The sequence below is a fragment of the Miniopterus natalensis genome, chromosome 18 (genome assembly GCF_054644295.1).
Source record: "Miniopterus natalensis isolate mMinNat1 chromosome 18, mMinNat1.hap1, whole genome shotgun sequence".
In the NCBI taxonomy this organism is placed as follows: Eukaryota; Metazoa; Chordata; class Mammalia; order Chiroptera; family Miniopteridae; genus Miniopterus; species Miniopterus natalensis.
The window spans coordinates 27447944-27560287 of NC_142098.1; the positions used below are offsets into that span (position 1 = coordinate 27447944).

Consider the following 112344-nt stretch of genomic DNA (forward strand, 5'->3'; position numbering starts at 1 on the left):
GTAGGGGTGAACTGGAACCCAGAGCCCCAAAAGACCCTTGGAAGGCAGGTTTGGTGGCAGAAATTATATGGAACATGGGGCACTCTAGACCCCCACGATCTCTTCTCTACTGTGGGACAAATGACTAATCCAGTCTTATGCAGATAAAGCTCTTTGTCTCACCCCCCTGGGCAGTAGACTCCAGCAGCCCCCAGTCCTCTCCAGTTACACATTCTGGAGCAGGCCCTGGCCCGAAGGCAGGTTGGAGGCCTCCCCAAGCAAGCAGCCCATGGTTGGGCCTGAGCTGGGGCATCCTCTCTCAGGGGGAAGTGGTCTTCTGGCTGGTTCCCCCAGAGCCAAGGGCTCCTGTGGTACCATGTGCAGAGGGAGGACCTCAGCACAGTGGTGGCCCAGGGTCCAAGGTCTCTGAAAAGTCCCAGGACAAGGGCCTCAGCCCTCAGTGGTGAGTGAGATCCAGCCTCGGTGAAACCCAGAAAACTGGCCCTCACGGCTGAGGGAGGGCCGGCGAGGTGCTGTCGCCCGGTTTCGTTTACTTACTTGCGCTCATTTGCTTTTTAATCTCTGCACAAATTCTCCTCGAGGACTCAGTTTGTTAAATGTTCTTTGCATAGAAAACTTAAGGCTGAATGTGAAATGATTCCCTTCAGAAGAATTTTAGCAAGTCTGTTCTGTTTTAGGAAGGTTTGTTGTCTTCATCTGTGTTCTCTGGTGCCTTGAAGTGCCTACACACCACTCAGGCAGCCAATCCATTCCGGGAGAAAGCACTGTGCTTGAAGCGCAGCTGAACACGGGTCTGCATCAGTCATACCATTTGTGTGGACTTGTATTTAAAGTTCTACTCCCACAGAAAGTATGTTGTCATTTCTTCTTAAGCAAAGTATGTTCCAAGCCTTGTTCAGCTCATGAACCATTAACATCAACCCTCACGTCAGGGAAGCAGGGGGTTCGCTGGAACAGAAGCCTCAAGAGCAGAGCCCGAGAGAAGCAAGATTCCTCCTGGTCTCCATCCCTGAGGAGTCTCTCCTGAGGGTGGACGTGGCACTGGCCGGCTGGGAGCATGGTGGGGGCTGGCGCTCAGTCGGTCACACAGCAGATACCACAGAGCTCACTTGAGGGAGGTGACCTGCTGGGGAGTTCCAGGATCCCCTGCTTATGGCTCTTTGCGAGGCTCAGTTCAGGCACAGACCTCAGCACCTGGGCAGTCTCAGAGCACGGGAGGTAAGAAGCCCAGGCCCATCTAGATGCCCAGCTGTTGGCATGTGACCTCCTGATTGGAGCTTCACTTAGGTATGTTGAAGCCTCTTCTCTGGTAGTCACACTGCCTGTCCCAGTCCTGTCCTGGAGCTGCCCTGTCAGTGCCCATATGGAGAAGACCCTGTGAACAGAGTGACCTCAAACCTGACTATCATGAGGAAGCCCTCACCCTTCTCCCACCTCCACCCAGGACTCAGCCTCCCTGAGAGCACAGGACTGGTGGGGGCCCTGTGGGCTTCAGCTTCCAGCAGACTCTAAGCCGACAAATTTGGCTAACAGACAGGTTCTTGAGTGTAGTACAAGGGTTCATGGGTATGAGAGATGCCGCTCAAAATGGCTCAGGTGTGGACTCAGGTGCCAACCACCATCCAGCCTGTCCTTAATGGCCCCCTTTTTAGTCACCAATAGATGCTTCTAGAATGGCAGGCAGTAGATGGTAGGGTGGTCAGATCTTCAAACTCAGCCCCCCTCCTGTGATGGAGCCCACGCTCTCAGGGCAGCTGCCCCATGTCACTGCAGCACAGATCCTGAACCCAGGGGTGCTGCTATTTTAAACATCAGGTTGGTTCGGGCATCCCTGGCACATACCTCCAACCTGGCTTGAGATTTGCTTTCTAGTCACGCAAGAATCAGCTTAATCTGGGCTTTCTGAGTCCTGACATGGAAATGCCAAGGCTGGCTGATTGAAGGAGTGCCACAGAGCTGCTCGCAGCCTGTTCCTATTCTCAGAAACCACGTGATGCATTAATAGCTCCCATGGAAAGTTTCTCTGAAAATTTTATAGCCCCTTTGCCTGCACCTGGCTTCTGCAGAGGCCTGACTTGGGCTTACGCAAGCAGCCCACAACAGACAGTTCTACCAAGAGATGGAGGCCCCAACACCTCCTGCACCATCTTTACCCCTCAATTGGGATATCAAGGTCCCCTCTTTGTCAAGCAACCGACCATATGAGGAGGAAACTTTGAAGGCTCCAGCTGTATCTGGAGGGCCTTTGCAGCAAGAAAATTAGGTGGCAGCAATAGAAATATAACTAGAGATGTGGCAGGCATCGTGCTAAGTGCCACAAGACAGTGTTCTTACCCGTGCTTACCAGATGAGGAAATCATGGCTCAGAGGATCAGGTAAGCAGTGTGGCCAGTGTCCAGCAGGAGGACCTGAACCCAGCACGTCTGACACCAGAGTTAGTGTTCATAATGGCTGCACTGCTGTCTCCTGAGGGATGCTCACTGAGCACAATCCGTGGGCACCAGGTGTTGAAGAGCCTTCCAGGATTCGGGAGGGAGGCCCCTTTTTGTCCTGTAGGCAGGCCAGGGTGTGCCACAGGAGCTTTTCACAGGAGGGGAACTGATCAGAATTGAATTTTAGAAAGATCATGTAGACAGGATCCCTTTGGTGGCAAGTGACAGAAATGCAACTCAGAGTGACTAAAGCAAATAAAAGAGTAATTTGTTGACATATTAAATAGAAAGTCTAGTTGTGTTGGCTTCAGGTACAGGGAACTTGGAGTTCAAAGATGTCACCATGACTTGGCCTCTCTCCTTCCAGCCCTAAGGTTTTTTCCTCTGAATTGGATTCACTCTCAAGGTAGGCTCCAGAAACTCTGGAGCTTCTATCTCTTAGTGCTTCCATCTCAGAGAAAATGCAGTCCTCTTTGCTGAGGGGTCCAGTAAGAGCTCCAGGGAGAGCTTGGGTCATGTGCCCATTCAGCTGGGGGTCAGGGGGCTGTGGTGCCAATTGGTTCAGTATAGCTTACTGCCCTCTGCTTGGATTGGAGTGGGGCTGACAAAAGTGGGTCTGCCATAGCCAGACAGGTGGAGCAGGCTAGGACTTGGGCCTGTGCTTGTGCCCGACACTCCACTGGTAGCTCCCAGGCTGGGGGGGAAGGGGGGAGCATATGAAGATGGCCTGATATGCGGACAGGCACATGCTTGATTAGAGGGACAGTTGGGGACTGTTCATAGGAGGGGTAGGGAGAGGGCTTCAAAGAAGGGGAGGCAGGTGCTTTGGATCTAGAAGGGTGATAGGCATTTACCTGGCACAGCTGTGTTGGTAGTAGTTGCCACTATGGCACACATGCCATGCCAGACCCCAGGCCCCAGTTCTCCTTCTGGGATGTGGCTTTCAAGGACTAGCCTGGGCTTGTCTGACGTGCATCCCTCAGAAAGGCATCCTCTTCGGTCGTTCTTTCTGTCCTCCCAGCTACGAGTTGACTTCAAATTTCAGCAGCTCAGAGCTCACGTTGCCATGCCAACCCTGCCCCGGCAGGCATCCAGGCAGAAATGGGCCGGCCCCATCTCGGGGCTGCCAGCCGATGTGAGCACATTCCGGTAATTGGATTGGAGCAATCCTCTCGGCCTTTCCTGCGGAAACCTGGGGCTTAGCCCAGCTCCTGCTAGACATGAGCCTGTGGACACAAAGAGGATGGGAGGAGGTCCCTCTGCTCCAGGACTCCCAGCCCTGCTTCTCAGTAGAAGGCTCAGCAGGCATGAGGACCAGATGGAAGGGCCATGAAGGAGGGACAGGCCCCATCCTAGCCTCACATGGGGAAGCACGTGACCCTCATCAACTTCTCAGAAGTTCCCCAAGGCTCAGATGTCCCAAAAGATGATGCAGGCTTCCTCAGAGGGGCCAGGGTTTGCCTTTGCCAGCAGAACTGAGACTTTGCTCACTTTCACTGTAGAAGAAATTCAAATTCAAGTCAGCACCCACTGAGGACCCTTTAGCCTCTGCAGCAGGTCTTATGGACTAGCATGCATGCCACATCCATTTCCCAGGGAGATGGGAAGAGGAATGGCTGTCTTGGTGCCAGTGTCATTTGGCACCAATAGAGGTCCTGTCCACTGCAGCTTGCCACAAATGTTGTTGGGGACCCACCCTTCCCTCCATCTTCAACACGCAAACAGGACCACACCTGGCCAGGCCCCATTCCTGAGGATGCCCTCCCCAGGGGATGGCAGAGCAGCTGGCCCTGGAGCCCTCAAGATAGTGTATAGTGGGGAGGGGCTTTGGCCTCTGAGCAGTCCAAGACCCCCCTCCTTATGCTGTGGTGGCTGTAGGCCACAGGTTAGCAACAAGGTGTCTCAGTATTGACAGGTCATCAGTAAACCACAGGAGCAACTGTGGTGTGGAGCTGCTTGCTGTCAACGCCCCATGCCTGCCCCGGAGTGGCTGGGCCTATGACCTCCCAGGCTCTGGCCAGGACTTGACCAAGCACTCTTCCTCTCTCTTCTAGATCTAGGGTGAACTGGGCTCCCAAACCTCCCTGGGCCAGTTCCCCTTCCACCTGTGTCAACCTGCAAACTATGGTGCTCTCAGCTCCATCTGTCTGTCCTAGCTCCATGGCCCAGTCTCCTTGTCACAATCAGGCCCAGTTTGTCCTCAGTGCAGGGAGAAAGACAAGTTAGTGAAAGTCATGGGCTCCAACCTAAACAGAGTGGACAGCCTCTCTGAGGACCTGAAGGCCCTTCGAGTTAGTCAGGGGCCTGGGAATTCAGCAGGTGGGCTCAGGCTGCCCCCAGAACGGTGCACAGACCAGCTTGTACTTCCTTCAAACTCCATTGCATCCATAGGCTGGAGAGCAAACAGGGTACACAGGGGCCATCTTCAGGGGAAGAAAGGTCAAGGTGTTGAGGCATGAGGGGTAAGGAAGGAAACAGGGCCAGCCATCTTAGTGGCCTGTCCAGCTTTCATCCTCATGATAGCGTGAGAGCCCTGGGAGAGGGGATTGCCACTCCCATGCCATAGACCATGAGACAAAGGCTCAGCAAGCCTGACTCCAGTGCCAGGGCTTCATTCAGGTCAGCCTGAGCCCGGAGCCCAAGCTGAGCAAGGAACAATGGGGCAGGGGGGAATCTGGGGTCTCTACTTGTAGAACAGAGAGGTTGCCCTCCCTTGGGGCACTGTATAGCCCCCCACACTGACCTCAGGGCTCAGGAGTGACCATGAGTACTTGAGGGTATCTGGGGCTCCAGCCCAGCTCTAGAGACCATGGTGTTGGGGCCGAAGGCATTCTGAGCAATCCTGGAAGACACACACCAGGATTCACAGGCACTAAACCTAGCAGTAATTGTTGGCTTTAAAACAGGGACCTGAAAGAGCCACCTAGCCTGTGATAGCTCAGCACCATGGCCTTCAAGGGACGTATCAGCCCCATCAGATACCCATGGTGGGCTTTGCTCGGCAAAGGTGCCAGCCCCAGGACATGGAAGCAGAGGACCAAAGCGTAGGGGAGAGGAAAGTGTTCTTCCGGAGACAGAGCCTAGGCTGGGCCACCCACAATGTCCCACCAGACCAAAGGGCACAAGCAAGAGAAAGAGCCCAGACAGGGGGTGCAGGCTGGGTGCCTATGTGCCCGCATCCTGCCCTGACACCCCTGTGAGGACGCCAGGGTTCACTGAGAAGTTGCCAGCCTCCAATATTTAACTCTCACTCTCCTCTTTCATGGGAAAAGTGTAGATCAGACTAATTAATGTGTTGTTGTTTGTTTACCCTCCTTTCATTTCACTGAGACAAAATAATTAACCACAGAGCTTTAGAAACCAGCTCCATTGGTGGCAGTCCCTTTTGTGTCAGCTGCATCAGCAGCTTCTGGGCGTACACGCAGGGGCTGCCGGTGGGAGCAAGGCAGGCTGGCAGCACCTGGAAGCTCCTTCTGGCCAGGGCACTGCTGAAGGGTGGCAGGGGAGGGGCTCTGGACAGGGGGACCCAGGGCAGCTGCGAAGGGCTAGGATGGCAGGCAGGAAGGGCTGGGATGCTCGGATCTCCTACATCTTAGAGGACTGCCATGGTGGCCACTACTGCCTGTTGGGCCCTGGGCCACCTAAACCCAATGATACCTGAGTGGGGACCACAAACATTCCTATGGCCAGCCCAGGAGAGCCAGAAAAATCAGGCCTGGCCACTCACTGCCACTGCAGGCAAGGCTGGGGAGGACGCTTCCCCAGAAGGGTTTCTAGGGCCACAGCAGGAGTGAGGACACAGGGCACCTGAATAGGAGACACCTCCCCACCCCACCCAGTCCTGTCCCAGCTAATACCAAATGCCAGCCCTGATTAGCCAGTGCTGGGGATGAGCCACACAGGAGAACAGAAGGGACTTTCTCTCAGGAAGCCTTTTACAAAGTGAGGCCACATTCACCTCAACCCATCAGATCTCCAGCAATCCTGAGGACCACAGGCCAGCTCTGCTTGTGGGGCAGCATGGCATAGACAGAACAGACCCTCTCCTCCTCCCCACTCCTTCCAGAACTGTCCTCACAGCCAGGGCCCAACCAAGCCTGAGTCCTGACACAATGTGACAGTGCCCCTCGGGGCAAACAAGCCCACTGGGTTCCACCTTCCCAGCCAGGATGGATGGCCACATGGACAGATCCCTCCTCCCTCAAAGGAGCCAGGGCAGAAGTTGGGCTGGGTCATGAGACAGTGAGCAGGAAATCACCCCCCAGCTGATGTGGTGGTGAAAACTCTGGATTAGGCTCCTACAAGCTTCACCACAGCCTGATCACTATGTGTCCCCAGAGGCTGGGTAAACACTCCACATTCTTGTCTTTATAGATTCTACATTCAGCACAATAAGTGCACCTGGCAGCCTCTGCTGGGCAGAGCCCGGGGGCCTGCTCTGAGACTAGGATGGGAGGTGCACTCATTCTGGCAGCTCTGGGCCTCTGCTAGGCCCTGGAGCTGCATCTTGGGAGTTTAGGGGAGAAGCTTGGGCCAGACCCTCAAAGCCCCAGGGAGCTTCTCCAAAGTTGCAGGGACTATCAAGGTCCCTTGTAACTGGGCAATTCTGATCGTTCTGGATGTTAGTAAGGTCCAGGCTGTGCCTGGATTCCCATCAGGTGGGGATTTTTGCTGGAGGTCAGCAGGAGTGAAACTGCAGAAGTGGTTCAATGCTGCAGGCTGGGTATAGTGAGAGCCTGGTTGTGGGGGAGCCTTCTCGGAGGTCCTGCCAGCCACACTACCCTCCACCCCAGGACTCTCTGGCCATTTTTCTCTGCGGTTTGTTCCCTTTTCATTCTGACCTGCTGCCCTAAAATGAATAAACCCCCTTATCTCTGTCTTACAGGCTCTCCAGCAGGCCTTGGGGGCCTAGCATGGCCCACCGAGGTGAACCATGACTGGCTGGCTAACACCCGCCACCAATCATCCAGAGTCACATCTCACCAGGAGGTGACCCCTCCTCCAGCTACCCCCCTCACCGACCCCACCCAGGAGCGTGCCTGCGCTGCCACAGACACCATGTAGTAGGGCCGGCCGCGGCACCCAGTGAGCTGCGATGGTTTTGTACACGACCCCCTTTTCCAATAGCTGTCTGTCTGCCCTGCACGCCGTGTCCTGGGCCCTCATCTTCCCATGCTACTGCATGCTGGACCGGTTCCTGGCCTTGTTCATACCTGCCCCCTATCAGAAGAACCAGCTACTCTGCATTGTGATTTTCATGCCCATCTACCTGGGCCTCCTGGTCACCTCGCTGCCCTTTGCATTTCTTGGGTTTCTCCTCTGGTGCCCCCTGCAGTGTTCCCGCAGGCCCTATGTCTACTCTTGGCTGGAAGACAAGGGTCCGACTGGTGGGGCAGCCCTCCTCAGTGAATGGAAGGGTACAGGTCCTGGCAAAAGCTTCTGCTTCGCCACTGCCAATGTCTGCCTCCTCCCCGACTGGTTGGCCAGGCACAACAACGTTTTTAACACCCAAGCACGGGCCAAAGAGATTGGGCACAGAATCCGCAATGGAGCCAGCCGGCCCCAGATCAAAATCTACATTGATTCGCCCACCAATACCTCCATCAGTGCAGCCAGCTTCAGCAGCCTAGTGTCACCGCAGGGTGATGGTGTGGCCCGGGCTGTCCCTGGGAGCATTAAGAGGACGTCCTCTGTGGACTACAAGGGCAATGGTGGGCGTCACCCCAGTGATGAGGCTGCCAATGGCCTGGCTTCTGGGGACCCAGTTGACTGTAGTAGCCTTGAGAATGCCTGCATTGTGCGCATCAGTGGAGACGAGGGGGGCCGGCACCCCGAAGCTGATGACCCTGCCACTGGGGGCCAGGCGAAGAATGGGGCTAGTGGGGGCCCACGGGGCCAGACACCCAACCACAGCCAGCGGGATGGGGACTCAGGGAGCCTGGGCAGCCCGTCTGCTTCAAGGGAGTCCCTGGTGAAGGCAAGAGCTGGGTTGGACGGCGGCAGTGGGGAGCCAGGTGCCACCTACAGCAAGGCCCCGCACAAGGCCTCGGTGGTAAAGAAGGCAGCCGCACGCAAGAGGCGGCACCCAGATGAGGCCTTTGACCATGAGATCTCGGCCTTTTTCCCTGCCAACTTGGACTTCCTGTGTCTGCAAGAGGTGTTTGACAAGCAGGCAGCCACCAAGTTGAAAAACCAGCTGCATGGCTACTTCGAGTACATCCTGTATGATGTCGGGGTCTATGGCTGTCAAGGCTGCTGCTGTTGCCACCGAGACCGCTGTTGCTTCAAGTGTTTGAACAGTGGCCTCTTCTTTGCCAGCCGCTACCCCATCATGGACGTGGCCTATCACTGTTACCCCAACGGGAAGGGCACCGACGGCCTAGCCTCGAAGGGAGCACTGTTTCTCAAGGTAGGAGGCCTGTGCACACGCCAGCCGGTCCCAGAACCATGTGGGGGGTGGGCTGCAGCCCAGGGGTCCTCACCCTGTGGGAGGTCTCTGGGCAGATGAGGTCTTTCATGGAGCTGAACCAGAGGGCCCCCAACTCAGGGAACAGGGAAACAAGAATGCAGGGACAAGAGTTGAGGCTCCAATATTGGGCCTGGCTAGGTGATCTTGGGCAAGTTCCTCAGATCTCTGAGCCACCATTTCCCCATCTGTAAAGTGGGGGCAACATGGAGCCTACTCACAGTGTGGGGAGTGAGTGGGGAGGCTGGGAGGTTCTCCTGGTGCTGGCGGTGAAGGTGGCTGGGCGACGATGGCATAGCGGTGGTAGCGGGGAGGAGAGTGCCGCTATCTGTAACAAAGCAGACATTCACAAAACAGAAGACCAACAAAAACCAATGGTTACAGGTCCTGGGCCCATTACCACACCAGCCTCACTGGTCAGGACACCGTCTCCCCCCTGGCTGTCACACAGCTGCCATGCCAGGCTCTCTGCCCACTAGCCCAAGGCTTCGCTTCCATAGTCACTAATTAAAGTGAATCATAATTATTTCTGCTAATTTGGATGCAATTGGAGGAGTTTTTAGACCATGGTAATTTGGTCATTATGCATTATCTTCTACTGAGCCTGACACGCTCAGAGTCGACTTCTTGTTCTCTGTCCAAAAGCCACTCTCGGTGCTTCCAGAGTTTTCTGAAGCATTGTTTGGCCAGCACATACAGAACAGGACTTCCTGCCCCCAGAAGCAGCAGCTGCTGGGGGTATGGGCTCAGTCCATATGTCCCTCAAGACTCCTCAGTTCCCCCTAGAAGGGGGTCTGTGAGGGCAGGCAGGGGTACCTAGTGTGGCCAATGTGGAAGCTCAGAGTCGGAGGCTCTTATCCCCCAGGCCTCAGCTCTGACTGTGCTCCGCCTGCCCAGGAAAGTGCTCTGTGTCAGCCAAGCACCTGTCTGCATGGAGACTGCTGGAGCCAAGGCCAGCACTGCAGGACCCAGGCCCCCACCCCAGGTGCTCAGTGGCTCTTGTGTGGCTCAGCAGGCCCAGAGTTGGAGTCCTTGGCTCTCCAGTCACAGCTTGAGATGCTGAAATTGAATGCACTCCTCTAACAGGAGAGCCAACCTTCCCATTTTGGCATATGGTTCATCAATGTTCTCTTTCATGGATGTATTTTCATCTCTGACTTCCTGGGGAAGGAGAGGACATGTTATCAGGTTTGGGGAAAGGGAGGAGCAAACCTTCTCCCTCTCACCTGCCCTACTACAGGTGGCTCAGAGGCCAGGGAACCCCTTGACCCTGCCACCAGCTCACACATCCCCTCGTCATCTCCCTCCTTGGCCTGGCACCTCAATCACCATGCCCACCAGCGCCACACAGGGTCCTGGAGACAGCCCCTCCACTGCCGGCTTTCCTTCCACCTCTCTGGCCATTTCTTCTAGGCTCCTTGTTGCCTGTCCATCCATTAAATGTTCCCTCTACCTCCTGGATTTAAAACTGGTCTGCAGATATGTTCAATTTGGATTATACCATTAAAATATTTCTTGTCTTGTCCAACATTTAAAAATCAAGATATTTCACATAAAACCCAGTTTGCAACTCTCTCCCGACCTGGGCAGATCTGGCAGCACTTCTGCCCAGCTCTCAGCCTGAGCAGTCCCCACAGCAGGGTGGCTCCAGGTGGCCAGGGCTCTTCATTTCCAAGTGATCACCATGACCAGCCCATGCATCTGCCCTAGGAAAGTGACTCCACAGCCCCCATTTCCACATTTGCTGAGGGGTCTCATGTTTGTCCCAGTCCAGATCTCTCCCCTCAGCCCCCAGCTCTGTGTCTGGCTGCCCCTGGACACAGTCCCATTTACTCCTGAGTGGAATTCGTCATCAACCCTGGTCCCACCCCTCCCCCAGGTTCTACCATCCTTCAGCCAGAAGGGCACACCTTGACCCCTCTCTGTGCCCTGAGCCCATCCAATCCATCCAGACAACTCATTTCACTTCCCAGATACCTCTGGACACCCCACCCCACCCCTATGTTTCCAGCTGAACTGTCACAGCCACCATTCCTCTGTCTCCACTCAACTGTTTTTGGCTGTCCTCCCCCTTCCAATCCATCCTCACCCTGTCCCAGGCCTGGCTCCTGCAATCCCCTTCCCACTGCCTCCGGGAGAAGCCCAGCCTTCACTGGGCCCCTCCACCCTCACTTAGGCTCTGCTCTACACAGCTCTTCTTATCATGGTCCCCCCCTCCGGGTTGGCCTCACCATCTCTGTGAAGCTTTCCTCAACAGCTGTTCACACAAGTCATCCTCCCCTTCTTGGGTTCCTCAGCATTTGTCCCCAGCAGTCTTGTCGACTGTCCCTCCCATCAGACAGAATCCATTCAGAGTAGAGCCGGTGGTGCCCAGCACACAACAGACCCAGCTCATTTCTGTTGCCAAGAGTGAGCCTGTTTCTCCTGCATAGAGAAATGAAACAAATGGGGTTTCAGGAGACAGGCTAGCTCCAGGAAGAGGGCCCAGGGTTGGAAAAGTGCTGCCCTGGCTGTGCATGGAAGCCAGTGCCCCCTTCGTTAGCAGGGCTCCCCTGTCCAGCCCTGTCCTCCTGATTGACCCAGTGGCATTTCCGATCCTTTAGGACAGTGTGCTCTCCTGCTACTGTGAGGGTCTGAAAAGGAAGGGACTGGACTTGTTTTTGCCTCACCAATGAGAAAGCCTGACTCTGGACCCCTCTCTATTGACAGTCTTTGCCCACCAGGATTAAGAGGCAAAACCTCTCAGTATGATTGTTTGTTTTTACTAGAGAAACACAAGCCTGTGCAGTTCCTGAGGACTCGAGCCAGAAATCAATAAGTCCCCTCACATAATCAAGTGGATCTCAGCGTGCTCACAGGCTGACTGAGCGGGGAAGTGGGTGAGGAGCTAAGACACCTGGCAGAAGGGCTGAGGGAAAGGAAGGATGGCATTGGCCTGTATCCCTTTGGCCCATGTCTCCTCAGTGGCAGGGTTGAGTGGTGCTTCTCTGCACCTGTCCCATCCCTGCCCAGGACTCAGCACAGGTAAATGACACTAAGTGCTGAGGAAGTAAGGGGATGACACTCTAAGATCATCAAACAAGCAGCTGGTAAAAAGCCTGGCTAAGTCACCAGGAGCTCAGAAAGCAGTGCAGAGATCACGGAGAAACTGAGAGGGGACAGCAAACTGATTTGAACTGGCCTCAGCCATCAGAGCCTCATGACCCTGGCCACTTACAGTATAATTTTAGTATAATACTCACAGATGTAAGGCTCTAGCAAGGCAACGTCCATGAAGCACTAAGCAGGGGTGCTCACAGCAGGATATTATTATTGAAGTGGGAACAGAGGCATTCATTGCTCAAGGAACACAGGGGCGAGCGCGCCATCGTGTGGCCTTGCAGGGCCATTGTGGTTTTAAAACATGTTTTTGCAACAGGGCACATCAGTGGTGTGTGATTTCTTGAGCTGTTTCAGAAGCACAGGGAATATTAGACTCAGGTTTGGATCTGGAATACAGGCAAGAAGTGAACATTGAACATGTGAGTTTATAAACAGCCCCAAATCCAGGCCGTATAGCCCATTATTAAGTAACCAGGCATGCATCCCCCCAGGGCCCTGGGAAAGGAGAGATTTGCACCCACCTGGCTGGGAAAGGGGATGAGGTGCTGCGGAAAGCTAAGGGTGTCCATTAATCTCCATAAGAGGAGATTAATGCCAACCTGACTTTGACAGCAAAGATGAAATCTGAGAGCTTGGGGGCTCTCAGATTAGAGGACCTGTGGTGTGGTGGCGGTAGAGGCAAGTTCAGGCCACCCTGAGCTGGAGGGTGGGCGGGTTGTGCTTGGTACATGGCAGGTGCACCCCCCTGCTGCTGCATAACCTACAGACCTGGCCTCTATGGCGTCCAGGGCCCAGGGTCCAGGGTCTCATCAACATAGAAAACCCAGTCTGGAACGGACAGATGAACTTTGTGGAAGGCAGCTGAAGCTCAGGGGGGAGGAAAGGCCAGAGGGGAAGAGAATGAGGCAACCAGAGGCCTCTGGGCAGTGGCCCATGGACGGTCCGGCGAGCATGCCTGGGAGGGAGTCTCCCGTTTCAGCCTTCAGCAGCTGTGCTGTGGCGGGGGCCCAAGAGAGACGACAGGCTGAGTCGCCCTCCCTCACCTCTACCCACACCCTCTAACGAGGGCTCAGGCTTGCATCAGTGTCACCACTGGGGGCCATTTTAAGTTGTCTCTGATGTACGATTGGGGTGTTTGTTTTCATTACACTAACCTGTGGAGACAGTCTGCCAGGGTCATCTGCGGTTGGGCACAGAGTCAGGGAGGTACTCCCGGCCCTTCTCCACCCCTGGGAACTCCATCTCTCATGAAAGAGGTGAACAGGAGGTGAGGACTGAGGTCTGGGGAGAATGGAGCATGAAGAGGCCACTGTGGAAGGAGGGCTGGGTTTGTAATGGAGGCTGTGGGGTACCTGGGGCCAGCCCATGACATAGGTGCCACAGAGACACAGGACACAATTATTCTTCTAGATCAGAGGACTAAGAGCAGATGACGTGACTTCTCATGAAGCCAGAGGGGCAGAGGCTAGGGAGAAAGAGCAGAAAGCAGGATCCGAGGTCTCTGGAGAGAGGGTGTCAGCTTTGTGGCTGAGCCAAATCTCCAAGGAAGCCTGACTTAGACTTCAGAAGGATGGGCTGTGGGGTGTGATCAGATCTAGGGTATGACTAAGGGAAAGAGGAAAGAGCCACCACACAGGAGCGAACAGAGAACTGAGAGGCTGGTGTGCTTGGTCACCAGGGCATGGCAGGGGTTAGGGTTGGAAATCTGTGATTATTTCTGCATCTGTCCTGTAAGGCCTTACATGAATGGCCTGGTGGCACTCACCATGCTATAGGCTGCCATTTCTTTACGCATCTGCCTCTTGCACTACACCAGAAGCTCCTGGGAGCAGGACATGTGCTGTTCCTACCTGGGCCCAGGTCTAGTCAGAAGCCGGAAGAGCTAGGCCAGTAAGGATCTTACCTGGTAGGAGGTGGGTGTTGCCAGTGTCCCTTTGCACTCAGAGCAATGACTACTTACAAACTTCTTCACCCACTCCTCGCCTCCTGCTCCACAGGTGCAGGTGGGAAGCACACCTCAGGACCAAAGAATTGTCGGGTACATCACCTGCACACACCTGCACGCCCTGGAAGGTAGGGTCTGGTGGCCAGCGCTTTTCTGGGGGTGGGGGATCTTTCCCCAGCAGACTGGGATCAGTCAGGGCCCTGCTGGGGTCAGGCCGCAGCTTCATCATTTGGTCTCTGTGCTTCTGCTCTGCAGAAGACAGCGCCATCCGGTGTGAGCAGCTGGACATGCTTCTGGAATGGCTGGCTGATTTCCGAAAATCTACCTCCTCGTCTAGCACAGCCAACCCTGAGGAGCTGGTGGCGTTTGACATTGTTTGTGGAGATTTGAACTTTGACAACTGCTCCTCTGGTGAGGCTAGGTTCCTCCCCATTCGGGTTACCTACTGGGGGAGGGCGTGGGCTCGTCACAGCTAGCAACACTGAAGTTAGGCAGCTCCAAGAACTTCCTGCTCCTTGTGAGCATGTGGGTGGGGTATTAGCAAAACTATCATTTCTCTGCCCCCTAGAAATCCTAGAGTGAGAAGCACCCACGCTCTGCCTAGAAAGCTCAGAGGCCTCCCTTGCTGGAGACAAAAAGATGCCCTAAAAAACGAACCTATGAAGGGAAGGCTTGGAGCCTCTGAAACTCAGACTAAAGACGAACCAGCTAATACCACTCACCAAGTCTTTATTCAGCTCTTACTTAGCACCAGGCACAACTCTAATGGCTGTTCATGGGCCAGCTATGTCATTTAAGTCTTATAACAACCCCAAGAGTGGGCACTAACTAACTAATCTGTGAATCAGGTGATCATGCTCATCCCAGGGATCTCCTGGGAGTTTGAGCAACTGAGCCTACCCCCTGCCCATGGCTCTTGGGCACCTTCCACTCTGGCTACAGCCCCAGCAGAAACAGGATTGGTAGGTGACATGGCCCTAACCTACTCAAGGAAGACAGAAAACCTGAAGGTCCCACCTGGAGCACAGGATGATGTCCTGACCTGGTGACAGCTGTTTCTATCTATTCACGGCCAGGGAGGCATCCCTTGATAACTCAAGGGTTTGTGGGAAGAAAAGTGCTCACCATGGAACACACATCCCCCCTACTGCAGTCCTGTGGCCCCTCACTGTCACATGCCTGATGCCAGCTCCAAATGCTGGGTGCTCCTAGGATCTTCCTGAGTCGGGTTGGGGACACAGCACATGCAAGAAGAGGCTGTTGGGAAGGGTTCCATCTAGTCAGGCTCTACTCAGTGACCTGTCCTTCCTCCTTGGGGTCTCAGAAAGGCCCTTCTGGCTTCATGAGTTAGCAGAACAAACTGGAACCCAGGGTGGGTCACCTCCTTCTCTGAGCCTTGTGGAACCACTCCTCACTCAGCTTGGACACCCAGGTCAGAGAAGGGCAAGCGTCCCAGCTGAGGCAGCAACAGCCAGCCCCCACACCCCACCCAGGTTCTGCCACATGACCTGGGAAGGCCTCAAGATCACTGTCCCCTGCAGCCCAAGAGGAACAGTGACTTCTGTCCTCAGACCAAAGGAAAGCTGAATACTACAGGGGAGAGCAGGAGGTTGGGGGGGTGCAATTCTCAAGGACACATAAAACCAGTGACAAATGAACCATAGACCCCACCCAGAGGGATACCTGAGGGACAGGGACCTGGTGGCATCTGGACCAGGACCAGAGGCAGGCAGCCCTCCAGGACAGGCCAGACACGGAGACCCCCAGCATTGCCTCTCTCCCTCCCTGCACAGATGACAAGCTGGAGCAGCAGCACTCCCTGTTTACATGCTACAAGGACCCCTGCCGCCTGGGGCCTGGGGAGGAGAAGCCATGGGCAATTGGTGAGCTGGGGATGCAGGGAGAGGGGAACCGGGCAGGGGAGGGGCGCTGCCAAGTTCTGAGCCCAACATGCTGAGACCTGACACTGCACCAAGGCTGGGCTCCCACAGGCTTCCCAGAGGAACCTCCAGGATTTGCTCTCAATACCCCAGTGCTGGGGGAGTTGGGATACCCAGGCCAGCAGATGCCTGAGCCTGCCCCGTCCTGCCCCAGGGAGGCAGCCCTCCTTGAGGCTGGCTGGGTCCTACCTTCAGTGACTGCTCTCACCCCCTCGTCCCCAGGTACCATGCTGGACCAGGATGGCCTCAACGATGAGGACGTGAGCACCCCTGACAATCTACAAAAGTAAGCACCTAGCTGTGGTGGGCAGGCAGCTCCCAGTTCTGGGCTGAGCACCCAGCCCTGACTCAGATGTGGGGAGACGGCTATATACAGGGCAGAGGAGAGAACACAGATCCATGAGAGTGTCAGGGACAGAAGCTGGGGGCGGGTGGAAGCCCTGGAGGCCCTCTTGCCCCAGGGGTTGGCCTTACAAAGAAAAGCCCCCAAGTAGGACTGGGGTCCTGAGGTGGCATTTCCTAGCACCTGCAGTCCTGGCTCACTCTACAAGGGCCTGCCCCAACCGGAGCTCAATCTGCCTTAGGAACTTGCCTTGTGGCCCTGCCAGGCCCAGGAAAAGGGACCAGAATCTTCCAGGGTGAGGCTGACAGCTGCCAAAGAGCCCTGGGGATGGCACTTGCTCCAGGGAGCCCAGTGGCTGATAGGCACCAATTAGGCAAATAAAAATACAAGCAGAACTAACATAAGCCAGTCATTTTCAAAGTAAAGACAGCTCCATTCCAACCAAATTTCATTCTTGAACCAAATGACACTTCCATAAAGGACACATTTGAGAAGCCAGCAGCAGAACCAATTTATAATTCACAGCCCGAGACTGCACAGAGTCATGGCACTGGCTCCTTGCAGCTAATTTGAGCCAATTAATTAGATTACAGACTAAATTGGAAACATCATCCTATGCCGAGAAAATTATCTTTTTATGAGATGATTAAAAAATGACTATCAGTAACTCTCGGATCACTGATGCTAGAATTAATTATCAAAGGCAAAGGACAGTAATGGATTATATTTCTGAGATGTACCGAAGTTCTGCATTCATTAGTGTATTTATCTCAAGGCTGATAAAGACCTTGTAGAAACCCATGTTTGTTGGCTGGGCCTGTCCAGGCACCCCTTCCACCTGTCCAGGGTCTCTTTGGCTGCTACTCTGCCCTGACATCGGCCTGCACCTGCCCTCTGCGACAGTATTTCACGAAGGCTCCTCCCCACTGGTGCTAAAACTCCATAGGAAAGCTGGCAGGAAGGAGATGGCAGACAGGGAATCAGAAGACCTGGATTCAGGGTGTAACACCCACCTGAGCACCCTGGCCTTCCTACAGAACTTTGGCCAGCACTTAAGCATCCATGTCAGTTTCCTTCCTCTGAGGAATAGGGTGACAGTCACACCGCTTTCTTTCTTTCTTGGCACGCCTGGTCCCAAAAGTGTCCTGGGGCCCACAGCAATCATTCTTGTATCAGAGGAGGAAATGGAAGCTCAGAGGTTTGACACAGCTGCTCAGGGACAAACTGACACTAGAGTCCAGTCCTGGGATAGGGCCTGGGTGCTCTCCTAGCCCCTACCCCATCCCCTGCTGACTTGAAACAAGAGCCATGGGGTTCTAGGGACTTCCAGAGAAAGGCCCATGAGATTCACGTAAAGACCAAGTTCCCCCAAACAGGACCCTACTGGCTCAGAGAAGAACCCTGTTCCACAGAGGGGACAGGCAGTTCCACCCCCAACTCAGGCACAGTTTCTAGACAGCACAGCGTCCAAGCTATAGCCACAGCCAAAGTCCCAGTTCAGAAAAGGAAAGCAAGTGCTGACCAGCCTAAGGTGGACATGGGACATACCAGGATAGTTTCTGGAATGGCCCAATTCAGTCAGGAACTTGCAGCCTCAGACTTTCCCTCCATCCCAGTCCCTCTTGGGGCCCACAAGGAAGACAGATGTTAAATGCAGGGGTTTGGTCTGACCTAATTCTCTTGGGGATCAGAACCTGGCTCCACACTCAGGACCTGGGGCCTGGGGGCTAGGACAGGGACTCACCTTGCCTTCCTGTCTCCTTGAGCAGGGTCTTGGAGAGTGAGGAGGGACGCCGGGAATACCTTGCCTTCCCCACCAGCAAGAGCCCAGGGGCATGCCAGAAGGGACGCAAGGATGTGCTGAAGGGCAACGGCAGGCGCCTCGACTACATGCTGTATGCAGAGGAGGGGCTATGCCCGGACTGGAAGGCTGTGAGTCTGGGGCTGGGCAGCCAGGCCATGCCCATAGATAGGGGACCCTGAGCCCTGCACCCCTCAATGGCACTGAGCTCTCCTCTGAAATGGAGACTTGCCAGTCCAGGAGACCTTTGGGGCCCTCGGGATCCTCCCACCCCTCTGCCCTTAGGAAAACCAGCCAGACCCACCCCTACCCCTAGGCCCCTCCTCTAAATGGTGTCCTTTGGATCTAATCAGGATGCTTCTCTTCCCCCAACCCCAGGAGGTGGAAGAATTCAGTTTTATCACCCAGCTGTCTGGCCTGACAGACCACCTCCCAGTGGCCATGCGGTTGATGGTGTCTACAGGGGAGGAAGAGGCATAGAGCAGCCAAGTTATCAAAGCAGCCTGGCCTCTACAAGCCCTTTGAGCCAAAGCCCCTCTCTGGCCATGTCCCCTCCAGCAGCAGTGCCGGGGAGAGGGCAGAAGCCTGGGGGAGCCGAGGTCATCCCCCGGTGAGCTGGAACCAGCGTTGCCCTGTACCTCTGGGCACTTGCTGCAGACAGAGGAGTCAAGCCGGCCCGAGGAGCCCCAGCTGCCCAACCAGTGCCATTCTTTCAAAACGTGATTTTCTACAAATCTACAGCACAACCTAGTTTGTAACCCATGGGTTAGTATGAGAACCAGGTTTCTGTACTCTTTGTATTTCTTCTCAAGCTTCGTCCAGGATTCATTATTTCTGTCTGCTGCCCTGTTGTCTCGCATGCCTGCACCCTCGCATGCACGCTGCCCGCATGCCACATGCCACGCTGTAGCCACACAGACCCCTCGCTTGGGCCTCACCCAAGGCCAAACTCCAAACACAATCAGAACCAGCCAAAGAAGCATTCCTGGGCACAGGGCCACCAGCTTGCTGCCTCTAGCTGGGTCGGCTCACGAGCATGGACCGTGAGGACTGTGTCCAGTCACCACGAGCCCGGGCTCTTCCCAGGGTCTTGCATTCAAGGGCGATTACATTTTCAAAAGAAAAACAGGAAAAGTTAAGAACAGAAATAACCCTTCACTTTAGAGGGTCTACAAACCTCGAGGGAGAATGCTGCTCTTCCTGAGACAGGCTCCCTTCCCAGTGTACCAGGGTCCCAGAGACTCCTAAGTGGAGCCACAGACAGGAAGCTGAGGAGAGAGTGCCACTTTTCTATAGGAAGAAGGGAACTCAAAGATAAAGGGGAAAGGGGGCTGATGGTTTTGAAAATGATAGATTTGTAGCTTCTCTTCTGCCAAAACCAACACCTCCTCTTTCTGCCTGATCCCGTCTCCCCTCCAGACACATTTCTGGTTCAGGACCAATCCTTCCCTGGGGACTGTCCCCATCCACATGCTGGCTGAGCTCAGGAACTGTCCACCTGCCTCTGGGTAGAGCTGCAGCTCTGTCCTCCAGACCCACCGTCAAAAGCAATCCCGAGGCCCTGATAGGGGCCAGAGACGAAGGGGTAGGCAGCAAAGTGCAGAGAGCGGCCTGTTCCCCCACCCTCACCAGTGTGCAGGCTGGGGCTGGCAAGGTCAGGGGCCACTGCTTGCACAGGGCAGGAAGTGGTACTGGTTGGCATCCAGGCACAGAGATGCCCACTCTGCCACCATGTGCGCAGGGCCAGCCCCAGGCACCCAGGCACTGCGGCGTGGCAAAGCCTGTAGGTGAGGCCCGCGGCTTGCCACCCCATGGTAGCACTGCCTCTGCCCACCTGCCTTTTTAAACACACCTGGGGACACTCCCTACAGTCTCACAGGGAAGGTTATGTCTATTTCCAGGTGCGAGGCTCCCCTGACTCAGGGGACTGTTCTTGACAACCCCCACTGGTCTCCCCTCCTCGCAGCGCCCTGACCTGTGTCCACCTGATTTGAAGCCAGCTTTGCCCAGCAAGGCTGGGGAGCATACCAGGACCCTTCTGGTGTCGGTGCGCTGATGCTGTGCCTTGTCACCCACTGAGCTGTGAGAGGGACCAAGAGGGGTCCAAGCAGCCAGCTAGAGGTCAGGTCCTGTGCGGGGAGAGGACACTCCTGAGAGCCATACTCAGTGGCATTGGTTTGTGTGAACCCACCTGGCCGGGACAGTTGCAGAGCTGAGGGCTTCAACACTTCCCCAGCCCTGCTCCTGGGGGTCCCAAGCCAAGACAGGCTGCTCACTGCTGAGGGCACAGTCCCACCTGGGCTCTCTGCTGTGCCCCTCCTCCAAGGGCCTGGCTTTCAGGGTCTTAGCCAGGCTTCGTGGAGTCAGGGGGCCCCCTACTCCAAGAAGCAACCAGGAATCTCTGCTCACACAGGCAGGGCCCAAGTGGGCAGACACGATGCCTAGGTGGCAGGGCCTGAGCCAACGCTGCAGGTCGGCTGTGTGCCCAGGAGAGCAGTGGAGACAGGCCAAGGCTCCTGAAGCAGAGAAACTCCACACAGCTTCCAGCCCTCCAAAGGGCTGCCTCCCTCCCAGGGCAGCTGGGTGAGACCCAAGGCGCAGGGGCAAGTGCTTCTCTCCCTCCTCACAGGGCGGCCTTAGGCAAGTCATACCTCCCTGTGCCTCGGTCACTTCCTGTCCTAACAAGGTCACCTCTGCCCAGCCTGGCCCTGGTGTACCGCCTCCCAGCTCCCCTAGCACCTCTCTCTGATGTGGCCTCGGCGCCGAGGCTACCATCGCCCAACCACATGTTTCATAAAGCCTGTGGACTCCCAGGGCCATGCACAAGCCAGACTTTTCCATTTTAATTTTTAAAAAGGAAAGAAAAGAGACATTGCCAGGATCTCATATTCTGTGGTGTTTGGCCTGGGAGGGGCGGACACAGGGGTTGCCCAAATCCCCAACCAAGGTTCTGCACCTGCCCCAGACCCGGCCTCCTCCAGAGAAGCCAGGAGGCAAGGTCAGCTTGGGAAGGAAATGGTCATTTTCATTTGTCCAAACCACCTTAAGTTTTAAGTATGAATATTAATCTTGATGCTTTTTAACTATTGTATTAACTTGCTGAGATTTAGAAATACTGTTTTAAAAAAAAAATTTTTTTTAATTTCTGTATTTTTTTCTGTATTGTATCCTCATGGGACATTAGGGGTTTTATATGGTAAGCACACCTAAGGTTTTGGTAAAAACATTATCAAATATATATCCAGACGATTCTTCCCTAGAAGAAAAACAATCTTTCACCTGATAAAATATTTTGAAAAAAGAGGTGTTTTTCTCCTTTACTGGTGCTGAAAGGAAGGATGGATCACGAGGAGAAAATAAAACTGTGAGGCTCAAAGTTGGTGTTCTCCACTTATTTGAGCGACAAGCTGGGTCTGGGTCCTGCTCGGACTCCAACCCTGTGGCTGGGCGTCCAGGTGGGGCTGTGGGGGAGCTGCTGTGGGGGTCCTGCCTTGCCTTCTTCCCCCCAGCAGAACAAGCAAAGCCCAGGTCAGCCCTGAACCACCTGAAAACTGGGACACCTGTTTTCTTAGTCCCCTCATTCCCTCTGGAATTGACAGTAAATGTAAATAGCAAAAGGGCATTTTGAGGGAGTTGGGGGGAGCAGTAGTGTACTCATCTGCCCCAGACTTCTGAGGTAGTGGGAGGTCCTTCTGCAAGAAGGGGACACACGGGAAGGGTTGTACCTCCTGGCTCCCTCTCCTGGTGGCTGGTTTCCTGGATCTGCATCTCAGGAACTGCTTTGGAATGGCCTCCTCCCTATCTTCTGAACAGCAGCCTGGTGTCCGTTGTCAGGTCTTAGTCACCTGCTGGTGCTGCACACTGAGGCCAGATGCTCAGGAATGTGGCTTGGTGACATTACCCATCGAGTGAAAGGGCCAGAACCTGGTGCTCAGCCCAGCACTGTTAGGATCTTTAAGGCCTGGGGACCAGCCATGAGTCAGCATCTCGGCCCCTAGAAGCCCCTGCTAGCTAGAGCCAGGCAGAAGATCCCAGGGCACAGGCCAGGCTGCCGACTACCATGGGCAACGCAGCCATGTCAGCACCATGAGGCCCAGAGAAGTGGTTCTGAAGCCTTAGAACTTTCTGAATACATCAGAACCCCTGCAGGGTAGGCTTCCTTGGCCCCTCCTCAGTTTCAAATTCAGCCAGTAGCCCATGCTCCTGCCACACCTAGAGTGAGGAGCCAGCAGTGAAAATTGCAAAAAGGGAAGAGGTCTCCATACCCAGAGACTGAGCTGGGCCCTGAATTGAAAGGCATCTTCACTTCCTTCCCAGAAAGCCACACCACTCAGGGCCCGGAGCCTCTTGGGCCACTTTATTTCTTAACTAGTGAGGGTCAGCACCCATCACCCAGGGCATCTGAGAGTGTGAAATCCAGGGTGACATCTCCAGTGCAGGGGTGGAACTCCACAGCATAGCTGACTGTCTGAGGACCTCCCAGTGGTGCTCTGGGGTCCAGCGTGGTGCTGAAGAAGTACACGGCCTGCTTACAGTGTGGGTTCCAGCAACAGTAACCCTGCAGGAGAAGAAGCAGAAGGTGGTGAGGACTGCCGGGCTAAGCCCTCTTCTGGCCAGTCTCCCCTGCAAGCAGTTCAAAGTGGGAAGCTGCCGCTCAGAGCCAGGTACCAAGGCCACTGAGAGTTCCCATCTGGCCGAACATGTCCCGGGAATATCTAGAGCACACTGGTACTGCAGCCTCCCCAAGCAATAGTGCCTGCTCTCAGGGCAAGCCAGCTCTGGGGCCCGTGTGCACAGCACTACCTTGTCCTCTGCAGGCTTCAGCAGGCCGGTGCTGATTGTGCTGTCCGGGGTCAGGTGGTATTCCATCCACAGGACAGCCCCGTGGCTCCTTCCAGGCCTGGGGAGGGGGGGATGTTGGACCAAAGAAAAACAGCACCATGAGAGATGGGTGAGCATGGCCATGGCTCCCCTCTGCTTTCCAGGAACCTCTGGTCTTCCCCACTTCCACCCTGCCCAGTCAGGAAGCTCCTAACACTCCACCAGATTAAAGGCCACTCAGTAAAATGCTGAACAAGAAGAGCCACAACCCAAAGCCCCCACTCACTCCTCATAGCTTGGCCACAGGTCGGCCAAAGGACCAGCCTCCTCGGCCTGAGATCACAGAAAGGCCTGGTCCAGAAGGCTCAGAGCACAGCCCTGCCACTGAATGCTGGAAGACCCCTCCCTGATACCCTGGATGGCAGGCCCAGATGGTTATCTGACCCACCTCCCCTGTCAGAGGAGCCCCAGAGGGCTCTGGGCCAAGGGCCTCCACCCAGTTAGAAGGGGTTCTTCCTCTGGGAAGCAGCAGCTCCTCCCCATGAAGGGAGCTGGAGCTGGGTGGGCCTGGACATGCTTCACAATGAGCGTCCTTGCTAATTCCTAACCTGCTTTAATTCCCAGGAGAAAAAATGGGCCAATGGGTAACCATAGCAACCAATTCACATTTCTCTGCAGCTGTGATCCAATATGCTGCTTAGCTCAAAGGGAGCCTGAGGTGTGGAAGGAAGAGCAAAGCCCACTTGGGCTCTGCCTCCCACCCACACATACCCAGAGGCTGTGGGGACCTTCTATACACTCAGGGCCACTTTTGGCCAAGAAGGGCAAGGCCAAGACAAGGAAGGCCATCACACCCACGATAAAGTCGCCAAAGTAAGTGGTTAGCCGTGCAGGCAGTAACCACTAGACAGAAAGCCGGCATCCCCCACACACATACTTCCTTCCCCTAAGATCCTTACCCAGGAGCCAACACTCACCTCCTCAGCTCAATGGAGCCCTCAGCACAGATAGACTGCGAGGGGACTGGCTCCCGAAAATCAAAGGTCAGGATCTGCTGGGGCTCGGAGAGGCTGCGGCATGGGTACTCCCACAGTGGATGGGGCTCAGCCTCCTTGCTCTCCCTAAAGTCCAGGGCATGCTGAGAAGGGAAGGAGATGCAGAGCTCTGCAGAGACAGGGCCAGGATGCCCAGGGGACCAGGGGCTCATGTCCCCATCTCCAGGGTCTATGCCAGTGAACCCTCACCTCCATGGCCCAGGTTCCTCAGGGTAACCACCACAGTCCCATGGGGCAGTGGGTCCTCACAGACCACTGGCTTCTCCATTCCCTGCTGTCATTCCAGAGCCATCTCCCCAGCAAGTCACTTCACCTCTCTGAGCCTCACTCTCTCCCTTTTTAAAATGGGCTGACACTGCCCATATCACAAGCTACTTTGAGGACCAAATGTCTACACTGATGACAACACCTGGTGCTTGGACACCTGCCCATTTGGTGACCCTTATTGATCACTACAGCTGACAGATCACCCCCACTGAGGATCCCAGTCTAGAGAAAATGCAGACAAGCAACCATGGTGCCTGAGGAGTGCTGACCTCCTGCAGAGACAAGGCTGGGCAAGACAGCTGCCTGGAAGGGTGACCTCTGGGCTGTCTGCTATGGTCACACAGGAGTTGGCTGCAAGGAGGAGAATGGACACAGCTGAGAAGGGAGAGGGCCCAGAAGCAGGGGTCAGTGACTCTGCATGGTTTACTCTGCAGGAGGACAGGCGCAAGAACCCTCACAGGGTTTTCCCACAGGGGATGGACAGGGAGAGACTCAGGATCTACAGGTTTACTTGAGTTCCATGTGGGGGATGGTCAAGCAGGAGAGGCAGGAGGCTACATGGTCACAGGTGAGAGAGGAAGTGGCCCAGACCAAAGCAGCAGCAGCAGGGAAAGAAAACTGGATTTGAGGTTCACTGATGACCTGATGGTTATAGAACCTGATGAGCAACTGCAAATGAAGGCGAGAACTTGCCCGGGAAGACAGCGAGGTCCTGAGCCCAGTGCCCAACATCTGGGTATGAAGTGGTGGCAGGCCTAGGATGAAGCCCTGGAAGAAGCCAGGCTGGGGATGGGGAAAGAGCACATGGATTTTGGAAGCATTGAGGTCAGAGTGCCTGAGGACATCTTAGTGGAGAGTCATTTGGTCTGAGCTCAGGATACATGCAAACATTAGCCAGAAACAGAGAGGGGACAGGAGACAGTAAGAACAGGGGCCTGTGGGAGACCTAGAACACAGGGCACCTTCGGCGATGGAAAGGATGGGAGAGCAAGAAGGAGTCTAAGAAGTAGCCAGAGGGAGTTAGAGTGTATGGTAATGCAGAACAGAGATTTCTAGAAGCATGAACAGTCAGCGGTTAACTGTAGAGGGGCAGGTAAGATGTAAACTGAAAATATTCATTGGATTTATTTACATGAGAAAAAAAAAGGGTTACATAAGCAATCCACAATCATTGTAGAAAAATGTGAACAGAGGCCTGGCTAGATGCTCAGCTGCCTGGAGCACTGTCCCATACACCAAAGGCTGCAGGTCCAATCCCTGGTGAGAGAACTTACGGGCGGCAACCGATAGATGTTTCTCTCTCACATCAATGTTTCTTTCTCTCTCTCTCTCCTTCTTCTCTCTCAAAATCAATAAAAAACATATCCTCTGGTGAGGATTACAAAAAAAAGGAAAAAGAAAAATGTGAACAAAATGATAAGCAAAAGAACAAAAATTAACCACTTCCTAACCACACAACGTTCTTGTACGTACTATTCCACCCCTTTCCTTGGGTGTATGTGTGAACTTTCTTACTACGTAAGACGAGATCGTGTTCCTTGCCCTGCCCTCTCACATGGAAATATCATGACTCTTTACTTCAATCCTCATAGATCCAATGCCATTGGCACTTTCACGAATTCCTTGGATTCTGGGGGATGCAGATGCTGGTAACTGACTCAGACTCTGACATACAAATAGCCCTGCAGGACCCCTCCCCATGTTCTAGCACCTCCCGGGACTGCAGTCCCCAAAATTAAAATGGCTGGCTCGGAAGGTTACCAAACTGCCTTCTGGAAAGGCTGTCCCAACAGAAAACAAGTTGCTGACACTGGCAGAAGCAGTTCCAGTGGCATGGTGGCAGACCCAGTCTGAGATTCTGATTCAGGGGTTAAAGCTCAGGGCCAAGAACAGCCTAGTGCTAGACCCTGAGACACAATGGTTCTCAGACCCATGCTCATGGTGAACCAAGCAGAATAGATACACCTGCCCCCAACAGAAGAGCTCTCTGCACACTGCTCGCACTGCCCAACCCATGTTTCTCCACAGAAGCCAGATGTCCCTGTTAAGAGGCCATTGGTGATGTGGAGTGGGTGGGAGGGACCCTGTAGGTGGGCACTGTGGCCCCATCTACCTTAATCATGTCATCCATGATGTGCACATCGAAGCCTTCACAATCGCCACAGGGGCTCCGGATCCGCCACAGGTCCTGTGAGGAAGGCACAGCCCTCACTGACACCTACCTGCCAGGGCACCCAGATGTCTACACCCACCGGGGCCACAGGGAAGTGTGGCAACAAGACCAAGAAGGGTCAGCGAGGTCAAGCTGGGGTGATCCCAGCCCCAAACCTGACACACACTGTGCTGTTTTCACATGCCCAGAAGAGACCCCCACCCCCAAGGCTGAAGGGACAGAGAGATACCAAAAACTGAGGATAGTTCTGTGACTGCAAAGTCTCATATGACCCCAAGTCCCCTTCCACAAGGAGACAACTGGCCAGAGCTACTGGGCTGGGGTTTCTTGCTCTCTGTCCATCCTGAACACCATTTTCTTTAGGAAGAAATCTATAAACCAGTTCTCAAGGCTCTGTACCTATAAACAGAGCATGAGGATGACGGGAGGGAGGGGACTAGAGCACTCAGACGAGTCAACTTTGTGTCCCATCTCCTGGATTTTTGCCTGGAGATGAGTGTCGTTATCCACATTCCTTCTTTGGACATGAAAACCAGAATTCATGTGGAAGTCTCATCAGGTAAACAAATAACACAGAAGAAATACCCAGAAAATGAGTAAAGGAGCCACTAAGCTACCAATGGACAAAGCCATTCTTATCAAAGAAATATCAAATGAGGCTCACTCTACATTTCAGGTTAAAAGCATTTCAAAATCCTTTTAATAAAAATGCCTTTCCCAAAATGACTTTATGACTGTGTTTCTACTTTGATGAGAAAATTAAAATGAAGCTTTTCAATCTTTCCTCGCATAAAGTGACTCTCCCATCTCAAAATGCTTTTAACGAGTGCAGCCTCGGCTCTTAATGAGAACAGAGCAAGCTGCACAGCATGTCTTCTGAAACTCTTCATTTATATATTTTAATTATTCTGATAAGCCATATTGTACACACAGCCAATTCCATTTCATATGTCAAATTACTGCATTTTTAAAAAGACAGGCCTCTTCTATTCAACCCTGCAGCTGCTGAAACAGAAAAGCAGAGGCCAAATCATGAAGACCCGATGAACTCCATCTGCACCCAAGGTCTTTGCAAGAAAACAAGGTACCCCCACCCCTTCTGCAAAAACCTCTGGGTGGCCTACCCTGAACTCCACGACCACAGCATGCAGTGAGGCAGCCTGAGGCATCACCACGGCGCCAGGCCCGAGGTGCTGGTCCACGGCAGTCCGCACGTACCAGAAGTACAGATTGTGCCACGGCAACAGGCTGGTGGTAAAGAACGGCTCACCTAGGAGGAGAGAGACCTGAGAGCAGAGAAGAAGCAGAACCAGGACATCAGAAGGGCTCTTCTGAAGAGAAACACAGGTCACAAGTTTCACAGGTGCACAGAAGTAACAGGCCATTCATTTGCTCGCTCACTCACTCTGTCAACAAACAAGCATGCCAGGTTTGCACCTGCCCCTGGGGATACAAAAATGAGAAATAGACACAAGCCCTGCCCTGCCCTCTGGAGTGTCGAGTGGAAGAGGGAGCAGATGAGGCTGGGCACTGTCCTTGTGGAGGGCAATAAGCTTTGACAGATGCACAGAAGGGGCATGTGGAGCACCCCGGAGATAAGAGCATCAGGAAGGACTTCCAGGATGGCCCTGTAAATCCCCACTCAAAGCTTACTTGACAACTTACTCTCAGTGCTCATCTACCTGTCTCCCTCATGAAGCTCTGACCACCACAGAAGTGGGGACATTGGCAGCACAGTATCCCCAGCACCCAGCAAAGCACCTGGCCCAGAGCAGGTGGTCAGTACACATGTGCTGAGTAAATGAACAGACACATGAGGAGGGGTCCAAAAAGCAAAGGAGAGAAGACTCTAGACAGTGGATGGACAGAGGCACATGTCTGGCAGGAGAGAAAGGCCCTCTCAGGAGCTCAACAGATGAGCACGCAGGGCAGGATGGTAAAGGGTAAGTCCAGAGAAGCGGAGACGAGCCAGGTCGCCCAAAGGCAAGTGATGACAGGTAAGGGGACTAGATTCTGCCATGGGGGTTAGGGGGGGCACTAAAAGCTTTAATCAGAGGAGGGATGTATTTTAGAAAGAGCCCTCTGACAACCATGAAGTATATGAGGACACTACCTGTAGGCAGAGTGGGGACAAGAGATGACTTGGGTGAGTACCATAAGGAGCAGGGAGTATGCAAAAAGGAGGAGACCAAAACGTGGCAGATGCTGAGAAGACAGAGCACCCAGGGCCAGACCCAAGCAGACAGGCATCAGTGGGGGGCCAGTTCGAGATGATGTCTGGGTTTCTGGCTGAGGTGACAGAGATACAGAAGGAAGACACTGAAGACAGAAAGGAGTTGGTCCTGAGTACTCCCCACCCCCCAACATCGGAAACAGGGCAAGAATGCCCCTCTTACCACTTCCATTCATCACTCCAGTGACCTGGAGTCTAGCCAGGGCACCATATCAATGGCTCAGAGAATTCAATTATCTTTTTAATCCTCATCAATGAGAGGACAAAAGAAAACTTGTACATGAATGTTCATAGCAGCAGTTTCACAGTAGCCAAAAAGTAGAAACAACGCGAATGTCCATCAACTGATAGAGAAGTAAAATGTGGTACTCCCCATACCATACAATGGACTATTACTCAGCAGTTAAAAAAAAAATGTTTTGATTTATGCTACAACGTGGATGAACCTTGAAATAAGCCAGTTACAAAGGGACCATGTTCTGCACGATTCTATTTACAGGAAATGTCCAGAACTGGCAAATTCATATAGACAAAAAGTACATTAGTGGTTGCCCAGGGCTGAGAGGATTGGGGAGTGATTGCTAATGGGCATGGGTTCTCTTTTGGGGTGTTAAAAATGTTCTAAAATTGATTGGGGTGAAGGATACACAACCTTATAAATATAATAAATCACTGAAGTGTGTATTTTAAGTGGGTCAACTGTATGGCATGTGAATGATATTTCCAAAAAAAATTTTCTTAAAAAAAAAAGAGGCACGGGGGAAAATAGGCAAAAGACTTGAGTAGATATTTCACCAAATAAGACACAGAAGTTCTAATGAGCACATGAAAAGGTGTTCAACATCATTAGTCACTAGGCAAATATAAATCAAAACCACAAGACACCACTACACACCCATTAAATGGCTATAATAAAAACGATAGACAAACAGTGTTGGTAAAGATATGGAGAAACTTGAACCCTCAAACATTACTGGGGATGTAAAATGGTACAGCCACTTTGGACAAGGTTAGCAGTTTCTTAAAAAGTTAAAACAAAAATACCTTAGGACCCAGCAATTCCAAGCCTAGGCAGCTACTGAAAGCATGTATCCTCACAAACACAGACACCGGTGTTCACAGCAGCACTGAAACAGCCAAAAACTGGAAACAATCCAAATAGCCTCAACAGGAGAGTGGAAGCACAAACTGTAGCACAGTCATACAATGAATAGGATACCAGTCAGAATCAAAAAGGAACAAAATACTGACATATTCTACAACAGGGATGAAACTCAAAGACGTCCAGTGAAAGCAGCCCAACACAGAAGACCATATATTGCATTATTCCACTTACAGGAAATGCCCAGAAACGACAAATTTACAGACAGAAACCACATCAGTGGTTGCCTGGGGCTGGGGCTAGGTGATGGAAACGTTGTAAAACTAGATTGTGTGATAATTGTACAACTCTATAAACTTACTTTAAAAAAAATCATTAAATTGTACACTTGAAATGGGTTAATTTTATGGTATGTCAATTATATTTCAAAAAAGCTATTTAAAAAGTTGGCAAGGAAGATTCCAGCTTGAAGGGCAGTGTGAGGAAAGACACCCAGTTGGCAGCTGGACACATGACATTTACAGAGCAAGCTTTGTCCCTCAGGGATTCCCATATGGAAGAGGATGTCACTGCTGGAGAGGAGTCACAGAGGGAGAGGAGACTGAACAAGGGGGGAGCTCCAAGGACATCCCTAGGAAAAGACTCAGTGAAGGAAGAGACCCATGAAGAACTGAGAAGCAGCCAGAAAAATATGAAGAAACCCTAGAAAAAGTAGTGTCTTAAAAGCCTAAAAAGAAGTGTGTTAAGGTCAGAGATGGCCCCTGGGTCATCAGGGGCCAGGGGGCCAGTGAGATGAAGCATGTGGGAGACTGTGGTTAGTAACTAAGAGGTTACTAAGAGGTGGGAAGCACACATTGGGGACTGAAGCCCGAATGCGGCAGAAGCGAACAGGAAGGTGCTGTGAAGGGAGGAGGGACTAAGGACACAATATGCTGCTATTGATCCCAGCAGAGCTGTCTACTCTCACTTGAAGGAGCAGAGATTAGCCAGAGTTCAGAGTAGTGCAAGTATCTGCTCAGCAGGCACCTCTGCAAACCCTCCTCATACCCTCCACAGTGGCCATTTCCTAGCTGGTGAGTTCCACATGGGACCCTCTGTGAGGCCAGAGAAGGGGGGCGGAGCTCGGCCATCTAGTGCTGTGCCGCTCGGTGCCAACTCTCATTACTCACCTTTTTACCCTCCAAGTCTGCAGATGTTAATGATTCAGGCCGTTTGGCTATTATATTAATTTTATCTTCCAAGTGGTTAGCCTTGAAGATCTTAGAGATAAAAAATTAAAAGTGTTATTTCTGTCCAGAAAAAACATCTCAAAGTTTCATCTGCAGCTTTCTGGCCAAACAGTTCTAGAGCACCACTTTTATCTGCTTTGTGGAAATTCTCCCCTCCAGGGGCATCCTATACACCTGCAATGAGATCACTAGCAAATTGTAACAAAAAAGAAATTTCTCTCCCAGCACATCAATAGGATTTAGCAATATGTTTGCAGTTCTGGTGGAGGCGGGTTGTCCTTCAGAGAGAAAAGCAAAACCAATTACTGGCCAGGAGGAGACATACCATCGGGTAACCAACCAGACAGGCCAGCCCACGAGCAATGATTCCCTGGGTGCTGGTGTCCCAGAAACAAATCATACATTCAGCTGTATCACCACAAAGAATTTAATTTTCTTAGTTTCACATGAAGTGAGGAAAAAGCTTACACTTCTTCAGCCAAAAAACAAAGTCTACGAGTCTGTTTCCAATCAATGACAGCCCTAGAATTCTTCCAGGCCAGACGGGAGCAAGAGAGCGCTCACTGCTGCTCCTTCTCCCGGTTCCCTTGGTATCCACACTACTTCAAAGCAGTAGGCGCCAGACGCAGGAAGACAGGCACCACAGGTCCCCTCATTATTTCAGGAACAATTATCACTTACTTTTTTCATCAGTCTATGAGAAGCTGCTGAACTCTCTATTGTAAGTACCTGGAAAGAATACCATGCTATTAGTGTAGGAGATTCACTTAATAGAGAAAGAAATTAAGGATTAAAATGGGATAAGATCATTCCAAGGCACCAAACCACCTCCACCTGTGCTCATTACCTGCTGGGACAGCACCCACGCTCTGCAATGACCCTAGAGAAAGGTGGCAGCTCAGACAGTGGAGCTGCAGGTATAGGTCAATGCTACAGCCTGACTCCCGCCTGCACACGAAGGCCATAAACCCCTAACTCTGAAGCAAGCACACACTACATACATGGTGGCTGCACCTGCAAAGAGCTTTAATCACATAACTGTGCACCCAGACCACATGGCACCCTAACTCAAGCGCTGCACTCGGGAAGCTGACAGAAAGACACATGTCCAGTACCTGCTCTGCCCCAAGGTAATGGGCCAGCACGGAGAGCAGACTGCCATCGCTGACACACAGGCAAACGCTGTCTGGCTTCAGCACCTGTCGGAAAAGAGCAACTTCAGCACTAGTTTTCTTACAGTGTATCAAGAAATTCTTGTTGGTAAACTGATAGATTCCACTGCTTGGCTGAATCTTTCTGCACCCTACACCAGTCATGCTTGCTTCCCAGGCCCAGGAGGTAGCCAGTCCCCATCCTCCAACACATCCACTTCACTTACCTCTCCCCACCAGACCCCACAATCAGGAAAGACTTCTTAAGCTGTCCTAGAAGGTCCACCTGAAGGCCTTTCTACTGGCCACCTCCCAATCCATGGTGACAGGCCTCTTCCCTGTCTGGTCACAGCAGACAGCTGTGGGCTTGTTGAGTGACTCACCAAAGGCAAGGATGCCTTTATGGAGCACAGATCTGAGAGAAACTTAGGATGGTTGGGATCCTCACTACACCAAAATGCACGCATGTACACACATACTTCTGCATACAACTCCGCGGGGTCCAAGAGATCCCCCCTCCAAACCCCGTGTGTGGTCCCCAGGCTGCAAGACCCCTGCTATAGGCATCAGGGAGCAAAGGCTTTCAGGCAAGCAAGTTCCATGGCCAGATTTACATTTTAAAAAATTTTAGAGCCCGGCCGGACGTGGCTCAGCAGTTGAGCGTTGACCTGGGATCCAGGAGATCGGGGTTCAATTCCCGGTCAGGGCACATGCCCAGGTTGTGGGTCGATCAATGACTCTCTCATCAGTGATGTTTCTATCTCTCTCTCCCTCTCCTTTCCTCTCTCTGAAATAAATAAAGATATATTTTTTAAATAAAAAAAATTTTAAAAATAAAAAATTTTAGAAAGGAAGCAGCAGATGAAAGGAAGAATGGGGTGGCTGGATCCACTAGGACCACCCACAGGAACTGCTGGTGATCACAAAGGCCAAGTTCCAGGGCGACAAAGGCAGGGGCCAAAGGGGAGCTGAAGGCTATCAGAGGCGAGCAGAGAACAATCCCCAGGAATCCAGTAACAGGCTCCAGGCTCTACCTGAGCGCCCACCCGGAAGGAGCTGGCTGAAGTCACTCAGACAGATCAGGGAGCACAGAAAACAGAAACAACGAATCCTAAGTGAGCAATGAGCTGGGGCCCACCGGACAATCTCCTTCTTGCCCACAAGCATCCAAGGGGCTAGATACATACCGTTCTCAGGGCCTGGACATACTGATCAGTTCTGTCCTGATCATTGATTTCTCCAAACCGAGGCCGGTTCCAGAGCAAGTGAGCCTGGCAGTCACACACAGGGCGTGCTGGGTGGAATCTCCCATTCTTTTTAGGACTACACCAAGAAATGAATAGACACAGAGTGGTGAGTGTGACCTGCTAGACACCAGCGAGTATGAAAACATGGCACAGGGACCTACCCCAGCAAAATCAAGATGGGCCTCAGAGGACAAATCCACAGTCCTCTCCAGGGCACGAGTCTAGGCACTGACTCTCAAGGGGGCGTTAGAGCTTGGAGGGCCCCCCCAATTCAAGACTCTCATATATGTCTGTTCCGGGTGAGGGCCCCACAATGGGGGCAGCCTCTTCTGAGGACATGTAACAGATGCTGATACATCCAGGCACAGACTTTTGCTATTTTATTCTGTTCAACTATAAATGTGCCTACTCATGCCTTTAAAAGTCTCCATTATAGACACATAAATGTCTATAAAAGGGGAACTTACATAAATGTGCAGTGTTACAGGCCCAGAGCCCACCCCATGAGGCTTAGGGCATACCTGGTCCTCTGAAGGCTGTACCACACACAGTAGTCGTCGTGGTGGGCTACCAGGCAGAGGGCTGAGCCCTGTACAATGGGCTCCTCTTGTGGCAGGAAGTACACACACTGCATCCAGTGGTCCCGCCACTGAAATGGGAAACAGAATCAGCACTCACTAAGCTGCAACAGGAGCAATGCTTCTAATCCAGGAGCCAAAATCCAAGCTACAGATCAGTGTGCAGGGAGACCACAGTGTAGACAACAGATAGCTACTGGGGCTGAAGAGATAAAGAAAAAAACTCTCAAGTCAGAGAGGCTAATGGCCAGAAAGCTTGCTGGAACACTGATGGCTTTAGGGAGACAAAATGTGGCCTAGGGCAATGGTCTTCAAGAAGAAGGGGTTCAAGGGAGGGGACTCCAGTCCCTCTCTTGTATGTGATGGGGGTGGAGTGGGGAGTGGAAAGATAGAGGGAGTAAAGCAGAGAGGAAGGGAGACAGAGAGAAAGCAAATGTGGCAAATGTTAACAATTATAAATTTAAGTAAAGGGCACATTGATGTTCATGTTCACTTATTCTGTGGATTTAAGTTTTTTCAAAATAAAAAGTTGGGTAAATAGTACAGAAAGGTTTTGTCTTATTTAAACTAGTTTTTAAAGATGTGGAAAACTCTAATTGTAAAACATGACTTATGATTCAGAATCAACCTTTTAATAAGCTGTATTGATCCTTTTTGATACTACAAACCCCACATACAGGATTGTGGTGAATCTTAGAGTCAACATGCTACTTTCCCAAAATAAAAAGTGGACAAGTTTCCTGATTTACATGAAAACATGCTCAGCTCCTACCTCTTACCTGGAGCTCCTGTGGGTCTGTGTGTGCCCAGAAGGGGGCCATGGTGCACCTGATCTTCCCCTCAGGGTCCATTTCAATGTCCCACCAGGAGAGAACCACCTGAGCTTGGCCAGACGCCAGAGGTTCAAACTGCCTGCTATGGCAGGCTGCTGAGCTACTGACTTGCTTGCTGAAGTCCACACTGTGGGAGAATATTCAGGAATTTAAGCATATTTTAAGCTCATACACTCCATTTTTAAGCTTTTATGGTGACCTCACCAAAAACGAAGACTTGTATGCAATGGACTCCTGCTTTCAGAGGCAGGTGACATCAGCTGGGTTCCTTTCCACTCAAAAAGAACTTCCAAAGACCCCCATTCCACCAAATGTCTCAAAGCGCCATCACCCAGGTTGCTCCTTGGTACCTGAACATAGGCAGCACGTCGCTGAGGACCGTGAAGTCAGTGGGTGACACCTGGTTCAGCTGAATGTCATAAACGGAAGGTGCACCCGGGCACCTCTCCAGTTCCATGGGGGGAACGATGATCTGCTCTCCGAGGCTGGTCTGAACACGAATGGGAAAGAGCTTGTTCCATGACCACATCCTTCTGGACTCCACCAGTTGCGCATAGACGGTTGCTCTGTGAGGCACTGCCTCACAATCTCCCTAAGTTTATATTAAACACAAATAAATAAATAAACCAGGCACACTGACCCACAGTAATTCCAACTGCACAAAAGAGGGTTATTCCTTAATATTAGGCTAATTTAGTAACATCTAACACCTTACCACTATTAGCATAGTCAACTATTTTCAGCCCAATGCCATTAGGAGAGAAAAAAAGAAACTAGATTTGAAAAAGGATTACACATTATGCCTAAAATGATTTATGTCATCAGATAAGTTCCTAGCTATCTGACACTCTTAAATACTTCAAAAATAAACCTTAATTGTCATCCTGCTGATTAACTCCCACACAGACTTTGAAGAAAGAGTCCAATTCTCCCTGCACTGATTCTGGCACTGGGCTCAGAGCTTCCCTTCAGTGCAGCTCTTGCCCAGACACCAGAACCTTTTTATCATACAACCCAATGGACAAGTGTCCACCCTCAACCTGACCTTCTGGCCTCACCCGGCACTGCCGAGCACTCTCCTCATCCAGTTTTCCTCCTACCTCGTTCATTCATTACCACCCTCTACACACCAGGCACTAGGGGCCTAGCTGTGAAGAAGACACTCACAGCTGCTCCCACGTGGAAATGTCAAGCACAGGGGTTCTCTACCTCAGCACCAGTGACCTCCTGGGTCAGAAGATCCTTTGTTGCAGGGACTGTAGGATGCTTAGCAATACCTCTAGCCTCTACCCACAGATAAGAGTAGCACCACCCCCGCCAGCTATGACATGAACAATGTCTCCAGACATAGCTCTGGATGAGAAGCACTGCTCTAGCTGGACTCTCAAGGCCCCTGCCCACCCCTCATAGAGGAGACTCCCCAGAGACCTGGTCTGGACCACCTTCTTTCTCCCTCCACGTAAAAGAGTAACCTCAACCACTCCATCTGTGTATCCAAAGGCCTCTTGGTCCTTTCTCCCTGGCTGACCCTCAGATAACTCAAACTCTTTCTGTCTAAACTGGACAAATCCAATTTCACCCATTTCTCATGTTCCCAGACCTGGTCCTCTCATACCCCCAGCTGACAGGGAGTATCACCACTCAATCCAGTCAGCCAAACCCTAAACCCTGGCATTATCCTCAATGCCTCCTCATCTAAGTAATCACCAAGCCCTTGACCACCTTTTTCCTCCCTGAGTCTACTTCTCCAGGCCCATTTCTATGACCTTACCTGAGGCCTATCTCAGCCCAGCACCTGGATGACTCCAACCACCTTTCTGCCTCTGGCCTTGCTCCCCAACTGCTTTCTACATACCTGCCTGCATGAATCAACTGCCGGTTTAAAATCCTTTTGTGGTGCCATGCTGCCTTCTGGAGCATGGCAGCCCTTCTCAGTCCCACCTTGCCCAGCAATCTAGCCAAATCTCTAACCCCAACTCTCACACTACCCATAATCAAAACTGCTTGCAGGATCTGGGAGCCACTGCACCAATTCACCTTCATATGTTTGTGTATGTTGATCTCCTCTGCCATAAATACCCCCCGCGCCTGCCATGCCAACACCTGATCACTTTTCAAGACTGACTCAGCTTGGGCTTCATTTTCCTGGACCTCTCCACCTTCCCATGACCAGGGTGGGCAGGATCTTACCTCAATGACCACCATCAGTGTGTAACCCAAACTGTACTGTGATGACCTGCTCACCACCTGCCTCCCCAGGAGTTCACCTTCATATTCTTGGTACCCAAAAAAGGCCCTGGCAAAATTAAGGTGCTCAATAAATGCATCTTCTAAAATCAATCCCTGGGTCAACACCACATGGACGATCTGTCAGACATGCCAGCATCCTGGTTCCATGACCTCTATTAAGACAGGAAGAAGGTGAGGACAATGGAAGCCTTTGTGTGCCAGCCCTAACTCCTTCAAGCTCAGACACAGGATGGGCATATGGGGACAGTGATTAGAGAGGACAATGCATATCTGGCTGCTACAGGCCAGGTGGAAGAGGAAACTGAGGACAGTTGTCTGCCTACCTTTTTAATATGATGAATCAGAGAAAGACAAAGTGGGCAACATTAACATAAATTCTAAATATCCTTGTTCTCTGTTTCAGGGATATATCTAGTTGGTGGTTTTAATGTGGAGAAATAGAAATTGTTACTACTGAAATTGCTAGAAAAGAGTTTCACATTTTGGAAACAATGAGACAACTCACAAAGTGCAGGGATCTACAGAACAATCATAGACACATGCTGACTGTGTGAGTTATGTGGACTCTGGTCCTGACTGCCCTGAAAGGAGCTCCCTTCCTCTCTCTGAGGGCACTAAGAACCCCCAAAAAGGGTTCTTGGCAAGGACAGCTGCAGTGCCCTCAGGGCAGGTGGTGGCAGAAGGAGCAGACACACATCCCTGGCTGGCCTTTGCCTCTGGGTCTCCACCTCTAGTTTATGTCCATACAAAAGCAAGACCAACACCTTCAAGATAATATTTTCAACATGTCTCTCTCTTTTCAAAGAAACTGTCAAAGACTGTCACTATCCAAACTCCTTCACCTGGAATGGCCTGGCCTTCAAGGAATTTCCACCCTCTCCTCCTTTCTCTGCCATTAACTCACAGCCCCCCAGACTGATACTCTCAGTGACCTACCAAACAGGTCTCTTTACCTGGGACATCTCTCCCTCTCCCCAGTGCCTTTCTAAATTCTGCCCTCTCCCTGATCTTTTCTATCAGTCCTAAATCATATGTCTGTGATGCTTCTGTCTGCCTCTCCATTCAGCCCACCCATTCCTCACCATCACTGACTAGTGTGAGTTAGAGCAACTGGATGTCTCATACTTCTCATTGGTTGCCAGAACACTTTACACTCAGAGAATGTTTGAGAAATTGAATTGAATTTGAAGATAGTTTCTTGCCTTTTGACTCTAATCTACCAAGACTTGGCATTCAAGAAGCACAGAAGTCATAATTAAGGAAAACAAGAATCCTGCAGGAATCAAGGGGTGTCCTAGGATATATGGAGAGGTACTGAGGGCGCAGGCTGTGAAGAGCCATGGTGTATCAATGAGAGCTTTGTAAGCTGGCTGAGATTACAGCAAGACACCTGAGGGATGCTCTTGTCTCCTACCTGCACGAGATGCCTGTGTGCATGCTCATAGGAGGGCAGTGCACCCTCCCCAATCAGTTCCGTGTCAAACAGCTCTGTGATCAGGATGTTGGCACGGCATGGCATGTCACCATCTGAGAAACACAAAGGAAATAGAGTCAGAAGCAAGCAACAGACTAGATAAAATATTAATAGCAAATAGATGCAAGATAAAAGGTTAATAAGTCATTAAACTGAAAGCACATATAAATGTTGAAGTATTTAGAAGTGTCATGTCTCAACTGACTTTCCAAAGGTTTAGCAAAAAAATCCATATACATACATACATACATACATATATATATATATACACACACACATATATATATATCAAAATGCTAACAACTGACAAGTCTTGGTTAAGAGAATATGAGGGTTCGCTGTACTACTGCTCTTTCAACTTCCTGTATACAAGTTAAATTTAACTATTATTAAATTAGCAAAAATTATTTGAAAAGCAAAAACTGAATGCCGGTACTTCAAATATTTCTAGGCTACAGAGAGGGAGAGAAAAGCAAAGCAAGAAAGAGACGCTGATTAATTCCACTAATACCCAGGGTTCAGAATTCCCAGTTCCTTATACTAAATCCCCCTGAATTAAGTTCATTTCTTGCTACCAAACCATTTCCCAAATAACAGTTGTTTGGGACAGGAGGTTTATGAAGGATCTTGTTATTAACTCCATTTTCTAAACTGCTGTAATGTAATGTTTCTTCTACGGTTATAATTTTTAATGAGCCATGAGACAAAACAGACTTTGGAAGGGGCTATTCATCACGGAGAATTAACTAAACACTCCTAACGGCTCATGAATTACAATCTGACAAAGCCCAGTCACCTTCCCTACAGAGAAGACAAGTCTCATGGCTGATGCAAGAAAAGAGAAGCATTAAAGTGGTTCAGAGAACGGTGCAGCAGAGAGCCTGAACCTTGAGTCATGGAGACCTGGGCTTTGAGCCTTGAACCCTCAGCACCGACCATCAGCTACCTCATCTATTAAGTGGGGGTAACAAGATCTGCTCCACGCAGCAGTGGTTAGGTTACCAAAGGTGAAAACTGTTCACTTCCTATGAAGCACACTTGTGCTCAATGGAGATACGAAAGGAGGCTAAGAAGAAACTTCTGTCCCTTGGCACAGAGATCACCCACCCCAGTGACCCTGCCCATCCTCTCTGATACCATGCCAAACTTCAACTGAAATACACCATCCCAAACTGAGCCAATCACATCCCACCCCCATGCACCTGTTTCTCCCTCTAATGTTTCCACCTCAATGAATGCCATCGCCACACAGTCCAGAAACCTGGGCATCATTTACTAGGAGAGTATGGACCCTAACTGGTCTGTTTACCACTGCACCCCAGTGCCTAGAACAATGCCTGGCACCCAGAAACAGTCAGCAAACATTCTTGATTCCTCCCTGTCGCCCTACATCCAATCAATCACCAAGTCCTGCCAATGCTACCTCCTGAATAATTTTTAAGCTAATTATGTAACTTAAAGTGATTTATTGCCCAAATTTGCTTCAACTAAATAAAGCTTTACGATCCAATGAATTTCAACAAATACTCCTGAGAGCCTAGCATGTGAGTCTAGCATGTGTCTAGCATATGAGTGAGAGCCTGAGGAGGGGTGGTTACTCCAGGTGCCTCGGAAGTCTTACCCAATGACCAGATGGATGAACAAATGACCCCTGAGTCAGCTGCCATACATGCTTATGTATAACCCATCCATCTCTGGGAAACAAGCAACAAGCTTAGATGCTATATTTTAAAAGGGCTGAGAACAGAACCTTGCAAAACATGCATTCTGGGGAGAAAGCAAGCTGCAAAAGAGAATCAAAGCTGGGAGATGTCACTGAGGCCTGGGAGGAGAGTTACCAGAAAGACTAAATGACAGAAGTACCAAAGCTGCAATGTTTGCGAGGAAAAGCAGAGGAAAGACCATTAGCCTTGGCAATAAAAAAGCGACTTGTCAAGTTGGGGGAGTGGAAACAAAGTCCCATTTACAAGGGGTTAAGACCAAGCAAAGTTGACAATCTACTCACTAAATAAGTATTAATGAATTCTTTCATGCCAGGAATATGCAAGTTATGGAATGGAATAAAGTTATTAAGACCACACAGTCTATCCTGCCCTCAGGATGCTTCAGCTGTGTGGGGATATAGACATTAAATACATAATTACATAATGATTTCATTATTGCAGTGATAAGCACTACAAAGAAAAAGTATTAAGAAAGCATATGAAGTGTCTGGCCTCATGCAGGGTGTGTGTGAACAACACACAGCCTGGAAGAGGGCATAGAGTCACAGAGAGAGTGACATGGCAAAGGCTGCTCTGTGGGTTGGTCTCTGTGCTCTCAAGATAAACTTTAAAAAATAAATGACCTCCACCTCTGGCCAAAATGGAATAACTGGGATCAGACTTATCTATCCACTGTAATCAACTAGAAAACCAGACAAAATATATGAAACAAGTGTTTTCAGGTACTGAACAAGAGGCAACACAGTTTGTTCCCCAAGAAGGGAAACAAACAAAGTGACCCCTACTACTGTTCTGTCTTTCAGCCAGCAGGCACTTTCCAGACCACAGTACAGGGCGTGAGAAAGCAAGCAGAGCACAGCAATCTTGCTGAGTTAAGAAGACAGCAGTTGGAGTTCAGGGAAGTGGAGGCAACTGGGACTTGCAGGGGAGAGAACCAGAGAGGAAGTTACACAGAAAAGGGCTTCAGAAATCTGCACAGGGCTACCCTGTTGAATATATTCACACACACATAGGGTAAGACTCTAGAAGGCTGGGTAAAGATAACCATGTAGCTCTAAGGTGAACAATTTCCAGAGCTCACAGAGGACTGAGTAACATTCCAGTTCTAATCAGCCAGCACACAGGAGAGACCCTAGAAAGTTCATGCCTTGCCCAGCCAGTGTGGCTCAGTAGTTGAGCATTGACCTATGATCCAGGAGATAGGGGTTTGGTTCCCAGTCAGGGCACATGCCTGGGTTGTGGGCTCAACCCCCAGCAGGGGGTGTGCAGGAGGCAGCTGATCAATGACTCTCTCTCATCATTAATGTTTCTATCTCTCTCTTCCTCTCCCTTCCTCTCTCTGAAATCAATACAAATATATTTTAAAAAAATAATAATAAAGGTCATGCCTTACTAGTAAGGCTAACATAGCCTTAGAGCAGGGTTCTCAACAGAGGGCAATTTTGCCTTCACCCTTCACCCTGGGACATTTGGCAATGTTTGAAGACATTTTTGGTTGGCACAAATGGAGAGGGAGGTGCTACTGATTTCTACTGGTTAGGGGCCAGGGATAAACATTCTACAATGCACACAATAGCTCCCCCACCCCCATCAAAGAATTATCAGTCCCAATATGGCAACGGTGCTGCTGTTGAGAGACCATGACTTAAAGCTACTCTAACCTTGCTTCAAAAGCTTCAAAACAAGCCTTGAAAGGATCAAACTGATCTGCAAGTAACCCAACTGCATGCCAGATGAAGCTTTTAAAGGAAGACAACAAAATCCAGCCCTTAGCAAGGCAAAATTCCCACTATACACAGCATCCAAATGAAAATTACTAGATACGCCAAGAAGGAAAATGCATCCAAAACTAAGGTAACAGAACAAACCCCTAGAAGACAGAGATGATAGAAATAAGAGATAAGAATGTTAAAACAGCTATTATAAATGTGTTAAGTATTTAAAGGAGCATAGGAACATAAGGAGAAAAATTAAAGTCATAAAAAAAATAATCATTTTAGAGATAAATACAATTCCAGAAATGAAAAGTTAACTAGATATGCTTAACAGCAGACTAGATACCACACAAGAAAAGATCAGTAAACCTAAAGACTCATCCAAGAAACTATCCGTGTCCAATAACAGGTGAAGGGTTAAACAGATTATGGTATGTCCACACACGAAGTCCTGCTTAGCAATAGAAGAGAATGAACTCAAGAGCAATATGCAACAGAAAAGAAAGCAGGCACAAAGAATACAAGCTGTATGATTCCACTCACTCAAAATTCTAGAAAAGGCAGACCTAATCTATATAGAAGAAAGGAGATCAGTAGGTGCCTAAGGCCAGGGCTATGGAGGGATTGACATCAAGGATATTAAAGAATCTCTTTGGGCATGATGGAGATATTCTATTATCTTGATTGTGGCGGTAGTTACAAGTATATTTAAATCTGTCAAAACTTAAACTATCCACTTAAAATGGGTGCATTCACTTTATGTAAATTATACCTCAATAATGTTGATTAAGATGGGATAATGATTTGTGCATTCTTTTGTATGTATATCATGTTTTAAAAATAAATAAAACACTAATTCCTTCTTTTGTGCATGTTTCAGATTTTCCATTAAAAAAAATATGTTTTAATGGGAGAAAAATGTTGACCTTAGGTAGATGCTTCATACTAAAATACTGTGTTTTTTAAAACTGGGGTGATACCCATAACCTCAGCCTAGGAGCTTCTTTTACAAATCTTTCCACTGTGCTCTCCAGGTATCAGTGTCATGTGAAATTTTAGAAGTCCAGTTCAAACTACTAGACTATAAAAAATATTGTGGAAACATGGAGAGATTGTGCTATACGGGCAAATCTCTCATGTCAGATGCTGAAGCAGGATGTCAGAACTAGGCAAAACTATTTCTGCTATCTACTTAGTTTCACTTCTGTCTGATAAAAATTGAAACTCAGAGAGCTGAGCTACGCAAGAATTCCAACTTGCTTAAAGCAAAAGGTTTCCTTTGTGTCACTGCTATTGCTTTTGATTAGTTCTGGTTTACTCATTGCTGATTCATTTTCGCTAGTAGAGAAATAAACTAGTAGAGAAATGATTCTCTTCAGACACAAGGAAAGTCCCCACATTTCTGCAATTACCTGGATGCATTTATTCCAGGTAACCTGAAAAAGCTTTTTTCTCTCTTACAAAAGTAAAGATTCCAACACAGTATGTGTTGATCTTACCTGGTCCCACGGTCACCTCTGTAGAATGCTTGTTGATAACCTTAATCTTATTACTGAAGCCATTTTTCTCCACAATCTTCACAGCAGCATCAGCCATAGGCTTGAAAACCTAGAAAACAGAGCCAAAACCCAAGAAAAATAAGCAATCAATTTAATAACATCCTTACACCCAAGATTTGCAAAATGTTCCTGGATTCTAGTACTAAGATTTGAAGTTAAAAAGGTCTGCATTACAAAATTTCCTTCCAAATATACAAAATGTACCTTTGTTACCATTCAAGATATAGGCAAAATATTTTTGGGGGCTGATTTAATTTAAATAAACAAGACTTCATCCGTGTAACTTTAATACTTTATTCTCCAAACTTTAATACTTTATTCTTGTGTCATGAAAATGAATACAAAGGAATGAGATTCCACTGGGTTTAACTGGCAGCTAGGAGTCCCCAGGCACAGGGGTGATGCAAGGAATTCCAAGGAGGTCGCACTACCTAGTAAGGACAGCAGGTGTCAGTGCCACACTAGAAGGAGCCAGGAAGACTTGCCTTACAAACTATGATCTGTGACCTGGGACAAGATGTGCCAGGGCTGCCCTAACCGGTTTGGCTCAGTGGTTATAGCATCGGCTGCGGATTGAAGGGTCCCAGGTTCGATTCTGGCCAAGGGCACATATGTTGGTTGCAGGGTCCTCACTGGCCCTGGTCAGGGCGAGTGCAGAAGGCAACCAGTCGATGTGTTTCTCTCACATCAATGTTCCTCTCTCTCTCTCCTTCCCTTCCACTCTCTCTGAAAAGCAATGGAAAAAATATCCTCAAGTGAAAATTTAAAACAAAAAAAGGATATATACCATCTGGCCAGAGTGGCTTAGGTGGCTGAGCATTAGCCCGTGCACCAAAGGTTGCCAGTTTGATTCCTAGTCAGGGCACATACCTAGGTTGCGGGTTTGATCCCCAGTCAGGGAGCATACAGAAGGCAACCAATCAATGCTTCTCTGATCTCTCACATTGATGTTTCTCTCTCTCTTTCCCTTCCTCTCTCTAAGCATGTCCTCAGGTAAGGATTTAAAAGAATATACACCAAAATTTTAGCAATGATTAACTTTGAATTAACACACTCTACTTTATATTTAACAAATTTCCTATAAAGATAGGCATTACTTGCATTATCAGAAAGATAACATATGTTTAATGTTGTATTACCAAACTATTGGTAAACACAGTAAGATAGCTGGCTCTGCAGGGACATTTAAGATAGCGGATCTCAACCTTGAAGCATATTAAAAAATCCCAATGCCCAGGCCACATCCCAGAATAATTAAATCACAATCTGAGGGGGAGGTGAAGGAGAGCTAAGCATCAGTATTTTCTAAAGCTCCTCAATGATCCACTGTTTTCAGAGAAGAAAACATGCTCCTGGAGGAAGAAATTGTGCCTGACTCAGTTCTTTATTTTTAGAACCTGGCCCTGTGCTTGGCAGAGTAAGCACTCCATGAATGCCTGTGAACAAATGGAAAGGCAAAGTGCAAGAGGCATAAGGGACTTCCCACACAAGAAGCAGGGCACACGCGTGAAGAGCGTGGCTTACCTCAACGGCATAGCAGAAGTCAGCACCTGCTGTGACTGCCATCATTGACAAAAGTCCTGTGCCAGTGCCAATGTCAAGAACCAAGGCCTTCTGTCCTCTGTCCTTCACTCTGCTCACAGCAGCCCGGATACCCTGGTAGTATTTTATATTCTAAGAGAAAGGGAGAAATAACTATCACTTCATACTAGTTATTATAAGTAGAAAGGTGCTTTGTGAAGTTCTGGAGTCACAGTTGGCAACAGCAGTGTAAGTCACGACCTCATGGCCTTTCTGGCCCCTCAAGGAACAGCTCTGGCTGGCTGAGTTGGGCAAACCTTGTGAAACTGCCAGAGCATTGTGTCAAACTCTTGCCCTTTATTAAGCAACTGTCTCTCCCCTCCACACCCACTCTTCTATAGTCTGTCTGCTTAGTGATGCTGGGGCTACAGCTCTGGAAACACCTTCTCCTTTTTCCAGCTGTTAGGTACAGGCGTAGAAGGAGAATCTAGAGGGTGACTGGAAGGTAGAGGGAGGGAGAAAGGCGGCTCCCTCTTGTATGGCTGCTGCTCTCATCAGTGTCCTCCCAGGTGTAGCAGCTGATTCCAGGTGCCAACTCCTGCTAGGGCTCCCATAACCAGCCTCCCGGGGCCCCTCTACGGCAGCGCTCGAACAGAGACCCCTCTAGGACATTTGAGCACCTGGCTGGACAGTGTATATCCTTTTTTTTTTAAATAATCCTCACTCGAGGATATTTTTTCCATTGCTTTTCAGAGAGAGCAGAAGGGGGAGAGGGAGGGAGGGAGAGAGAGAAAGAGAGGGAGAGAAAGAGAGAGAGGGGGAGAGGTTGATGTGAGAGAGACAGGACCTCTCCTCCAAGCTTCTAGATCTGAAAACCTCAATCTTCTCCCTTTGTTTCGCCAGCCTTAGGCAAGGTAACTGCTTCCTGCTCTTCCTATCACAAGATGACCTCAGTGATATCATCTGCTTCCCAGTCCTCCCACACTTGTGTAACCAATTCCCTCTGTTGAAATATGTAATGTGGCTTTTGGTTTCCTGGACTCTAATTCATACAGCTTCCTTATCTAAAATATGTTTTCCCCCTCAGGAAATAATTTATTTGTATCATGAAGATTTTTAGTTCTGATCTTTAGTAACTTAACAGACACATCTTCCATCTGTAAGAGTTTGGATGAATAAGCAGCCTTCTGTTGACAATAACTAAAAATCATGGGAAGATATTTGTAAATCTTTTTTTTTAAGAATAGTTTCATTTATTTTCTTTTTTTCAGAGAGAGAGAGAGAGAGAGAGAGGAAGGGAGAAGAGAGAAATACAGATGTGAGAGCAACATCGATCGGCTGCCTCCTGCACGCCCCCTAATGGGGATTAAGCCCACACTAATGATGCTTCAGGTCATTCTCTCACAGTGCTTCCAAAAAGTAGGTAAGCTGAGCAGTTAACCAGGGCTGGATGAAGGAGACACCAACACAGTCCCATGACCAACCCTACCACATGCCCTGATCCCTCTCCTGTCTTGCACTGCTCAGTTTTTAAGCTTGGCCCTGCATCCCTCTCCTTCAAGCCTCCTAGCTTCCAAACCATGCAGATGAGATTGACGAGTCAAGCATCTGGTAGACCAGGAAATTCTGGGTTGCTAACATCTTAAGACCATAACTCAAACAGGAAAACTCAGATAAAAGAAAAATGAAAAAGGAATGCTGAAATGTCATTCTGCAATGAAAGCCAAACCTGTTTATAAAATAGTCTGCAATGACCTCTAGAGATTTTATTTCTAAATTACAAACTGACTATACCAGGTAAAATATCATGTAATTAGAGAATTTTATCTAGAAGAGATTATGAAGATCAGCTAGTACATTCCACTCATCTTAAATCCTAATAAACAAGGTCCACAGAGGTCCCATGTTTTCTCCAAGTTCACACTCAGGTAAAGAGCAGAGCCAGAAGTAGGACCCAGCGTCCAGACAGAATTCCCAACCACTGCACCATACTGACTCTCAGCATTCTTCTGGCATCATGCCTCCAGGGGGAGTTTTTAACCTTCCTGTCATCCAAGGTTTCAAAACCCCACATCAAGATAATGGTTTTCTTTAACACTTACTCTGTCTTTGTCATGCAGCATATCAGCATAAGAAGATCTAAAAAGCAAAAAGACAGGTCAGAAACCTCTGCTCATAATAATATACATCAATATATGAGCATATTCACATACATATAAATGCATTCTTAAATCAGATGAAACAAACATCCAGGCAGATTTTAAACTATTTTAATAGAACTATGTGGACAAAAAAGGGGGGGGTTTATGGAAAGTAACCTCACAGGGGGACGTGATCATAAATTCCTAAGTTAACACACCTTTAAAATAAACCACCCTCAAGAAAGCACATAATCTTCTTAAACTATCCTATAATCCAATTCCCACCTTGCTTTTTCCCACCTCCATATAATCTTACTTCCCTCAATTTCAAATACATAGAAGCAGCCACAAAACTGTTAACTCTCTGGAGCATGTGAGATCTTGCTCCCCAGCATAAGTCGTCAGTTTGGCTCAAATAAAATCTTACAAAAATTTTCTACAGGTTTGGAATTTCATACATCGACAGTTATATGCTGTAATTCTTTGGTACTAAATAAAAAATCTCAGTTATTTTTCAGCAAAAAAACTCAGACCTAAGAATGCTCTAGTGGTTAGCCCTGTCACAGTAACTCCAAAGCCAGTAACATGCTGATCATGTTATACACATCACAAATTTTTTTCATCAGAGTAACTCAGACTCAATTTGTCTAATACTTGACATAATCTTGCATACATTTGCACACTGGGATAATCACAGATGTAACACTAGGAAGAGGAATTGAGGGAAGGGAAAGTATATTATCTGCTATATAAGTGAGGTAGGTATGCCCAGCACTTTCTCCTATGTCATTGGGAAAAAATAAGAGTTTACCAAACTATACAGTGTTAAATGGAGGAGAACTGATTATACATGTTTTTGACCAAAGCAATTTACAAATTTGAAAACCTCTAGCAGAGTCAGGATGAGCCCCCAGAACTCAGCAGGCCAGCCCAGAGATGCTTTCTGAGAGTTCCAAGTGAGAGCTAGGGCACTCCCACTAAATATGACCTCCAGCTTCAGGTCAACATAGAATCACTGCAGAATTTATTTTATTATTTTATTTATTTTATTTTATTTTATTATTTTTATTTTATTTTATTTTTATTTTATTATTTTATTATTTTATTTTATTTTATTTTTTTTTTTTTTGTTAATCCTCACCCGAGGATATTTTTTCCACTGATTTTTAGGGAGGGAGGGAGGGAGGAAAGAGAGAAACAGATGTGAGAGAGAGAGGCATTGATCGGCTGCCTCCTGCATGCCCCTAACGGGTTCAAGCCTGCAACCCAGGCGTGTGCCCTGACTAGGAATCAAACTGCGATCTCCTGGATCTCAGGTCGATGCTCAACTGCTGAGCCACGCTGGCCAGGCCACAGCCGTACTTTTGCACCACACTCCAGCACACTGAACTGCCTGCCACTCCTCTGACTTGCTCATTTGGAAATATACATACAATCCCAGTTGCTCAGAAAGCAATTTCTCTCCATTTAGATATCAACCCCCCAGCCCAGCTGGTTCTTGTATAAACTTTTGTGCCCATTTCCACTGCTTTTTATCTCTCTGTGCCGTAATTTCTGTCTGTCTCTTCCACAAAACTGCCTGTTCCTTAAGAATGAGAACCCTTTCTTCTTCGTTTTGGTAGTCACAGCTCTAGCACAGTGCTGGCATGTTGTATGCACTTAATGATTGCTAAATAACAGTAACTCACATACTTTTATTTAAACACCCCTTTAAAGAAAACAAAAGCATTTTTCAATTTTTCAAGAGAATTTAACTATATGAAGAATGTGTCACCATTCAAGTGATACAAGTTAATGATTAACTTTCATAAACTCTACTACTACTAAAGCTTGGGTCTTCTTTGCTCCATTAGGCAAATCCTCTGACTCCCCACACATGCATGACTCAGCCTAACTCCCACACAACTTACCAGGCTGAGCACACCTGCTTATGACCAACACCTGCCCAGAAGCATTGAGTAAACATCCTACTGCACACTGAGACTGGATTCCAAGGCATCTGCTTTGAGATCAAGTGCCCCACCCAGAGACTGGATTCCAAAACATCTGCTTTGAGATCAAGTGCCCCACCCAGCTGCAGCCAATCTCTGTTACCTGGCAATCTCCTGATGGTAATCATAGTGCTCATCTTCCTCTAGCCACTCCACAGATCCCGTGGTCGGATTGGCCCGCCCGCAGAAGATCTTCATGGTGCCAAACAGCTCCTCAGTTTTATCACCTGCCAGCTTACTTCTTGTGGACAGCTTCAATGGTCAGAAATCTATTCACATCATAATGCCCAAGAATGTAGAGAAACAAATGTTAAAAGACAAGAAAACAAAAGGGAAGAAAAAAAAAGAAATCAAGAAATTGACAAAAATGTCAAAGCCACTGAAAATATTTGTTAATCAGTATTTTCATTTTTTCAGCAAGAGTTACTTGGTTTTATATTCTGCATATAACATAAAAAATTCTGCATATAAAAGATAATAAAGCTATCTGGAAACTTCAACAGTCCTCAGTGATTCCAGCAGGGTCAAATGAACCTCAAGGGTACATCTAGACATAACCTCGGGTAAAGGCAGGTGAGAAAGGAAATAAAGTGGAGGAAAGGGCTAGTAGGAAAGAACAAAGATTGAGGTGCCACTAATACTACCTAAGGTGCCACCAATACTACCTAAGGGTACTAAACACTTAGTTTAAGGAAAAATAGAAGCACAGGGCAAGTCAAACAAATTAGGAAAACCTTCATCTAAACAAGTAAGTCATAGCTATACACAAACATGGATAACCCCAGGAATATAATGTTGAGCCATTTAAAAAAGCAAATCACAGAATACATACAATAAGGTTACATTTATATAAAATTTGCAATTATGCAAAACAGCATAATACATTCTTCAGGGATCACACTAAAACACATAGCAGGGAATAGGATGGTGGGCATCTCTAAGAGGGAAGGGAAAGTGATGGGTTCAAGGAGGGCCACACAGGGAACCTCAATAGTAACGATATTCTTTTACTAAAACTGGGTGGTGGAAATACAGGTGTTCATGATACTGGCATTCTTTATACCTCACTATTTTTTAGTAATAATTACTTATCTACTCAGTGTTTAAAAGCAAGCAGTTTTCAAAAACCTTGCCCTGGCCGGTGTGGCTCAATGGTTGGAGCACAGCCCTGCTCACAGAAGGGTTTTGGTTCAATTTCCAGTCAAGGTGCGTGCAGAAGGCAACCAGTCCATGTGTCTCTCTCATATCAATGTTTGTCTCTCTCTTTCCTCCTCCCTCCCTTCCACTGTCTCTGAAAAGCAGTGAAAAAAATATCCTCAGGTAAGGATTAACAAAAAAAACCAAACACCTTTCTTAATATAAAAAAATTGCTTCAAATAAAGAAAATGTCACCAAACAGATAAAATGTTTTGTATGGCCTTTTCCCTCAAAGATATCTATTTCTGAGAGACAGGAACACCACAGCTCAAAGTTTGAAGGCACTTCTCAGCAGCAATGGGCTTTCCCAATGTCCTCCCTCTTACCATTCAGAAAACAGAAAGTGTTCCACACTCCCCTTCATTTCATTTTAAACACTGATCCATCTTCAGAAAACCTGATTGTTTTTTGTGGAGGAAGTCCCCTAAATATTCCTGAGGCACTTCATTGGCCAGGGTTATTGACTTTCTCTTGAAATTATCTAGACTACGTAAATATTGAATTCTTATACAAGAGGATGGGAAACACTCTTTACTGAAAAGGCTCAGTCAGTAACTAGCTTGGTTCAAAGTCCTCAATCTGTCTTTCAGCACAACTCTACTTCTAAAATCCCAGCAGATCTACTGTCTAATCTAGGGGCTCTCAAACTTCCTGACAACCCCAACAAGTAATATATTTTACCCTGAGATGTAATTACACCCACACATACATATAACAAAGTTTCACAAAGCAGTACATATTTAGCCTTGCTATGGGGCAAAGCCCTCATATATTTTATCCTATTTTCATTTTATTTATATATTTTTAAAAAATATATCCTTGTTGATTTCAGAGAGAGGAGGGGCGAGAGAGAGAAACATCACTGATCGGCTGCCTCCTGCATGCCCCCTACTGGGGATGAAGCAGCAGCCAGGGCATGTGCCCTGACTGGGAATCCAACCCCGATCTCCTGGACCATAGGTCGATGCTCAACCTCTGAGCCACGCCGGCAGAACCATTTTATTTTTTAATAGACCATAATCCCCTAAATTGATTTCATAACTCTCCAATGGTTTGCAACCTAGTTTGAAAACTATTGCTAAAATCAGCTCTGTACATCTCATATGCTAATATTTCTTTTTAAAAGACAAAGTATCTAGAGCTACCAGAATCTCTAATGTGTTTTAGAAAACTGTGTCCAACAAATGCTGTAGAAGAAAGAAATGACCACATCTCACTGAATGAATGAATGTTCAGCAAAGGCTTAAAAGATGGGTAGGATTTCGGTGGGGGTGGGGAGATGGCACTTCACACGAGAAAGGCTTAGACTATCATGCACAGTGGATCAGTCTGGCTGAAGTGAAACTGAACACGGAGTCAAACACGTCGGTGTGGTCCATATTGCGGAGGGTCTAGAAACCCTTATCCTGCGGAATTCCCTTTTTGTCTGTGATGTTGCTGAGGCTATAGCTAGGATCACAGTGTCTTTTCAGAATTGTAGATAAGTCATTTGTTTCATATTAATCTAAGTAAATGCTTAGGAAAGGGAACCATGTCCTGTAACCTCTCTGGGTGAGGCACTATACATCTTCCACGGCTAAGCCTCTTCATCTATTATTACAACCTGTCCTCTCCCAACAAGAGACCACACTCCAGATTCAGGAGATAGTCCGACCCCCTCCTCATTCTCCAAGAGCTGTCAACTAATGTGGCCATTTTCAGGAAGGGAACGGAAACCACTATGCCAAGCTCTGTAGCAGAGGGGAGGCTCCAGGTACGTCCTGTGAAGCAGTTCTCCGAGGAGATGCTCCACCCTCGGGCCCCGCAAGCGGCAATCACCAGAGGACTGCAGAGCCGGGGCCAGCCTGGGAGCCAAGGCCAGCCTGGAACCCGGCTCTCACGCCGGCCCAGGCGCTCCGAGCCAACCTATGCGGGCTCCAGAAAGGTCCTAGAAGGTCCAGCAGAGCTGCGTACCCCAGCGACGGGGAACGCCCACGCCAGACCGTGCAGCCAGAGCCCTGGGGCTACCTGGACGCTATCAGCATCCGGGCCTCCAGATGCGATCCCACCTACCCAACATGCTCAGCGCCTCACCGGCCGTGGGTACCACTCCGTTCACTTCCGCCGCCACCGCCACATTGCCGAGGCAGACATCAGAGGGCTGGACTTTCCTATGCAGGCTGAGCGTGCCGGGGGCGGGACCCGGAAGTAGAACCTAAAGACTCTCCCGTCGCACCTCACGCGTTCCCAGAGTGCTGCGCGACAGCCGCTATGGAGGCCGGCGTTACTGCTGTACTCCGCGTGAAGCGGAAGCGCAGCGCGGAGCCCGTGGAGGCTCTTGTCCTCGCTTGTAAACGCCTCCGGAGCGATGCAGTGGAGTCCGCGGCACAAAAGACTTCTCCCGAGCGTCTGGCGAGAGCAGCAGAGAAGAATGTCTTCCAGTTGGTGGCTACCGTGCGCTCCCAGGTAGTGGGCGGGGATGGAGCCGAAGTGGAGGGGGTCTTAGGGCGCAGCTGGGATGAAACTGTATCAGTGATCCCTACCCGAACCCCTGCTTACGCCGGCCTCCCTCCCCTACTGCCCTCCAGGCGGAGCCTGTCCAGCCGCTCTTGCGGGCCGCTCTTCGCCCATCCCGGGGCAGCCAACAACGTATCCGCCGCGATCTCCGCGCGTCGGCTCGGGAGGTCCAGCAGGAGGGGCGCTACAGGGTGGTCTCTAGCCGCCGATCCTCGGGAATCCCCTCGGATGGTCTGGAGTCCGAGGACGTGCAGGGAAACCCAGAAGCCGAAGATGACGCAGGCTTCCAGCTGTTGGATCTGGTCCACGAAGAAGGAGACCCAGAGGCCGCTGCTGCCGCCAGCTCCTGCAAAGTGAGTACACGCCCGAAGGAGAGCTGGGCTTCTCCGGACAGGTAGTGCCAGGAATCTGGGCGCTAAGCACACAGTTAAGAAGATGCACACGGTTTCACCTCTTATTAATGGGTGATCCCTCCGGCTTGATAGCCTCGTTTTTACAGATTAGGTTATCCATTCAACAAGTATTTACTGAGCGTCCACTGTGTGCCAGGCATTGTTCTTAGGTTCTGTGAATATAGCAGTGAGGACCCAACGTTCACATAAGAGGAGAAAAACAAGTAAGGTCAGTGTCAGATAGTGATGTGGGCTGTAAGGGGGGGGGAGGAGCAGGGAAAGAGTAGTTCTATTTCAGAGGTCTCACTGAAAAAAGTGACATTTGAGTGAAAACTTAAAGGAGGTGAATGGCAGGGCATTGTGGATACCTGGGGGAGGGGCATTCCAGGCTCAGGACCTGCAAACACAAAGGCTGAGGTACCAAGTTTGTCTGATGTTTTCAAGATCTGTGCCTGGAGCCCAGTGAACTGGGGAAGACGACTAATAAGGAATTTGGAGAAAGGATGTCTACTAGACCCTGTAGGTACTTCCAAGGCCCCCATTGCCTTTTCATCCTGAAATAGGGAATTACTGGAGGATTTTGAGCAAGGTATAGAGCAGGTGGGAAAAATCATCAGAGGGAGGTTAAAGGACTAGTCCTGGGTAGCATATCAAGTCTGAGGCAGATTTAGGTCTAAAATGCACACTTAATCAAAGTTTAAAAAATGAAATTTTAATTCCAAATACATCAGGCAAAACATCCGGATAGCAATTTGAGCATGATGTCTACAGCCACATCTTTTACCAAAAGTAATTCCAGACTGATTAAGGAGTTAACAATCAGATCATGTTTAAAAGCAAACCAGTGTTCAGTGGAATCGAATCAATTAAATAGCTAAATTTTACAAGAAAAACTAGTAGATAAACTGAAGGACGTGAACACGAATTTTCCCAACAATACAATGCAAACTATAAAAACATCAAAAATGTTTGCAAAGTAATTATTTAAAATACATGAATTTAAGCTGAAAGCAAACTTGAGGTTTTATGCCTACTAGGACTAGCAGAGGAAAGATAGTTGATAGCACTGCTCAAGGCTGTGATTAAAATGGTACATGACTATAGTACTTAAAATTGATGCCAGTCTTTTGGAAAACAGCATGGCTAAAAATAGCTTGGGGCATATTTTTAAAACTATTTAAATTTATTTTTATTGTTTGGACTCTAAAGCCATCCAAAATTCTACAGAAATTTAAAAATTTGTGACAGCATTTCTTTGCCCCATTACAGTGGGTTTTTCCTTAAATTGACATCATTTAAGTCTTAAGTCTTAAATTGACATCATTTAAGTCTTAATAGGAAATCTGAAAAAGTAAAAAGGTTTGTTTCATTTTATCTAGTAATCTCACCCCCAGGATTTGTCCTAGGGAAATAATTCAGCAGAAGCAAACAGCTTCTGCTATTTCTTCTAGCAGCTATGGTATTAACAAAAGCTACTGTTGATTTACTAAGTAATTGCTATACATCAAATATTGTGCTAAGTACTTGTTATATTTTCTTTTAATATAACTCATTTAATCCTCACAAAAACCCTATGAGGTAGATACTTTAGTCTTCATTTTCAAATGCAGGAAACTACACATTTATTGCAGTGTTGTACATGGAGGCTAAATATTATGTCTGAGAAACTGACTACACAATTGCCTGGACCTAATTAATAACCATGAAAACTAGCAAGATGGGAAAGTATATATTTGTGTGTGTGTGTATTTTTTTAATGGTAGAAAATGCTGTATGTAGTATAATTGGAAATATGGGTAAGCATACACAGACTAGATTTAAAAATTTCTTTTATGAAAATAATGTGTTCATTATAGGAAGTTTGAAAAAATATAGAAAAGAAATACTGCTGCATAATCTACTGTACTGAAGGCTGGGGACTTGTGAGTTGGAGCCAGAGCTTTGAGATTGGTCAAGAGTCTGCACAAAAACTGACAGCCCAGAGGGCATGGCTCAGTGGTTGAGCATTGACCTATGAACCAGGAGGTCAGGGTTTGATTACCAGTCAGGGCACATGCCTGGGTTTCGGGCTTGATCCCCAGTAGGGGGCATGCAGGAGGCAGCTGATCAGTGACTCTCTCATCCTTGATGTTTCAGTCTCTCTCCCTTCCTGTCTCTGAAATCAATAAAAACATATTTTAAAAGCAAACAAAAAAACCTGAGGTCTCTAGTTCCTTTTAACTTTGGAGCAAAGAAGAATTAATTCCTTTTAGCCTATGATAGAGAGCATTGGTCTCCCCTCATCTACCTTGGCCATGGTATGTTCCCACTTCCCCATATGGTGTCTGGTTTGAGCTGCATAGCCTCCTATGATGAACCTGTCAAGAAGGGTCACTGGCAGCATGCTCCCTTGGTTTCCAAATTGACTTATGCTACCTTGAATAACAGCCGGTTGCCCCTGGAGTATATCTTACTCGGGCCAGTTCCGTTCTGGGGCAGTACATCTTGAGCTGTCCTTTCTAGCAGGAAAAGGATCATAGGGGAAGCCTATCCCGGTTGTGATTAAAAGCAAGATGTCAGTGTGGGCAAGTCAAGTGGTGATGATGGGTGGTAGTAGTCATTAGAGCCCAGGAATCATCCTTAGACCCCCTATGAGAGGCCATACAAAGTGCAAGCCCATTTAGGGGTCAGCTATAGAGGCGCTACTGTGGGCCTACAGATCCCCAAAGGGAGAACATTATACCAAAGGAGCTCAGGAAGACCTAGGGGAAGACAATAGCTCTGCTGGCTGCTCCCCCTCAGGCCAGTCTTCACATGCAGGTCTTCACACATGCTCTTGCATTACCCAAGCACATAAGAGTAGGAATCTACCTTGTAAGTTTCTATCTCAAAAGAACTACACATTATGTTTTTTAGAGATACTTGGTTTTTTTAATCTCATAGATAATTAAGAAACTAGTAGGCCATGGGGATAAGACTATTGAATCTAACAGAACTGTAGGGAGGCTTCCTACACCCAACTCTTAGGTTCTTTTCCTTTGAACATCTCATGCATGTTATCTGCCATTTTCCTTACAGGTATCTAACCCAGATGTGATCCTCTGCAATTCTGTAGAGTTGATCCGTGAGCGGTTGACTATATCTGAGGATGGACCAGGTGTCGGGTACCGGGAGGAACAGAAGGATGACTATGTATATGACCTTTACTACTTAGCAATGGCTACTCCAGGATGGATTGAGAATATCCTCTCTGTGCAGCCCTACAGCCAGGAGTGCGAGCTGGTAAGGGGACCCATGAGGATGAGGGGCATGAGGCAACCTGAGTGATTCTCTCATCAGGGTACTTGGCCTCCCTGGGTTCTAATCCTAATCCACATTGCTCTTAGTTCTTGCATAAGAGGAAAAATTTATGCTAAATGCCTTCTAGGAACCTGAGTTTAATGCAGGGAATTTGGGAAAGAGAGTCTACATTTATAATTTTTGGTCTTAATGAATCTTTTACAAGTTTGCAACATCATCTTTATTGTTTATACCTACCCACTCTTGAGAGGAAATGTATGGAATCTTATAATAAAAAAGACAATAAAATCAGAAATTTTAATATGAATAAAAACAAAACCTTTTTTTAAATTGTATCTCATAAGGGGGAAAATCTTAGATTAAGAAAGTAACTTCCATTTAAAAAAAAAAAAAAAGCTAATTTCCTGACCATCATTATTCTTAAAACACATTCTTAAATGATTAATGAGAGAAGTTAAGGTGGTACCTGTCACACTCTTACAAAGAAAGCACTTTATTCCACACCTACACTACCACCATAATCTGAATCAGGCACCCACCTTGGACCACACACAGGCCCTCCTTTTGCCTTCCTGCACCCCTCACACTTGGGTTTTCGTTCTGATTTTTGGCATCACCCATAATGCATATAACCCCTCTCCCAAATGGCTGCCCTCTGGCAGTTTAAAGATCACTGCCATCACCTGTCAGCTGTCTCTCCTCCCCACCCTGGGGCATTCCTTTTAGTGGAGTTCAGTCTATCCCACCAGGAATGTGGTGCCTGGAGCTGGACTTGAGTAGAGTAGAGGGCCAATATCTCCCTCTTATAGCCTAAGTGTATAGCCTCTTGTGCAGCAGAGTCAAACTAATTCCAAGGCTGCCTCTTTGAGCACCCTTAAATGACATCTCTCCAAGTTAGTTTGCTATTAGCTTCCCCCAGAGCATAACCTTAGATGTTTTGACTTACATTCATGTTTGTGTTGAGATGTGCAGGTGAATGATGACCAACAAACAGAGGACAATTATGAAGATGAAGATGATGAGAATAGTGAGAATAATTGGCGCAATGAGTATCCAGAGGAGGAGAGTAGTGAAGGAGATGAAGATTCCAGAGGTAGGCGGGTGGCAGCCTTGGGGGGGGGGGGGGGGCGACTGCTGGGATCCAAAACAGGCATGGGCAGTTGAGAGGTCCATCCTCACTGGCTTCTCTGCCATTGAGCTCCATTAGCTCAACCACAAGCTGTTGGAGCTAGAGGAGACCCATAAACCAGTGTTTCCAGGGGGTTACTAGAGGTATAATGTCAGTCAGGTGCAGGTTCAAATCCTTAGTTCTGTCATTGCCTAGCTGTGGGTTTTGCATAAGTTACTTCACCTCAATGAGTCTCATTTTCTGGTTATTGCACCAACTTCAGTGATTGAGGTTAAGTGAAACATCTAGCTCAGTGTCCCTTTCCCTGCTTCAGTCTGAGAAAGTATTGGAGAGGTTCTAAGTGCCAACAAAAACAATTTCTTTGTGTCTGTTAATGGAGGAACAATTAAACTATGGAGTATTCTGTTGGGAAAGTGCCTATAATATGTTAAAAGGGGCAGTATTCCACATTATATTTACAGTATGACTACAACTTATTATAACCAAAAAAATTCCTATACTGAGGGGAGAAATGACAAAATATTCCAGTGTTAAGAGACTTGGTTTATATGGTAGGAATGTGATCTTTTAAAATTGTTCTAAATTCTCTACTGAACAAGTGTTTTTAAATGGTGAACAAAAAAACAGACCTTTTTGAGAAGGGAAAGAGCTGTCACAGTCACCTAAAAAAATCATGCATTTGAAGTCTGTTATTATCATTCTAGGCTCTGATGAATACAACAGCCTCAGTGAAGAGGAAAGAGGCAATAGCAGACCACAGATGTGGAGCAAATACCCTTTGGATGTGCAGAAGGAGTTTGGCTATGACAGCACTCATGACTTGGATTCAGACTGAGGATCCTGTGATAACCATGAGGTTCTATCACAGGCCCTTGAGGGCTCTGACTGCAGCATCAGCTGCCCTGATGATGGGTTTCCTAGCATAATATATGGAAGGAAAAAGCATGTCCAACAGCACCATCCTACCAGTGAAAACTTGTGTTGAAGGAGTGTGTCCTTTCCACTAATAGTAGGACCCCTTTGCCTCTATCAAAAGTGACCCTACTGTCTGGGGGACCAAAAAAAAAAAGCCATAAAAATGAAGCTTCCTGATGTAGGCATGTTCCCGCTCTCCTCGAACACTGAAGCCAGTAAGTGGAGGAGAAGCCCATTTTATTAGAGCTAAGGTTCAGCTTTCCTGTACCACCAGGCCACTCACCTCCAGTAAAAGCCTGTTTCTTTTGACAGGGAATGCAGAAGGGTTACAGTGGGTCCCTTATAGCAGCACAGACTGGATAATAATGGCCATTAGGAAATGGAGAGTCTGCCTGAGCTGTGAGGGGTTTTAATTACCAGTTGTCTCTACCTCCCTGCTTCCTGTGATGATTGTAAAGATTGCTGTCCGTCTTTAGCAGTGGTGCTGAGGAACAGGGTATGTGTGAATGTGATACTCTGCATTTAGTAAAAACACTTAAAATATGGGAGCAAGTAATTATTTTAAAACTTTTTAAAGCTGTATATATTAGGTGTTTTCCCATTGTACTCCCTCTCCCCCACCAAAAACTGGGGGGGGGGGAGTGGTGGTGAGAGAGAAGTTTCAGAATTGACCTTAGACACTAAGGACTTAATTAGGAAAAGGAAAACACATCCTGAACTTAGCTTTCCACTGAGAAATGTTAAACTATTCACAGCACTCACCAAAAATTATCAACAGGATCAACTTTTTTTTTTTTACCAGAACTTATCTGTCCCTACCCCTTCCAAACCACAGATGCCTTAGCTCTGACTGAGTTGGCATGTAGTCCTCTAGTGTAACATTGTCCAGTAGAACTTTTTGCAAAGATGAATGTGTTCTATATATGCACTGTGCAGTAGTGGCTGAGCACTTTTAATGGATTAGCGTGACTGAGGAATTGAACTTTTTTATTTATCTCCTGTAGGCATAGAAATGAAAGATTAAAAACCACTCTGTACCACATTATAACGTGCTCACTGCTATTTATGTACTCATTAAGGTTTGCCAACATTGAAGGGCTGACAACTTCACAAACTGCCCACTGTAAAAGGGATTAGCATACCAGGAGAAGGACTGAGGTTGATGAACAAAAACCTTATGGAAATTAATTCCACCACAAAGCTTGAGTGGAGGAAGTCTCTGGCTTCCCTCCCACAGGAGGGTTCCTAGGAAAAGTCTGTACGCAGCACAGAGGGGAAGAATGCAGTCACCACCCACTAATGAGAGGATGACATGGCTCACTAAGCGAGTATTAGGGCGCCTGGGGTATGAGGCCCTTGTTTTCCCCAAGAGCCACTGGGAACAGCAAGTTCCTGGGATTAGCTGGTCATTTGCTTGAGTGGAAAAAGCTAAGGCCTCATTCAGGGATCCTCAAGACCAGCAAATTCTACTTAAAGGATTAACTCTAGAGGATCCCCAGAACAGGTGCCAGCTTGGCGCAGGCAGGAGTCATGTTTACATAGTCAAGGCAGGCCATCCTTTGCACAAGACTCCCTGTTGTAGACAGGAATTTGCTGTGCAAATTCCCAACCCATGATAGTAGGAATGTCCCATGTTCTCAGAGATGTTTGCCCTGAACCAAAAGCAACTGTGAGCATGCTCCCCTAAATTGTTTTTATTGAGCAAGTATGACCAAGGTTACCCCCTTGTCTGAAGTGGGCCAGTTTGCTGGAGAAGAATGGTCAGAAAGGGAGATTGCCTCATAGTTCTTGTCTTTACCATCGATCAATTCCAAAACCTAAGGACAAGAAGCCCAAGGGGCATGCCAAGCCAGCAGGTTCTTCTGGGCCAAGGATGACTATGTCTGAGGTCATCCTGGGACAGTTGTACAATCCAGTGCAGCCAAGCTGCCTATGAGGGAGCATCCATTAGGCCAGACCTAGTGCTCTGGCCTGACCTGGGTGCTTAAGAGCAGCCTGAGCACCAAAATTAGTGTTTCCAATCGTGCCATATGCTGAGGAGCCAAATTGAGGTTAAAGCAGCTTTTCCCCCAGTCTTCACTGATCACAGGGAAAAAAGGCCCCATGAGTACCGAGGTCTTCCTGAGACTGAAGCCCTACCGGACCTCGCACCAGGAGGCAGGCAGGAGAGGAGTGCACTGTCCTGATGATCCGCACCGAGGCGGCTCAGTGTAAACAAAGTCTGGTATTGGGGACAGAAGAGGATGCAGCCTGGTGTAGTTTTCAGAAGAAGAAAAGAACCACGTCTAGCACCTAGGTGGGCTTGCGTGGGTCTGCACAGCAGTCCCTCATACCGACCCTTACAGAGAAACAAGCTATTTGGTGGCTTGGGTCCACGAGACATTGACAGCTGAAAGAATTCAGGTGATCCACCTCAACTCTAGAAGTTTCTGTCCTCACCAGAGACAGATTTATCGACTAGAACAAAAACCAGGCCTCAAGTAAAATAAGGGGTTATCCTTCAAAATAGTAATATTGTCAGACTTCTGACTCATGAATGTGTTCATCTGTCCTTGCTGAACTTGAGCCAGGTGCTTGTAACATGACCTATATATACTAAAGTGTAACAGGTACATGAGTAAAAAATCTTTAAAGTTCACCTTTGCAGGTAAGACTCTACAGAAGATTGTGCTAAAACCAAGCAAAAAAAAAAAGTCTGTGGTCAGAGTCTGATCCACCACCACATAGAGGCACCTCTAAGGACAGAGGGACTCAGCTTTTGGTACTCTGAATTTATAAACAGTCTATTGCATCTTATAGGTGAATACTTGGCTAGAATTGGTGTTCTGGATTAAATATTATCAGTAAATAATGGAATACAAGCATCTCCCCAGGGAAGGCTTTTGAACCAGAAGAAGAAAGGGTAGCATTTCAGGCCTATAAAGTCAGGTGCCTGGACCTGGTCAGAAGAAAACTTCCCATAAAAGCAGCCCCTTGATAGAGACTCCTGGTTCAAACCTCAAATATCAAATTCAGAAACTACCAGCCATAGCTATTAATCTAGCTAGCACTCCTTCCCCCAGCGCAACTCACTAAGTGTCTGTAAGGGATGCACCCAGCCACCAAGAACAAAACAACCACCATTCCCAAGCCCCCCACAACCACCACCCTCTGGCATCTCCACCTTCGGGCTGGCCCCAGACTCTTGAGTCTCCTCCCATAGTTTACCAGTGAGAGTGGCCACCTAAAGAGGCCATCAGCCCTCAGCCCCTTACATAATGTGGGCCAACAGGCTCCTTTAGTACAAGAGGGCTGTGCCCACACAGTCTTATCATCCGGACTTTGGTGGCTATGGCCACAGGTAGGCAACCTTCCAGGCCTCAGGGGACTTCACCTCTGGCCTCTAGTCACTTTTCTTCTCAACCTTTCTCTCTTCAGGTACATCTAGCTCAGTCAGGACACAAAAGCAAATCTTCTGGGTGACTTTGGTGATAGCAGCTAAATGAAAAAAGAATTTAGTCATCTGACATTTAGCTACAACCCTAATCTGAACGCAAGGCTGATTAAAGCACATCAATGGCTCCCTGCCCACCTCTCCCTTGGGTACCGTATGCCAAGCTTTGCCCCTCACCCCCAACAAGCCTCAATGTCCCCAGTCCTATACCCAACCAGAGTCTGATGCATGACTCGTCTTTCCATGCAGAAGGCACTTTCAGGAGGTAGTGTTTTAACCCCAAAATAGAACTCTAAAGATAGAATTAAAGTGATCATATCAAGATCAAAAGGGAAGAAGGAATGGGATGGAATGGGTCATTGGGGAGAAAAAGGGACATCTGTAATATTTTAAACAATAATAAAATTAAAAAAAAAAAAAAAGATCAAAAGGGAAGAAGTCATGTGGGGCAGTCAGATCTCATGGCCTCCAGCACATCACTAGTATGGAGGAAGCCAGCCACCAGTCCCACCTCTCCATGCATCTGTGAACACACAAACACACACACATGTTCAGTGAGTGATGGACAAAGAGAAGCTCACCAAGGACATTCCGAACAAAGACTGGCCTCCGGGACTCTGGCAGGTAAACACCCAGGAAGTAAACAGGAACTCCCGAGAGGGCGATCCCAATGCCAATGAAGGAATTGATGGTGTCTCCAAAGAGGGGCACAATCACCAGAAACAAGGAGCATATGCAGAACACGATGGGAAAAAACAGGCTCAGCTGAAATGGAGGTGAGATATTAGGTTAAGTGGGATGGGGGAACGGTATGGGGAAGAAGGCATCTTGGGGACAGGGCTACCCCTCCTAGTCTGCCCAGACCCACTGACCTTGACAGGCCGGTGCCGCTCAGGCTCCTTCCAGCGTAGGTAGAGCTGTCCAGCAACAGACAGGCCCACAAAGAACCAGTAGCTGAAGCTGAAGTAGTTGATGAGCAGGAAAACATCCTCCACAATGAGGTAGATGAGTGACATTGTGCACTGGATAGGGAGGGAGCAGAAAGGGATGTCACCACCAGGGACCCCATGAGACTCCACCAGCACCAGATTTGCTAACTGCTATTTAGCTTCACCAGATTACCTCCAGTTCTCTTCAGTGACCCCTTGGCATCAGAAAGGTCCGTTCTCCACTTTAACCTTCAAGGTGGCATCTCTCCCTCTTCTGTTGGAGGCCCTTTCTCCACTCAATGCCTCCCTTCTTTTTGCAAACACTTCAGTAACAAGCCACATTCCTTTCCCCTTTTGAAGGTAGTGAGGCCCTCCTCACTTCAACCCACCAACCTCAACATGAATCACAAGGTGCCCTCCAGACCTTTACACATGGGTCCTGATTGCCTGGCATACAAATGGGCAAATGCCTCAGAACCATCTCTCTTGTCCTGACACCTTAGAAATGCAGATTAGCATTCTGGCCGGTGTGGCGCAGTCAGTTGGGTGTATTCTTGTGCACCAAAAGGTTGCTGGTCAGGGCCGTAAGGAGGCAGCCAATCAATGTGAGATCATATCAGTGTTTCTCTCTCCCTCTCCTTTCCTCTCTCTCTAAACATCAATGAAAATATTTTTAAAAGCTCTGGCGTGTATGGCTCAGTTGGTAGAGCATCGTCCTGTGTACCAAGAAGTGAAGGCTTGATCCCCAGTCCCCAGTGGGGGGGCATGCAGGGGCAGCCAATCCATGTTTCACTCTCTGGCATCAATGGTTTTTTTCCCTCTCCCTCTCCCTTCCTCTTTCTCTCAAAATCATTAAAAGATCTTTAAAAAATAAATTCCAGTGGGGAAGTACCCTCTTTGTATTCAGTATAAAGCTAAATAATGAAGCTCAGTGCTGATGGGGAGGATTAGTTGAAATGATACATATCATTATACTTGGCATATGTAAAGCACCCTAAAAATTAGTTATTATTTTTATATGATAGAAATTTCAAAACTGGAAAAATTGCTCCCTGTTAGCATTCATTTATATAATGCCTTAGTACAAATTAGGAAGTGGTGGTCCTTCAGGACTTTCCATCAGAATACTTTTATAATTTTCTAATTTTGGTGGAATAAAACACTTTACTGGCATCTACTAAATATGAATCTATAAGTCTACGTAGTTGGTGTATAACTGGTCTGGCTTCTAAATATGTTTTTTTTGTGTGTGTGTGTGTGTGTTTTTTTAGAGACAGAAACATCGTGACAGTGAAGCATCAACTGGCTGACTCCTGCACGTGCCCCAACTTGGGATCAAACTCACAACCCGGGCATGTGCTCTGACCAGGAATTGAACCGGCGACCTTTCAGTGCACAGGACAATATCCAACCAACTGAGCCACATTGGCCAGGGCTCTAAATATGATTTAATAATTTTTTTTAAAGGAAGAGCTAAAAGAAGTCACTGACATAAAAGAAAAGATAAAGAAATCCTACAAGTTCATTTTTATATTCTTTTATAGCACTTGCCTTCTCAATAGGGCTGTTTTAGTTTTATATTTTACAATAATTTTAAGAAAAAGAAACAAAGATGCTCAGGAAGTATTTCAAGAAAGCTAGTATACCTCCCACCCAACAGTCTTCTCACAAAGTCTGCAGGAGTAGTACAGAGATATACCCAGTCCCCATACTGCCCCAGCAGAGCTTACATTGAACAATAAAGCAGGGATGGGTGTAAAACGCTCAATGTGAATCATGGACAGAAGGTCTGGGAGGTGGCCCTCACGGGAGCCCACAAAGAACAACCTGGAGGGACAAGAAATGTGTCAGTAGGATCCTTTTACTCAGCCACACAGCCACATTCCTCACTCAAATTAGGCTCAGAGCTCCAGAATTAAGCAAGAGGCAGTTTCTCAGGAGCATCCCATGTTCTCTATGCATGCCCAGTCCACCCTATCCCCTTTACCCACTGATGTCTGCACCCGCTTCAATCAGGGGCACCTCAGCATTATCCATAAATGCCCTACCCCACTATTACTGAGACACCACCATCACTGAGACGCCCCCATTCTCTCAATCACAGACACCCCACCATCACCCAATGGATTCCTCACCCTGCTATCACCCGCTGGGACACCCCAATCCATCCCACCAGAGGTACCCTCACTTTACCATCGCATAGATTTCATACTTAACACATGGCTATTTTTTTTAATCCTCATCTGAGGATATATTTTCCATTGCTTTTCAAAGAGAGTGGAAGGGAGACAGAAACACCGATGTGAGAGAGACACTTCGATAGGTGGCCTCCTGCACATGCCCTGACCAGAGCCTGGGATCATGCCTGCAACCAAGGTACATGCCCCTGGCAGGAATCAAACCCAGGACCCTTCAGTCCACAGTCTGACCTCTAACCACTGCACCAAACCAGCTAGGGCAACACAATGGCTTTTTTTTTTTTTTTAATATATCTTTATTGATTTCAGAGAGAGGACAGGAGAGGGAGAGAGAGAGATAGAAACATCAATGATGAGAGAGTCATTGGTCGAGCCCACAACCGGGGCATGTGCCCTGACCAGGAATTGAACCCCGATCGCCTGGATCCCAGGTCGACGCTCAACCGCTGAGCCACGCCAGGCCAGGCAACACAATGGCTTTTTAAAGAAAAGTAGCCAGACTTCTGTTTTATCCTCATATATCTTCTCTGAGCTTTTGACATGTGATAGGCCAAGGCAAGCCTGAAGCTCAGAGACAACCTTGGCTTCCACTCTGCACTCAAAGAGCCCTACTGACTGGGAAACAACAGCAGAGAAATGAACACCACCCAGGGCAGTCAGAGTCATGGGAGTACACAGCACTCACCAGACTTGGGGGTGGGCTGGGGGAACAAAAGGCTTTGCGAGAGATGACCACATCTAGGCTGGGAAGAAGAGCTGGAGTTTGCCAGAAAGTGAGCGGGTGGGTGAGGAAACAGCATGTGCAAAGGCAAAAGAGGCTTGGAGGCAGAACACTGTGGCCTCTTTGAAGGTTGGTGCTAGAATGCTTGTAGTCCCAAGATAAGGTGTGTAAGGAGTGTGCTAGGAAGAACCTGCATACGAGGCCATGCTGTGGAGTCTGAACAAGCATGAGAGTCATAGCTCTGGCTCTGAAGTAAGGGTCTGATAGGATTTGACACAAAGACTCTGATAGCATCATGGAGGCCAACTAGAACAGGTAGAGACTAAGGTATGGACAGAAGGCCAGACAATGTCCCATAAGAGAGGAGGCCTGAATGAGGGCGATGCCCTGGCTGAGAACAGGATAGATGTGATAACCTCAATCAAATATAGTGATCCCGTGTGTGTGTATGCATGTGCACACACACACGTGCATATGCACACACCGGGAGAAGAGGGTTTACCCCAAGGATAAAATTAAGAAGCAAGGAGAACTGCCCTGGCCAGTGTGGCTCAGTTGGTTAGGCGGTGTCCCATGCAACCAAAAGGTTGCCGATTCAATTCCTGGTCAGGACACATGCCCAGGCTGCAGGCTCTATCCCAGGAGGAGGCATGAAGGAGGCAGCCGATTGCTGCCCCAGTCTCACATCAATGTTTCTCTCCCTTCCTCTCTCTCTAAAAAAAAAATCAAGAGTAAACTATTCTAAAAAAATTTAAAAGGCCCAGCCAGCGTGGCTCAGCGGTTGAGCATCAACATATGATCCAGGCAATTGAGGTTTGATTCCCGGTCAGGGCACATGCCTGGGATTACAGGCTCAGTCCTCAGTAGGGGGTGTACAGGAGGCAGCCAATCAATGGCTCTCTCATCACTGATGTTTCTATCTCTCTCTCTCTCTCCCTTTTTCTCTCTGAAATCAATCAATCAATCAATAACTGAATTAAATAAAAAATTAAAAAAGCAAGGAGGACTGATGGTCCACAAAATCACAACTGGACACAAAGCACATGTGGGTGCATATTAAGTTTGAAATACTCATGGGTCATCACCTGGAAAGGTGTAATAGGGCAAGATGTTGGAGTTGGCTGACAAAGTTAATAATTTGTACTAGGTAAAGAAGAAATGTGATAGAGAGGATGTGGGAAGGGTGAGGCACAGGTGTCTAGTACAAAGCCGAAGACAGCTGTGTGGGTTATAAAGAAAAACTGAAGAAGATAATACAGGCAGAAACAATTGTGTACTGACAGCACTGCAGTCCCCTTTATGTGCAGGGCCAGGTTCTTACTTTCGAGACCTCCCCAACCCCATCCAGTCAATGCCACAAGATAGCTGAGTGAGGTTAGAAGGCACCCACCACTTAATATTTAGGGATGACCGACAAGGTCACCTGGAATGAACTGAGCATCAATAAGCATGAGGCTATGGGAAATACCACCTTTGGGTGGGAAGCACCATCTTTAGGTGGGGCAGCTTGTGAAGAGCCAGATGGGGTGCGACCTTGGTCACACCAGGCTGAGGTGAGAGATGACACCATATTCTTTTTCAAGGCCTTGATTTCTCTGTTACTTTGGCTGCCCAAGGGAGGCCCCAAGTTTATGGAATGGAGTGTCAAAACTAGTAAAAAGAACAAACAAGACAAAACTTTCTCTCCTCTCTGTTCATGTGGCAAATATTTACTGAATGCCTATTATGCTCTTGGCCTTGGGGATAGTAACATTTATAGGGTGAGAAATCAGAAAAGAAGCCTTCTCAGCTACCAGAGTGTCACAGAAGTCACAGGAATCATTTCAGAAGTACTGTAAAAGGCTGTCAGTATCACTTCCTTCCTGGGTCCAGTAGAATAAGGACTATGAAAGCAGGCTAAGAAGGAGGTCACTGGCACCCTTAATAAGAACATTTTTAGGTAATAGAAGCCAAAGTATAATGGGTAGAAAAATGAATGACAGCTGAAATGCAAACTATTCCCTCAAGAAATGTGTTCAGTAAGGAAGAGGGGAGATGAGAAAAGCTATTTTGTGACTTCTGTAAGTGGAGATGAAAGAAGCTTGTGCAGAGATGGCTCCAACCAAACATCCACCAAGAAGGGCTAACTGATAAAACAAAGTGCTGAAGAAGAAAAGTGTGTGACCTTAACACCAGGTAGCAGAATCAGCCTGACAAGCCTCCTCTCTCTGAAACAACAGGAAGGACGGTCTCTACATAGAGAGGAGAGCAGGAGCTTACCTGTTGGCCTCAGTGTTTTCTGTGAAGTTAGGGGCAGAATCATTCTGTACCAGTACATGGTACACAGCAAGTACTCAATAATCACTTACTGAAGGAATGAATGCTGGGGCTCTGCCATAACCCACAAGGAGCCTAGCATCTGTTCCCTGACAGGGTCCCTGCTCCAAGCTATTACCTTCCTCTCTCCCACCTCTTACCAATCTGTTCTTGCCTTGGAGGGAAACATGAGCTATCAGGCCCTGGCCAGGTAGCTCAGTTGGTTAGAGCATCATCCTGATACACCAAGGTTGTGGGCTCGATCCCATGTCAGGGCACATAAAAGAATCAACCAATTGCCCTGCCCTGTGTGGCTCACTGGTTAGAGTGTCAGCCCACACACTGAAGGGTCATGGGTTTGATTTCCAGTCAAGGCCCAGGTCAAGGTGCCTACAGGAGGTAACCAATCAATGTGTCTCTCTCACTTCGATGTTTCTCTCTCTCTCCCCCACTTCCACTCTCTAGAAATCGAGGAGAAAAGGTCCTCAGGTGAGGATTAAAAAAAAAAAAAGAGCCAGACCAGGCATAGCTCAGCAGCTGAGCATCAACCTAAGATCCAGGGGATCGCGGTTTGATTCCCAGTCAGGGCACATGCCCGGGTTGTGGGCTCAATCACCAGTCGGGGACATGCAGGAGGCAGCCGGTCAATGACGACTCTCTCATCACTGATGTTTCTATCTCTCTCTCTCTCTCTCTCTCCCTCTCCCTTCCTCTTTCTGAAATCAATAAAGATATATTTAAAAGTTAAAAAAAGGAAAAAAAGAAGAGAAACATGAGCTTCCAGCACACAAACATCTGCACAAAGGCAGGCACATGCATGCACACAGACATGTACACACACATGCGCACAGCACACACAAACACACTATTTCCGAGAGGGAGAAGGAAAAAGAAGAGCTCTTACAGGTTCACCTAAAGCCTCAGAGAACAATGGAGTCTGTTGTCAGTGAAGCAGAGACACAGTACCTTGATGAAGCAAGGATAGACGCGTTGAGGCCCCCAAAGCAGGACAGCGCAACAGCAATGGGGATGGTCCAGCTGAACATGCCAAATGTCTGGTCAGCAAATGTCTGGAGGCAGAACACAGAGGCACACTCAGCATAAGACAGGCTTTCATAAGCTTCCTGCATCTAGGCTGTTGGGACAAACACAGTCAGTGCCGAGCAGCCCACCCTCTGGCCTAGACCCATCACCTCGCCTGTAAAGCTGGAGTGGCTGCAAAAAGATTGAGCCATTCAGTCTTATAAGATGACGAAGCAAATGGGTATCCCAAGAGACTCACCACGGCCACGGCAGCACTGCCAAGGACATCTGAAATGCTCAGCACTGTGTAATAGGCCACGTTGGTCAGAATGTAGATGAGCGTCACAATTGGCAGAGAAATCCCAATGGCCAGGGGCAAATTTCTGTCAGGACAAGTGAGACAGGACTACCTAGAACCAACCTCTCCTTGGGGTCAAAGTTCACCCAGGGATTTTTTCTGACATTTAACAGTTCCCTGGCCTCTGCCTCTTTGAGGCACCTCTTCCACCAAGTGGCCTAGGGTGGGTATGTATTCCATGTCCCTGGGCTCTTGAGAGAGAGAGAGAGAGAAACTCTTCTTTGTGAAGATAGCTCATGATCAATATCTGATGCTCACCACACTAGGACCAATGGGTCCCACTGGAGAAGGAGCAATGTCCTCTAGGGAGTAGAGGCCAAGCTGAGGATCTGGCCCAGAATAAACTTCTGATTCCCCAGGCCTCAGTGTCAGTACCAGAGTACAAGGTCCTGACACCTTAGCCCCAGCTAGTTCTGCTGCTGCCCACAGAAGGGACTTTCCTTGAGGAAGGACCCTGGTATCATCCAGTATGCACATGAGGGCAAAGAGCCAGGGGCTTTCCCATCTTCATTCATTCCCTCCCTAACCCTTCATCCCTCTGAGCTGGAGAAGAAGTAGGAAGGGACGAGAGATGGAGGGTCAAGGGGAGGGAAGAGGGCGAGCTTGCCCTCTACCAGCAGAAGCTCCAGCCACATTGGGGAGTGAGAGCTGAGGAGTGAAAGGGTGAGCCCACCTTTACCTTTCTGGGTTTTTGATTTCTTCTGTTACAAAATTAAGGGTGTCCCAACCTGAGTAAGAGAAGAGGGCAGAGTAGAGGGCGAAAGAGAGGTCTCCCATGCCCCAGGAGGAACCCTCAAAGGCGTCCTGAAAGTGCTCAGAGTGTCCTGTGGGAGCAAAGGTCGGTGGGGGTTCAGGGAGAAGGAAAAGAAAGGAGGAGAGACGGAAGGCATAAGAAGGGAAGGATGGGGGAAGTAAGAGAGAGGAAGGGAAGATGGAGTAAAAGGAGAAAGGAGGAGGGTCAAGGGGGGAGAAAAAGAAAGGAGGGAAAAGCAAGAGGAAAGGAGGGAAGGAAAAAAACATAATTTAACACCAAAAGAATGACAATCACCAGCTCCCTATACTTTACCACCGCCTCACTCCCTCAGGAAAGTTCATATTCCTTTAGTAAAACTAGATGATCTTAGCTAAGAAGGGTACTCCCAGCTGCCTCTGATGTGATCTAGTGAATTTCCATTTCCTGCAAGTGACCTGACAGTAGGCCAAAGCTTTTCCTCCTATTTTTAGAAAGCACCGTTTAATCATAAAGGAGTCATTTTTCAATAACAATTAGACCTTCCTGTGGAACCACCTCTCTTTGCCCAGACCACTGCACAATTTGGTCAAACAGGTTTCTCTCAGTCTCACGGAGAGAACTCTGTTGCTCTACTTGCAATGGCCGTGGTTGGTTGGGGCAGGAAATCACCGGCTATGTAGGAACTGGGGTTTTATTTTGCACTGGGCCTGGAGTAGATATGGGTCACCTCCCTTAAAGAGCCAGCCGAGGCACTTATCATTCTCCTTGGAGGCCTCCAGAGACTACAACTTGAAGGCACAGGATGAGGGACTCAGCTGCCCAGTAGAGAGCCTTTCTGGACACGCTGCAGGTTTTTAACAAGACCCGGACTTCTAAGGAAGCCCGCTATCACCCCCTGCAGAGAGCCCAGACCTATCCTTCAATGTGGCAAAAAGGGCTGGATGTTTCTGAGGCTCTGGAGACATCCAGATGGCTGGCTGCACTAACTTGGCACATATACACAGAGGTGCTAGACCAAGTGCTTAAGAATTACACAGGGTACTTCTTAAAAATACACCTTTCTCAACTCCAAACCAACCAGAGTTTGATCCAATAGGTCTTAGATGGGGGTCTCTGGGCCCTAGGTGATTGTAAACACAGCCAAGCTTAGAGACAGATGATCTAGAGAACTGGTTGTTAAATGATTGAAATATCCTGGGCCTGAAGACTTCTGTAAGGACTCACGAGATCTTGGGAGGACCGTTACCCTCACTGCCAGTTTGCTCTGATCCAAGAATGAAAAAGCTTTCTAAAGCCAACCTGCAGAAAAGTCAGTGCCAACTTCACAATATTTTAATATTTTTCTGAGAGCTGAGTCTGGGAGGGAATGTTGAATAAGAGCAAGACTAGATAAAATAACCACTCGTTTCCACACCCCATCTCCCCTACTCACACACAAACACACACACACATCTTTCTACCCCTATCAAGGAGGGCCAAAACTTCCTACTTGCTGCCTGGCAATCACAGACCAAAAGTAGGAGCCAGAGCAGGGTTCACTCTATCCCCGCTGTTTACTTTTATGAGCCAATTATGGCCCAAGTTTTAAGAGCTCCTAGGCCCTCAGCTGGCTTCTTGCAGTACTCCTAGCCTCCTTAAAGGGAAAGCAGCCCTGAGGGAGGGGCTGACTCATGTCCATTTGGCCAAGCCAGCCTGGCTCAAGAGGCCCAAGAGAAGTCTTATTCTCACTGACACAGTCTAGCATGTACAAAGAGCTGAACAGGAAAGCTAACTGAATCCCCATGTCCTCCTAAGGGAATCCAGGGACCTCCTGGAGTCATCCACCCTCCTTCCCACCTCAGGCCCTTCTTACCCTGGCACAGTTTAACAAGGCCCATGACAATGATGGCAATGAGAGCTAGGACCTTTGCATAAGTGAACGTGTCCTGTACACGTGTGCCCCACTTGACATAGGCACAGTTCACAAACGTCAGCAGACCTAGAAGAAAAACCATAACGTCACTGGCAGGCTTGAGCTGAGGGCACAGAGGTCCAACCTTTCTCTACAGAGCATTTCACTCCTGCCCTATCTGCCTAAGGCAAAGGGGGGCTCATGCACCAGTCAGAACCAGAACAGGCAAATGGAGGGACATCTCCCATGTGCCCCAGCTGAGAGTTCCCATGAACATCCCCTCACTGTTGACAAGTAAAGATACAAAGGCATGCATTAACACATATTCATAAATTCTGACAACCAGAACCATTTTTGGAAATTCCTCTCAGGCCCAGGAATGGAAAACTCCTCCACTCAGACTCCCAAGGTCCCAAACCACCCAAGGCACAAGGCCTATCCATGGCCATATCAGAAAGTAGAGACAAGAGAGGCCCATTAATAAATGAGGTGAATTTGAATGTAGGCGGCAGATCACCTAGGAATTGGAGAGACAGTATTTTGTATATAAGTGTAAAAAAAGCCTATCTTGTGCCTAACAATTTCACATACATCCTGTCAATTAACTCTCACAATCCCCAAAATATAGACACTCCCATTCCCATTTTATAGATGAGAAAACTGAGGCTGAAAGAGGCTAACCATTGCTAAGCTCACATGGACCCCACTGATCTCTCCCACTCCCATTTCTATCCAAACCCCTCAATTCTCAGTGCAGCCAATGGAAAGGTGAACTCACTTGAGCATTTCCTAGGCTCCTGTCAGCCCTGCTGGCTTTACGTCCCAGTTCCTCACACACCTCAGTGATATCTGGGCTCTGTGTTGAGGATCCCGGCACCTAACCCGTGCTAAACAGGGACTGCTCTGATCCATAGGGAAGACACAAGAACAGTATACAAGGGGTTCCATAGTGACACCTCTAATTACTGCCCCTGGCCTCCAAATATAGAACTTTTATATGAACCTCAAATGTTATTACAAAATATTTTTATATCTACCTATTCCTACTTATTTTACACTCTCTACTTCAGCCAGACTCTCTTTTTACTGGTGGCAGATATACATGAAAAAGAAATGTCCTCCTCGCCTCCTCCTGCCATAGCCAACAGCAACTCCCACTTTCAAGGTCTAGCTCTATCCCCACTTCCTCTGTAAAACATTCCCCAAACATATCAGCCAGTCACTCACTGAGCTCTCTCTCCTCTTAGCCCTACAGCATTCCCACTTCAGCAAAGCTTAGTGTCTCATGCTATGGTCATATGAATATCTGTCTCAAGAAGGTCTCTCCCTTGGGCATGTGGGTGGTGCTTCTCCAAGGAGATCATAAATTCTTAGGGGGAAACAGAAGCATTTTGTTTTCTTAAGCTTATTGCTAAGCATAGAGGGGAAAGGGTGAACCCTGGTTAGAATCAAGATGGTGATGACTTTCACCTAACTGCGAATTCCCTGAACCAAGGCGGGGGCTGGAGGCAGAGACAATGGTCAAGGGGAAGGGGAGACCAAAGGAATGCATGCTACAGGTCTTCCCAGGAATCTGCTCTGATAACCAAAGTTCACTGTGTGGGGCTAAGCCTAGATCAGCTAACATAAAGATTATCTACTTAATAGCCACTAGTAATCCACAGACCCTTATGCAGTACAATAAGCATATTTTGAGGTACCTGCCTACCTGCCAGGCCTCTTCTTGGGAATTGCTGCCCTTCCTCTATTTTGCCTGATCAAGCCAGACACTGGAACCAAGCTGAGCCTATTGGATCATCTTTCCCAGGAACATGGAGTTGGGATACCAAGAGACCGAATCTATCTAATAGCAGCAGTCAGGGTCACAGCACGTCAAAGTCACATACAAACCCTTGTAACAAAGGAACAAAAGCCACAAGAAAGCAGAAGAAGGAAGCAGGACCACAGAAAGAAGTGAGAGGGTGTACAGCTGGTGAGGAAAAAGACTGACAGAGAAAGACACAGAAATACACAGAAGACAGAGACAGAAGAGAGAGAGAGAGAGAAGAGATAAAGACAAGAAGGCAGAGATAGAGAGAAGGGGACAAAAAGAAAGAGAGATGGGCAGACACAGGAAGAGACTGTCTCACAATGTCCTGGCTGTGCTCACTGTGCTCCTGGCTTATAGCACCAAGATGTGGTTGCAAGACAGGGAGGGAAGCTGGCATACTCCTTAGCCACACACTCCCTCTCACTTCTGCTCCTCTCCCTCCCTCTGCCCTGCTACAAACTTCCCCCGTGGCTGAGTCCTCCCTGCCCACAGTGGGAATTCAATGACCAGCGCTGAAGGAATGAGTGAAGGCAGTGCCTCATGGAAGTCCCTAGAGTGCCTTCTGAAAGACCAGCTGGGAGGGTACAAAAGAGCGTGGTAACTATGGCTGCCTCTGGGGAGGAAGACTAACGCTTGGAGAGGGAGGGAGACTTTTCCATTGTATACCCTTTTATACTTTGACTGACTTACCATGCACATATGCTTCTTTCTCAATAAAAATTAAAATACTTAATTAACAACATGCAGCTAGCCAGGGAGCAGGGCCTGGAGTAGGGTGAGGTGAGTAAGGTACCCAGGATGCAAAAATTAAGGAGGCACTCACTGTCAGAGGGCCACTGGGCAAACTATCCTTAAATGCTGGCCCTGGGCACCTTGCTTGCTTCACCCAACTCTCAGCCCTGCCAGAGAACAGAGAGCTTTGAAAACAATCTACCAAGCAGCAGTCAAGTCCTCTGCAATGTCTTCCTATTTCTAATTAAGAAATAAAATTTCACCATCTGATCCTCACCCCTTCCATGCCTCCCAGAATGCCCATCCCCATCTAGCACCATAGACTATCAGAGCTCAAACACAGAACAACAGGACTGGATTCAATTACCACAATTTAAATATCCAAGCCTCCTCTGTTCTCCTGATCTCATGTCCCTGCTGGAAAGCCTGCACCAATGAGTGCAGGGCCCATGAGAGGGGTCTTTAAGGCTCTCTGGGGGCTTGTTGCTGGAAGAGGAGTATTCATTCAAATAGCAGATCTGGACCCAAGCCCAAAGCAGAAACAAATCCCCAAGTCTCTCTGTGGCAAAGACTGCTAGTTATCTTCTAATATCTGTTTTTCCATTTTTCCTTAGTAATAGAAATTTTAGCCAGAGTCATGGCTGCCCCCAAATAAAGTTGGCATTGCCCAGCCTCTCTTGCAGGGACATATGGCCAGGTAACTAGGTTCCTGCTCTAGGATGTAAGAAATGTTTTATATGAATCAGACCTCAGGAAGTATCTTTAAAGGGTGAGGCATGCCTTTCTTTGCCCTTGCTGTCAGCCATGATGCAGACATGACAGCCAGAGTTTGCGTAGCCAGCCTGGACTACCAGCTAGAAGTTCTGCTAAGGATGGCAGAACAGTAAGGCAGAGGGAAGGAACCCAGCTCCCTGAAGAATTATATAGTCATCTTACAAGCCCCACACTGTCTACTTTTAACATGTGAAAGAAATTAATTTCAATGTCTGAGCCATGCTGCTTTTGGTTTTCAGTCGTTTGAAACACAAACTAATCCTGAATAATACATGTGCCCTCAGACAGAACTCTGCCTCTCATACTCTCTGATGAGGAGCTGGCCTGGCAACCTGAAGTTGTAGCTCCAGTTACGCTAACAGTCACAGTTCCCTCTTCCCACAGGTCACAGGGAGGGAAAGGAACACTTCCTTCCACAAACAGGCTGGGTGTTACTAAGGTGCATTCAAGGACAGAGGAGTGTAAACCTTAACAAGAAGGTGGGAAAAGAAAAAAAAGGGAGCAGGGGGACAATCTACAAGTCTATCAGGAGAGACATGTTCTAGAGACATGTGGTCAAGAGAGGCAAACCCTTCCAAATGGAGATCCCATCCTGTAATCAGGAGCTACTTCTTGGGATGTGTATGAATGTGTAATGTACATGCCTTTTTAAAAGTCTCCTTGTTTTTAACTACAGAAATATTCACATTTCATCTTAGTATCAAAACATTCAAACTATATGACTGGCCGGTGTTGCTCAGTGGTTGAGTGTCGAATCAGGAGGTCAGGGTTCGATTCCTCGTAAGGGCACATGCCCAGGTTTCAGGCTCAGTGCCCAATAGGAGGTGTGCAGGAGGCAGCCAACAATGACTCTCTTTCATCATTAATGTTTCTATCTCTCTCTCCCTTCCTCTCTCTGAAGTCAATAAAAACATTTCTTTAAAAAAACAAACATTTGCCCTTGCTGGTTTGGCTCAATGGTTAGAGCATCAGCCTGCAGACCTGAAAGGTTTGATTCCAGCCAAGAGCACTAACCTCGGTTGCAGGCTTGATCCCTGGCCCCAGTTGGGGCTCATAAGGGAGGCAACCAGTCGATGTGTCGCTCTCACATCGAAGTTCCTCTCTCTCTCTTTTCCACTCTCTCTGAAAAGCAATGGAAAAAATGTCCTCGGGTGAGGATTAAAAATAAAGAAATCAATAAATAAAAAAATAAACAAAATTTTTTTAAAATTCAAACTATATATAAGGTTAGAGTACAAGGTCTTTGAACAGCTATGGCCAGGACCCAGTCCCCTTAGGCCTATCACACTCAGACATGAAAACTGTCTATTCATAGCAATGACTGACCAAAACAGGGGCTTACTACCTACTCAGAACCCTGCCCAGGCCCAAGTTCAAGACAGCAAGAGACAATAGAAAGCTATTCAGGTAGCACAGTGTTTCTTCACTCCAGCTTCACCCTTGATAAAATTCCTCTCCTTCCTCTTTCTCCTCCTCCCCACTGTAGGCCTTGCCAAACAAACCTTCAGGGCAATGGAGTCTCAGCTCTGAGCAGGCCTCTGCTTTGATGCCACTATGTCAGTGCTGAACTGACTTCCATGTTGAAACCTTCACAGCAAATATTCACCAATGACGTGCATGAGGTTACATAACAAGCAGGATCCCACAAAGATAAACGTACTGACAATACCTTAGCCAGAAACATACACTTCTGCAGTCAAATCAAATGCTCTTACAATGCTGGGCACCTGGCCAAAGAAGAGATCTAGGGGCCTCAAGAACTGCCATTTTCCTCTACAGTCCCATAAGTGAGTAAGAGTCCCTAAGCATACTGAGTTCAGTCAACAGCCCAAGGCACCACCCACCACAAGAGTCCAAGATCCCAGGACATGTATGAGCAGAATGCTTGTTTAGGACAGAGTTTCTCAACCTCAGCACTACTGACATTTTGGGCCAGGTAAGTCTTTGTAGGGTTGGGCTGTTCCATGCATTAGAGAATATTCAGCAGTACCCCTGGCCTCCACCAGTTAAATGGCAGTAGCACCCTTTCCCAGGAGTTGAGACAACCTAAAATGACTTCAGACCTTGCCAAATGGCTCAAGTCTGGTTGAGAACCACTGCTCTAGGATAATGAGTAGCTAAGGCAGCCTGAAATCCAAAAACAGCTGCTTGGATCTCCCTGCCAAGTATAACCTAGGATTGGGGGGCAGGGGGGACGTGCTGCCAGAAAGCCAGCATCTAAAATAGCAATGCCTTCAGGGGCCAAGAAGGTAATACAAATGAACAATGGCAAGAATGTCTGGGTATAAAATAGAAGGGAGTAGAGGACTAGAATGGACTAGAGACTATTGTGCTCCATTTAAAGGGAGCAACCACTATTCAAATGCAGCTGATTGTGTCAGGCAGGAATTTGGGTCCAAAGTTTTTATTTTTTTCTTTCTTTTTTTTTTTTTAAATACTTTTTATTTTTTTAATATATCTTTATTGATTTTAGAGAGAGGAAGGGAGAGGGGGAGAGAGAGAGAACCATCCATGATGAGACAGTCATTGATTGGCCGCTTCCCACATGCCCCCGACTGGTGATTGAGCCTGCAAGCTGGGAATGTGCCTTGACCAGGAATCGAACCCGGATCGCCTGGATCCTAGGTCGATGCTCAACCACTGAGCCATGCCCGGCCAGCGGTTTTAATTAAAACTTTTTAATTAAAAAGTTTTTAGAAATTATGATTTTTTTAAAAAATATATCTTTATTGATTTCAGAGAGAGGAAGGGAGAGGGAGAGAAAGATAGAAACATCAATGATGAGAGTCACTGATCGGCTGCCTCCTGCACGGCCCCTGCTGGGGATTGAGCCTGCAACCCAGGCATGTGCCCTGACAGGGAATCGAACAGCGACCTCCTGGATCATAGGTTGATCCTCAACCGCTAAGCTACCCCCGGGAGGACAGAAATTATGATTTTTCAAGAGGAAGGGTTAAGTCCTGATTTTCAAATGTTGGCAAGTAATTAAAAAATATTTAGAACACTGTACAGGCCCAACAAATATACCTGTGGGCCAAGTTTGGCCCATGGGCCACCAGCTTACAGCACTGCCCTAGAGCTGGTTATAAGGAGACCACCTAGACCCTTCCTTCTAGAAGAGAACATTAATTGTATAGCCTGACATGGTTATAAGCTCTTTAGGCAGTCTCCCAACCAACAACTTGGACCCTTCTACTGCCTTCAAGACTAATTTAATCCTACTATTCTACCCAAGCCTTACCCTGGATTCAGTGCAGATCTTTGGTTTTTCCCTAATTAAGACCTCATAGGTTTCTTCCAATTTGTGTCTCTTGAACCCAAGCTGCTCTTATTGCCAGCCCTGCCCAAGAGGACTCCCTCCATCACATCACAGTTCTGCTGGATGATCCATCAACCTAACTCTACGCCCTAAATTCCAAGAAGAAAAGTAAGCTGAACCCTAAAGCCTAGTCGGTTAGAATAGGACATAGTTTTATGACTTGTCCCAACCTCTGACAAGTTGCTCGCCCTCAGGCCTACATTATAGAAAAGCCTGGGTTTCTGGGACAGGAGATTTACAGGAATTCAGATTATGAGAAATCTGGGTACAGGTACATTTGAATAGGAGAAGCTATGAGATACCATGACTTTGCATTTCTAAGAGGTGAGGTTTTTCTTCAATCAAAAGATTGTGGTGTGGGGCCCTGGCCGGATGGCTTGGCTGGTCAAATTGTCATCCCATACACCAAAAGGCTGAGGGTTCGATTCCCAATCATGGTACATAGCTAGGTTGTGGGTTCAACCTCTGGTCAGAGAGCATACTGGGTAACATATACAAAACACAAAACAGCCCTGGCCAGTGTGTCTCAGTTGGTTGAGCACCATCCCATGCACCAAGAGGTCACCAGTTTATTTCCAGTTAGGGTACATGCCTTCATTGCAGGAGGCAGCCAATCGATGTTTCTCTCTCTCCCTCTCCCTTCCTCTCTCTCTAAAAAAAGAACCCAAAACAGTTTCTTACTTTAGACACAGGGATTTCTCTTGTACAGAGTGGGGCAAACGTACATTTACAGCTGTTTGTATGGAAAATAATACAACTAATAAATAATAATATAAGAACAAACTCCGTTTCATGTACTCACAACTGTAAATCTACTTTTGCCCCACCCCGTATAATTCTATCCTAAGAAAATACTCAGAAACTCTGAAAATGATTTACACACAAGATTCCCACAGCAGCAGTATTAATGTTATGGAGCACTTACTATATGCCAGGCAGAGAAGTACTATACATGTATTGATTCATTTATTCCTCACAAAATCTTTTAGATAGGTACAATCAACATTCCCATTTTAGCCCGGCCAGCCATGGCTCAGTGGTTGAGCATCGACCTAGGATCCAGGAAATCGCAGTTCAATTCCCGGTCAAGGCACATGCCTGGGTTTCGGGCTCAGTCCCCAGTTGGGGACCTGCAGGAGGCAGCCAATCAATGACTCTCTCATCATTGATGTTTCTATATCTCTCTCTCCCTCTCCCTTCCTCTCTCTGAAATCAATATATATATATAAATTCCCAATTTACAAATGAGAAAACAGAGGTGAGAGTTAACTAACTCCTCCAAAGTCAGCAGCTACTCAGTGGTAAAGCTGGAATCAAACTCACTCTGCATGAGAGCCTGTGATCTTAACGACTATACCACACTGCCAGTAAACTACTTAATGTGTCCCTAAACCATGTTTTCTAGGAATATTTATTTAATTAAAAAAAAAATTTCCAATTATAGTTTACATTCAATATTATGTTGTATTAGTTTCAGCTGTACAGCATAGCAGTTAGACAATCATATACTTTACAAAGTGTTTCCCCGATATTTCCAGTACCCACCTGGCACTATACATAGTTATTACAATGTTACTGACTATATTTCCTATGCTGTACTTTACATCCCCATGACTATTTTATAACTACTAATCTGTACTTCTCAATCCCTTCACTTTTTTCACCCAGTCCCCCAACTCCCTGCCCACTAGAAATATTTGATTAAAGGGATCAAATATTAATTATTTTTAAAGCAGTATACAAACCACAAGGAGTATATCTTTTCAAGAAGTAATTTCACCAGTCATTTGGTCCTGAGATAAAGGGAAAGGATGGGGGTGGGAGAAGTTTGAATCTGCTTGTGGCTTTTGGTGCCTCACATTCCTTCCACTCTTGGCTGTCTCTGAGTTCTGTTCCCCAGTCTATGTGACAGGCTGGTGCATGTCTTATATTTGTCTTGTAGTTGAGCTCAAGGGTACTTTTTTTTTTTTTGAGAGAGAGAGAAAGAAGGGAGAGGGATAGAGAGATAGAAACATCAATTGGCTGCCTCCTGCATGCCCCCCCATTAGGGACGGAGCACAAAACCCAGGCATGTCCTCTGACCAGGAATCGAACCAGTGATACCTCGGTTTATGGGTTGAGGCTCAATTATCGAGCCACACTGGCCGGGCACTTTTTTTTAAATTTGTTTTTACTGACTTTAGAGAGAGAAAGGAGAGGGAGAGAAACATCAATGAGAGAGCAAAACATCGACTGGCTGCCTCCTGCACATCCCCTTCTGGGAGGCAAACCCACAATCCAGGCCTGTTCCCTGACCGAGAATCGAACCTGCAACACTTCAGTGCTCGGGACGAAGCTCAACCAACTGAGCCACACCAGCCAGGGCTCAAGGGTACTTTTTAAAAATGATAAATATGCACAGGAAAAAAATACTGGAAGGTTTTTCACATAAATAGAATAGTTGTCTGGGAGGTAAACTCATGGGTGATTTTAATTCTCTTTTTTTTCCTTCTAACTTTTGCATTTTTCAAACTGACTATAAAGTCTATGTATTACCTTTTAATTTAAAAGACACACACACACTACTTTAAAAATGTTTCCTGCCCAGCCGGCGTGGCTCAGCGGTTGAGCATTGACTTTATGATACAGGAGATCAAGGTTCGATTCCCGGTCAGGGCACATGCCCTGGCTACAGGCTCAGTTCCCAGTGGGGGGGGACGTACAGGAGGCGGCCGATCAATGACTCTGTCTCATCACTGATGTTTCTCCCTCCCTCTCTCTCCCTCTCCCTTCCTCTCTCTGAAATCAATAAAAATATATATTTTAAAAAATAATAAAAATTAAAAAAATAAAAATGTTTCTTCTTCCTTGGCCAGTTTGGCTCAGTGGTTAGAGTGTCACTTTGTGGACCAAAGGGTCTCGTGTTCAGTTCCTGGTCAAGGGCATGTACCTCATACCTCAGTTGCAGGCTCAATCCCTGGCCCCGGTCAGGGAGTGTGCAGGAGGCAACCAATCCTTGTGTCTCTCTCATATCGATGTTTCTCTTTCTCTCTCCTCTTTCCCTCTACTCTCTAAAAAAAAAAAAAAAAAAAAAAAAAAATCAATGAAAAAAATATCTTCAGGTGAGGATTAAAAAAAAATGTTTCTTCTGAAGAACATTCCACAAAAAGGGGAAAAACCCATGGTATACTAAGTTTAGAAAGCAGAGTATAAAGTTATATGCAAAGTATGATGCCAATTCTATGAAAGAGAAATGAAGACACAATTGAACTATTAAAAGTCCTCATCTCTTGATGGTAGATTAAGGGTGGTTTGAGCTAAGTTCATTTTCTCCTTGATGAACGTGCTTTATAATCAGAAAACCATTCCTTTTTTTAGAGAGTTCAGTCAGGCCACAGTCCCCCTGGCCAAACCCTATCAGATATACAACTGAGTACCCACCCTCCCTCCTCCCAGGGCTATCTGTGGAGGGGTTCCCTTTAACATTTGTCTTTAACAAATTCCTTGAAGTTAGGAGGCACAGTGTACTGTACAATCCCTTACTGCTAACTCTCCGGTGCTCTCAGTCTATTTTTAACACTGTGGATAAATTACATATACTGCCAAAGCTTTTGCAAGCAGAGATATGGAAAGAACAGAGTATAATTAAGTGCCTCTGGCAACACAGTGCTAAGGAACACAGGGAATTCTGGGCCACTTCTCAACTAAATAAAACACGAGCTCTGCATGACTGGGTAAATTCACAGTAATCTCTCTCCCTTTCAGTGACTTCACACAGAATCCCTCCTTACCACCTTATAAGAAAACAATGAAAATAAAAAGGGATCCACTGGGATCTCTTAGGTTCTGTCCTCAGAAACCCAAATACAGGGTAGAAGCCACTCACCTGCCTCTCACTGCCCCCAGGAAAGCTTGTTTACAAAGTCAATGTAAAGAGATCTGAAGCACCAATGAGAAAAAGACATTTTGGTGTGGTGCCTGTTGCTTAGAACAAGCTATGGAGTGAGAATGGCAGGAAGAAGTGGCCCTGTGGTTCTGAGGGATAACGTTAGGCTTGGGACCCCCACAACCTAGAGAAGCCGATTTTCTCATTGATGCCTTAAAACTGATTTAAGATAAAAGCTGGGAAGCAAAATAACATTTTTTTTTTTGAACAGCATAATAAAGGCCTCAGCACTTATGTTTTTTTCCTGGGTTAAGTTATAACTAGGGACGATGATTCCAATCAAAACACCTGCAAGACAAATATAAGACATGCATCAACCTGTCACATAAACTGGGGAACAGACCTCAGGGACAGCCAAGAATGGAAATAATGTGAGGCACCAAAAACCACAAGCAGATTCAAACTTCTCCCACCCCCATCCTTTATCCTTATCTCAGGACCAAATGACTTTGGTGAAATTACTTCTTGAAAAGATATACCTCTTTTCCCCCCCAAAAAGCAAAACATGCTGTTCAATATAAAGAACTATTAGCATTATTAAAGTAACCCTCACCCCCACAAATACTCCCCCACTAAGCCCCCAGACTTACATATGCAAGCAGCAGCGAGGAGACGGCAGGCCAGGTATGGGGGATCACAGGTAGGAAAAGAGGGCTGGATGATGTAGTTGGCGAAGGTGATGGCGATGATGGCCTGACTGGTGGGCTCAACAATTAGCAGGGAGGCCCACAAACGGATGAAGGCAATGAAGCCCCCAAAGGCCTCTAGAATATAAGCATAGCTGGCCCCAGACTTGGTGATGGTGGTCCCCAGTTCTGCATAGCAAAGGGCACCCACAACGGAGAAAAGTCCGCCAATAGCCCATATGACCAGCGACAACCCATAGGAAGCTGTGTGTACCAGAACGCCCTTGGGTGAGACAAAGATTCCTGAGCCAATCATGTTGCCTACCACCAGGCTGACCCCATTCAGCAGAGAGATCTCCTTCTTCAGCTGCATAGTTTCTGTGGTCCCCTGAGGTGGCACGCTGTCATCTTCCTCCCTGGGCTGGCTGGCCTCAGGAATGAAATGATATGTGGACGCTGGGCTCTCCAGCTCCTTGGCTTCCATGGCAAACGGTTCCTTCACACCTGTGTTTACTACAGCCTGGCAAAGAACATAAGTATGTCACTCTAAGGCAGGAGCTGGTGAGGCTCTAGTTTAGACATGCAAGGCAGGCAGATTTCCCTGCCTACCTCTTATGTGGGAACAGCATGCCTCACACACAGACCTAAAACCAATGAGCCTGTCTCAGTTTCCACCACAGGACTCAGGGAAATGGAGGTAGAGCTCCACTGCTCCCAAAAAAGACACCGTAAGAGCTCAGGCACAATATGAAGGTGACTTCCAACAAGTACCTGGCTTGATGCCCAGGGTACGCTGGCATTAGGTTTATCCATAGCACAGATTCTCCTTGATTTGTAGTTTCTGCTCTGTTCTTACCGGCATAAAACTTGCTAACCTGCCCTGCAGAGAAGACCACAGTCCCAGTACCAGATTCACAGCCCTAGCCAGCCTGAAAGGATACCCAGGTAATCCTGCACATTCACCTCCACCCAAACATGGGGTCAGTTCTTTAAGGGCACGGAGATAACTTCCAGGGATAAGAATGGAATAACAAACAAAAAAAGAATGGAATCAGTACATCAACTTCCCAGAAGCCTCTCATCTGCTCCACAAAAATGGATGTGCCAAAACCTTGCCTCACTGAGCTCAGCGCAAGGGAATCAGAGTTCCTCAAGAGTGAGCAGTTCTCAGGGAAAACTCCAATCTCCACCACCTCACCCAAAACACCTGCCTTACCTGTCCCCGTCCCCTTCCAGAGTACAGACCAGAGCCCAAGTGAAAAAAGCTCCTCTGGGGCACTAGTAAGCCTTCCCTCAGTCCCAGAGGAGTTGAGCCAGCCTACCTCTGCTGAGGTGAGGCCTGCTGTAAGGAGGCACCACTTTCACTCCTGGCACCAAGCCCACAGGTTTCCCTACACAGGCACACAGGAACATATTTGTTTTCACGTGTCTGTCAGGTGAGTCCAGGCATCCATGAAAACAGAACAAGGAAACTGCTGAGGAGCCTATATTCTCACAAGTCAGGCACAGAGACCTCCTATTCCATCAGACCCTAGCTGAGGGGGGGGAGCCAGGTATTTTTTTGGGCTTCTGACACCAGATGTGTGGATTTTCTACACATCAAGCAATTCTGCAACACCAGCTGGGTGTCCTACAATTTAACTCAATTCTGACTCACTCTACCCAGGGATAGTAACACTCAGTCCCACAAAACTGCCCCCTACCACCACTTCAGATGGCAATTGCAAGTCCAGTGCTTTAGACTGACTGGCTATAAATTAGAGGTTCCTAGAGCTCCCTCCTTGAGTTCAATTAATTTGCTAGAGCAGCTCAGAGAATTCAGGAAAACTTATTCGATTACCAGTTTATTGTAAAAGGTTGTAACTCTGGAACAGCCAGATGGAAAAGATGTATAGAGCAAGCTACGTGGAAAGGGGCATCGAGTTTTCATGCTTTCTCTGGGTACACCTCTCTCCCAGCACCTCCACATGTTCATCAACCCAGGAATTCTCCAAACCCCATCCTTTTGGATTTTTTATGGAGGCTTCATTACAAAGCCTCCATAATGATCAAATCATTGACCACTGGTGATTGATTCAACCTCCAGCTCCTCTCCCCTCCCCAGAGGCTGGAATTAGTCTGAAAGTTCCAACTCTAATCACAGGGTTGGTTTCCTGGCAACTAGCCCCCATCCTAAGAGGATTAGATGCTTTCCAAAAATCACCTGATTAACTTAAACTCGGGTGTGCTGAAAGGAGCTTGTAATATAAGTAACAGAAGATATCCATTTTCCTTTTATTTTTGTTGCTTTGGAGTTATTTCAGAACAAAAACCAAATATTATAACAAAACAAAACAAAACTTCCCCGATGACTCTTATGTAGGAAATCACAGGAGATGTGTGCCAGAAACAGTAGACAAAGACCAAATATATATTTAATTATAACATCACAGAGGAAAAAAGAGATGTAAGCTCATTTCACAGGAAAATAAAACCTAGTATAAAATGGGATTTCCTCAACTTCAGACTTCCATGATGTAGAAAGCTGGGAAAAGCATTACTCCCACTCCTATAACCAGGAAAAGTGAAAAAATCTACAAAACCATAAGTCTTCTGGAAGCCATCAGAGAACTAAGGTTACAGGACCAACCAGACTGAAATTTAAGGAGAAATAAGAACCTCCAAGGAGAGATGCAAGCTCTGGCTCACCTGTGGCAGTGGGAGAATGATGGGATGAAAATCAGGGAAGCAAGAAGAGCTCAGGCACAATCTTTAATGAATTACTAAAGGTCAACTGTGGGTTAGCAAGAGCCATAGACAGAGGTTTTTCTCCACAGGCCTCAGTGGACGCTCATAAGAAATATTAGACAGGAGACCAGAAAAATCCACATACACCCAGACCCAGGAAGACAGTTATTAAGGCTGAACCAAAACAATTTTAGCAAGTACCCAATAGTGGGACTATTGACTCTCATGGTAGACTGCACCTTGAGGCATAGGTGCAGAAAGGTCAAAAGCTAAAAATGGAGCATAAACAGAAAATACCCTCTCTCCAGCAAACCAACCCTAAGCTGCAGGAAGCCTTTGGTGCAACAAAACTCAAACATAACTCACCTCCTGACTCAAACTTTCACATTAACAGCCTAGTAAAAGAGGCGTACCTATTTCCCAGAATTAATGCTATGTACCTTGGTTTCTACTATTCCATATACTATGTCTGGCAATCAATTACAAATTACAAGCAACACAAAAGAGCAAGAAAAACAACCCACTTTATCAAGAGGCAAAGTAATCAATAGGATAAGACTTAGAGATGACCCAGATGTTGAAATTGCAGGGAATTTAAAATAACTATGATTATGTGAAAAATAATATAAACAAAGTCACTTTAACATGTAGTAGGAGCTCTCATCCCAGAGGAACTGCCTTGCACATCTTACTTCTCATACCTTTGGAATGTTAAGACTGGGTAAAATAACCTTTGGACTGGGCCTGCAATTTAAAGACATTCTTTACAATTAGCATTCATTACTATGTCAGCTTATCTCACCTATAGAAATTCCTCCCTTAGCTTATTAACACCCATAAAAATTCCCTCCTTTTCATGTCTTTATTCCCCTTCCCTCTCTCATAAATACCTCTTTGTCTTCACCTCCTAATCTTCTCTACCTGAATCAGTGCGATTGTTTTAGATCTCAAATGCTTGTTGCCTCTTACACTGGCCTTTTATTTTTAGGTTAACAATTAATACATTAAATGATCTCATGGAAAAGTTGGACAGCATTCAGGAACATGTGGAATTTCAGCAGAGAAATGAAAACTGTAAGAGTTAAAATGGGGAAAAGTGAAAAAATAAAACAGAATAGAGCCTCCAAGAGTTGTAGGAAAATATCAATTGGTCTGAGGTAAATATTTTTAAAATATTTTTTTGTTTATTTTTAATTGCTTTAGAATATAATTGACTGCCTAAAGCAGAAATAGTAGCAATGCACTGTGGATTTATAGCGCATGTGAAAGTAAAATATATGCATCAATAAAGAGATAGGAAGGAAGAATTGAGAGTTATACTATTGGTAGGTTTTTATATGTGAAATTATGCAATATTACTTAAAGTACACTGTGGTTAATTAAAGATGTAAATTGTAAAACTAAGGCAACCAATAAAAAAATAAAAGAAGAGGTATATATAATAAGCCAACAGTAGAGATAAAACAGATCATAAAAAAAAATACTCAATCCAAAAGTAGGCAGAAAAAAGAAACCAAAAAACACATGGAAAAAAATAGAAAACAGAAAACAACTAGCAAGACAGTAGGTTCTAATCCAAACATATCAAAAATAACATAAAATGTAAATGACATAAACATACCAATTAAAAGATAGACATTGATAGAGTACCTAAAAATACAAAACCCAATATGCAGTCTACAGGAAGCCCACTTTTTAAAAAAAGACACAAGTAAGTTACAAGTAAAAAGATGGGGGGAAAAATAAACCATATAAATGATAATCAAAGAAAGGCGGAGCAGCTACATTAACATAAGACAAAACATACTTCAGAATAATAAATATTGCTAAGGATAAAGAGGGGTATTACATAATGATAAAAAGATCAATTCACCAAGAAGTCAATTCTAAATGTATATTTCCCCCAACAACACAGCTTCAAAATACATGAAACAAAAACTGATAGATCTGAATGAAGAAATAGACAAATACACAATTATAGTTGGAGACTTCAACACACCTCTCTCAGTCATCAATAGGGCAAGTACACATAAAATCAGCAAGGATCCATAAGACCTGAAAATGGAATGCCCCAACATAGTTCGTGTCTAAGTAGTTATGTGAATTCTAAGAAAAATAAAATTGGCATCTGCAATAGGACTTACCTCAGATGCAGGAGATGGGGGCAAGTCAGGGGTGGTAGACAGACTTCCAACAGGGAAGAAAGCAACAGCTTTGGCTCCTACTATCTACTCAGTATCAGAGCTGTTAGGAACCCTCCCCTCCCTCAGGTACTGTCTGAGGACTTTAGGACCAATTCCAACCTTCTTAGCAGGGCCTTAACCCCTGAGGCATACAGTCCCACCGACAATCCAGTCACACTGAATTACTTGCAGTTTCCTAAATCCTGGATCCTACCAGGCAAACACATCTTTGTTCATACTGAGCACTCTGCCTCTAACACTCTTCTTCTCCCAGCTTTTCCTCAATATCCTGGCTGCCATCCTTCTCTATATATCTCCTTATATCCCTGAAGTTTCTAGTACATGCCTCTGCCTTAGCAGCCACCTCACTCTGTTGTTGCATTTACTTAGCTTCAGTCTCTCCCAACTAGTTTGTGAGTTCCTTGTCTGTTTCAGCAGCACCGAATACAAGGCCTAGGACAGGATCTGTACTCAGTCCATGATCATTGAATAAAAATATAGCAAAAATAGAAAATACCCAGAACAGAAAATACACAACAAACCCTACTGAAAAGTCTAACACCTTGAGCCACCTGGTCCCCAGAACAATAGCAACAAACGCTTAACTAAGGAGAAGTGATCATTCAGAAAAGCCAGTCTAAGAGAGTGAGTGGTTCCTATCATTTTGTCACAGCACATGTACTGTGTGAGATTACCGCGTGAGATGCATTGTTAATCCTTGTCCCCACAGAGAAGACTTGCAGACCTTCTGCAACAATGGGATGAAAATCACTGATACAAAGAGTTCATAATTAACCCACTATCTTTAGGTAAGTAGCCTGGTTATTTGTGGGGAGGGAGGATGCAATAAAATTCTACCAGATCATCTCTGAATTGGTTATCCTTTTGCCTTCAATTTTTATTCAGTTGATAAAAGAAATTGATATGTGAAGATCACACACACTAATCAGTCTCGCACTCTCTTAATATAGTCTTTAAAACCACTGTTGAAGAAAATTTCCATTAAATCATTTAGTGCACCCTTTAAGTTCCTATCTTGAAAAAAACAGTATTAAACCCCACTTGTAAGGACACAATGCAGCTTTCTAACAGGTTTTCATACTATTTTCCCAGCTCCTGCAGCAGATAATAAAGGAATTCGCCAGACCACTAAAATTTTCTTATGAAAATTTAACCATAAAACAATCATATGCAATTTTCAGGGTGGGGGGAGGCGCTTTGAAAGTTCAATTACAAATAATATTTTAGGAGCTGGAGTTAAAAACTCTTATAATTGATGCCTATGGGGGAGAAAATGCTGTTGAGAAATATAGCAAAATCTTAACTCTGGTAAAAACACAGGTGACTTTTTCTTTTTTAAACTTCTCTGAGTTTTATGAATTTTCCACAATGAGTATGCATTAATTTTTTAACACTTAAACTTTTAAAAAATATATTTATTGTACTTCCATCAAATAACAAAAAATATGTGACTCTACTTTCACCTTTTTACATGGGATACCAGGAAACTCAAAATCAAATTCAGCTCCAATCTCAGTGAATAAATACCCTTACTTTTCAACGGTATTTGCTATCTAGTCTTTTCCATGGCTTTGGTTTCTATTTCTTTTTAACAACCTCATTGCAAGACCTTTCATTATAAACCACCACAATAACTCTTTAGAAAGAAATATAATGTGTTATATACTTTACTTACATAATAGTCTCTTTACTAGTATTGTGTTCATATTATACACAAATAACTAAAACTCTTTCCAAATCTCAAAGATCCAAGAAAGTTTAATAGAGAACAGAGCAATAATATTCACCTGTGAGAAACAAGTAACCATCACAGTTTCATTAGCCGCCTCATCATAAATGAAGAAAATAAAGTCTCCATACCAAGGCCTAATTCCACTTGTCTGTCTTGGCCATTTAATCTCTGCAACAAAGAGTAAGAGGTAATTTATCAAAAAATGAACCTAGCAAGCAGCAGTCCATATTTCCCTTTGTAAAAAAAACAACTAAGTTTTACATGCCCAACAGCAGCAGCACTCAATTATAAGGGGTTCCATCACACCCACAGCAGGGGTGCAACTAAAGCAACCAGACCAAACATGTCAGAGAACTAGCCTGGTCATCCCAAATCATTCATGTCTAGAAAGCTGCTACTTCCCAAGTACCCAGAATACCATTTATGTCACTTTCGTAGAAACTATTTACATTTGGAGACTACAGCAGGAAGCACAGAGGACAGGAAATTTCCTGTACCAAGAAGTGCCAGGGAGGTTGGTCATATAACTGGTATTTATTTTTGATCTGCCATAAAAGTACATCCACAGCCAGATAAGGAAAGAGGAAGATAGGAGAAAATCAGGCTTGTAGGTTTCCACATATTTGTCAAGAAAGGAAGCTCAGATATAAGAACATAAAACACAGTCAGTCTGAGACCAAAGTCAGGAAGTAAAAACCATTAGTACAGAAGGGGACCTGAGAAATGTGGGCAGACTGGAAAGGGCCTCACAGCAAGTAAAGAGAGGTGAAAACAACCTTAAAAGGCACTCAGGCTTTCAAAAGTCTGCCCCTCCCATATTTTCAAATTAGAAAACAGCTTTCAGAGATAAGCCCCAGATGGCTCAACATTCTGCTACCCCAGGTGCTAGATTTGCTGGCAGTGATTCTTTTGCCCATCAAGGGCAGAGACGAGATTCTTTTTAACCATGCCACCAAGCACACAGCCCAGTGCACACAAGAGGTACTCAAAAACATCTGTTAAATTACATACTTATTCCTACTTATAATGACCATTACACAAAGCAGTGCCCAGACTGTTTGCTTAGTGCTTAGTGAAGAATTTTCGTAATGTTTCACAAATATCTCCTTCCCTATGACATGAGATGCTCAAACAGGATGTCAGGACGTGGAGGCACTAAAAAGAGCCCTAATAACAGGAGCACCCCTTCCCCAGCCCCAGTACGCCAGCACTCTAAGCCCGACACGAGGCCATCCCACAGCATCCGCAGGAAGCTGTTGCTGCCTTCCCACCCTCAGCCTTGTGCCCTCGGTCTTTCGCACTTGGTCTCTCCCACAGCACAGGTCCTCTTTCCTACCAGCAGCCTCACACCAGAGCACTTCACAGTGTCCCGTCAGGACCACCCTCACCACAGTCTCTCTCCCACTCACGGAGTCACCCTCAGACTCAGGGTGTCACCCACACGCGCACTCTCCTCTCTCACACACACACGTGGAATCTTTCTCACACTCAGTCTTACACTCAGGGTCTCCTACACTCCTGAGTCAACTCCAGCTGGAGGTCCCTCTTACACGCAGTGTCACGCTCTCACCCGCAGCGTCTCACGTGGCCCGGCCCACCCGCCGCACGCCCTCTCCCAGGCCGGCGTCCAGCACGAGGCAGCGGCGGCGTGGAGAGTGTGGCCCCAGGGGACGCAGCCCTGCCCTGCTGCCCACGGGCGCCTGCCCGAGGCCCGTTACCTCGCGGGTGGCCGGGCGCCACCGGGATGCTCCGTCGCGCGGCCGCCACAGCCCCCCCCCCCCCGACTCAGGCCCCGCCCCTGCCACGTGACCGCCGCCGGATCGCGATAGCGCGCGCCGCCTCGGGACAGGGCGCCCGGCGGGCTCCGCGCGGGGCCTGCGGGCAGCGGCTCTCCCCCGCCTCCGCGGGCGGTCTGGCGGGCCGCGCTCCGGCACCCACGTGTGCGCAGGCGGCCTCTGCGTGCACTTGGCAGCCAGCCCCCGGGCCGGCCACGCCGGGCCCCACGCGGGCCGCGATCTGGCCCAGCCGCCTTTGCCAGCTGGCGTGCCGCTCCCTGACGCTGCGCCGAGTCGCCCCAGCCTCCGAGAGACTCAACACGGGGACGCGCTCGCGGGGAGCTCCAACCGGCCCCGTTCCTACGTGTCCTTTGGCTTGGGCCCCGCATTCAGGGGGGACTACATACAGCTTACAAAAGGAGCTCTGAACAACCTCCTCACCCCCTTCACAGCCAACCCTCCACCTCCGGATCCTAGGACGCAGACCCAGGACTTGTCCTCTGCATTCACAACTATTGAGGCCCCCACAGACGCATGGACACTCCTGGGCCTCCGTAGCCAACCTCGGGCCTTCCTGGGGCTCAGGCTGGAGGACATTTTCCCGTCCTCGTCTTGCTTGACCCTGCTGACACCTCTCTTAGGGGACTGCACCCTCCTGCCTCTTTCTGTCCCTCTGGTTGCTCCTCCATCTCCTAGGGCTCCTTTTCCTCTGATGGCCATTGGGGTTCTGTCTAGGGCCTCCTGACCTCACGGGCAGCTGAGCTCTCCCCCTTAGTTTCCTGTCCACACTTCAAGCTATGATTCTCTCCGGGGCCATGGGGAGTCATTTCCTGCAGACGTATTCACAACTGCACATCTCCGGTTCCGTACTAACCATACCCAAACCTCTGTTTCCCACTACCCAGTGACGCAGCCAGAGATGGGCAGCGCCCTGGACTCTTCCTCCTCCAGCTCCCGAGGCCCTGCATCTCACAGCTTTCTTCTCCCCAGCGGAAACAGCCTCCCAATCCCTATCCTGCTCCCTCTACCTCACCCCACAGGGTATCTGTATCTGAAAATACAGATTGGAATGACTTCATATTTCCTCTGCCTAAAACCCCTTCCACCCTCCTCCCTATAGACCTGAGAGGATTTTTGAAGAGCCCTCACTGGTGTTGCCCTCATATTCTGCTTGGAATATCTTCAAGTGTCAATGAGAGTTTGTGTATATTTGGACCCTTTGCCCCCTAGATCAGTTCCTCCTGCCTACCTGGCCAGGCAGAGAAAGGGCTCTGGGCATGGGTCACTCAGTGACAGCTAGTCCACTTGTCCTTGCAAAAGCCGAATATATGACCTTCCAGCTCCCAGTTTACCACAAAAGGGACAGGGACAGAAGCATGTCTGCCTCTGGCTGGCATGCAATGTGGGGGTTCTTGACTTTATACAGAAAAGATTTTACATGAGTCCAGGTGATTTTAAGAGTATGTTTATTAAAGCTGGGGACAGTGAAACAAGGAAGGGCTTAGGATAGAAAAACCAACAGGAGAGCCCAGCCAGGCGTGGCTCAGAGGTTGAGCATCGACCTAGGATCCAGGAGATTGAGATTTGATTCCCCATCAGGACACATGCCCATGCTGGGATTGTGGGCTCGATCCCCAGTTGGGGGCATGCAGGAGGGAGCGATCAATGACTCATCATTGATGTTTCTCTCCCCCCCCCTTCCCCCGCCTCTGAAATCAATAAAGATTTTTTTTTTTTAAAAAAGAAAAAGCAACAGGAGAGCCTATAGGCTGGGCTCCTTTGGCTCACTGAGAAGTCAGGGAAAAGGGGATCTTGGAGAAAGGTTCAGGGGGTTAGCCCGGGATGAACTGCTGCTGTCCATTGCTCCCCCAGTTGCAAGTGAGGACCCTTAGAGTTTAGGAGATGCATGCTTAACAGAAGAAAGGCATAAGAAAGGGCACCCCAGGTCCTTGTTTTGTGGGTTTTAAAGGCTGGGAGTTTAGGGGAGGTTTTAGGGGAGGATCTCAATAGATTATTCATCAGCTTTATGCTGATGCACCAAAATGAGATTTATTCCCTTAACTTCATTTGTCTTTGGATGTGGTTGGCACAAATCCCATTAATTGGATTTCTGGTATCCATCTCCCTGAGTTGGGTGATTTAAGCTATTTATCCTCTGGTTGGGGAGGAGAAGTGTAAACTATTTACTCCTAAGTGTCTTTGGTTAGGGGAGATAGGACTTTGCGATTTACTAGATGGTTGTAAACTGCTTGGCCATTTACCTATCTGTCTCAGTTTCCCTATCACTTGTCCTAGCTTACTAGCCTGTCTCACACTCAGTTATAGCAGCCTACCAGCTGAAAGCCCACTATGCACCAAGTACTGAACTGGATGTCCTCCAACACCATCAGTATTCCTCAGGACTACCCTGCAGGGTATATTTATTCATCCCCATTCTTCAGATGAGCAAACTGAGGCTCAGGGAGGTCAGAATGAGACAAGATAGTGAGAAGCTAGGAAAATTCCTCAGCAAGTGGATTGGGGAAACTGAGAGAGACAGCTGATCAAATTGGTTGAGCAATTTACAGCCCTGGGTGCCTAGCAACCAGCAAAATTGGTGCCAGACCTCCCCCCCAGGGTGGCCTTTCCTCCCCTGGCATATCACTGGTCATGTGATTTAGACCCTCCTGACCTTTCCTTCCTAGAGATAACATCTAGGCCTCAGTTGAATTTCAGTTCTAGGCCCAGAAATGCAGCAAACCAGGCAGGCGAGGCCAGGACCAGCTGCGATAACTGATGACACCCTGTCCTGGTGCCGGCCAATCAGTTGAGACCACGACCCTGAAAGTATACACCTGGAAAAGCTGATGACTATTCTATTGAGGTCTTTCCCTAAGATCTCCCCTAAACTTCCAGCCTTTAAAACCCTGAAGCCTAAGAAATAAGCACCCATTCTCCCTCCTACTGGCACTCCCGCAGGCATCTCCTAAACCCTAAGGGACCCCACGAAACTTGAACCTAGGGGGGCAATGGGCCTGTTTTCAAGGCCTCCTTTTCCGTGACTCTCCAGTGAGCTGACAGCATTTCCACTTTGGCTCACTTCTTTCCCGTAACTTTTCTAGTGAGCCAAAGCAACCCCACCTAGTCTCTCCTAAGCCCTTCCTTGTTTCACTGTCCCCAGCTTAAATAAATGTACTCTCAAAGCTTCCTGGACCCATGTTGTGAAATTTTTCCTGCTTGAAGTCAAGAACCCACCCTAGGGCAGTCTCTGTCCAATAACAAGGAAACTTCACAGGCTACTTGGCTGAAGCTGACAGAGGTCAGAGTTCAATCCAAGTCTGCCGGTCCTGAAACCTGCTCTGACTCCATGCCCTCTCTGCAACTGTGAAACAAAGGGTGGCATTTCAGCTGAAATGGACCAGGGGTGAATGGGTGTGCAAGGCCACAACAAAGGCGTGGTATGGAAGGGTGGGTATCAGGGCAGAGCTGGCAGGCTGAGCTCCCTTTCATGTTGTAATCCTTTTATCAAGCCCAGAGATGCAGCTGGACTTTGTACCCCTAGGCATCCTCACCCTCTCTGGACCAAAGCTTCTTCCAGGTTTGGCCAAAAACTAGTGAGAGTGTTCAGAGCGCCCTCTAGTGGCCGACAGGATGTATCAAAACCCGAAGCCCATGCTGGCACTGCCCTGTAGGCAGGAACTGGAGCTCCCACCACCCCAACTGGCCCCTGGCTGGCTCTGGGCTCTGCACCAAAGAATTCAGGCCTGGACCCCAATCCTATGCATGTTTCCCTGTATCAGACTCTCTGTCTTTATCCATCTCCACTTGGTCACCAGATTCTCAATCCATCTCTGCCCACCTTGGCCTCTGTCCATACCAGTCTCAGCCTAGTGTCTCTTCCTCCCTCAGTCTCACTCTGTCCCCAAAGCAGGAGAGATGGTGGGCAGATAAGCTGAAACAAAGTAGAAGGGTAGTGTCCTAAAAAGAACCCTGGGTTCAAAGAATACTAAGACCTGCAAGCTGTGAGAGAGGAGAAAGCTGGGAAGGGGAGTCCAGCCAGGGTGACCTGCAGTATTGTCTCTGGTACCCAGATCTGAGGTGGCATCTGAAGCCTGCTGACCAGGCAGGAGCAGGAGCTGCATTCCAAAAGGAATGTTTCAGCCCAGCTGGGCATGGCTCAGTGGTTGAGCATCGACCTAGGGTCCAGGAGATTGCAGTTCGATTCCTGGTCGGGGCACATGCCCAGGGTTGTGGGCTCGATCCTCAGCAGGGGGCATGCAGGAGGCAGCCGATCAATGACTCTCTCTTCATTGATGTTTCTATTTTTCTCTCCCTTCCTCTCTCTGAAATAAATAAAAAATATATATATTTTTAAAAACCACAAAAACAAAAGGAATGTTTCAGGTCCTGGTTCTTAGTCCCAGGAGGGGAACTAGATTCCAGGAGAGGAGGCAGGAGAATGAAGCCCAAAACAGTGCACAGGAGAAACACTTTGATGCTGAGAAAACCCATCAAGGCTGCAGGGAAAATCTAACCATGATTACCTGCCTCTCTAGCCCCCTTACCCCTCCACTAGCTCCCTCCTCTCATGTTCAGAGTAGAGCACAGGCCAGGGCACTTTAGAGCATCCAGAATACTTTTATTGCCATAATCAAGATACAGCCTGCTCAGAGCCTGATATGGGGCCCACCACTCAGGAACAAAAGGAGAGACAGATGCTGGGTATGTACACAACAGAGAAAATCCAGCTCCACAGAAACCTGTGGGAGAGCAGCACAGTCCAGCCTGACCATGGCTTTGGGACTCCACCCTAGAGGCTAGAACCAAGTCTTGGTCTATAGCTGTCGCCCACTTGGAGACCTCCGCTGCCAAAGCAGATACAGACTTTCCAGCCCTGCTATCATAGGAAGACCCATGAAGCATCTGAGGCAGACAGAAAACCCACAGGGGGGCTCCAAGGCACCTGGCTCTCACAGGGCCCGCTCAAGGTTCTGAGCTAGTCCCTGCAGACTAAAAACCACTGAGCTGCCTGGTAGAGGCTGGCTCTAGGCAGGGTGGGCAGGAGCCCAACCTCCTCTCAGCCCTGTGCCAGCCCACTTGGGTGCTAGAGAAACCCTATGGCAGGGTGGCAATATGGTGGTGGGGTTAGCAAGAGGGCAGTTCAGGGAAGCTCTGGGTTATGTTGGCCCCACTCCTGAGTTCTCGTTCTTCATCAGGATCTAAAAGGCCATGGCACTGGGTTCTGCTCTCATCCTTGAACCACAGTCCCAAGGTGGAGGGAGCCAGCATCAATACTGTGGGCAACATCCCAACCAAGGGGATCAGGGCTCCTGGGACACAGCCTGCAGAACTGGGGGACCATCTAGGCTGTTTTTAGAGGTAGGAGTGAATGCCCCAGGGCATGGGAACCACAGAAAACACAACCCACCCCTGCCTGCAGGGGGAACTGGGCTGCCCCCAGAAAGCCACAGTCAGGCTGTTGAACAGCTAGGCCATAGGAAAGCCAGCAGCTCCAGCCACCCATGGCCAGCAGCAGCTGTACCTGTGGCCACTGTGCGGGAAGGATCACCCTAGGGACCAGGAGCCCATCCCTGGGATTTCTGGGGGCAGAGACCACAGCTCAGCCATATCTCTCACAGGAAGTCTGAGGGCCTGGGATTGGTGGGCGAATGTGAAATGGCCACAGGTCTAGAAGGAACACATGGCCCCTGAGTTGGGGATCGGATCCAGGTGCCAGCCAATTTACCTACAGAGCAGTCCTGAGGCCGGTCACAACGAGTCCATCAACAGCAGCATTCTCTCCATTAAGCGTCTTTTGAGCCCTAGTTGGTTTGCTCAGTGATTAGAGCATCAGCCCTCAAACTGAAAGGTCGCAGGTTGGACTCTGGTCAAGGGCATGCACCTTGGTTTCAGGCTCAGTCCCTCTCCCCAGTCAGGGTGTGTGTAGGAGGCAACCAATAGATGTGTCTCTCTCACATCGCTGTTCCTCTTTCTCTCTCCCCCCACCCCCTTCCAATCTCTCTAAAAAGCAATGGAAAAATCCTCCAGTGAGGCCTGGCTGGGCGTGGCTCAGTGGTTGAGCATCGACCTAGGATCCATGAGATTGTGATTCAATTCTTGGTCACGGTACATGTCTGGGTTGCGGGCTCGATCCCCAGCAGGGGGTGTGCAGGAGGCAGCCGATCAATGACGACTCTCTTATTATTGATGTTTCTATCTCTCTCTCTCCCCCTCTCCCTTCTTCTCTCTGAAATCAATAAAGATATATTTAAGGGGTAAAAAAAAGAGTCCCTTGAGTGAGTCCAAACTATTTCTTCCTTCCTCACTCCCAGAGAAAGGATAAGAAACGGCACTTCCCGATGGCAGATGTTTCACAATCCAAGACCTATGGCCTTGGAAGTTCAGTCACAAACTGCTAAACTTGTGGGCCATGGCAGCCCAGGGGGCCAAGAGAAGCAGCTGTAGCCAAGCCATCCCACAGGCTTGCCTGGCAAAGGAATCAGGGCCCAAGGAGCAGGTATTTCAGATAGGCCAGAGTAGTGGCATTGGACAGCATCTCAATGTGCTCGTTGCCTGGCAGTGCCTGCAGTGTTATCTGTTGTTCCTGGTGGTTGCGCCAGGTCTGGCACTGCAGGGCACTCTGCAAGTTCACAGTGCCATCGCCATCACCAAAGTAGATTTTAGGTTCTCGGTCTGGGAAGCTCTCATAGTAGAAGGAGTCTGGCGTGGGAACACCAGTACCATAGAGGCAATGCAGGGGCACACCAGGTGGCACCATGGCTTCAACGAGCCCCTCCGTGTCCTGCCGCATGAGCCAGCCATCTTCAAAGCCAATGTCCTGGAAGAACCGGCGATAGTCGCGCAACGTGTAGTTGGTCGTGGGTGTGTGTACAAAGACCTTCTCAGGTGACCAGGTATAGTCGTAGGGCAGCAGCCAGCTGGTAGAGACAGCAGACCGCTGCTGCTCTCGGATCTTCAGGGGACTAATGACTGGGATCCGGTTGTTGTCCCCTGCAGGGAAACGGCTCCAGTCAGTCTGTGCTCAGGAATGCAAGCTGGCTGGGCAGCATGTCCACCACCAGGGTCCCTGCTCGACCCCAGCCAGTGGCCCAGTCAGCACACCAGCGTCTCTATACTGTTATCATTATAAACTCCCATGCCTGCATTACCTTTTATTGTTTCCCTTTATTTTTGCTACATCTGGAAAGCACCCAACCAAGACTTGTTTCTTTCCTTCTGCATTTTGTCACCAGGGATTTAGGCAGCCAGCACACACCCAAAGGGTGACTTATCACTGGGTATGTGTGCGCTGACCTTACCAAAGGTGAATCAGCAGGTTGTCAGCCCAGAGGCACAATCCTCTTTTTTTATTACAATGAGCTATGCAAGTATTTTTCTTTTTCTAGGCTTAGACCTGCAGCCAGCTAGTCCTGGTCTCATACCAGCCACCTGCCTGTCACTGACCTGGGCAGCCAGGCCCACAAGCAGATCTGCACACTAGAGCAAGAGTCCTTCTCACACAGGAATGCCAACAATACAAACACACCCACCAGCAAGTGAAACTTTCAGAGGGTGAGTTGAAACTTGGGAACAGGAGCCTATGACTCTGTTCAGGACATAATGGCAACCTATCACTCTACCTCTCTCACTGACCACAGAATCACAGTTCTGCCTGGTGGGGCCTGGCTCTAAGACTCCTCAGGAAAGGGAAGCTCCTACCTAAGGGTCCATGACTACCACCCCTCACACCCCAACCCTGTCCCCAGACTGCCAGGGCCTGAAAAAACAGTGTCCCAGCATCTGAGGCCAAGCCAATCCATGGTCACTACTGGGATAGGCACTGGATCTGACCTGATCACAACAATCAGTTGACCAACCAGCAGATCAGGCAGTGCCAGTGACTTGAGGAAGAAAGCTCACCAAATGCTTGACACAGCCCTGGCTCATGGCTCCTAAAGTGAAGGGCCATGGGGCTCACACTCAGTCCTCGCAGAAGGAGGAAAGCCCTATGGCTGCAGTTAACAGGTTCTGACAGTCATGAAAATGCAGGTGGCCCTGGCTGGTGTGGCTTGGTTAGGCATTGTCCTCTGCACTGAAAGGTTGCCAGGTCAATTCCTGGTCAGGGCACATCAGGCAGATCAGGCAGTGCTGGTGACTTGAGAAAGAAAGCTCATCACGTGCTCCGCACAGCCCTGGTTTCGGGCTTGATCCCCTGTAGGAAGCATGCAGGAGGCAGATGATCCATGTTTCACTCTCACATCAATGTTTCTCCCCCTCTCTCTCCTTCCCTTCCTCTATCTCTAAAAAAAATCAATACAAATATTTAATATAAAAAATAAAATGTAGCCCGGCCAGGCGTGGCTCAGCAGTTGAGCGTCAACCTAGGATCCAGGCAATCAGGGTTCGATTCCTGGTCAGGGCACATGCCCGGGTTGCGGGCTGCGGCCGATCAATGACTCTCTCATCATTGATGTTTCTAGCTCTCTCTCTCCCTCTCCTTTCCTCTCTCTGAAATCAATGAAGATATATTTAAAAATAAATAAATAAATAAATAAATAAATAAATAAATAAATAAATAAATAAATAAATAAAATGCAGGTGGATTGGGAAGAAATGAAATGGGGAAAAAGGTGACTTTCCCAACTGCCTAGAAAGCGGGCCCAAACAGATCTGCATGTGCTTCCTCCCCATGTTACCCACAGAGGTTCCGCGCTGCTACGCATGGGGGTGTAACTCATAAACAGGAAACTGTAGTTAGCCTTCCTTCTCTGGGGCAAAGGTGGGGATGAAAAAGGGAGGATGGGGATAGGAGAGAGGGAGAAGGTTTCCCCAAAGAATTGTGGGTCAAACCAAGTAAGGCCAGCCAGGCCTGAGCACAGTATGTGTACATATGTGTACAAGCAAGTACCTGCATGACCAAGAGTTGTGTCCATGTACATGCTGTAAGAAACTTACACAGATAACAAGGGTCATCAACTAGAGAGATGACATTATTTGAGAAAGAATACCATTCTGGAGAAAAAAGGGTTCCCCAAGATGACACTATAGAGAGAAAGAGAGGATGCCACCCCCAACACCAGCCCCCCATGCTGGGCAAGGCAGGGTCTTACCTGAGGCCAGGACGCGCAGGGTTTTGGCCACGCCCCCCCAGGGCGCACCCAGTGCCACAAAGGCACCGATATACTTGTCCTTCCAGGCCTGTGGCTGCCGCTGCAGAAAGTAGAGCGTGTACATGTTGCCCATACTGTGGGCAACCAGCACCACAGGGCCCCCATACATCTGGTACATCTCCTCGATCATCTCCCGGAGGGCCAGGAAGTAGGGTCCATTTTCATCTGCAGGCCAGAGCCAGGCTGGAGTTAGGCAGGAAGGGTTCTGGGGTCTGAACCACTGACTGTTTCTCAAGCCAGACACAGGACTAGGTGGGTGGAGAGAATGCTAAAATCCAAGTGGAGTGGTCTGATTTCCCCTTAGTTCAATGAAGATAGGAAACAAAGGGGCTCCCTTTCCCCTCCTCAGACTCACTCTCTCTCTCCGGAGCTCAGAGGCCCAGAAATCCTGGGGTGAGGGATAGGGAAAGACAGGACAGACTGACCAGGGGTAGGGGACAGCCCAGGGCCTGTGGTGGCTGTGACCTCTTTGTCCCCACCTCCCACAACCTCAGAGAAGAAACAAGGTGATCACTTACTTGGGGCTCTGCGCCAGTCATAAGGGGCCCCCCGGATGTCCTCACCCCGTGTGTAGCCCCAGCTTACAAGGCTCTCCACGATGGTGTGGAAATAAGAACCTGTACACAGAAATGCATAGTATTATAGAGGGTACTGCCAGTGCCAGCCACCTGTACCACACCTGCCAAGGAGGCTGTGACATCTACCACAGGGAGGTCCCTGACCGAGCGCTCTCTGCCCACACTGATCAGAGACAGTTCATAGGCTACTACTTCAAACCAAGTGGTTCCTCTCACCATAGGAGTTCAGCAAAACCTCCAGCCCCATTCCCTAGAGAGCATGAGAAGGGCTACATACCCACACTGCTTTTGCTGGGGTCCAGGAACTCCAGTGAGAAGGTCTTCCCAAAGCCGGGAACATGCACATCCACACCATCGGGAAACTGGGTGGCCCGGGACGTTTTGTTGTAGACCAGCCTGTCAGGAGGGGATACTGAGCTGGTGACCCAGAGTTAGTACTGAATTTGGGTCCCAGTACTTCCCTGTGTCCTGAATCACACTCCCTTCTCATCCTCAGGTTTGGTCAGTTGTATAGGGGTTCAGAGCTAGTCATGGGAGATTGCTTCTGTGGACTATTTTGAGCTAAGGACAATTTTAGCTTCAGGCTCAAGAAAAACTTCTGCCCCTTTCTTTAACTACCTAGAACTTGAATTAGGAGCCTCTCCCATAACAAGAGATTATCAGTGATAATCTCTTTTTACCCACCATTAATTATATGGTAGGGAAAACTTCTATTTACTAAACACTTGCTATTCTTATTCTGTAATTACCTGTTGCCCCCAGGGCACCTTACCTCACCCTAGCTCCAAACGTCTTCTATACCCTTGCTCTCTTTCAGTCTCTGAACCTCTTTTTTAAAAATAAATAAATAAATATATCTTTATTGATTTCAGAAAGAGGAAGGGAGATGGAGAGAGAGAGAGAGAAACATCAATGATAAGAGAATCATCATTGATCAGCTGCCTCCTGCACCCCCTACACTGGGGATGAAGCCCTCAACCCAGGCATGTGCCCTGACTGGGAACTGAACTGTGATCTCCTGGATTATAGGTCAGTGCTCAACCACTGAGCCATGTCGAGCCAGGCTCTGAACCTTTCTTGTAAGTAGGGTCTCTGACTCTCTCATGTATGTGGGGTTCCCATACAAATGTAAGTATTAAATTCAGTTATTTTCTCTTGCTAATCTGTGTCATGTATATTTGATTATTATAATGACCAGCCAAAAGAACCTTGAGAGTAGAGGAAAGTTTGTTCCTCCCCAACATAACAAAGCAAATTTAGAAAGCACAAATCAGTATGAGGACCCCCTCCAAGGCTCACTCTAAAGACTGACCCTCATGCCCTGGCCAGGTAGCTCATTTGGTTAGAGCATCACCCCAATATGCCAAGGTTTTGGGTTCAATCCCCAGTTAGGGCACATACAAGAAACAACCAATGAATGCATATATAAGTGGAACAACAAATCGATGTTTCTCTCTCTCTCATCAATTAAAAAAAAAAAAAGATGGACTCCAGGACCCTTCTCCTTAATGTCAACCACCCCAGAATGCAGGTCTTAGATCTGTTTGGGAGAAGGAAGCGCCATGACCAGCTCTGCCATGAACGCCACACTTAACCCCAAAAGGCAGGCTAACTTTACAGGCTCCTATTGCTCCATCTCTAAGGATCCAGCTCCTGCCACCCACCACAATACATCACAGGGGAAAGGAGATGGTGAGAGCAACTCACAACAGAACCAGACAGAGACCTCAGCAGCTGCTGTGTGGGTGGACAGACCAGGCCTGCAGAAATGATGGGGAAAGGGTGGTGAAGACAGGAGGAAAGCCTTATGCCAGTCCAGGAATCCTGCTCTGGCCTTCCAAGGAGGCAAATGTGTTGGAGAAAACACAGGCTACACAAGCATTCCCTGGTGATCCTGAGTCCCACCTCACCTTAAAGATTAGCTATAGGATGCTGACATGACTCACAACATTGGCCTAAATAATAGGTCCTGGTGGTCTACTCTCTCGAGGCCAATCTGTAGATTATTACAACGGACACTCGGCAAAGTGCAGAAAATTGTTCTGGAAAGCCAAGTCAGCTCTGTGCTGGATGAAAGTCTAAACAGGTCAGAGGAGCAATGAAGGTAGACAAGCCCCTCTTGGTATCAGCCCGCATCTCCAATTGGCAGTAACTGAGACCATGTCTCTGGTACAAAAATAGAAATGCAGATCAACAGCCCAGAAATGACTCTGATGACAAACACATGCAGAGGAGGAAAGAGTCAACAAAGCAGGCATCTTAAACAAGAAGGGCAGGGTGCCTGGAGAGACAGCTAGTGAATCTCCAGGGGAGAAAAAAAAAATTTAATCTGTTAGATTTCATTTAGCTCAAATATTTATTGAGCACCAGCTGTGTTCCAGGTTCTACTGCTATAAAGATAAAAGAGATACAGTTTCTGCCTTCAGGGAGCTCAGTCTGAGAGGGAAAACTTAGCTCAGGGTCATACAACTTTGGGTCTGAATCCTGGTTTCTGCCTCTTATTAGCTGAGTGACCCTGGCAATTTTAAAACTGATCTGAGATTTGAGATGCCCTGTGCTATAAAACAGGTTTGTAAATAGCACTTCTTTCATAGAGTTGCTATAAGACTAAGTGAAAGAAAATATGTAAAATGTACAGTGTCTGTAGTCAATAAGCAGTAATTCTTATTATTGGGAAACATCCTTGGAAACAAAGTTTGATGAGGGTTAGAGGAAACAGGCATGTGCCATGGGGGTTACAGAGATTAACAGCTCTGAAGAGTGGAAGGGACCTGCTCAGGATTTAAAAGGTGAATCGGGGAGGCAGGGGGGACTGGCTGGTGTGCCTTAGAGATTAGAGTGTCGGCCCGCACACCAAAGGGTCTTGGGTTTGATTCCCAGTCAAGGACATGTACCTAGGCTGCAGGTTCAATCCACGGTTGGGGCACGTGTGGGAGGCAACCAATCAATGTGTCTCTCTCACATCAATGTTTCTCTCTTTCTCTCTCTCTCCCCCTCCCTCCCTCCCTCCCTCCCTCCCTCCCTCCCTCCCTTACACTCTCTAAAAATCATTGGGGGGAAAATATCCTCAGGTGAGTATTAACAACAACAACAAAAAGGTAAATGGGGGGGAATTTATCAGGCAAAGAGTGTAGAGGTAGATTCCAGGCTAAAAGAACAGCATTTGCAAAGGGATGGAGACCTGGCATCCAGGGAAAACAAGCAGCTGGAGGGGCGGGTGTGGCCAACCCTGAAGCAAGGGAAGGGTTGAGCGCCAAGTTGAGGCTATGACAAGGGCTGGAGCATAGAAACCACAGGTAGTGCTCAAAGCACAAGATGTGGCTTGGAGAGGGTAGGAACAAGAGCAGCGGGAAAGGGAAGAAAGTTCTGTCTGGGAGAGAGCAAAGGTGGTGCCAACAAGACTGAGGAAATGGGAAGGGAGAAAGATCAGTGACCTTAAGATCTCTTGAGGTGGGGATAACATGGAAATGGACTCTGGAGGCCTCTTTAGGTTGAGTTGGTGAGCAGCACACAGTCTGTGCCCCAGCTCCCACCTGATATTGTCGATCCAGCAGTCAATGATGACAGGCAGCAGCAGTTCAAGGTTCAGCCAGAGTGTGAAGTAGCTGTCCGTTTTCTTGGAGCAGAGGTAGTGCACGACCTTTGGCTTGTCCAGCTTTGCCTCCAGCTGGTTGCCCAAATCACCAGGCACTGTAGCGGGGCACAGAACATGCATGAGGAGGCCCTGGACCTAGCAGGCTGGTGACCCTCAAGGCTTGAATCCAAAGGCCTTTTACCATCCCAGGCTATAGTAGGCAGGGCTTTGTTCACTCTGATTGGAATGGGAAACAGAGCAGAGTATTGTGCCACTTAACCAGCCCAAAGTGAAAGCACTCCAAGACAGGCTTGTGGAGGAAGGCAACAAACTGAAACACAATAGAAAGAAGCTCATATTGGCACCTGCTGACTTACAGAGGTCCCCAGGCTTTGGTAAAGTCCAGAGTCCAGTAAGGTTCCAAAGGGCAGATTATCTGGAGGGCCCTAGCATCTGGGCCCACCTGGACCAAGCACTAGAGATGGCTACCCTGAAATAACACACCATTCCAGCCATAGCCCAATGCGGGGTGGGGGAGACTAGGCCTAAAGGATAACTTCTCTCTACCTGAACTGGCCTATTGAATCTACAAAGAGCCCTGGGGGACCTTGTGACACTTAAATCTATCCCTGTAGCTCCAGTGCCCAACATTCAAGGCCTTTTATTTATTTTTTTTCTTTTAATCCTTACCTGAGGACATGTTTATTGATTTTTAGAGAGAAAAAGGAGGGGGGAGAGAGACAGAGAGAGAGAAACATAGATCAGTTGCCTCCCATAAGCACCCTGACTGGGGACTGAACCCACAACCTAGGTATATGTCCTGAACAGGAATCGAACCCACAACCTTTTGGTGTAGGGGATGATGCTCCAACCAACTGAGCCACCCGGCCAGGGGAACATTTAAGGCTTTCTAGGGTTTATTTACTCCCAATGACCTTTAAGGCCTCACCTGTTCCCACATGCATGCTCTCAACACCTCCCATATTCATCCCCATTTAAGATCCGTGATCACTGAGTGAACAACCAGCCTTTGGCTCTCCTTGGCATTCACTGGAGGGCCCTAGCATCTGGGCCTACCTGGACCAAGCATTCACAGTCCTGGGCTCAGACTGTGAACCCAGCCCTGCAGAGAGCACGCCCTCTGTGTGCACCATCTCACAGTATCCTCGGGGTAGCCATGGGAGGCCATTGTAGCACCTGCCTTCACTTCCTTTCATGATATGGGTGCAGAAGTGGGGAGTCCCCAGCATGACATGCTCTGGATGACATGCCTGTGGACTAGGCAGAGGAATATAGAGACCTGTCATTGTTTCCACTAAAAAAAATTGCTGAAAGAAGAAGTCACCAGATCTGCTTTGCCTGGGTATCTTTCACCCTGGCCAGGCTGTGTGGCCTCTAAAAATAGCAGTGATCACTTCCTCAGCCCTTGTGCCTAGAACTAGGATAAAAGCCATCCACATGCCTCTGACCTCAAATAACAGTGGGAGAGAACATTCTTATTATGCCCACTTTTCAGATGAGGAGATTAAGTCTGGGAGAGGCAGAAATGGCTTACTACAGTCCCTTCCCCCTGCCCAGGGTCTTCTTCTGTGTCACTTCTCTGGCCTCTGCTTCCTCTACCATCAGTTTGAGTCCCACACATAGAGACTGGTCACCCTTGGATTACTTACTGATCTGTGACCAGTAACACCCTGACCACTACTGGCCATGGGGTTTCCTAGGATTAATGCCAACAGCCTCACTCTCTGGGAAGGTTAAGATGCCAGTTACTCTGACTCTGGGTGGGGATTGAATGACATAATGAGTTAGCATCAATTTAGGAGAAAAGACTGTATGCCTTTCATGGACTTCCCAATGCAACACCCTTTTATTCAGAACTCCTTAGGCCCACACATGATCCCCTGCAGGCCTCCAAGATAAAGTCCAGATGACCCAACCAGTCACGAGCCTGCACAGTCCACTCCCCCCCCCCCCCCCGGTCCCCCAGCAACCACTCCATTCCAGACAGCCTGGACTACCTACCTCCTTCCCTCTGATATGTATTTCCCTTTGCCTGGAACTCTCCTGGCCATAGCTCCAGCTGCATACTCCAGGAAGCCTTCCCTGACTGGGTCAGTGGATTCTCTGTGCTTGGCCAGCACAGACCTCATCTCTGGGGATCAACCTGCAAGCTTAGGGAAGGCAGAGCCAAGTCTGCCCAATTCCCATGGTTAACCTGGGCCAACCATCCCCCTGAAGCATTTCCCAGCCCAGAGCTCCTGGTGGGGGACCCCTTGGGACCAAACTACCTGCCAACCTTACCCCTCTGTGATCTGTATCACCCCCCATTAAAATACACCCAGCAAAAAGAGTATGGGGGCCATGCACAGTCAGTATGTAACATATACCTCAGCACACCTCTGCCTTCAGGAGTCCTGGCAAGTCACCTACACACTAGCTCTGGGTGGGAGTGACAGCCTGCATGAGGTATCCGAAGCCCCCAAGGCAGAAGTTTCATTCCTGCCCGGCCGGGCGTGGCTCAGCAGCTGAGCATTGACCTAGGATCCAGGTGATCAGGGTTCGATTCCAGGTCAGGGCACATGCCTGGGTTTCGGGCTAGACAGCCGATCAGTGACTCTCTCATCATTGATGTTTCTATCTTTCTCTGTCCTTTCCTCCTCTCTCTGAAATCAATAAAGATATATTTAAAAAAAAAAAAAAAAGTTTCATTCCTGCCCACCACCACAAGGAAACACTGTGACTACAGTTGCCAGGGGTCAGGGCCAAGAAAGACCAAGTAAGCAGGAGAGATCACCTAGCCCCAACATAGCTCAGTTCAAGTAGGTCCAGAAGGATGAGTACAGGCTGCTCTCTGACATCTGTTCATCGCCACTGTCCCACCCCTTACCTCTGCCTTTAGCCATCCTCACATTCCCTAGGCGCTCCTCCCTCAGACCCAATGCTACACATCTGATAAGTTTGGGGGTGCCCTGGTGGCAGGGTCAGACAGCAATCCTTTCCCCAACGAGCTTCCTTTCAGTAATGAATGCCCTTCCAAACGTGTGGGGCTGAAAGGGTCCAGGGAGACAGCCCACTAGCCAAGCCCAAGTCAACGCTAAGGCCCCTGGGGGCCAGCGCTAAGGCCACCTTACCTCCAAAACTGCCCTCAGGAGTGGGACCAAAGGACCTCAGTCTTCCCAGCTAAAAAATGGGGATAAGGCGAGGCAAGGTTTGGGACTGCCATGGACAGGCAGACCGACGGACAACCGCATGGTAACCCTCCTACTTACCCCCATATTCTACAGGGGAAGGTGACAGAGAGGTTGACCACACCCGCGACCAGTATGTCCGGAGGTGGACGAACCGACCCCAGTGACAAGACAGCCCATACGCTCCCCTACCTCGAGCTTAGAGCCGACGCAAACCGGGCAGGCAGCCCCCTCACCCCCGCAACCTGCCCCGCCTGACGCACGAGCCAACAACAGACCCGCGAATGGACGCGCGCCTCACCCAGGACCACAGGAGGGGGACGTCCAGTCGGAAGCGCCGGGTCTGCGAGCAGCAGGAGGAACAGGAGGCCACCCGGGAGCAGGGCTGCACGCTGGGGGCAGAGGCGGGGACCCATAGCGTGGCACGGAGGGTCCAGCTCCCTGGTGCGGATCCAGGGCTCCGGGCTCGCGCCTAGGCCGGGGCGCGGCGACGCGCTTAACCCCGCCGCCCACCGCCTCCACGGAGGCCGGGCCAATCAGGGCCCACCTCCCGCAGACGGCCTGCCAATAGGGGCTCGCCTCCAGCGGGTCCCTCCCAGTCGGAGCTGGCCGCCGGGCTCCCGCTCATCCCGTACTCGCTTCCTTGACAGCGCTGCGAACCGAGCGCATCGATCGATCCAGGCTCTGCCCGGCTCCCACGCTCTCGGCGGACCCAGCCCGCCACTGCCGGGTGCCCAGCCCAGCCCCCCGTACTCCAAGTTTACGCTGCGCAGCCCTCAGCCCCGATTCCCGGCGCCTACCTGACCTGGGATCTGGAACGAGCCGGCTGAGCGGCGATTCATGGTCCAGTGTGTTCGTGGCTCCTGAGAGACGCCGGTCAGAGCAAGAGGGAAAAGAGAAGTGAGCCCTTGGCAGTTTGGGGACCTCAGGGGACCAGACCTTACCAGGACCTTTGCGCAAGCCCCACACCGGTTCTTCCATCCTGGCTGGAGAATGTGTGGATTGTTCAGGCAACTCTCTGTCGTCTGCCCCGGGATTAGGATGGGACAGGCAGAGGCCAAGTCAGTATGTTTCGTTTCTGAGTGAGATGTATGTATGTCCTCCCTTTTCAGGGGCGCGGAGTATGGAGTCACCCTAACAGACGGCGCAGCTCGCGGGCAGCGTTGAGAGTGGACTTGAAACTTGACCCTGAGCCATGGCCCATCCGCAGGTTCCCCCGCAGAGCGGGAGAGGTGTTGGGACCTCCCAACACACGCAAACCTGGGAATCAAGAGAGGACACAGGCTCCCTGCACGAGGAATGGGGGAGAACAGAGTGGGAAGACCTTTCAGGTGGTATTAGACCAGCACTACGCATCGCTCTGGGAGAGGGGGGCCATATGTTTGGAGACTGCAGGTCTTGATCCTCCACACACTACCTCCCAAGAGCCAGTCACACCCTGGTCAGCTGATCTCAAGACCTCTATCTCTCCCCTCCCTTCCTTCCTCTTGGTCAATGGCTGACCATTTCCAGTTTCTCCCAGTGCCCCTCAGTAAATCTACTCACCATCTTGGCCTCCCCTTCCTGTTTTCTTACAGTGAAATACATTGGTGGATGGGGTACCCTCATCCTGTAAGGTCCAACTATCTCCTGCCTCAGGCCCTAGCCCAGGGACACCCCCCCCCCAAAAAAAAAAACAACCCTGCCTCTCTCACCTCCATCCCAGGCCTCAGCAGAAGAGTCCCTGAGGATGATCTGGCAGGCCCAGTGTGGGAGACCATAGAGACCCTTCTGCCAGGGCTAGGGACAGGCAGGAGATCAAAAGCCAAGGGTTAAGTGGGGAGAGAATAGGGAACATGACAGCTTGGGCCACTTTGGACTCTGGCACAGTCTGAATGTCTTGTCAGCCCAACAACCTCAGGTGATTACAGGCCCCTCACAGGTCTAGATTCCCACAGGCTTTCCACAGCCATTGGGGGAAAGGGTGCCAAGGTTTGGTTAGCAATGACCCATGCTGGCACAGTGGAGAGGAGTCAGAAGGTGAGAGCCCATTTCACACAACCCCACCATCCACATGATGGCTGCAGACCTGGAGTCATCCTGGACTCTAGCTACCTCCCTGTCAGGCCCACAATCAGATGGTCATCAAGTCTTCCTAGCTCTATCCACCCAAAGCCAGACCACCCTCATCCCCATAGTAGCCTCCTCACTGATGTCCAATTTATGCCCTTATTGCTGTGGACTGTTCTCCACATGCCAGGTTGACATCATAAACCCTGTCAGGCCCCATCACTATCCGCCTAATCCCACTCATGACTCTCCCATTACATGCATGCATCATAGTGAGTGAGGACCTTGCAGTATATTCTGGCTGTCTCCCCCAATTTCCACTCTGGCAGCTATCTTATCTCCAGCCTCAATGGCTTTCTTGCTGCTTAGAGCAAGACAACCTCATTCTCTCTCAAGACTTCTGCATTTGTTGCACTGGGCCAGTCTGCAGCCTCCACTTTTGCGAACCAACTGAGCTCTGCATTTAGGCCTCAGCGCAGACATGACTATTGACTTTGAAGCAGCCCCTGCCTGGCTCCCATTAAAATACTGGTCCTGGCTGGTGTTTCTCAGTGGTTAGGGCATCATCCCATGCACCAAAGGGTCACAGCCTCAATTCCCAGTCAGGGCACATACCCAGGTTGTGGGTTCAATCCCCAGTCGGCACCTACAGGAGGTAACTGATTGATGTTTCTCTCACATCTTTCTCTCTCCCTCTCCCTCTCCTCAGGTGAGGAATATATATATATATACTCTATATATATATTCACTGAAAGAGCAGGACCCTCACCTGTCCAATCACTGTCACCTCCTGGTTACTAATTACCACCAGCACAGTCCCTGGCACACAGCAGGTGCTTAACATATGTTGAACGAATGAGTGATACATTCCCTTCTCTACAACACTTCCAGGATCCCTGTCAGACCTGGAGAAGGAGATAAGGGACTGAGAGGTCTACAGGACTGGATGTGAGCTCTGAAAAAGACTGGGAAAGGAGGGTTTCCTGTGAAGGGGAATATTCTGGGCAAAGAACAGATGTAAAAATAAATCCAGAGACTAAGGAGCCCAGCCAGTTGTGGTGTCTTCCTCAGGTGAAAGTCCAGCCAACAGCCTTTACCCCTCCTGTGTTATTATTGGGCCCTTTGCATTTCCTCTCCCTTGCCCAGGCTGCAAGCTTCCCCTACCTGAACCAGGTGGGAGTCTGAGCTTGGAGCAACCCAACGAACACCAGGGCTTCTGAGCTAGTTTGGTAGCCAGAACTGAGCCCATTTGGAGGTCAATTTATTCTCCTAAAGCTCAGGGCTTAGCAGGCTCCCTATTCCTCTGCTACCAGAGCCTCCCTAAAGTCAAAAGAGGCCAAATACTGACTCAATCATGACAGAACCCTGGGGGAAAGGGGCCCAGAACAGGGCATCTAACCTGGCCTCGGCATCAAGGAAGGCTGCCTGGAAGAAGAATTAGAGCTGGGTCTTGAAGAGTAAGTAGGAGGTTATCAAGAAAACAAAGGGTAATCCAGCAGGGAGCTTAGCACGCACAGCAGCCTCGGGACCTGAACAATCACAGCAGTGTCTGGAGCACATGGTGGATGAGAGTGTATCTGAGAGGTTGAGGCCCCTGAAAACCAAGCTTAAAAACGTGGAAGGGAAAAAACAAAAAAAGAAAAGGAAAAAAACGTGGCCTTTGTCCAGCGAGTCAGGAGCCTCGAGGATTCTCAACCGTGAGGGAGGCGGCCTGGTGTCAAGGGCCTTCCCCCTCCAGTGCTCGCTCCTCTTCCCAACATCTGGATGAAGCGACAGAGTCAGCGCGCCCTCTAGTGGGTCCTCAGCGGCGATTCGGCAAAGGGGGCGGAGATGGGAACTCCTGGGGAGCCCAGGGCTCTTGCTACCCCGGAGGCCCAGAGATAGGAAGGGTGGCCTGGTCCATCAGGGGGTCGCTAAGGGTGGGGATGGGCCTGGGACAGGGACTGTGGATCGCCGCGGGGGACACCAGCAGGCACCCAGCGTCGAATCCTCTCCCACAGCGGGATATTTTCTGGCCCGGGAGGGAGGGCGGGGGAGAAAGAGGTTTTTACACCACTACTAGACTCCCTGGAGGTCCACGAGAATGCCCACACCCCCCGC

The 112344-nt window shown here is 48.3% G+C and overlaps 5 protein-coding genes across 11 annotated transcripts; 2 read left to right on the top strand and 3 right to left on the bottom strand.

Moving 5' to 3' along the window:
* The first annotated feature begins 7510 nt into the window (after positions 1 to 7510).
* SMPD3 (sphingomyelin phosphodiesterase 3) lies at positions 7511 to 18509 on the top strand. Its single transcript, XM_016200736.2, has 7 exons — positions 7511 to 8841; positions 13998 to 14073; positions 14201 to 14356; positions 15739 to 15828; positions 16108 to 16171; positions 17998 to 18160; positions 18408 to 18509. The coding sequence occupies exons 1-7, from the start codon at positions 7528 to 7530 to the stop codon at positions 18507 to 18509; spliced, it is 1965 nt and encodes a 654-aa protein (XP_016056222.1). The 5' UTR covers positions 7511 to 7527.
* A 2633-nt stretch (positions 18510 to 21142) lies between these two features.
* On the bottom strand, positions 21143 to 52450 carry PRMT7 (protein arginine methyltransferase 7). 5 transcript variants are annotated; one of them, XM_016200767.2, is made up of 18 exons: positions 52343 to 52450; positions 49197 to 49362; positions 47064 to 47100; positions 44965 to 45114; positions 43381 to 43489; positions 38383 to 38495; positions 35069 to 35310; positions 34665 to 34845; positions 33829 to 33956; positions 33248 to 33383; positions 32025 to 32108; positions 31591 to 31638; positions 30850 to 30939; positions 27470 to 27631; positions 26286 to 26360; positions 23828 to 23988; positions 22833 to 22929; positions 21143 to 22587 (listed from the first exon to the last, which is right to left on the bottom strand). In XM_016200767.2, the coding sequence occupies exons 2-18, from the start codon at positions 49289 to 49291 to the stop codon at positions 22408 to 22410; spliced, it is 2088 nt and encodes a 695-aa protein (XP_016056253.2). In that variant the 5' UTR covers positions 49292 to 49362; positions 52343 to 52450; the 3' UTR covers positions 21143 to 22407. The 5 variants fall into 5 exon arrangements, with proteins under 5 accessions (XP_016056253.2, XP_016056254.2, XP_016056257.2 ...); XM_016200768.2 differs by having other exon boundaries at positions 52364 to 52440; XM_016200772.2 differs by lacking the exon at positions 23828 to 23988 and having other exon boundaries at positions 22475 to 22587.
* Positions 52413 to 59543, top strand: SLC7A6OS (solute carrier family 7 member 6 opposite strand). The gene is made up of 5 exons (XM_016200774.2): positions 52413 to 52735; positions 52858 to 53139; positions 56236 to 56439; positions 57430 to 57550; positions 58291 to 59543. The coding sequence occupies exons 1-5, from the start codon at positions 52541 to 52543 to the stop codon at positions 58419 to 58421; spliced, it is 933 nt and encodes a 310-aa protein (XP_016056260.2). The 5' UTR covers positions 52413 to 52540; the 3' UTR covers positions 58422 to 59543.
* On the bottom strand, positions 53869 to 91700 carry SLC7A6 (solute carrier family 7 member 6). 2 transcript variants are annotated; one of them, XM_087827521.1, is made up of 10 exons: positions 91650 to 91700; positions 83233 to 83788; positions 72044 to 72169; positions 70138 to 70282; positions 69360 to 69483; positions 69044 to 69147; positions 64594 to 64690; positions 62807 to 62956; positions 62516 to 62699; positions 53869 to 61978 (listed from the first exon to the last, which is right to left on the bottom strand). In XM_087827521.1, exons 2-10 carry the CDS (start codon positions 83750 to 83752, stop codon positions 61884 to 61886), a joined length of 1545 nt encoding a protein of 514 aa, XP_087683647.1. In that variant the 5' UTR covers positions 83753 to 83788; positions 91650 to 91700; the 3' UTR covers positions 53869 to 61883. The 2 variants fall into 2 exon arrangements, with proteins under 2 accessions (XP_087683647.1, XP_016056252.1); XM_016200766.2 differs by lacking the exon at positions 91650 to 91700 and adding an exon at positions 89987 to 91097.
* A 4603-nt stretch (positions 91701 to 96303) lies between these two features.
* On the bottom strand, positions 96304 to 108628 carry PLA2G15 (phospholipase A2 group XV). 2 transcript variants are annotated; one of them, XM_016200764.2, is made up of 6 exons: positions 108497 to 108628; positions 104967 to 105123; positions 101711 to 101829; positions 101374 to 101472; positions 100796 to 101020; positions 96304 to 98696 (listed from the first exon to the last, which is right to left on the bottom strand). In XM_016200764.2, the coding sequence occupies exons 1-6, from the start codon at positions 108609 to 108611 to the stop codon at positions 98185 to 98187; spliced, it is 1227 nt and encodes a 408-aa protein (XP_016056250.1). In that variant the 5' UTR covers positions 108612 to 108628; the 3' UTR covers positions 96304 to 98184. The 2 variants fall into 2 exon arrangements, with proteins under 2 accessions (XP_016056250.1, XP_016056251.1); XM_016200765.2 differs by lacking the exon at positions 108497 to 108628 and adding an exon at positions 107030 to 107226.
* Positions 108629 to 112344: the final 3716 nt, after the last annotated feature.

Excerpts from the sequence above, each read along its gene's own strand:
- SMPD3 (XM_016200736.2), top strand. The coding sequence starts at position 7,528 with ATGGTTTTGTACACGACCCCCTTTTCCAATAGCTGTCTGTCTGCCCTG. Across the intron at positions 14,074-14,200 it reads ACACCTGCACGCCCTGGAAG|AAGACAGCGCCATCCGGTGT; the intron begins GTAGGGTCTGGT and ends TCTGCTCTGCAG. Across the intron at positions 16,172-17,997 it reads ACCCCTGACAATCTACAAAA|GGTCTTGGAGAGTGAGGAGG; the intron begins GTAAGCACCTAG and ends CTCCTTGAGCAG.
- PRMT7 (XM_016200767.2), bottom strand. The coding sequence starts at position 49,291 with ATGAAGATCTTCTGCGGGCGGGCCAATCCGACCACGGGATCTGTGGAG. Across the intron at positions 47,101-49,196 it reads TACCATCAGGAGATTGCCAG|ATCTTCTTATGCTGATATGC; the intron begins GTAACAGAGATT and ends TTTGCTTTTTAG. Across the intron at positions 27,632-30,849 it reads CAGACTTGGAGGGTAAAAAG|GTCTCTCTCCTCCTAGGTGA; the intron begins GTGAGTAATGAG and ends CTCTGCTCTCAG.
- SLC7A6OS (XM_016200774.2), top strand. The coding sequence starts at position 52,541 with ATGGAGGCCGGCGTTACTGCTGTACTCCGCGTGAAGCGGAAGCGCAGC. Across the intron at positions 53,140-56,235 it reads CTGCCGCCAGCTCCTGCAAA|GTATCTAACCCAGATGTGAT; the intron begins GTGAGTACACGC and ends TTTTCCTTACAG. Across the intron at positions 57,551-58,290 it reads AGGAGATGAAGATTCCAGAG|GCTCTGATGAATACAACAGC; the intron begins GTAGGCGGGTGG and ends TTATCATTCTAG.
- SLC7A6 (XM_016200766.2), bottom strand. The coding sequence starts at position 90,007 with ATGGTTACTTGTTTCTCACAG. Across the intron at positions 69,148-69,359 it reads GCAGTGCTGCCGTGGCCGTG|ACATTTGCTGACCAGACATT; the intron begins GTGAGTCTCTTG and ends TTCTGCCTCCAG. Across the intron at positions 61,979-62,515 it reads CTTTGTTCGGAATGTCCTTG|CTGCTATCACCAAAGTCACC; the intron begins GTGAGCTTCTCT and ends TTTTTCATTTAG.
- PLA2G15 (XM_016200764.2), bottom strand. The coding sequence starts at position 108,611 with ATGGGTCCCCGCCTCTGCCCCCAGCGTGCAGCCCTGCTCCCGGGTGGC. Across the intron at positions 105,124-108,496 it reads TCCCCCTCCTGTGGTCCTGG|TGCCTGGTGATTTGGGCAAC; the intron begins GTGAGGCGCGCG and ends GCCCCGCTACAG. Across the intron at positions 98,697-100,795 it reads CCTGCGCGTCCTGGCCTCAG|GGGACAACAACCGGATCCCA; the intron begins GTAAGACCCTGC and ends GTTTCCCTGCAG.